Source organism: Mustela putorius, unplaced genomic scaffold, assembly GCF_011764305.1.
Source record: "Mustela putorius furo isolate JIRA1106 unplaced genomic scaffold, ASM1176430v1.1 tig00000698_pilon_pilon_pilon, whole genome shotgun sequence".
NCBI lineage: Eukaryota > Metazoa > Chordata > Mammalia > Carnivora > Mustelidae > Mustela > Mustela putorius.
The window spans coordinates 1,881,211-1,996,326 of NW_025421449.1; the positions used below are offsets into that span (position 1 = coordinate 1,881,211).

Consider the following 115,116-nt stretch of genomic DNA (forward strand, 5'->3'; position numbering starts at 1 on the left):
TGGTGTGAGGCAAATCTTGGGTGTTTTTGCATGCTGCCCAGAGGGTTCCGAGAGGGATAGAGCCCTTAGATGCCCACAGCGAAGCCCCAGTTCATTCCTGCACCCATTTTTCTTCCTCTCCTACCTCACTCTCTTGACCTTGGCTTTCAGGCATCAAAATCCCCAGACCCGAGCCCTTGTCTTAGGGTACACTTTCAGAAGCAGGGCAATCCACACAAAGATGTCTCTCTGCATATGGTTTACCTATATATCCAATAATAAGCCTACGTAATTTTGCAAAAAGGGGATCATACTACACATGTGTTCTAAAACCTGCTTTTGAAAGATTACTCACAGTAGGCACAAAACATCTTTTCATGCCCATAAATAAAATCCTAAACGCAGTTCCTACTGTCTATATACTATCCCATTGCAGATGTTTCATCCTTTAACTTACTTAATTATGGACAACTCGATGGTTTCCAGTTTTGCACTGAGCTGAAAATGCTCAGTCTCATCTCTTTGCAAGTGTACAGGAGAGCATCCTTTGAAAAAATTTCAAGATGTTCCATGGCTTTATTGTCTCCGAAATGTTCACTACATGTTTGATAATTAATTCTGGAATTTTAATAGAGGCCGATATTAACCTTAGCAGCTTAGAGATTTTTTTTTTCTTCTCTAAATCTATCTTTGCTTCCTTTTTGAAAATCAGGACATCTGCCCATCTTTAGTTTTCTGGTTTCGCTTTATTCATTGTCGTTTCCTTTAAGGCAGTGATTACATCCGCAAGGCCTCCCCATCCCCGGGATGTCGTTTGTCTGGGCTTCGATGCCTTCTTGCCATCACCTATCTTGGCTTTCAATTTCCTCCTTATGCTCTTTATTTCATCATTTGGTATAAAATTGCCTGTGTTCTGCTCTGCTTGCCCTCACTTGTGTGTTAAGATTATACCACATATCCCCAGCCCTGAGCAGATTCCTTCGTGATATCCTTACTTGGACTTTGAAAGAGCTTTGCTCTCTTTGTTAATTTCCCCCGGTTTCTGTTCACTCGGGTGCTGCTGTTTTGCTACCACTGTTCTTACAGATCCTGCCAGTCTTCCAGATTCATCTTGAGTTATGCATTCCTTCTTGCATCTTTGTGTGCGTGCACTTTTCATATCCAATAAGCACAGCATGCAAGAGGTTCTGTGAAACTCTTTTCCTTCTCACCAGCAGTGTTTGCAATTACTTCCTTGGAATTTCAGGGTTTTATTATCTCTGGAAGGAAGCCTCTGTTACCGGTATAGATTTGTTCAACACATCTTATCTTATTTTACTCTCACAGCCAACTATGAAGCCAGCTAAATGTAAATTTCTCCATTCAACAGGTAGGTGAACCAGTGGCACAGAAAGGTTTCGACACCACCCCCAAAGACGCCCAGCAAGCCAGTAGACCAGCCCTCAGTCTTCCAGTTTCTTAGCCTACATACATATGGTTTCCCTTGCCCACCTTGGCGGAGATGGGAGTCTGGACCTCCACTTGGTAAGGTTGGAGCAAGCAGCCTTATACCTGGGACTTAAACCTTAGAGTCCTGGTGATCAGGTCCATAAACCCACCTTTTCTCCATAGAGAAAAATTCTCTCTGCGTGAAAGAAATCTTGTCTGGAATTCCATCTTCCCCAGTACTCCCACTCCTAGCAGGTAAAGTCAATGGGTCACAGTTCCACTGAAGCCAATGGCCAAGCTCAGGCACATGGAGGCCCCTGTCTCTCCCTCTCTCTGTCTCTCCGTCTCTGTCTCTGGCACACACACATACACCACACACACCACAGAGCACTCTAAGTCTTTCTGCGTCTCTCAGTCTCTTTCATACACACACACATACACACAAACACACCACATGCATGCACACACACACATTGTCACAGTGTCTGGCTCTGGACAGCCCTCAGTGAGCAGGTACCCCAGCCCCTTCGCTCTCCCTTGGCTCACTGCTCCTGAGTCAGTACCCGACCCACTCCCACTTGCAGCCCACCCTCAGCCCCAGCTCCGGGCTCACTCACCCTCCATGCTGCCCACTCCCACCGGCTCTGGAGAGGGCACAGCGGGCCACTCCGCCCTGGCAGGGCGAGGGAGTCTCCAGGCCCTGGCTGGCCTGCCCGCGCCTCTACCTCTGCGCTCCAAGGATCGAGTCTGGAACCCGGCAGAAACGGGCGGAGACGGGGTGGGGGTTGGTGCGTGCGCCCTCAGGAAGAAGCCCTTCGCGGGGTCTCACTCCTCCTTGGGGCCCAGAGTTAGCCCCGCGGTGGCCGGGCTCCCGCGCAGCGCAGCCGCCTGCCCCACTCTGCGGCCGGCCGCCGGCTGCCCCGCGCTTTTCCCTGGCGGGAGCGAGAGAGGGGGGCTAGCGCGGCGCCGTCGCCATGGCAACCGGCACGCCTGTGCCGGCCGCACCGTCCCCTGCCCGCTGCGCCCCGGCCCGCCTCCCCGATGCACCTCTCTCCGCAGGGGCCGAGCGCCCCTCCAAAGTAAGCGACACACCCCACTGGAGCCCTGGCAGCAATGCCCACTAACTCTGTATCTCTCCCCGCGCCCCACGTCCCAGTCCCTGTTCCCTTTCCTTCTCCTCCTTGCCCCATCCCAGCTTGACCCCCCCACACACACCCCGGTGCCCAGGACCCTGGGGTCCTCCTGAGAAAGAAAGAAGAGGCAGCTGTGAATACATGGGAGCGTCGAAGGAGGGAAGGGGTGGCTGCTGCATCAGCTCTGAGCTCCGGGAGGAGAGTGGAGACACTCTCTCCTCCATGACCACTGGCAGCAGCCGCCAGGCATTCAGCACTTTTCCCCTCAGGCAAGTCTCAGTTTCTGCCTCTGTAAAAACGGTCTCCAGGAGAGGAAATGAGATGCCAAAGCCTCCGCCCAGCACATAGTAGAGGCCCAACAAAAGGTCCCTCCAGCTGGATGGGAGGCCCTCTCCCTCTCATTACTCTATCCCCTGTCAATCCCCCCAACAACCACCACCACAGACTTGTGTCACATGAATGAAGATCCTAGGTTCCAAGCAGATGGAAGAGAGTGACTGGCCCATTCCTTCCTTTTCTGGGGGTGGGGCCTCTATCCAGACATCTGAGGAAAATGTTGGAATCCAGCTTCTTCCCAGTCTCCCTCCAGCTCCTCCTCTGTCCTGAGTGGCCGGCAGAGTTTCAGAGCTGGAAGACCTTAGAGACCAGGGAGTCTAACCCCACCCTGGGCCAGGGCTCCGGTTCCTAACGCCCAGTAGTGGGTAATTCTGCCTCGCATCACCCTTTCTTTGCCCAGAACAGCCCAGAAGGAGCAGCAGGGAGGGAGAGCTTCCTGTCGAGACCCCCTTCTGCAGGCCAAACATCTGATTTTCTTTGGGCTTTTTTTTCTTCCTGTGGCTGGCCTGAGGATTATCTGTAAAAAGGGACTAATAACAGTACCTATCTCCCAGAGTCGCAGTGAAGATGAAAGGGGTTACTCTACGTATCGCATGTGGAACGGTGCCTCGCCGTAGTAAGTGCTCCATAAACCTTAGTTATTCGATCATTACTATCTTGAGCCCACCTCCCTATGGAAGCGCTCACAGTTCTCAGAGTCCCTCTAACTGTCAGGACCCAGAATTGTGATAGGTGATATCAAGCCCCCTTGACTGACTCAGAGTTCAGGGCACTGCTGTAAAATCCCTATAGCCCAGCATTGCCATTTATTGTCAGCGTGACTTTCGGAAAGTTATATAATCTCTTTGTGCCTCAGTTTCCCTGTCCATGTAGCCCAGCGTTGTTATTTATTGTCGGGGTGACTTTGGAAAAGTTATATAATCTCTTTGTGCCTCAGTTTCCCCGATCTACAAAATAGGGATAATAGTACCCACCGTAAAGTCACGCACTGACAACAGTGCCTGGCACATAGTAGGTACTCAATAAATACAAGCTGTATGTTGGACACTAGGCTTTGAATAATTCAATCTCACTTTTTCACCCCCCCCACCTTCTTACCCTTTCCTCTGCCTTTCACCTTTCCTTAGCAGCCACATCATTCTAGGGCATTAACTCAGGCTTGTGGCCAAGTTCCCACATTCCCCATCTTTTTTATTTGAGTGGTTCTGGATCACGAAGCCTTTTTTTCTTCTTTCTGCCTCCTGTTCCACAGACTTCTTTCCTCCACCTTTATACGGTGCCCAAATATATGAACACGCCCAAGTACCACACAGAGCACACTCCATGGGGTCAGCCTCTGCGGGGCAGGGAGGGCAGTGGCATGGATAGAAAGACCTGCGTGTGAATTCTTCCTCCACCGTTAATCACTGTGTGACCCAGGTGATAAGCCTTCTGACTTCATTTTCCCCACCTATATAATGGGATTCACAATCCTCCTCTCAAGGCTGCTGTGAAGACTGAGTCAAGTGCCTGTCATACAGTGCCCTTCCTTATCCCCAAAGCCACGGGAAGAGGCCAGATAGACTTGGTAATATCTCTCCATGCAGATTAAAAAAAAAAAAAAAAAAAAGTGCCTCCTTTCACTCCCCTCCTTGCCCCAAAGGGGCTCTCAGGAAACCAGAGGCACCTCAGTGTTCTGCTGTAGATCATGCCTTCCTCCCGGGCTCACATGATGGCAGGGCTGGGGTCCTTCCCAGTCCTGAACTGTGGATCCAGAGCCCCTCAGACAAGCAAGGCACTCTTGTTCCTGTTTTGCAGGTGAACCCAGTGCCTGATCCAACCCTGCACAGCCGGGCAGTGGCAAAAAGTGGAAGAACACTGTTCTAGACTTCTTGGGCCTTAGCCCTGCTGCTCCTACCCCAGCCTGCCTTCAAGGTTCTTGGCCCTCTGGGAGCATCTGAGAAACTATGGGTATAGTTGTTCAGAGCACAGAAGGGATCCCTGTCCGTCTTGAGGAGGCCCACCCCCGCCTTGACATTCAGGAGTTCTGACTTGGCCCATTCTGGCCAAGCTCTTGGCCTGTCCCTTTCTCTGGGGTGGGGGGGAGCTGTGCCCCATGCTGACCTGCCTCTATCAACTGTGGCCTAGGGAGTCTTTTCACAGAAAACCCTACTATCCTGGAAACTGATTTCCATCTGAAAAGCTGGGAACCAGAAGGTGGCTTCTGGGCAGTGAGATTCCAAGGAGCCTTGGTGCTGAAGCATTGATGTGAACCCCTGCTTGGAGAAGGGTTTGAGAAAGCAGGGGAGGACTTAGAGGGGGGGGATCTTCTTACAATCAAACTTTCTGGAGGGCAGTGAGGGAGGTCAAACGGGACCCTACCATGACTGAAGGATTTCCTTTCTCCTTGGAGGTTTAAGACGCTGGTCACAGGCCTTTGCTGGGTATGGCTGGAAGGCACATGAACTCTGTCTCTTCTCAGCCGGGTCAGAGGTGCATCTTGAGATGCCCGAGAGTTGGCAGGAGCCTGAGAGAGGGTTGGCATGAAGCCACAGAGCGCCCTGTGGGGAAGCTCCCCGCTGGTGGGAAAGCCAAGCATCTCCCACAGGAGACCCAGTCTCTCTCTTCCGGGCTGGAAATGGAAATGCACTTGGGCCTGTGGAGCGAGGAAGGCCACTGGCATAGCCCTCATTTTGGAAAGGCTCAGATTCACAGGGAAGGGGAAGGGGATTCTGCCTGGTGGCAATATGGGGGTCCCTGGGAAGCAAACCCCAGCACACAGCTGGCGTTTTTAGCATCTACTTGGTGGTAGTGGGGGGAGTTCAGGGAGAGGGGGCCTGTTTCCAGGAGGGTGAGGTCCAGAGGTGCAGAGAGGCTGGGTTGGAGGTGGGGCCCCTCCCTCTCTCCTGCCAGCCCCTGAGGAGCCCTTCCTTTAGAATGCTTTCAAATGCTTATTAGTGAGCTCTCCCCAAGGAAGGAGGCCAGAGTTGTTATCTGCATTTATAAATGACAAGGGAGGACTCAAAGGACTGACTCACTTCTAGGGCAGGCACAGTTAGGGCAACACAGCCCTAGAGGAGAGGCCAAAATGAGGGCTCAGCAGAAGAGCTCCCAAACGCCAGGGCCCTGCAGGGGCCCCAGAAAGAACCCAGAGCAGGAGCCAGGAAACCTGCCCCTTTGTCTGTGCTCTGCCACCTGCTCGCTGCCCATTCTTGGGCAGGTCACTCCACACGCCCTTTGGAACACTCTGGAACAGTTGACCTTGTCCTCTGGAGAGCCGAGGGTAAGAAGTCTCTTCTTGAGGAGGGGGTGGGCAGCCCCCCCCCAGGGAACCCCAGCTCTCTGGCTGGGGTCCTGCCCCCTGGGCAGTGCTGCTGTAGACTTCCGGATCAAAGTGGGGTTCGGGTCAGGCTCCCCAGTTCAGGAAGAACACGTACTTGGAAAAGGTGTTGAAGCCTATTGGGAAAGGTGGGGAGATTTCTGGAGGCAGCCCAGGAGCCTCCTCCAGGGTAGGGGGGGTGCTTTTGTAAACCATTTCCTGGGGCCCTGGACGACAATTCTAAGAAACAGGGACTTTGCTCAAAAGGCCAGTTGCACTGTCTGACCTTGGCCAGGTTCCTGGTCTACTCCAGTCCTCAGTGTCCTCTTCTAGAAAATGTAAACACAAGTGGTAGCGGGCTCAGATGTTGCTGTGGGGATTAAGTGGGAGAAGAAATGGGAAGTTCTTGGCATAGTCACAGATATGTGGTAAGCTGCTAAAGTATTTTTAATTTTACTTTCACCTCCTTTGTTCCTTTTTTTACGTTCCCTCTCTGTTCCTTTGGGCAGCCCTGGTTCTTTCCTTCCCCTCAAGTTTTGGATCCTTTAACAGGAACACAGAGCTGGTCATCTGCTTGGTCCTGGGAAGATTCACGCCCTTTCAGGGAAATCTGTTATTAGGAAATCCTACCCAAGCCTAGAGATGAGGCTCTGGTTAACAGGCCAGCCCCTGAGAATGTTCCACTGTGGTTTTGTTAGTTACTGTTCATCGAGGGCATAGGCTCTGAGAAGGTACAAGTGAACTTGTGGATTTGTTCTACATAAACTCCAGTTCCTCAAAAGCTCTGGGAACCAGATTTACTGTCCCACTGATTCCTTCATCGATCAATAAAATTGAATAAAATTTTGATACCTGCTCATCCTATAGGAAGACTCATGTTTTTAGCTTCTGAAAATTATGCTTTTTCACTGTCTATCACTGGGACTTACTTGGAGTAGGTTCTGAGATGGGGTCTCAGTCGTCAAAAGTCCGGCTTTCAAACTTCAATGGGCCCACAGATGACATTGAGGGTCTAGTTAAAACACGATTCTGACCCAGTGGTTCTGGGGAGGGACCGAGCCTCAGCAGTTCCAACATATGCCCAGGTGCTGTCGATGCTGCCTGCCTGAAGACCACACTTGGGAGTGACAAGGGCCCGGGCAAACACTTGACTTTTTTCTTGAAGGAACCCCCTTCAGCATCCTGGCAAGATTTGGCATATGATCACAGGGAGAGCCTAACCAAGAGCAGTGGTCTCATACTGGTGGGACTTCAGGCACAGTGACAGGCTGGTGGGGGTATTGGGGGAGTGCCCCCACTTTCTCGGCTTGTGCCTACTAGCTATGGATCACTCCATTTAGGAAAAGCCCCAGCCACGGTACCAAGACTTGTGAGTGATGGGAAAAAGACCAAAGTAGGGAAGACATCCCACTGCTTGTCAGTCCTTGGGAAGCAGACTTCCTTGGTGAGATGCAAAGGCCCTCAGGCACGGATGATGTGGAATATTAGAGGAACTGCAGAAGCCAGTGTGCCTGGAGTGCGGTGAAGGAGCTGGAGGCACGAAACGAGCAGTGATGGAGGGAAGAAAACATCAGGCTCAAAGACCATTATAAGGATGCGGCTGTTATATTGAAGTACCACGGAGAACCACTGTAGAACTTGGGCAGATGAGTGATTTAGGATCCAAAGGGCTTCCAGGGGTGCCCGGGTGGCACCATCAGTTAAGCGTCTGACTCTTGGTTTCTGCTCAGGCTGTGACCTCAGGGTTTTGGGATCGAGGCCCGCATGAGGCTCCACGCTCAGCACAGAGTCGGCTTGAGATTCTCTCTCCCTCTTTCTTTACCCCTCACTCTCATCCTCACTAAGATAAATAAATCTTTTTTTTTTCTTTTAAAGATTTTATTTATTTATTTGACAGGCAGAGATCACAAGTAGGCAGAGAGGCAGAGAGAGAGAGAGAGAGGAGGAAGCAGGCTCCCTGCTGAGCAGAGAGCCCGATGCGGGACTCGATCCCGGGACCCTGAGATCATGACCCGAGCCGAAGGCAGCGGCTTAACCCACTGAGCCACCCAGGCGCCCCGATAAATAAATCTTTTAAAAAATTAAAATTAAAAAAATAAAAGGCCCCTGGAGTTGTGAACGGTGTGGCACTGGGTCTCTGGCTCCCACAGAGATGAAGGTTCCCAGTACATCAACCTCAAAGCAAAGTCCACACCTCTGCTCCTCGAAGAGTCCGTTTCTCTCCTGTACTGCACAACTCCAGTGGCCCCTTCACATTGTTCTCCAGGTGCCTGGCACCGATTAGCTGGAGTCCGTGGCAGGCGACATCCGCGGGGCAGGGCCGTGCAGCTGCCTGCCACATCCACCCTTGAAGACACCCACCTTGCCGGGCTTCTGGTCTACAGGAGTGAGGGTGCCCAGGCCCTTGGCTGTAAGAATTCAGATGTACACACAGTCTGCCATCAGCCCCGGCGGGCCCTGAGCCAAGGCCTGCGACAGAGCTTCAGGGGTGCCCGAACTGTGAAGGTGGGGTGAGTCGGTGTGGGGAGGAATCTGTCTGTCCTCTTGTGCCCTGTGGGAGTCAGCCTCCCACCGGCACCCGGTGTGCCCCGGAGCTGCGTGACAAGCAGCACGGCCCTGTCCGGACCCCGTGAGGTTCTCAGCAGGGAAGGCTGGGCTCACATGAGGCAGCGGTGCTCTGCTGGGAGAGGAATGTTCGAGTGTGCGAGATGGGTGTGCGGTGGCGCCCCCAGCGCTGCTTACCTGCACCATCTGTTGTGAAGCCCTCTGACGTTAGGGAAGGAAGGCAGGGGTAGCACCCACTTTTCAGATGAGAGTAAGGCACAGAGAGGCCTCTTCATGGGACTGTGATGGGAAAGGAAGCGTGCGAGCTGGAGACGGCAATGCTTATCCTGTCTGAGCTGGTCTCCCTGTTCAGACCCCGGCTCTGCTCCTTCCCAGGCCCATGCTAAGCCCCAAACTGAGCCGGCTTCCTCATCGGCACAGCAGGCATCAGGAGGGGGACTGCTAAGAGTAATGGAGAAACATCCAGGTGCCTTCCTGGTGCTCATAAGGACCAGGAGCTCCATGGGTGCTCTCGCCCAGACCTCAGGCAGCCAGCTCGTGGCCCTTTCCTAAGAGGGGTCCAGCACACCTGGCGCTGAGACACAGGTTCCTAGCATGGTCTCGCTGCTCCTGGTCCCCGTCCGTCCTGGCCTTGGCATCTCTCCCAGGGCTACGCTCAGGGATTCTGGGGCAGACCCTCCCAGGAGCCACTCTCCACGCCAGGGCTGGCTTTCTGAGAAGCAAGAGGCACGTTTGGTGTAAAAGGCAGCTCCAAAGGAGGGCTCTAGGGTCCCACACGGTATTTTGGTGAGACCAAGAATCAGTATCCTCTATGTGCCGTGATGGATGTTACCAGAATTCTGGTGCTGTTCTTTTCACAATAGCTACAGAGACTCAGTATCGTGGACACTTGAAGACTTGAAGCTAACATAATGTATATATTAATTACATCTCAGTAATACTTAAAAAAAAAAAAAAACCTCGAGTCCCACACACCTGTCTACATTCATTAGACTTGGTTATACCCCTGCCTTCTTCAACATAATGGTATCGTTCCAGGAAACTCCTGCCTGAGAAAGGGAAGTTGTAAATAACTTTATTGTTCATTCCGGGGCTTCCTGAATCATTTAAAGGAAAAAAACCACTCAATTCTTCAGTAAATAGCATCGCAAGAGTTTACATCTTACAGACTCTGATTTCCTTGTCTCCAAATGCCCCTCTGCTGTGTCCGCCCATCCCAAACCAGACCATAATCCTCACCTAGTCTCAGTCAAGGTGTCCGTCCTCCACTGCATTGAAAACCCACCTGAAATCACACTCCGAAATCTAATTGCCGTGATTTCTGTCATCCCACGGGACACACTTACTAGTCAGATGCTCTCGAGGCGGAGCTTTGTCTCACCAAGCGGCCGAGCCTGTGCGATTTTCGGCGACCCAGAGTTCGATCAGAAGAAATGGGAGTCCTCTGAGCTTTGGGGCGAGGGGTGGGCAGTTTGTGTCCAGGCTCATCCACAAGGGACAGATACAGCAAGGCCCCAGAATCAAGAAATAGGGATCAATGTTCCAGAAAGGCCTTCAGGGATCTTCTGGTGCAGTCTCCTTATCAACAGGAAATAGGCCTGGAGAGGGAACGCGATCTGTCCAACTCCCAGCCTGCTCGGGTTGTTACAGGGTCAAATGAGTTCAGCTCTGCTGTGTGCTTAGACGCTGCCTGGTACCCACTAACCTCAGTGTTGTTACATATGGGTGGCCCACAACTCAGAATAAACTCAGGAAACCTTTCAGATTTAAGAAACAAAATTTGACTTGAACTCCGAACTCTAACTTGAGCAGGTAGCGGACGCCCCAGAAGTCTTGATGAAACAGGGTGCCGGCCCACCCCGTGTCGGATTCTGGAGATCGGGGCAGGGACCAAGAATGTGCACAGCTGGCCGGCTCCCTAGGTGTGCTGGTCCAGAGGCCTCTCTCTGAGAGCCACAGACACTGAGGAACGAACTGCTAAGGGTGTCATTTCTTGCATTGGTAAGGGAGAAACTGAGGGACAGCAGGGCCTTCATCCTTTCCCAGGTCTGTGGTCCCAGCCGGGGCTGGGGGTCTGGCGGTCTTGTAATAGCACAGTTCCAAGCCATGTATCACATCTACCTGGTCACCTCTGCAGCATCCTGTAATTATTCTGAGTATCACCCTAGGGTGACTCCTTTTGAAGCTCAAGCTTTCAACAAAAGGAGCCCCTCAGGTTTGACACGCAGGCTACAGGGCGGGGCGGGGGTTTTCTGTGCGGAAAGAAGGAACCCAGCACCAAGCAAGCAGATGAAACTAAAGCGTTCTTTATTGCAGACTGAAGCTAAGGGCTCATTTACACTGTGGGCTCTGATCTGGGGGCTTCTGCACCTCAGGCTTTCCCACACAGGCAAGGGAAGACTCTCCCAGCAGAGTAGAAAACAACTTCCAGAAGTAACCCCTTCAAAAGGGCCCGATGTGAGGATGTAGGGAAGCAGGAGCTGGCTATGCAGAGGGTAACCAGAAAGGCAGTGGCCAGAGGGCCAGGCAAACTCAACCCTCATCTCCTGGGGACTTCAGATCATTCCCTTCGCTGCAAGAGTCATGCAGACTCTGAAAAGATCTGAGAGGCCTGGGGTGTCCTGGGGCTGGTTTAGGGATGGGAGTGGGCACAGCCTCAGAGACCTGGAGTAGCAGGGGGAGGGCTGAAACCTCTGTCCTCCACTCCAAGGATGAGCCCAGGGTCACACCTAGGCCCTGGCTTCTCAAACGATAAAGTGCTTCTAGGAATCACCTAGGAATCTTGTTGAAATGCAGGTGCTGCTGCTGGAGGTCTGGCGTGGGGCCTGGGATTCTGCATTTCTAACAAGTTCCCATAGATGCCAGTGCTGCTGGTCCCCAGATCACACTCTGGGTTGCGAGGCTCTGGCCACACAGTGCCTTTGTGCCTCTCAGAAAAGTGCACTTCTTCTTTGATGCCGCGACACAGGGTTGGGAGGCCAGGCCAGTCCGGACGGGGCCACAGTTCCCACTTGTCCACAGCTGAGCCCTGCAGGCCTGAAGATCCATCTGGACCTCCCTGGCCTGCAAACCCCTTTCCCAGAGCACAGTCAACACAGCATCTCTTGGGATGCTGAGCACTCTGAGCCAACAATGGTCCAACCTGTCAGTCTGGCTAGGAGGCAGGAGGCCTGGGCAGAGGCGGGCCCCAGGGCTGGGGAGGGGACAAGGAACACGGCATTCTGAGGAGGAGGGTCTGGGATTGGAAGAAGCTTAACCATGGGCATGGAAGTGTGGCTTTCAATGTTTGGATGTAGGGTTGGGTGGCCTGGTCTGCACCATGTCCTGGGGTCTCAGCTATCTCCCACAGACCAAGACAAAGATCCAGGCCAGGTGGGCTCTGAGTCTGTTGGCTCCACAGATGAGAAGGTGGGAGGTGGATGCCTGGGGGATCAAGAGGTCAGGGTTCTCCACACCACAGATATGATCAGCAAGAGTCCCAAGTCCCTTGCTCATAGGAAACCAGCTGTCCCTGTTTGCCAGGTATTGTCTCAGCGGGAGCACTGCAATCCCATGTCCCAGGAAACCCCTCAGTCCCAGTCCTATGGCCTGGCCACATCCTAGACCCCAAGTGGAGGGCCCAGAAATGACGAGGTGCAGGGTTTTGGGTGGAGGCTTGGGAGCTGGCTAGCCACAAATCCGAAGGTCTACAGTGTGTTCTGCCCCCCCGGGGGACCAATGAGGCGGCGGCGGCCAGGCTGCTTCCAGAAGGAGACCATGGTGGTAGCCAACCACCTTGTACCCAAGCCACAGGTACGAATGGCTTGGCTTCTCCTGGGCCACCTCCTGCGTGGCTCAAGGGCTGATGCCAGGCACACCTCATCTGTCCTGCGGAGCCCTTAGAACTGCCTGCCCAGCTCATGTCTTCATCACGAAGGACCCGATCTGCTCCTCTTCCTGGACTGATGGGCCTTGGGCTCCTCTATAAACATCTGCAGCCTGGCTCGAGCAGAGCCACACTCTCCCCACAGCGTTCCCACGACTCCTGGCGCCGGCTCCCGCCAATCTAGAGACCCACGGGGCTGCGGATGGCGCCCCATAGAGGGCCCAATGCAGGTCAGTCCTCAGGAAGCAATAAGCAGAGGGAGGTTGTCTTCTAGTCCTCTCAGGGTGGCGGCTGGCTTTCAGCGCCAGAAGCAAGGCCTCAAACCCACAGTGGCCCAGAAAGTGATCTGCGGGCTCCGAAGGAGCCTGATGGCCTGAAGACAACCTGAAGGCACGTGTTACCAAAAAAGCCTTCAAGGAGCTCAAAGGACTGGCAAAGGCCCCCACCCCCACCGCTGCCCCTTTGCCCAAACAAGGCTCGTAGAGGGTAGGCGTCTGTCCAGATGCACACAGAAGCTGCGGGCGCCCAGCATCCAGGCTCCAGCCCCAGGGGACCCCAGGGCCCACTACTGCTCTAAGCTATCTATCCCGAGCCAGCTGGGCCCCCTCCCAGCACGTGCTCTCTGTCCCACCCACCCCCAGCTCCCCCCACCCCAGGCTTGGCCTCCCAGGGGCCTGTGGGACGCCCTTCCCTCAGGGTGCCAGCCCAGGTGGCCTCAGTCCCTCGCCGGGTGGCCATGAGGAGGGAGGCCTAAGGTGGAGGGGGTCGGGCACCCTCAGGGGACACAAGCATGTCGAACTTGATGAGTGGTGGAGCGATGACGCGCACCTCAGGGCTCAGGGGGTTGAAGCGGAGGTTGACGCTGCGCAAGGCGGGCATGGTGGCCAGCTTCTCCACAGGCACATCTGTTAAGGAGAGAGGACAGGTTGGGGGGCTGGGGTAAGCAGGCAGAGAAGGACAGGCAGCAGGAAGACATGGATACAGCTCTCCATCACTCACCGCATGTGGGGCTCAGTGGCTGGCACCCAGCCCTGGGTGGGGGACCCTCAGACCCCACCGCACCGTTATACCCACATGGAGGGAAGCACTCCCCCGCCAACACAAACACAGTCAAACGCTAGCATTGCCTCGTCTCTCAGCACAGTCGCTCCTGGGTAGAACCGGAACAAGTGAAAACAGGTGCTCAAGCAAGGACGTGGGCACAGACATCCCCAGCAGCCGAGTGTCCCGCCACAGGCAAGCGACAGACTCGGTATGGTTAGGTCCCAACAGCAGAACACTTCAGCTGGGGGAAGGAATGAGGCATGAGTCTGTGCCCCGAATCTCGAACACAAGATGCTGAATGAAAACAGACACCAAAGTTAACAAAGCGTACGACTCCATTTCTACGAAAAGCCTGGGAAAATCACCTCCATGGAGACCGAGAGTGGACAAGCGACTGAGTGCTGGGGGCTGGGGGGATGGGCACAGGTCTCCTTTGGGGGGAGGAAAGTACTTTGGAACTAGGTAAAGTGATGGTTGTGAACACTGTGAACTAGATACCACTGAACTGTAGGTACGTTTTACGATGGTTACCTTTGTTACATGAGTTGTATCTCCATTAAAAAAAAAAAAAGGCAGGGTCACCTGGGTGGCTCAGTCATTGGGCGTCTGCCTACGTCTAGGGTCATGGTCCCAGAGTCCTGGTATTGAGCCCCACATTGCACTCCCTGTTCCCTGCTCGGCGGGAAGCCTGCTTCTCCCTCTCCCACTCTCTCTGCTTGTGTTCCCTCTCTGGCTGTGACTCTGTCAAATAAATTTTTTTAAAAATCTTAAAAAAAAAAAAAAAAGCAGAGGGGCGCCTGGATGGCTCAATAGGTTAGAGCCTCCACCTTCAGCTCAGGTCATGATCCCAGGGACCTGGGATTGAGCTCCCCATGGCTCTCTGCTCAGCAGGGAGCCTGCTTCCCTACCCCCTCTGCCAGCCTTTCTGCCTGCTTGTGATCTGTCTGCCAAATGAATAAATAAAATCTTTAAAAAAAAAATAGCAGAACAAGGCAACAGCTATATTAACTTGCTAATGGTCTACAGCACCTCACCCCTAACCTTTAGGATCACCCCATCTTTGGGTCAAGTCCCTGGAGTCCTTGAGAACAGCTGGACATCACTAACCTTCATCATTATCACAGGACATAACTCGCAGGGCTGTTTGGGGATGAATGGGAGAGCACATGCATTCTGCACAGGACTCCCTAAACATCAGGTATGACTATGAAAGGAAACAGAGGCCCAGAGAAGTGAAGTAACTTGCCTAAGGCCCCAAAGACATCATTAGCTGAGACCAGATTGGAATCCAAGTTCTCAAAAAAGACTGCAGGAGTCCATGGAGAAAGGGGCCAGGCTGGAGACAGAGGTGAAGGCTCAGGTAGGGCCTGAAGGGTAGACGGGGTCTGAATGAGGGGAAGGAGGTACTTGTGGCCAGAGGGAAATAGGGCAGAAGAGTGGGGCTAGGATGCCAGAGCGAGAGCTGGGGGCAGCAGGGGGACTGGAAGGTTCTGTCGATGGCATCTAGAATGACATCGTCCCAGCCTGGATCCTGAGGGCACAGCCCTGCAGGCAGCTATGAACACCAAAGCCTGTAGGACCTCTCAGCCCAGGGGGCCAGGCCCTCCCATTTGGGCCTAGGGACATCTGTGGGACAAGCCACCGGTGCTTCTTTTCCCTGCCTTGGACCACCCGTGAGGGAATCTCTACTCAGGTGGCTGGAACCCAGGCCACCTGGGTTCAGGCTCTGGTTCTCCCATTTTCTAGCCACGGATCTTTGGGCTAATTGATCCAACTTTCTGTGACTCAGTTTTGTCTGTGAAATGGGAGAAATAACACCATCTTTCCAACAGGGGTCTTATGAGTCTTAGAGAGATAATACAAGGCACTCAAAACAGTGGCTAGACAGGGTAGGCAGCCAACAACCAGGAGTCAAGGCTCTCACACACACAGGCCTGGGGGCCAGTCGCCCGGAGGCAGACAACCCCCAACCCCACCTTGCCCCAACCCTGCAAGCCGCCCACACACCACGTGACCTCCCACCCCAACCCAAGACAGGGCGAAGGCCTCACCCCTGAGTCTTACACAACCTCGGGCCATCAGTAATGGCAAGAACCAACTTCTACCTCTTTTGGGCACCTGTATTGGGCATAGGGAGGGTTTTCTGGTTTTTGTTTTTCATTTTAGACAACTTCGGCATGTTATATGCATATTTTTAACTTAGGTAAATGGTACTGTTATAGGTCTCATCTGTTTCTGTGCTTTTTTATTAAGCACCATTTTTTTTTTTTTTTTTTTAGATACACACACAGCAAAATGCCTCAAGTGCAGGTAGATGTACAAATAGGCACACACTCCTGAGACCTCTGTCCAGAACATGCTAGAACACATTTCAAGTATTTCCACAGGGCTCTTGTGCCTCTTTGCAGCTTATCTCCAATTGCTTTTTCTCACCTCTGATTCACAAGCTTGATCCTGAACTTGATCCAAGTGGAACCTACCAGTATGTCTCGCTTTAGACCTTCAGTGAGACAATTTTTTACTTGGGGACATTTGAAATACAATTTTCTCAAGTTACTTTTTTCACCTTTTTACTTGGAAATAATTTGGCTCCGTTGGTTAAGCATCTGCCTTTGGCTCGGGTCATGATCCCAGGGTCCTGAGATTGAGTCCTGCATCAGGTTCCCTGCTCAGTGGGGATTCTGCTTTTCCCTCTCCCTGGCTATGCTCTTTCTCTCAAATAAATAAAATCTTAAAAAAAAAAAAAAAAGACATTTTCTGCCATAACCACAGCTATTGATTTTTTAAGTTTACACTGATAGAACCCTTCCCTAACACATGGCCCATAATTCAGTTTTCTTGCATGGCTTAATCATGTCCCTTTGAGCACCCCCCCCCCCCGCCCCAGGATCCAGTGTAGGGACAGGTGTCACCTCTCTGTGCTCCTTTCATTTGTCTTTTGAGACACTGACATTTTGGAAGAATATGAGGACCACGATCTCTGTCTTTAATAAAGGGTCCCATGTTTTGGGGTACCTGGCTGGCTCAGTTGATACAGCAGGTGACCTGTGATCTCAGGGTTTTGAGTTCAAAGCCAGGTGCTGGAGCCTACTTTAAAAAAAAAAAATTGTACTCTTCCCTCTCTCTGCCTGCTTGTGATCTCTGTCAAATTAATAAATAAAATCTAATAAATAAATAAATAAATAAAAATAAATTAAAAAAAAATTTTTTAAATTGTAAAAATGAAAAAGAATCTCATGTTTTGTGGTTGTCTGGCACTGCTTGCAACTGGGACTATGGGTCCTCAGCTCAAAGAGGTGGTAGGGTTTTGGGCTGTCACACTGGAGGCACACAGTGTCCATCCGTCTGTCCCTCACCCGTCTGTCCCTAGGATGTAATGTTAACCATCATCACCCAGTCCGGGTGTTATTTGATTTCTCCACCATGTGATTACTGGTTTTTTTTTGTTTTTTCCTCCCTTGCAACTTGTAAGAAGTCTGCGGGGACACACTTTAGGAGCATGCAAATATCCCGATTGTCAGAATTAACATCCATCATCCCCAGATGTAACACCTGCTGACTCTTGCCTGATCTGATTTTTTTTTTAAGATTTTATTTATTTATTTGACAGAGAGAGATCATAAGTAGGCAGAGAGAGAGGCGGTAAATAGGCTCTCTGCTTAGCACGGATGCTGAGGCAGATGCAGGGCTCGATCCCAGGACCCTGACATCATGCCTGAGCCGAAGGCAGTGGCTTAATCCACTGAGCCACCCAGGCGCCCCGCCTGATCTGATCTTTACGCAGGCTGCAAACTGACTTTCCAGTGCCAGCAGCCCCTCAGCATTTTGCTGTAGGCAAGAGCCTTCCCTTCTCTCCCAGGATTTATTTATCATCAACGTGGATGCCTATGTTTCTAGCAGTTTAGGGTTTCCTGCTGAATTTCATCACTTCAGTGCTCAAACTGCCCCAGATTTGGCCAGTGGGAGGCCCTCTGATCTGGCTCCCGAGTCCTGTGACCAGCCACTCCCACCCCCTCTCTGGATGCCCTTCCTGACTTTGCAGTAAGGTTCATCTCCAGGCCTTACTGCCTCAGCCTGGGCATCAGCCACCAGGAAGTCCTCTTCCTCTCGGTGGGAAGAGCATCCGTGCCCAATACTCACGGTGCTGGTGATCAAACCATGTTTTACAAGCCACCCATGAGGCCCCGTGCACATTTGATCTCTCTGCTTCAGACTGTGGCCTAGAACACCAATCCTGCGTCCTCACCACACTCTAGCTCTCCACTCTGCCAGTGACGGAAAGCAAGGTGCCTCTGGCCTTCAGGGTCGGTGTGCTAACATCCTTGGATGGATGCCAGCAGCAGGGCCAATTGCTCTGTCCAAGGATATGTGTGTGTACTTCATCTCATTGCTCTCTAGAAACCGTGCTGAGTGTCCAACGGGCTCCAGCCACCCTGGAGTCCCAAGGCTTTCAAATGAGGCTGCCTGGGCCTGCTGGCCCCAACCTCCAGGCCGAGGGGCCCCTGACCTCTGGCAAGGGTTCTGCGTGTTCTTCCCTTCCCCTGCATGGTGAGGGGTGGGCAGTGCCTGGGGCTCCATGGTCCAGGAAGAGGGTGAGCGGGGCCCACCCTGGGCTCTGCTGTCCACCCTTCGGAAAGTGCCCCACAACAGAATCCTCTGAAGACATCTATTCTCCTCCCTTTTGAACTTGGTGACTGGGACCCAGCTACCCCCTAGCTCTTCCAGGAGAAGGGAAGGGGAGGCCACAGGCTCAGGAAAATTCCTCACAGGTGCCTGTCCCTCAAGTGTATACAATGCTTCCACACTTGATTCTTCCCAGAGCCAAGGAGTAGAGCATCACAGGTGCTCCTCGACCCACTTTACAGATGAGGAAACTGACCTTCAGGGGCGGCTCATTCACAGCACCCCCTCAGAGCCCAAGCCCAGCCTTGGTGGCCGTGGGTGGGGAAAAAGGCCTTAAATCTGCCTCGGTAGGAGGATCGGTGACCATGGAAGCCTCCCCACCCCTCCACAGGCCGTCAAGCCCAAGATGCTCCCAGCAAAGTGGGAGTTTGAGGCCATTCGCGATCTCTGCTGGTGGGTTGGTGGTTTTCTGTTTAACTCATGAGTGTTGAGTGCATGGTGACTTAAGCACCTTAGGCTAAGTTTCTCCATCCTCACAACAGCCCTACAGCCTAGTATCAGCTTCTCTCCATTTTATAGATGAGGAAGCTTGTGGAGAGGTTAGGTATCTTGGCCATGTCACACCGGTGGCAAGTGCTGGAGCCAGGATATGAAGTCAGGGCAACTGGCTTGAGTCTGTGCTCTTCACACCACCTCCCACTGGGCCCTCCAGCCGGGCATCCCATGCCCCCCATCCCACCACCAGAGAACCCTCCACAGGTTCCCTTAGTCAACAGGAGATGGAAACCAGTCTTCCTGGGACCCAGCAGGAGTGTGTGGCTTTCAGACCCCAGCATTCACAGATCTCTGGACCACCCAGCCAGGAACGGCTCCCTGCCATAGTCCAGGGACTCCCTCTCCGAGGGGATGCCAGGGGCACATAAACTCAGAGCTCTCTAATGCCGCCACAGCAGGCATGGCATCTTTGCTGACCTGCCCTGAAAGGGTTTCCTGGAGATTTCTCAGATTCCTTCTAGAATCTTCCATGCCTCCTGTTCTGTTCTGCGTCACAATGCAGAAGAAACCTGTTCCTTTTTCTATGATAAAGATTTCTGAAACTGGTAGCCCCAAACATACTTTGCGTGCACGCCTCCCTCCCAGATTGTTTACTTCATGTGATATGTTGTGGGGAGGGAGTAGGTGGTGGTTAAGATGCTGAGCAGAGCTTTGGAATCAGAAAGGTAAGACTAGCTTTGCCAGTGCCTGACAGTTGCCTCAGGCAGGACCCCTGAACCTCTGCTTTCTCGCCTGGGAAATGCAGGGGGACGGTGAAAGCGAGGGGATGACTTTACAGTAGCAGGGCACCTGCTGCATGGGCTGCTGGCCAGGGGATGGTTCCCTCTGCAGCCGAGTGCCCCCCCATCCCCCCAGAACATGCCTTCCTCCACCCCCCTGCCCCCATGCTTGGCCAGCTTGGAGGCCAGCAGTGGGTTCGAGCTCCCCAGGAGATGACCTGGAGGGAAGATCTGTGCAGGGCAGAGGTGCTGAGTCCAGACTTCCTCACAGTTCCCCAGCCCCCAACTGACTGGAGAACAAAGCAGAAGGCTGTCAATTATACATGTCCAGATAACCTGCAGCCCACTGACAAATACAGAGTATAACCCTCCTCCAGGAAGCTCCTGGCGTTAATGCCTTGCTGGAGGGATAAACAACCTTGGTTTGACAAAAGCAAGGCATCACGTTTCCAGTGAGTCTTCTTTAGTATACGAAAATCCTCTTGAAAATTCCCTTATCTTTACTGCTCCCCATCCCCATCCCCATCCCAAAGCGTCTCATGAGTCCCTCCCTCCTCGCAATCCCAGGGCAGTAAGTAGCTCCTTCCGCCCACGGGTCCTGTCCCTGGGCTTTAATAAAACCATCTTTCAGCACCGAAGACATCTCAGGAATTCCTTCCTGGACGTTGGTTCTGACCTTACCAACCTCACCAACATTCCAAAATGACCTCACTCACCACCACTCAGGAGAGGTCAGGAGCCTGGGATATGGCCTCCACTGAGAGGACCAACCTGAAAGTCCCTCGAGCTCCTGTTCATGGGTTGCTGGGCAGGGGCTGTAAGGTTATGGCAGAGGGACTGTGAGAGCTTGGAGGAAGTTGGAAACTCAGGCAGAGTGGGGGAAGGAACTTCTACCCAGATCACCAGCCCCAGGGTGGCCAAACTGAAGAAGACATGGAGGCCTGCTCAGAACGCAGAGGAGGCATGCACAGGAGTCCCTGGGCTGGGCCGGGCCCAATCCCCTCCCAGGAGCTTGCCCTCTCTTGGCACTTTGAGGGACCAGGCTAAGAGCTCCTTGAGCACCCAGGTCTCTTTGTGAGCACGGGGCTTAGTCCCTGGCCTGGTGCGCCGCTCCCCACACCCCACCCCAGTGGCACAGGAAACTCAGGAGCTCCTGAAGACAGGGGCTCCTCTTTATCCTTGAATCCCCAGGGCGGGGGGTGGGGGATGAGGCTGGTCATTACCTGTCTGAGGCAGATGCCTACATGTGAGGGAGGCAGTGGGAAGGACCCAGAGCCCAAGGCGCACCTGCAAGTTCAGGGAGAGAAGGAAGCAAAACAAAGGCTTTCCCATAAGCAGGGTTTGAAGTACACTTCCTTCCTGGGAGCAGAGGAAAAGCAAGTTGAACCAACCCAGCATTCACCTGCACTCATTTTTCTGCTGATGTCCTGTCCCGCCTGGCCAGCAGCCTGCTCAACTCCCTGCGGCTCAGTGGGCGGGGCAGGGCAGGAGTGGGAGCTCCCCACAGCCCTTCAGGCTTTCCCCAAGAGCTGCGCTCCCATTCCCCTACCCCATGCTGGGACGAAAAGGGCTACCTACTTGCAAGCCTTACCTTCTTCACTGATCAGTGGCAGCTTTTTAATGGTCATTGCAATGGGGCCGGGAGAGGGGGGCCTGACACCATGCTCCCTGCCCCTGATCACCCAGGTAAGAAAACCCCTTTGCACAGGCTTTTAAGAGTTGAAGTTGTAAGGGCCTGCCCCTCCCAGAGGAACTTGCTTGTGGACCCCGATGTAGGGGTGGGGCAGGCCAGGTGGAGATGTCCAATCGGTGCAGCATGTGTATATCCACTAGGGTGGATTGAGATCCGATTGGCCACCTGTATAGGGGTGGGACTCAACCAACTGCATAAAGGTTGCTGTGAGGCTAGCAAAGCAGGAGAGCTGCCACGGGAGCGAAGAGTCAGCGGAGTGGAGGACAGTCAGCGAAGTGGAGGACGGCCTGCAGCCTCCAGCCACTGGGGGTCCCAAGCCGCCGCCTGCAGCTTCCAGCCGCCTGCGGCCCCACCTCCGGCGGTCCTGCCTCCAGCGGCCCCGAGAGCCGTTGCCTGCAGCCTCCAGCCACTGGGAGTCCCGAGCCACCGCCTGTAGCCTCCAGCCACCGGGGGTCCCGAGCCGCCCCTCAGCCTCCAGCCGCTTCAAGCCGCCTGAGGCCCCGCCTCTGGTGGCCCCAAGCCACCTGCAGCCTTCAGCCGCGTGCAGCTTCCAGCAGCCCCGAGCTGCCCAGACACCAGCGGTCCCACTGTCAGCGGTCCCTCGACATCTGCGGCCCTGATGCCTGCAGCCCCTGGATGCCAGCGGTCCCGAGATGCCAACAGCCCCTAGCCGCCAGCAGCCTTGCCGCAAAATGCCTTGCCACCCCGAGCCACGAGCGGCCTTGTCCACAGCGGTGGCTTCCTCTGGGTGGCAACCTTGTCAGAGTGGCATCGTGGGGAGCAGAGTCTGTGTCATCCGGGTTGTCCTCCTTGTCCTCGTCGCTGTCATCGTTGCCTCTTCGTCGTCGGGAGCGGCCTCATCCGGGAAGCGGTCTTGTCCAGAATGGTGTCTTCTTGGGAGTGGCCTTGTCTGGGGAGCAGCCTCATGGAGCAGCGGCCTCATCTTGGGAGTGGCCTCTTCTTGGGAGCGGCTTCGATCATGGAGCGGCCTCATCTGCGGAGCGGCCTCATCTAGAGCAGCCTCGTCCGGAGCGGCCTTCTTGGGAGTGACCTTGTCGGGATCATCGTCCTCGCCTTTTCGTAAGAGATAGCCCTGACCGGTCAGTTTGATTCTTGATGCTTGGCGCGAAATAAAGTTTTGTTTGACCTTCGCTTTGTATCAGTCTCGTTCCTTTGATCACGGACCCTAACAGAAGTCATTTCATAAGGTATTGTAACCTGCATGTGACACAGAAGGACATCAAGGCCCGGGAAGGCTGAGTACCTTGTATAAATGGGCCCAGCAAAGGAGGCTGCTGGGGTCTCCAAATAACACATTTTGCAGATGAAGAAACTGAGGCTCCAATTCTTGGTGCTCACAGATTCTGTAACTCTACTCCGGCTCCCCTGAATTTTTTCCAATTAAAATGAAAAGCCTGACTTTTGTGCTTCTGTGTTCAATGCTCCCAGTTTAGTTTAGAATCCTGCTCCACTGCCTTAGCCAGAACCCTTCCCCCTTGGTATCTAATCAGATTCTTCATCCTTCTCCACCACCCCCCGCCCCAACCAGGTGATGTCTGCTCACCCTGGCCTCCAGCCACAGGAAGCCTGTGGGATGGGTTCAGCCTCACTCACCTGATACCTCCTCTTTGTCATTTCCACCCACTGCCCCCACCCTGCTTCTGGGCTCTAAGTTCCCACGTGCCCATAATGCATTTGGGATTGAGCCTGGCTCTACAGTGAGTCCCCTTCTCTCCAACTGCAAGGGTCCTGGATAAAAACTGCTTTTACGGCTTCCACTACTGCCCAGCTCTGTTTTTTCTTCGACAGGGCCCAGGGTTACCAAGACAGTACGTGGTGAAGGCCAGAGAGTTCCTGATCCCAAAGTCCATAGGCTTCGTCCCCCAACACTGAGGGCAAGGCCAAGGCCAGAGCTGGTCTCCATCTGCCTGTCTCTCAGTCCCCGACAGGAAATCACAACAGGCACATTTCACTAGTGACTCACTAAGGGCTAGACCCCGGGGCAATGTAGCCTCAACTGTCACTATGGCTTCAATTCAGGGTGTGGGCTGAGGCTCGGAGCCACTAAGTCACCCCATCTCCTCAGCTGCCACTGTGGACCACTGGTCCTGCCTCAGTTTCTCCAGAGGGGGTTGGACTGGGACATTTCTGTGTCTGGACTCCTGACTCCCCTGCATCCCTGAGCCCGGGGGTCCAGCAGCCTACAGCATGGCTGATGCTCGTAAGAGTGGGGGTGGGGGTGGTCCTCCTGTGATGCCACTGCCCTAGGTCTGCTGGATGTGGCATGAAGCGCAAGTGTGGCCCCGCCTTGGAGCAGGTCCCCAGGACTCCAGGCTTAGAGACAGCAGTGCTGCCGGAGTTCCTCACTGTTGTTTCCAAATCGACCACCCGGCCAGCCTCTCCAGGTCCTGCAGAGTTCTCCGAACCACTCAGTCTCAGACAGGGATGGCTTCTTGAGTGCAGAGCTGGGTATAGGGGGAGCTCCTGGCCCTGATGGAACCACCCAAGTTGCAGAAGCAGCTCCGAGGCAGGAGCAATGGGGCCACCAAACTGTCAAAACCAGCAGAGTCAACGGACTAGAGCAGCCAAGCTAGCAAGTGACAAGCCCAAAAGGCCAACTAGAAGTTTCTGGATAAGGCTTAAAGAAGAACACTTTTGTTCACAGCATCCTGACAAGAGAGACAGAGATGGTGGGAGGGTGGAGGAGGATATGAAATGATCTGCATTTTGTGGGATGGGAAACTGAGGCTGGAGAGGTTAAATAAGCTTCCCAAGGCTGCAAGATGCATCGGCATCATGGAGTAAACAGAAGCCAGTCTTGGGACTTCGGCGCATGTGAAGAGGAAGAGGGTCTCAATTCTCCCATCTCCTGTGGGCCCCACCCAAGTGACCATTGGGCAGTGTCCTGCTCACCCTCCTATTCCAGCTCCAAGGCCACCTCTTCTGTCGTTCCCTGTGGTCCCCAACCAAACTCCCCTGACACTTTACCCCAGATAAGCACTGCACATCGTGTTCTGTGACCAGTGAACGTGCTTCCTCGCCCTGTAAATGCAACGCCAGGCACGGTACCCATGGGGTGCTCAGTAACTATGTTGGGTGAATGAATGGATGAATGAATGAATGAATGGCTGGCTGGATGGATGAAAGGATGGATGAATGAATGGATGGATGAATGGATGGCTGGATGGCTGAACAAATGGATGGATGGATGGATGGATGGATGGCTGAATGGATGGATGAACAAATGGATGGATGGATGAAAGGATGGATGGTTGGATAGAAGGATGAACAAATGGATGGATGGATGGATGAATGAAAGGATGAATGAATGGATGGATGAATGAATTAAAGGATGGATGAATGCATGAATGTTTTGTCTCCTAAACTACAGCATAAGCTCCTCCAGGCTTGGGACCACACTGGGCTCCCGCCATCACCACCATTTGCTTAAGCGATTCTGACCACAGCACACTGGAGAGCTGGGGCCCTTTCTCCGGTCTGACCCACCCTGTGCATACCTGGCGGTCAGGACCGGGCATCTGTGGACCAACTATGACAGCCTGCAGGCCTGTTAGCAGCAGTTATCCAGTTCAGAAAATGAGAAAACACTGATCATCTAGAACCAATCACTGGTCACGTGTTGGTGGATGGCCTTCCCCCCTTACTAATATGCATGTATGTGTAGGTGCATCTAGATTTCAAAAAAAGCCGCCTAGATACTATCCAATAAAATGATTTCTTGATGATGTAAATACCTTGTCAGATTGCAATCAATGATGTTTCTAGGACCACACCGGAGCCCATGGCATACAGAGGGACACTCGGGTGGTTCCCAGGGTTCAGTATTACAGATAACAAGAGGTGGAGTCCACGGTCATTCTGGGCTTCCTTCATCTCTCAGCTCATGACTGCAGAATGTAGGATGGTGGGTTCTAGAATCCTTTGATGAAGCCAGAGTCCTGCTCCTCTGACTTTCCCAGGGCCCCCAATACCTTGTGGTGATGGTAAGAAACCACTGCCGTGAGGCCTAAAGCCACAAAGAGAGCCCTGGTGGAGAAGAAGGCCCCCAGCCTGGACTAAATACCATGACTGCATCTGGGTGAGGCACAGGGCACTGCCTCTTCCTGTCACCTCACATGGCTGCAGCCGGCGACCCCAGTCCCTGCTGGACTCTCCTCCCATGGCAGACAGCCATCTAGACTCTTGCCTGTGTCTGTGGAAGCGTAAGGTAATCGATAATAGCAGAATCCGAGCAGGAAATGTTTAGAGGAAATTACCTTCCTGAGGTCGGCTTGACCTTACCTCCTCAATCATTAGCATTAATGCCTGGCAAACTTGTTTCGTGCTGATGAGACCTGCTGGAGACAGGATGATAAAAAACGATCACTCCAGAGCGCTAGTCTTCATACCTGTGGTCCTCAGGGTGTAACAAGACCCTGAGAAAAGGAGGGGTCTGGGCGCAGGGAGGCAGCAATGGGTGCTAAGGGAGCCGCCAGGCAGAGACCAGCCCTCGGATTCCTGCTTTGGGTGTGGCTGAGCCCCATGACCTCTGAGGTCCCTTCTGCAATTAGGGTCTGAGGCTCCCCAGCCTGGTGGCCCAGGGAACAAGCTCTCTGGATTCCCAGGCAGCTTAGAAACCAACACTGGAGGCACCAGGATGGCTCAGCGGGTTAAGCCTCTGCCTTTGGCTCAGGTCATGGTTTCAGGGTCCTGGGATGGAGCCCCGCATCAGGCTCTCTGCTCAGCAGGGAGCCTGCTTCCCCCCTCTTTCTGCCTGCCTCTCTGCCTACTTCTGATCTCTCTCTCTGCGTCAAATAAATAAATAAAATCTTAAAAAAAAAAAAAAGAGAGAAAGAAAATCGTAAAAAAAAAAAGAAAGAAAGAAAGAAAGAAAGAAAGAAACCAGCCATGGCACCCCACGCCCTGCGACATGCTGGAGTATCCTAGAGAGTTCCCAGGAGGCAGCTGGCTCACCTCTGACCTGGACAAAGGCCTCTGGCCAGAATTCCTGCTTCTGCAGGACTCTGGGGAGTGTGGAGTCTACACCTTTGGGATACACACTCACAATGGCACCTGAGGCGCTGGGTAAAGATGCGGGGGAAGGCACCCCAGCTAGTGCCTGAGGCCAATGCCTGGGAAGCCATCTCAGCCTCTCTAGGCAACTGTGGGCACATTCATGCTCAAGGATCCAGACTGTCTCACAGCTGGGGTCTGTCCCCATTCCTCGGCCTGGATGCGACAGCTGGCAGCTGGAAATCTAACCAAGGTTAAGGATGCAGAGCTGAGCTGAGCCGAGCTTCGTGTCCCCACTTGAAATGCCGCAAGAGACAAGCAGGCAAACTATGGTGACGTAACAGAACAGTTAAGCCTATAACCAGAAAGCTCCTGAGGCACACTCTCATTCACATCCCTCACTCCTGTCATGCCTGGGTCTGTCCCTCTTAAAGGCGGGGGGCAGGGACTGAACCCACGTCAGAGCCCTGGCCTGAGCATCCTAGTCGGGGTGGAAGAGTCAGGTGGTGCAGGAAGAACATGGAGCGCACGGCCCTGCTCCTCCTGCAAGCTGAGACCCATGGCCCTCAGGGAAGACAGTGTGGACCGGGAGTTGGAAGCCCCCCGCTGACAGAGAGACCAGCCGGGGGGGTGTGGACAGGTCAGAGATCCCATCCTTAACCTTGGATCTGCCATTTGAGTCATGGGACCTCAGGCACACCCCTCAACCTCCCTGGAGCCCCACCTCTTGTCTTTCAAATGGTCCTCTGCCTCCTGGGGTCACAGGGGCCACCATGGAGGGGACCATCATATACACCCCAAGGAGGACACGGTTACCGAGCCGTGGAGGGTGCGGCGGACACCCCGGTGAGCAGAAGGGGCGCAGAGTGTGGAAGAAACTGTGACTGAAGCAGCACAGTGTGCGAGCTAGACAGCAGCTCCCCTGATGTGAGCACAGTGTAAGGGGTGACTTGCGGGGTCATTCTGCCGTACGGCTGAAACCCCTGTAGCATCGTGTGTCAACTGTACTCAGGAAAAAAGAGAATCCACTGATGAACCTAGAGACACATTTTTCCCCTTCACTACAAGCTTCGGAGAAAGAAAGGAGGAGGAGAAAAGTCCATGCCGTGAGCCCCCCCACCCCGCTTCCGTCCCCAGCTGGGCCGGCAAAGGTGGGCTGAAGGGGCGTCAGCCCCTGCACACTTCCCCCCCGCCAGGCTGAGAAGTGGTCAAAGACACATCATGACGATTTTCTTCATAAGTGACAGAGTCTTACTGGCTGCTCTGGAGACAGCTGGAGAAGGGAGTCACGTTGGCGACCCCTTATCTTCCCAGTAGGATTTCCAGTCTTCGCTCTGCTGTCCTCTCCTCCCCCCTGCCGACATCCCTGTTCCCCGCCTATATCCCCTTCACTTGGGCCACTGGAAGGCACCTCCAGGGCCACCACCCCCACCTGACCCCCACCCCCAGGCTGTTCCAGGGCTCTTTTAGGGCTTCCAAAGGCCCAGAGAATGACGATTTGGTTGTCAGATCTAAGTGTCTGCCAGGTGCTCCCTCCACTGGCAGGGTGCGAATGGAGGACCCGAACTGTCTAATCTGCAGTGTGTATGGCCAGCATCTAGGGGCGGGACAGGATACGCAGATGGAAGACTAATCACTTCTCCTAAAAGTTCTTCTCCCTGGGCGGAGGTGGGGTGTGGGGCAGAAGTGAAAATGGATCCTTTGAAAAATCCTTCTCCATACTTGCAAAATAAGGTTGCTAACACTAACTTTACAAAACTGCTCAGGTTTAAGACCATTGTCAGAGAACTAAGACCTCCCTGACTATTGGAAAAAATAAGAAGAAAAGCTCCTAAGATAACCACCAGGTAGGAATGAGCTACCTAACCCACCCCCAGGGAAGCCAGCTTCTGAGAAACAAAACCGAGGTGGGAGGTGGGAGATGGGGAGATCAGAGCCAGTGGTGTGCTGGCTAATAGTTCACAATCCACTCCCCGAGGAGGATGTAGATGTATATGCAAATGTACAGCTGATGTATAGCATCTGCCGATGTGTCCTGGTGCAACATACTCCCACTATGGCCAATTTCAAGCTACTTCACCTGATTGAGCACCCCCAGAGCACCATGGGGGAGCCATGTGGAGAAGCCCACCCCAGGACTGCTGCATGATGGATGCTGGCGCTCAGGCCAATTCCACACTTAAACTAGAAATCTCTGATATAAGCCTGTACTCTGGGAACTGGCCCACTGTTTTATTACCCGTATGTTGGTGGTTGCCTTTGGCTTCTGGATCAAGTTGCTTCAGAAAATGCTAGGTAAGCATGCCATGCCATGGGCAGGAGAGAGGAATTTGTGGGCGCTGGGGCAGTAGAGCACCATGCTCAGGGTGGGGGACATGAAGGGGACAGCAGGGTCGGTGTAAAAGGGGAACCCCAAGAGAAAGATGCAAATCCACAGAGCTCACCCCTGCCCCCTTTCCAGCCAAGTGTCAGCTGTTAAGGCCAGGCTGTGGCTTTCCTCATCCTGATGGAGCTACAGACACACACAGTGGACAGACACTGGGAGGAGGAGGAAGGTTACAGCTTCTTCAGGAGGGAATGCGGGTGATGATGGAAGGTCTGGTTCAGCTCCATGGTTCTATCACGCCTGCATTTTGGAACAAGCTGGAGAGTTTGAAAAAATCTTCAAGCCCAAAACCCACCAGCAGAGAACCTGACTTAATTGGCACAGAGTGTGCTCCGGACATGAGGGTTTCTACAAGTTCCCCAGATGATCTGAACGTATGACTTAGCTTGAGCACCACTGGTCTTACCTGTGAGGCTTAATGGGAGAATCTGGTGAAAATCCAAAATAGCACTTCTGTGCTTACATCCTTCTCTCTACCCCAAGGGAGCTTCCTTCTGACCAAAGTTGTGTGTCTCAGCTGTGTCATCGCTGCTGCTTTCTATCTCCCTACAGTGATGTGCAAAATCTGCTCTCCCTGCACAAAGTGTGGTCCTGAATAACCAGAGTTGTACGGCAAGGCCGTTTGGGCTGGAACCCTGGCTCTGCCTAGGCATCATGGCCAAGTTACTCAACTTCCCTGTGCCCCGGTTCCCTCGCCTGGGGAGAAAGACCGTACCTGCCTTACAAGGTTGTCATGACAATTCAACAAGAGCACACTTGAAAAATGATTAGAGAAGATCGGACACGAAGTAAACAGTCCCTGAGTACCAGCCGGCATCACCAACCATTCCACAAGCCCTGGGAGACCGCAGCACATGCTCTGCCCATTTCTGACTCCAATAGACATCAAACCAACAGACATTCCTAATGCCTGTCTGTGCCTGTGCCCCCGCACACTGTGTTTCCTGAGTTGGGCACGTGCAGGGCTGAGCTCTGTGAAGTGGAGTGAAGGGGCTGTTCTCCAGCACACTCTGGACGGGGCCGAAAGGCTGGCCGGAGACTGGCTGGCTGGCTCATGGAGCATGCAAGTGTTTTGTTGTTTTAAACAAACGTCGAACAACCCCTTTTTTTCTTGCTGTTTCCTTGTGTGCTGCCGACAGAATGCCAAAAGCATCCTGGATAATTGGAGGTTCCCAGTAATCGAGGCTTTACCACACAGTGGTTGGCACAGAGAAAGCCATTCCTTTTGGGCAGAGACCCAGGGTGTGAGGTGTTTTGCCCAGAGACCCACTTGCTTGGTCCCTGTGGGCAGACACACATGAGCAGGGGCCGAGAACAGGAGCTTGCCTCCCCCCCACCCCATCCGGGGTGGGGGCATGCCTAACTTGCACTAATTGCTGTTAAAGCCTGTTTGTTTACTCTCCCTCATCCTGGCTCTGTGGGCGGCCAGTGCTCCCTGCACCGTGTGTCTGATGATTACCTCCCCAAGCTGCCTGCCAGCTCGAGGGATGCCTGCGCCCACCGCTCACTGCCTGTGGGCACAGCATGGTACTCTGCGGTGCTGGACAAGGGCATGCCAGGACACGGCAGGAGTCTGCCATGGCACTCAGTCATTGTCCTCTGGGCCCTGTGACAGTGCTTGAGGGAGGGGGCTGGGCAAGGCTCAGACAGCTATCAACTGGCTGTGCTCAAGGGACAGCCAAGCCCAGTGCCCAGGGTGGGGACTGGCTCCATGTTCCCCCAGTCCAGATTAGAGTCCCAGGTCCAGACTTAGGAGAGAAGTGCCAGGGGTGTAACTTCATCCTCCCAGACCTGCCAGCCTCGTCGAATCCCTGCCTGTCTTGAAGGCTGCACCAGTGATCACGCCCTCTTCTCAGCTACTAAGTGCCCTTCTCAAATCCCTTCCCACTGGAAGCAAGAGTAGTACCGGGAATGATACGGCAGCCTGCTACAGGGTGTGTGTGTATCTGGTGGGGGTAGGTGAGGTGGGTTTCAGGGGACCTGGGTGGGTGCCACGATCCTGCCAGGGGCTGGCCCTCAGAATCCTCTGGAAGGACATCTCTGGCAAATGTTTCTTGGCCAGCTGAGCCCTGCCCTGGATGCTGTGGCCCACTCATCAGCCTCTATCCAACCCTTCAGCTGCAGCCCCTGCAGCCTGTCCTGGCCCCTGGGTAATTGCAAGAAGAGAGGTCCAGCAGGCTGGAGGGCAAGGGGCGAGGGAAGAGGCTGAGCAGGCCGCACGAGGTCGGGACTCTAGGCTGGAGCAGCAGAAGGACCAGCAGCTGGTGGGAAGTGACTGCAGTGAACCTAGACACCAGCTCCAAAGGGGGGAACTGCCCTCCCCACCATGCAGCAGGGATGAAACAGAGGTATGCAGAGGAGAGGTGACATGTTCGTGCTAATGATGTAAGTGGGGCCCCGGCCCTATGCCTTTTTAGCTATAAAACTCTGCTTCTGTGATCACCATGGGGGGGGTGGTTTCCCTCTGTCCAGAGTGACAACAGGCAGGGCGGCAGGCCAGGGCGGCGGGGTGGGGCGGGGGGCAGGGAGTGGGGAGGACGGTTAGGGAGGTAAACTCTAAGAAGCTGGAATTCCCTGCCTGTTGTTTAAGCTTCCTCCTGGGCCCAGGGTGGGTTCAGAGGGCGGTAGGTGCTAACAGATCAAGGTACGTGCCCTGGAAGGCTGGGGAGATGGAAGTGCCCCCATTACGTCCCTGCCTGGTTGGCCAGGAGGCAGGGCCTTGGGTCCAGAAGCCTTTGTTTCCCTACTCGCTGCTCCCTTTCCCCATGGAGTGTTGGTAGGTGGGAAGGGCCGGTGCAGGGTGGACGGCAAGTCCAGCCTCTCAAAGCCCTTGCGGGCTGGAATGGCCCCTCTCTGGCGTGGCAGTTTGGAGGGACCAGGACCAGAGTCTGGCTAAACCCGGAGTGGGATGAGGTGGAAACTGCAGGAGCTCAGAAGAGATAACCAGCTGATTCCACAAGTTACTTCTGTAGCTCTGGGCACAGGCTGCTGGCTGAGCAGCGTGTTGGCACTGGAGGGCACAGAACACACCACTGACTCATCCATGGGCACACCAGACCAGCCCCCTCCCCCAGCAGAGCCCGGCAGCCCGGCAGGGAAGGGAAAGGAGGGCCAGAGGCCAGCTTAGGGGCTGACAGGCCTCTCACAGCAGGCAGCGAGCTACAGGAAGTCGGTCCTCTTGGAAACCACCCGATAATGAGGCCTTGCAGTTTCCTCTCCTGGGAGAGCTTTCTCTGCAGCCTCGGGCTCGTTCCAGGGCTGAGTGAGGACAGTGGGCCAAAGCTGTCCCTTTGTAACCTGCCAACTTGTTTGTGGGTGCCTACCAGACACGGGGCATCCCTCACTTCTCCCTTCACGCAGCTACCCACACCCCCCTCTCCCAACAAATGAAGCCACGTGGGCTTCGATGGCCGAAGACCTGGGTGAGAATCCCGCTGCCACTGAGTCCTTATGCAGGCTGCCTGACCTCTGCAAGCCTCGCTTCTCAGCTGTCAAGGGGTGGTCCGGAGTCCTAACAAGAAGAGAGGCTGGAGCAGGTTGAACGAGATCGTTGCAGGAGACCTGAGCTAGGCACCCAGAGCAATTAGGTTTTGCAAAGTCTGTGCACTTCTGCCTTTTTAGCTCAAATAGAATATTATTTCTGCTTCTGCTCGTCCAGGGTTTTCTCTGTTTTAAAAAACATTTTCCAGGCTCTAGTGAAAGAACTAGGGAGACTCGCCTGCCATCCCACCAGAGGGAACTGTCCTGCTTACTTCACCTCCTCCAGGAAGTCCTCCCCACCCCGCCTCTAAGGGCACCATTCCCTCAGCACGTAGAACTCAACACGTCTGCCCCGTTGCCACACAGGTGAGTTCCGAGAGCAACCACAGTGAAACAAAGCCACTTTCCCTCTGTCCGTGACACTGATCGCTCTTCTCTGTGGCACAGACAAGGCTGGAACAGCCATGTGAACTTCGGGGAGGGCGACCCTGAGGTCCTGGCTGGCATCCGTGCTCCCAGGCTAGGAGGACAGCGGAGGAGGTTGCCTTCCTGAGGATCTCTCCTCCTGCTGGAGGCCAGGGCAGAGCTGCGGCTGCCTGGAAGGATCTGCCCTCCCCTGCCTGCCAAAGAAGGGAAAGGATGCTGGGACCCAGGCCCCAGGCCCCCTAGGATACAATGGGCCAGGGCAGTGGTACAGGTAACCCTTCGGCCAGCCATGCTCCCTCCAAGTCCCCACAGTGTCCCCACTCCCACCCTTGTATTGCAGGGACAACAGGGGTCCTGTCCTTGGGGGAAACCTGCCCTGTGAGGGCTGGTACCACGGGCCAGATAAACTACAACAAACACCTAAAGCCCGTGACGTGAGGGTGGGGTCTAGATTCTCAGTCAGCACACAGATGCCCCCACCTCTCCCCACCCTGTCCCCGGCCCTTGTTAGAAATGTGGGTTCCTGGGCCCATCTGCAGAGATTCTGACAGAGGACCTGGGAGCCCTCCTCTCTAGCCAGCACTCTGGGGGGACCAGGATGTGGAGCATTACAGAGCAGTTGTGCTTAGGGGTGGGGGGCAGGGACAAAAGCACAGCTGGTGGGGTTGCCTGGGTGGCTCAGTGGGTTAAAGCCTCTGCCTTTGGCTCAGGTCATGATCCCAGGGTCCTGGGATCAAGCCCCACATCGGGCTTTCTGCTCAGCGGGAGCCTGCTTCCTCCTTAAAAAAAAAAAAAGCACAGCTGGTGGCACCTGGTGGTTTGTTGGGTGGGGGGGCCAAGCACTTCAGGATGCACAGAAATCACCTGGATATTATGCTCAGATACAGGTTCTAGCCTGAGGCTAGGTGTAGAGCCTGGGGCTCTGTATTTCTTGTTTTGTTTTTGAAAGATTTTATTTACTTATTTGGCAGAGAGAGCACAAAAGCAGGGGTAGCGGCAGGCAGAGGGTGAGGGACCAGCTCGCTTCGGAGCAGGGAGCCAGATGCTGGACTCGATCTCAGGACCCTGGGATTACAACCTGAGCCAAACGCAGATGCTTGTGACTGAGCCACCCAGGCGCCCTGTGAGAACATGCCTTTCTAACGAGTTCTCAGGCACTGCTGCCGAGACCCCACTTGAAGAAATATGAGTAAGAAGTAAAATCGCACGGCCCAAAGCATCCCTATAGGACAGACACTATGCGCTTTCCGATTTCTATTGCTCTATGAAATTCTTAGCAAGCGCTTGTTTTCCTGTGATCTCTGGCTCTCTCTGGAATACTGGGAAGAACCCCTGTGAGTTGAGGGTCATGGAGAATTAATTCTACATTAACTGAAAGAGTCCCCTGCTTAGCAACATGAAGTCTCCTAAATACTTGATTTTCTCCTCACCCCCACACATTCCAGGAATCTGGTGGGAAGCCACGCAGGATCAAATTCTAACGTGAACTTGATGTGGCTCCTGCTTCCACCTTCCAGTCACGTGCGGCCGCTGCCAGGGCCAGAGAGCCGGCTTCTGGGTATTTTCACGAGACAGATGATCTAGCATGTCCTGACATGACTGAATGTCACCTCCCCCGGCTCCCTAGGAGCCCCACCTCACAAGGACATGTGACCCACCATGACTGTCCTGGTGGCTCTCCCACCCAGATGAGGATACTGGCTGCTGCATGTGCGTGGGGGCCAGCTGGTGGGGGGAGGCAAGTCCCCTTGAACTGCACCGTTTCATGTTCCCCTACACCTGGCCCAGACCTGCAGACTCGGGGTGGCTGGGTGGAGGTAGGGAGCAGGGCAGCTTCTGAGATAGGGATAGGGAGATGTCGTGCACACAGACCAGAATACGTTCTGTACCAGGTGGAGCCCGGGGGCCACCAGGCCCACCCAGACACACAGCCTGAGTGAGGGTAGTCAGCTCCTAGGGAGCACCAAAGACAGGCACCAGCACTGGCTGGCGGTTGGCATCAGAAAGCAAGATGGGAGCATCCCTGTCTCTCCCAGCCTACGGACTTAGTGAGGCCCCCTCCCTGCTCCCCTCCATGAACTGGAGCCCCCATTCTGGGCCAGAGAGCAGGAGGATCAGGTAACAGCCCTACTGAGAAAGCAGAAGAGGATGGAGTTGCCCTCGGCCTCTCTCGAAGGGCTGCAAGTCTCCCGGGCTCCCAGGAGCCAGGCTGGAGGCATCCTCAGGGCGGTCCCTTCAGACAGTCTACTGATGCATGTGGGGGCTCGCATCCGAGCTGCCCGTTCTCTTCTCACTGAACTAAAGCTTTAAAGCAACCCATGCACCTCAGATTTATTTCTCATAAAAAAAAAAAAAAATGTTTCCAAGATCTGTGGGCTCTTCGGGGAGAAAGAAGCCACGCTTAAGGCATCCGAAGCGTCTACTACAATTTTCCCAATGCGATCCTGCAGGAGACGAGCTAAAAGTGCAGCAAGGGCAAAGCTATTTCAGTAATGAAGGCTGGCGCAGTCGTCACCTTCCACACTGCTGTGATCACGGCCCCCTCTGTGCAGCCGGGCTAGGAAGGCAGGCCTGCCACAGCTTTGCGAGATAGAAGCAATCCAAGAAACCGGGATGGATCAGGGAGAGGCAGAGAATGGAAGTGAGGAGACTCCAGCAAGGTTACAGGAGCCGCCTCCATGGGCCCCTTCTCTCCGTGGGGTCATGTGGCAGAACAGCCAAGGCCTCCTGCAGTGGAGTGGGTCCTAGGATCAGTATAGGACCTCGGGGAGCCTCTGCTGCCCAGGGCAGTCCCCAGCACCCCTATATCCCCTGCACCTGGCCAGGCTGGCCTGCACCTCTGCTGCAGGTGGACCTGGCTGGAAACAGCCCAGGGCCTGATGCCTCTTTCACCCGGCCCGCCGTACGACAGGCACCTGGCCATAAAGGCAAGGGAAAATCTCTTCAAGCCGAGGCTTCTACATCTATCAGATGGGCCTTGGCCCTGTGTCTGAGCATTCTTGGTAAACTGTAAGAGGCTCCCACATGTAGTTGTTACTGTCACTATGCAGAAATGAAGAGATATCTACACAAGAGAATGTATCAAAACAGCCCATCTTTGTTGTGGGAACTGCTGCTGCTAAGGGATGTCGTGGGCCTTATGGGAGGGGAAGGACGGGGGGATCTGGACCATGCCGTGCTCCCCGCTTCCTACAGCAGCCGGCACAGGAGACCATGTGCCCTGCTCCCTGGCTTGGGGCCCAGCTCCCTTCTAGGATGGGGTGGGGGAGAATCTCAGTTTAAAAGCAGAGAAGCAGCAGGGGCTCAGAGAGGTGACATGGGACTTCTGAGGTTGCCATCGGGAAGTGGGGACGCCAATGGCCAGCGCTTGCCCTCACCTGCTGCCCGAAGGTACAGCTCTGGGCTCGGCATCAGCTGGCTGATGCCCCTGCTTGGGAACTACCCCATTTGGAGAAGCAGCAGAAGGAAGCAGAGCCATGAGCAATGGCCTCAAAGAACAGGAGGCAGAGAAGGAAAGGCTCAGCAAGGAGGGCCTGGTCGAGGATGAAGGGCTCGGGGCCAGACCCCAGACAGTGATGGCAGCATGGGAGGGAGGGAAAGCTTCAGGGTGGAAAGGCCCTTCTGCACATGCTCCTTCCAGCTAATGATGACACAAGGGCTCAAGGGACGGGTGACCAACTCTGGCGCAAGGTACTCAAGGATCCTGGTCTTGGGAGGGAAAAGACCAAACCGGAGCCCATCTGCGGGGCTTTTGGAGAGTCCAGACAAGGAACCTCATCCCAGGCATAGGACTGAATCTGAGAGTTACGTATCCTTGTCCTGGCGGTACCTCTACCATCTATCTCCCTGTCCAACCCGATGCCCTCTCATGACTCCTCCCAGCCTTGGTCTACTCATCTGTAAAAGACTGGATCCCAAACCTCAGAGGTTAAGTGGTCCCATGCCCCCTCAGCCAGGGCCAGCGTCCTGCTGGCGGCATTGCTGACAGATGGGATGCTCAGCACCCGATGCCGGCGACAGGCACTCTCCATCCAGCTCCAAGCCACTGGAGAGCTCTTGCTTTTAGTCAAATGGCATAATGGCTGTGAAAGCAATTACAAAAATAAAAGCGGCTCTGAAGGGGGCTATTATGGGCACTGCCAACATTAGAGGCGACATGAACAGGCACCGAACGGGGCTGAAGACAGGCTTCTGAGGGAGCCAAGGCAGCTGGAGGAGGGAGCCGAGGAGGTGCGGCTCCTCTGTCGGGGAGATCAGGCAGCAGTGGGAGAGGATGCTCATATGGACAAGCCTCAGGAGGAGGAAAGGACCACTCGCTGGGCCTGCCCTCTGCAGGAGGCAGAAGGTGCTCTGAGCCCAGGGAGGGAGACCCTCGGGTTCTCTGGGGCGAGTGTGTGTGTGCACTGGAAAGCTCCCAGAGGCTCTTCTGAGCACGGCTGCCTAGTGGCTCCTGGGTACTAACAATTTAGAGCTCACTGTGGAGGCCAGGGTGGGGGGAGACGGGGGCCCTCAGAGGGGGAGTACATGGATACAGGGTCCCAGCTGGAGAGTCTGGGAGGCAGCCTGAGCCGGCAGACAGAGAAGTGAGACAGAGCTTGTAGGCCAAGGCAGTGTGCTGGCTCAGGGCAGGCCAGGAGGAAGCCAAGGCCTTCCACCTGCCAGGTGAAAGCAGTGGTCCACCCCAGTCCCAGCAGGCGGCAGGGTCTCCTAATGCTTCCCTTCCCAGGCTCAGTGCCTGTGCTCAGGTGTCTCAAACCAGAAAGCTCACCCTTACCCTCTTGTCTGTGACAGTCTAACCCAAAAGCCCCATGTCCCCCTCAGAGGGAGGAAGTGCAGGCAGTGGGAGCTGCAGAGGCCACATGGCCAGGGCCACTCACCCACGATGTCATTCTCCTCCAAGTTGATGGTCTCTAGTGCTGGCAAGGTGGTGAGCTGCTCGGGGAAGTCACGGAACTGGTTCCGGGAGAGGTCAATGGCCTTGAGGTGCTGCAGGGTGCTGACCTCATTGGGGAGGCGATGCAGGAAGTTCCCTTCCAGGCGGAGCTCTGCCGTTGTGGGGGGAAGAGAGAGAGTGGTGAAAGGGGGCAACCAGCCACAGGAAGTCTTCCCAAGGGGGCTCAGTCCATGTGTGTGCAGGAGGGCCTGCCCCACCATGTGAGCTGGGCTCCCGGGGGGCTTGGCTCTCTGGAACATTAGACTCTCCCGACAGAAGCATGGCCTAGACAAAGGGTCAGGATGGGCTGACTCCTCCCCCAGACGAGGCCTCAACTCTGGGCCTCACAGGACAGGTCAGGGTGGGCAGTCCCTGGACTCCCCACATCCATAGCCCAGCCGAGGGACATCACTTTCTAGCATCTTCCCTGCTCGAGGAGCCACCAGGGCCGGCCAAGGTCCTTTTGTGTCATGTGACCCGGCTCCCCTGCTCAGCCACAGACGAGGGTGGTCCTCTGCAGGAGTCCCTCTGCTGGGGGTCGGGGAAGCCGGAATGCTGTGCTCTGCAGCCAGAAGCCGGGGTACAGGGCGTAGGGGAGCCTGGGCAGGGAGAGGGATGAGGGGCAGAAACCAAGAGTCAATGGAGAGGGAGAGTAAGGCAGGGCCCTGCGCTCCCCACTGCCTGGCTCACATCCCAGCTGTGCTGCCTGAAATGGAACCACGTTCCATCTTAGTTTCCTCATCTGCAGACGGGGACCAATACCACTACCACTGGCCTCGTACTGTTTGTCATCGGGGAGGGCCCTCCGTTGGCGTGGGTAAAGCATGTGGTGTGGTACCCAGCACACAGTGAGCGTTCATACACACTGCCGTTCCCATCGCAGCACGGGGCTCTAGGAAGATGGGGGAATGCCAAGGGCTTCGCACACGGCTGGCACACAGTAGATGCTCAATAAACACTGGGAAACAGCCTAAGGAAACAGAGGAAGCCAGCTGGCAGCAGAGGAAGCCAGCTGGCAGCAGGAAAACAGGGGAGACAGAGAGGCAGAACCATCACAAGCCTGAGATGAAGAGGCTGGGCCAGCAGAGGCCTTGGTTCCTGCTGCTCTCCCAGCCCCGTCCACATGGGACCTTGTCGTCCCCCCCTCCTTTGCTACCTGACTTAGGCACATCCTGTCACCTTGTCTGAGCTAAAGGAAACCGAGGCCCAGAAATGGCAAGGGACCTGAACAACAACCTCACTCTTCTCCCCAGGGCTGGTTTTGCAGGCCTGGGACTGGTGCAGTCACGTGGGGTCCTAGGCTCAGAAGGGTCACACACCCGAGATTGAACGTTCTATGCTGCCGTTCTGAAAGTCTTAATTTTATCCTGGAATCTGTGTTTGATAAATAGAGCTGGGGTCATGGAGAGTCAGGACTCCCCCTGCCTCCCGAGGACACGTTCTCAGCAGCCGACTCTCCCTGCCTCTGGGCTGGCCTCACCAAAGTATGTCAGGTAGGGGGCAGCTGGGGACTGGGTCCAGGCGGGAGGGAGCCTCTCGTCCACCCTGACCCAGGTTTGAGCATGTCCTGAGGTAGACTGAGGTAGAGGCTTAAAGATCCTTAAGGGGCGCCTGGGTGGTTCAGTCGGTTAAGCATCCAACTCTTGATCTCAGCTCAGGTCATGATCTTGGGGTTATGGGATCAAGCTCTGTGTCAGGCTCCGTGCTCAGCAGGGAGTCTGAGGGTCTCTCCCTCTGCCCATTCACACATGCTCTTACTCTCTCAAATAAACAAATCTTTAAAAAAAAAAAAAAAAGATGCTTGAGATGTGGGCTGAGCCTTCCTAGATCCCATCCCTGGTTGGGGAGAGTTCAGGGGTCCTGCACACCATGGGAGCCATCAGGCCTGAAGGTTCATGCACATGTATCCTGCGTCACAGAGACAGGAAGGGCTTACGCACCGATGAGAGGCTGCCCTCCCTGCCTCCCTCCCTCCAAACTTCGTGAGCCTGGCTTGAATCTGTCCTGGCCCACTCAAGGCACCCTCTAGAAATGGGTCACAAAATACGAGTTGTGTAATTTCTTAATACATACAAGTTCGATGCTCTGATACCCGCATCTCAAACCGGCAGTGCATAGTCTAAAGATGAAAGGTAAAATTCACACGAATCGTTTGAAGTGTTAATTTCTCCTTACACAGAAGGACCTTCAGTGGCAAATGAAAAGCACCGTGACGCCCTGAGAGCGACCTCGGGAAGAAGAGAAACGCTACGTACCTTTAATGGCAATTCTCTCCTGCTTTTTGAATGAGGATCCTGCATTTTCATTTTGCACTGTGCCCCAGTGATTATGTGTCTGGCTGTGCTCCTCCCTCCTCCCTCGGGTCCTCCAGGATGCAGCCCTGAGCTGTGGGAGATGAGCTGCTCTCATGTGCCAAAGGCCTCTCCCAGGGCTCGATAGTGAGGGCAGAGCCCCTTGCCCTGCACCCCCCCCCTGCCGTGCACTCTCTGTACCCACACATCTGAGTACTGGCCACACCCGGGCGCCCACTCTGTCATGCTGGGGCTCAGGGAGACAGGAACTGTACCTGATTCATCTTTGTCCCCTTCACCCAGCCCTCTGAGGGGCACATTGTGGTGGTCACTCAGCAAATACCAGACAACTAACGGCTCTTCCCACCCCTAACCCTGGGGGCACACAGATAAAGCGAGGGGCCTAACTGGTCTGCCTCTCATTTTCCCACCTTTGGGGACATCCTGAACCCAAAGCTCCATCAGCAGAACCACAGCTCACCCCCCACAAACCCAGGGCCTCCCCAGCAGCGAACTTCTTAGATGGCCATGCCTTAAACCAGAAAACACCCCTATCCAGATCACATTTACAAGGTCGCTATGTTGGAAGGGATGCCGGAGAGCATCCGGGCCAGTGCTTCCCAGGCCTGCCTTTGCCAGACATTCCAAGCATGCTGCTTCCTCGGGGTCTTTGCACCTGTAGTCCTCTCTAGAATGCTCCTGACTGGTTTATTTGCAGCGCTCGTCCTTGTCCAGTGTCACTGTATCTATACCAGGGTCCCCTCCCATAGGTTTCTGCCCTCTCCCCTGTAGTCTTTCCCTCCACAGCATCCATGGTCACCTAACGCTGACCTGTTGGCACACTGTCTCCCCTGTTACGGCCGGAGCCGCACGATGCTGGGGCTTTGCTCTGCTGCGGAAAGGTGCCCACGTCACAGCGCCCGGTCTGCGTGGAGGACTCCGTGTTGGAAGAATGTGCAAATGAATAAACCAATGAATCAGAGTATCACCCTCACAATTTTGCCAAACTTCTGTTCCACGCATGCATTTTCTCTTAAAATTGAGTCGGTCTTTTTTATTACGTTAAAATGGGAAAAGTTGCTATTACTTTCCATAAGAGTAATGTTACTCAACGTTCACTGGCCGCTGAGCCCAGATGAGGACTCTGGGTCTTTGGCGTATTTACACCAGCGGAGGGTGGAAGAGTGGAGGGCAGGGGGTTGGCTGCTCCCAGAGGCTCTCCAAAGCCGCATGCCTAGAAGGGACATTTGTTCTCAGATGAGAATTGGCCCAATTTTCCTGGCTGTTTGGTTCCTGTGGGTATGTTTCCCTGAGCCATCATTTTCTGAGAATCTGCCTGCCACACTCTGTGTGGTCTGGTAGTCGCCACACCCCCAAACCCCCAATTCGCAGGCCACCTGCCAGTGCAGGCTGTCACAGGTCCCTCAGGGAGCCTGTCCGGCCCCCACGAGGTAGCTGCTGGTGACAAAGACGACAGTCTCGAGGACACGGCGCCATGTGCTAAGCTCAGTAGCACGTGCCAGTCAGTGTTCTAGCAGAGAGGTGGCAGATGTCAACCGTCCCCAGGTTTGTTTTCATTCCCATGGTCAGGAATGCCAACTCTGGGAAGGCCTTCCCACACCTGGGTGCTGGACCTTCCCCTCCGGAACGTGCCACATTCCCCCAGTAGCTCTTGCCTGCTAGGTGACACAGATGCGGCTGGGGTACAGCCCCACGTAGACAGGGGAGGCCACACGGTATGTGTGTGACCGTGCCAGGCTCTAGGGTCTGGAACCTGTAGGTTCAGTCAGGCTCTGCCACTTCCTGATTACATGACCTTGGGCAAATTGTGTATCTTGGCCTCAATTTCTTCATCTGTAAGATGAGGACAGTACTGGACTCTTCTATAGGACTGCTGTGAATTTAAGTGAATTAATACATGAAAAAGGCTCTGAATAGCGCCAGGCACACAGTCAGCCCTGTGTAAGTATGTGAGACAGACAGACGGACAGACAGATGTAGCAGATGATGTCAGGTACTGCCAGTGAACACAGAAGTCCAATTAGAAAGGAGTTACCTGCTAGGTGTGTATTTCTAACTGCCCAAACCTGGAAGAGAATGCTCTTTGCCTGAAGCGACAGTGAACACGGAGGACTTTGGGGAGCAGTGGGGAGCTGAGAAGCACGGCCCAGCATCACAGCAATGGGGGCAGGGAAAGGAATATCCCCTTTCTTGGTTTTGTTATCCTCAATTTTTTTTTTAAAGATTTTTATTTATTTGATAGAGAGAGATCACAAGTAGGCAGAGAGGCAGGCAGAGAGAGAGAGGGGGAAGCAGGCTCCCCACTGAGCAGAGAGCCCAATGTGGGGCTCGATCCCAGGACCCTGAGATCATGACCTGAGCTGAAGGCAGAGGCTTAAACCACTGAGCCACCCAGGCGCCCCGTTATCCTCAATTAAAAAAAAATTATTTATTTATTTGACAGAAGGAGACACCACAAGAGAGAGAACACAAGCAGTGGGAGACAGAGAAGCAGGCTCCCCACTGAGCAAGGAGCCCGATGTGGGGCTTGATCCCAGGACCCTGAGATCACGACCTGAGCCAAAGGCAGATGCTTAACGACTAAGCCACCCAGGCGCCAATCTTCAATTTTTGACATGTCCCAAAATGCTATTTAAAAAAAAAAAGAGAGAGACTCTCATGAAAGCATTTTGGACCTGAGTCTAATGACAGTCCCAAACTGCCTCAGAACTGGGAGAAGCAGCCACCACTGCAGGCAGCTACAGGGTGCCCAGCACCAGGCCTGACTCGGAGAGGGTGCTCTGAAAAGACTTGACAGATAAGGAACAAAAAGATTGCCATAGGCTGACTTGACCACAAATGCCCCAAATTCTTCTTGCTGCTTCCAGCCTGACACAGGGCTAACCCCAAATCATGGTGTGTGTGAATGTGAACAACCCGTCTGAAATTTGATAGGAATGAGTGTTGCCTTTTCCCAGAATGGGGTCCAACCAAATGGAGTCAAAACAGAAAGTCCCTAGGGCCAAAGGAGCTTAGGAAGAAGAGCCTGCTGTTCAGAGTGGTTCTCAGGCAAACCTTTCTGGAGGCAGGAATGTCTTGTTGGGCTTGTACTTTTTAATTAATCATGCTGGGTGATGGTGCAGTCTTGGCCTTCTGATAACCTAGGCCCTCCACAGGTAGGGACTTGACATTTTGTAAAGCTTGGAAGAGTTAAGTCTTTCATGGGTCTGTCTGTCATCATTCTCTGCATTCAACTCTGCTTATAAAGTCCTTCACCCACCCTTTTGGAAGCAGCCCACAGTGTTTTTGGAATGAGACAGATCCAGTGTCAGATTTCAGTTGCCCCACTCCCTACCTGTGTGATGTTGAGCAAATCGCCAAACCTCTCTGAGTCATTTCGTTCATCTCTAAAAGAGATGATAAAAGTCACCTCTGCCAAGATGCTAGGAAAATTGAAGGTGATGATACTTGTACAGAGCCTGGCACATAGCAGGTGCTCAATACACACTTAACTCTGTCCTTGCCTAAGGTATAGGAAAGAGAAAGGACATAAATCATTTTACAGTCCAGAAAACCCAGATCATAGGTGTGTGGTGGCCCCCTGCCCCAGGGCAACCAGGAACTGGAGAGAGCAGGGATTTGATAAGGGTCAGGTCTTTCCACCTACTGAACCCATAGCACTGTTCATAGTTCCAGGTCCGGCTCAAGAAATGTGTACAGAGCTTCCCAGGCAGAGAGAGCTCCTGTCCACCTGCTCCTCCCACAGCTGGAAGAGGAGGTTCCGGTGATTCTACAAAAGCCTCCCGATGACGTTCATTCTAGGAGCGTGAGAGGGAAGAATATATGCAGAGCCCTTGAGTCATAGCTGGGGCAAGACAGAGACGCAGAGAAAAGCTACTGAACGGCAGGAAAGAGATGGGGCAGGACATGCAGAGCATTTATGAGAGTGCCATCAGTCAGATAAAAAGCTTGCTAGCTCCCTGGCTCTGGGGGAACCCCCACCCTGGGCTGATCCTGGCAGGGCTCCCAGCAGAGGGGCTCACCTTGCTCTTTCGCCTTGAGCCTGTGCCAAACGGGCTTCCCATAGACGGGTCTTCAGCCTTCCTCAGACTCTGCCCCTCCTTCCGCTCCACCCAGCCCTGGCCCCATCTTGGTGTCTGGATGCCTCTCCCTTCCCGGAGGATAGGGGGTGCTCATTCCATTTCCCCTTCCCTTGTCTATGAATCTCCAGGAACATGGGGAGCATCTGCACAGAGACCCTGTCTGTGCCATCACGATGCTAAAGGCAATGCAGGGCCCAGCCCTCGGTCATCACTGAAGGCAGCAGGAAGCCTAGCACTCGGCGGGTCTGATCACTGTTGCAGAAACCAAACACCATGCCCATAGGAACTACAGCATTTTGTTGTTTTAGCTCCTGAGATTTGGGATTATTGGTTCTTGAGGTGCAGCCAGCCCATCCCGACTGATATGATCTGTTGAACTTCAGATGCGTATTCTTGCTTACAAAAGCAGTGCATGCTCGTTGTAGAAATAAAGACCTCACAAAAACACAGGGCAGAAGAAGATGAAACTCCCAAGTATTTCTACCCCTAGAGAGTATCAGAGTTGTTTGCTCTTCATTCTTCCATATTTTTTTAAGTATATACTCACGGACGGATGGATAGATTAAAAAAAAAAAAACACAAAAATGTAGGGGCACCTGCATTGGTTTCCACTCAGGTACTGAGCCCCATGTCAGCAGGGGGTCTGTTTCCCCTCTACCTCTACCCTTCCCCCAGCCCCAATCAATCAATCAATCAATCAATGTTTTTTAAAAATGCAATCATAGACTATACACTCTTTTGAGACCCGCCTTTTTCACTCAACGGAGCTTAGGCAGCCTTCCAAGGTATCGGTTACTGCATCCTCTGGGGATCACAGCTCTAAAGATTAAGAAAATTGTGGATACAGTCAGCCCGGCCCCAGCTTCCAGCCCCCCAGGAAAGGCTGCTCTCTGAAGTCCGGCCTTCTTTAGCAGCAGGCTCTTAAAGAGGAAAGGCTCCAGCAAGGAGGCGGGGCTGGATCTGCCGGGAAGGTGGCCTCTCTCACAGCTCAGAAACTTTTCTGAAAAGTGTGAGGCCCCAGGAAAGGAAGATCTTGCACCCTTGGTGGATGGGTCCTTAAAGGCCTTAAGCTCATCAAAGGGGCTGCATTGAAGCTGGGGCCCAAGCGGGGCTTTCCACTGCTGAGCTTCAAAGGGGGGCTGGAGGTGCTCCTGAGAGGCCGAGTCTGTGTCTGGCCCCTTGGGTGAATCGGTGAATCGGTAAATCGGGCTCCTGCTGCCTTGTCTAAGTGTTGTGGTACTAGGCTGGAGTTGGGGAGGGATTCCAGGAAAGAGCTCTCCTGCTGGACACCAAAAGTTCAGCTCATGGGGTCTGGGGCTGATAACAAAAAGTAATAAGGACATGGGATGCCTGGGTGGTTGCGTCTGCCTTCGGCTCAGGTCATGATCCCATGGTCCTGGGATCGAGTCCTGCATTGGGCTCCCTGCTTGGTGGGGAGCCTGCTTCTCTCTCTGCCTCTGTCCCTCTGCTTGTACTCTCTCTCTCTCTCACATGAATAAATAAAATATTTTTTTAAAAAAGTAATAAGGACACTAAAAGCTCTTGAGCACTGCTGTGTTTCACGTACTTGTTCTCAGGGCTTCCCTACAATCAATGTGTTCATTTTCTCATAACTTATGAGCCCCAGTTTGCAGAGAGATAAAGTAATGTGTCCCAGGTCAAACCCCAACCTCTCCCCCAGGTCTGACTTTCCTCCCCCAATTCCCAAAACCAGGATTTGAACCCCCGAGAGAAGAGGGCCCCTCGGGCACCTTGTTTTTTCCAGCGCTGTTTCTCTAACCCTGCTGTTCTCAGAGAATAGACTGGGCAAATCCCTACTTCTGACCTGGATGGAGTCCCTCTCCTCCTGTGTCTGTGGCCTCCTGCTGAGGCCCCCTGAGAAGGTCTCCCGTGCAGTGGACAGCAGGGCTGAGAAGGAGCCCTGACAGAGGGCTGTGAACTGCAGACAGGATGCCTGATAGATAGGATTAGTTAAGCAGCCCCTAGACACTCAGCCTGGCACTTGAACATGAAATGGACACCCTTTGAAAAGTAAAAGCCCTCAATCAATGGCATTCTTTCTGTTAAGGAGGTATAAGACCCATGAGACTTAATTCTTGGAATTTGGAGCCTTTGCTGGAAGCCAAATTGAAAGCAAACATTAAAGCAGGAATCGAAAGGGAAAATAAAAGAAAAGGTGGGTGCGGCTGGGACACGTGACTTATGGGAAAGTCACTGAGACACGGTGCCACCGGAACAGCCCACACGCCCTCACTTGACCCCCACTCACTGGGCACCGGCCATGGGGTTAACTGCTGCATGACCATGGGGAGGGTGTGGGGAACACTAGTGTCTCCCCTTAACAAGCTTATACACGTGTGTGTGTGGGGGGGACAAATAAATAAGTAAGATTATTTCAGATGGCTAGGAAGGCACTTAAGATCAGAGTGAAGAATGAGAAGGAAAGAGCCCAGGGGAAAGCTATCAGGAAATCACACATACAGGGCCCCAAAGTAGGGAAGACCTGACACATCCAAGGAACAGAAAAGGGGGCAGTGTGTCGGGAGAGGGGAGCAAAAGAAGAACACTGTTGGGGGGGCTGGGACCAGGTTAGACAGGACCCCAGAGACGTCTGGAAGACAGTGGGTTTACTCTCCATCAGATAGGAGGCCAAGGGAAGCATTTCGAGAGTAAGTCTGCATGTTTTGTGTTGATTTTGTATCCCTGGGAGCTTGCTGAACTCATTAATGCGTTCTAGGAGGGTTTTTTTGTTTTGATTTTGTTTTATTTTGTTTTGTAGATTCATTGGCGTTTTCTATGCAGACAATCATGTCATGTGCAAATCATGGCAATTTTTAAAAAAAATATTTTATTTACTTGAGAGAGAGAGAGAGAGCATGCCCCCAAGCAGGGGAAAGGGGCAGAGGCAGAAGGAGAAGCAGGCTTCTCACAGACAGGGAGCCTGATGTAGGGCTCGACCCCAGGACCCTGAGATCATGACCTGAGCTGACACTTAACCGACTGAGACACCCAGGTGCCCCAAAGAGGGGCAGTTTTATTTCGTAATTTCTAATCTATGCCTTTCTTTATCTTGTGTGGTGTAGTAGTTAAAACTTTCAGGATGGGGGCAGACATCCTGGCCTTGTTCTCAGATTTACAGGGAAAACATTTCAACATTAAGTCTGATGTTAGCTATAGGATTTTTATAGATGGGCTTCACCAATTTAAGGCACTTCCCTTGTACTCCTAGTCTGTCAAATGCTTTATCTTTATCAACAAATAGGATCACATGATTCTTTTTCTTTAGTCTTTGATGTGATAGAAAACACTGATTTTTCAAAAGCTTTTCAAATGACACATCTGGAAAATGAATAAATCCCACTTGCACATCTGGAAAAATGAATAAATCCCACTTGGCTGTGGCACGTAATGCTTTTTATACTTTACTGTATCTGATCACTAATGTGTTGCTGAAAATTACTGTGTCTAAGTTCATGAAAGACACCAGCTGGTAGTTTTCTTTGATGACTGTTTTTATCTAAATTTGAAATCATAGCTCGACAGGCTTCATAGCATGGGCTGGAAAGAATGCCCTTCCTTTTTCTTTTCTGGAAGAGGCTATGTAAAATTGATGCTAGTTCTTGTTTAAACATTTCCTAGAGTTCTCCAGTGAAATCAACTGGGCCTAGAGAGTGTATTTTTTTTTTTTTTTTTGCTTTTTAAAAAAAATTTACATTCAATTAGCCAGCACATGAATTTCAGATGCAGTGTTCAATAATTCGTCAGTTGCGTGTCACCCCTAGCTGGGCTAGGGAATTTACAGAGTTTCCAAATGCCACATTGTTCGCAGTGGACTTGGTGAGTTTTGAGCAGGAACCAAGCCAAGGAGCAGCAGCTCCCCGGCCCCCATTAAGAGGGGAGGGAGGGCAAAGCACACAGGTTTCTTGGGATGGAATCCACCACACCCATCCAAGTTCTAGCCCTGTCTAACCCCGGGACGTTATGGCGCCCTACCCTGGATGCCTGAGGTGTTCTCTGATGTATCCACGTCAGAGGAAGAACAAAGGTGTGGCGAGACCCCAGCTACCCGGTGCACTGGTGGGCTAACCTTCCAGAAACCCACCACAGCAGCCACGGCTGGCCCTGCTGCTTAACCTGGGGGCCACGACACACTTCTACATTGTTGAGTCACAACGGTGCACCAGCCTGGCCAGTCTCTCTTGTGGACGCAGAGGGCTGAGGTCCTCTGGCCCCATGAGGGCTGTGTGAGTGGGGGCGCCGTGTGTTTCTTTCTGCTCTCTCTTAGCCAGGGCTCAGAGTCCAACTACCTGGGCTCCCAGCATGGATGGGGGATCTGGGAGGAAACCTATTCCATCCAGCTCCCAACACTGTCCGCGGTCTAGGAGCAGCTCGTCATGACATTCCCTTATTTATCATCCCTGCTGAAGTGTGCATTCTGGTGTCTGCTTAATGGACCTCTCCTCCCCCAAGTTCTTCTTATTACTTCCGCATTCTCCTCATCTTGGACAACAGCCAGGTCGGACTCCGAGGCCTTGGACTGACCCCAGGGGATGGAGGAAGCCTGCTGATTCCATGAAAGGGCAGACGAAGCCGGCTTGCAGTAATTAGGCAGCCGGGCAGCAAGGGACTGTGCCGGCCCCAGAAACACCTGCCCGCTGAGGACCTTGGCCGTGACCCTGCGTCAATGAGCAATCATGTTCCTGCCTGCCAGGGCCCCCTGCGGCGCGGCGGGCTGGTGGGGTGAGGCCGTCAGTGTCCTTCCATTGGCCCACGCTTGGCACAGACAGCTGCTGGCCACAGCGAACAGAGGGGCCAAGAGACAAGTCAGGTTTCTAAAAGCCACATCTGCATGGACGGACACAAGGAAGGGGAGGGAAACCAGGTCTGGAACTCATGAAAGCCAAGTTGCTAACCATCTGCCTCAGGAAAAGAATAAGGGGAGTCTCGTTGTACCAACAGGGGCCACCTGCTAAAATATACTGCTAAGTGAAAAAGACCAGTAGCAAAACAAGAAGCTCCACAACGGGCTTCTGGCTGTGGGCCCGCAGTCCCAACCCTCCTTCCTCGATGTGAGGCCTGGGGCAAGTTCCTGATCCCGACCCTGCCTCAGGTTCCTCATCAGAAACAAAGCGATGATCAAGGTTGAGATTTAAATGACTTCATACTTGCCAAGTGCTTTTCCTAGTACCTGCCCATGGCAGTACACCGGAAATGTGACCAACATTTAAATACATTTATGTTCACACTGGCATGGATTATCTCTAGAACTGGAAAAGTAAGTTGCCTAGGGGTGGAGGAAATGGGTATCTGGAGATGGGAATAAGAAGGAGACTTATTCTCCCCTATTTCCCTCTCTGACCCTTGGAATACTGTACTGTGTGTGTATAAGGAAGCCTTACAGTCTTACAGTGACTAGAGAAATGGACGGGGAGTGGAGTGCTCAGAGCAGTTCAATCATTTGCCCAAGGTCACACAGCTGGGAAATGCCAGGGCGAGGTTTTTGGACCCCAGTGGTAAACCAGTTCCTCCAGGGTCCTAGCACAGTGGCTGGCAAAGTGCGGCCGCAGACAGATGAGCAAATAAGGAATGGCAGAAGTGTCCTCCGTCAGAGGGCCAGCTAAGAAATCCTGAAAGCCACCCACAGATGGCTCGGTGGGATCTCTAGTGCTTCAGGCCTTTTGGACTGAGACTTTGCAGTAACTCCCATCAAGAGGTAGAGCCTAGTTCCCACCTCTTGAACTTGGGTTGGCCCTGTGACCGCTCTGACCCATGGAACGCAGCAGACGTGACTTCGGGGCCATCAAGCTGGGCACTACCCACACTTCCTTCCTTGGGGAGTCCAGCCACTGTGCCATGAGGAAGTCCAAGCAGATCCGATCCCACAGGGATCGAGGCCCTGGAGGCTGAGGGGCCTCCCTGCCCAGACAGGTGACCTCAGTCTACACTATCAAGCAGAACCGCCAGCAGAGACAAGTCAGCCCACAGAGCTGGAAGGAATAGCACACTGTTGTTTGAGACCAATTAACCTTAGGGTGCTTTGACACGCAGTAATAGAGCAAAGAAACGGGTCTTCTGTTGCCAAGGATCCTCCTGGAGCAATGCACGCTTGCCTAGACCTTCTAAGGACAGCTGGTCCCACCCTGCCACATCCCAGCTCAGGGCTACACTGGAGAGGAAAGCAGGTCTTCTGCTCTGCCCCACTATGACAGTTCAACCTGCTACTGGGGGTCTGAGCAAGACCCACAGAGGAGTTTTGAGCACCAGCTGCCTTGAGCCCATGTGCCCTAGGAGGGATCAAACGCTGGGAGGCACGGAGGGAAACACGCCGCAGAGAAGGGGCCATGGTGGGTCTTTGGAGGAGGTTTCTCCTTCGGGGCACAGTCCTGTGGGAGTCAAGTGAGAGAACAGAAAAAGCAAGCAAAGTGGGGACACTGAGGCAGGAGGCCCCTGCCACTCTGTTGTGACGAATGACTACAAACTAGGCAGCGTAAAAACAAGACCCGCTTCTCTTCTTACAGCTCTGGAGCTCAGAAGACCACGGTCTGTCTCAGAGGACTACAAGCACGTTACAGAGCTATGTATGGTCTGGAGTTTCTAGAGGAGAGTCCATGCCTTGACCTTCCTGGCTTCTAGGCCCTTGAGGCCATACTGCTCCAATCTCTGCTTCTACCATCCTGTCTCCTTCTCGGACCCTCCTGCCTCCTCGTGAAGACCCTCGGGAGGACATCCACGCCCCTCTCACTTAACCCGGGATCTCTCTCCAAGTCCAGGTCCTCAGCTTATTCTCATCCGCAAAGTCTCTTTTGCTGCATAAGATAACAGAGTCACAGGTGGTGAGAACTAGGACGTGGACATCTGTGGTAGGGGTCATTACTCCACGCACCAGTTGATGGGAAGTCGCTCATTCGCCACTCAGCGCGTCATTTTGAACACCGGCTGCTGTGGACCAAGTCCTGTGGTGGAAGGTGCTGGAGCTGTAGCGCCCCACCCCAGGGGTATGCACAGATGAACTCAGCCAATCTGCACAGGAGCCCTATGAGGTAAAGACTTTACCGTCATCATTCCATGATACTAAGGGGGAAACTGAGGCACAGGGCCATTCAACAACCTCCCCAGGCTTAGAGAGCTAATAAGTGGCAAAGAGCCTTAGTCAGGACCCCAACCAGGAACAGATGGCACCCTCCAATTAGGACAATCATGAAGGCTTTATTTGCAAGGAGCTGTTTACAAAGGCATAGGGAGCTGTAGGGGAATGTTAAAGGATCGTGCAGGAACCCCGGGTACGGAGCAGGGAGCTGTCACCACCCACAGCAACCCTGGGATGAGACAGTCATGTGGAGGTTGCCTCAAGGGAAGTGACCTCGGGATGAGGTAGGCCTCATGGGAGGTATTCACTGAGCTGCTTCTCTGCTTCTCTCTCACCCCCTGATCTCCTGCGGGGCTCCCCAGTGGCCGCCTCCAACCACAGTCACAGGGGAAGAGAGAGTAGGATCAGAGGAAAACAGGAGACAGCAAGCCCCAGAACTGGGTGTCCATGCTTTGAACACCGAACAGCCCGGCCCCTCGTCTTGGTGTCCCCCCCACCCAGTTCCTGTGTTGAAGCCCTAGCCCCTTGCACCTCACAGTGTGACTGTGTTGGGAGGCGAGGTCTTTTCTGAAGAAACCCAACCTTCCGACTCCTCGATGTCTGACTCCCAGCTGCCAGGACTGCGGGCAATGAATGTCTGTTGGTGGAGGCCTGGGCGGCGGTGTTCTGTTCTGGCGGCTGCAGCGACCCGATGCTCGCACACGAGGCAGCCCTGACTTTCGCCTCCTCAGCCTGCCAACCACACTTGCCGTGCCACCCCTCGGGGCTTAGGTGGCGGTCTGCTTCCATACCCGCCTCCCCTGAGAGACTGGGGACTCCTCAAGGACCACGTCTAGGTCTTTGTCATTCTGTCCACCCCAGATGGCTGGTGCTAGGAGGATTAACTGAGATGACACATGTCAGTCCCTCCGCGAGAAGCTTTGAGGGCTAAGTGCTCCGCAAATCTGGACCCTCAGGTTACTACTCACGTGTCCGTGCCCACAGTCAGGCCACAAAAGGTGCTCCCGAGGACCTGCTGCACAGAGCTGAGAGGCCGGCTGTGAGCAACTGAACAGACACACAGACAGCAGCCAGGTCGCTTATGAAGACAGCACGCCGACCCCCACCCTGCAGCCCCCCGCCCAGGGAACCAACCCAGCCTCTGTGGGAACCGGCCCTGGCTGCCAGTCTGCTCTCACTCACACTCACAGGGACTCAGACGGCAGTCTCTCCAGGAAGCCAGCTATGACTCCCAGAACAATCAGCCCCCAAAATGGCCAGGACTTGATTACCAACAGACAGTCTCCCTAATTCTTGTTCCAATGTCCAACTTCGGGTCAACTGGAGAAAGGCAAAAATGTACCCAAACCAATCCCACGGGCTGCTTGCTGCGAGCTGGCCTGCCTCCAGCTCTCCTCTCCCCTGCAAGCGGAGCACAGCCTTCCCTTTTATCCTCTTCCCTTTTATCCCACTCCTCTGCCTGCCTTTGAGTCTCTGCCAGATGCCGGTGACAGCTGCTGGCTCCCCACCCCCCACCACCGCACCAGAGCCAGTTCTGAATAAACAGCCTCTGCTTCTCATCTGGGTGGCTTTTGTGGATTTCCACAGGTGTGCAGGCCCTGGGCCCAGTCATAAGAAGAGCTGAATGGCTCAGATTGGGAGGAAGTGGGGAGACGGGCACCTGGGAGAACAGGGAACAGAGGAGCCGGAGTCAGACAATGAGACACCCTCCATAGGGTGTACCTGCTCTTTGCACAGATTCCATTGGTGCCGCGGGCTTTCTTGGGTTTTGCTTTCTTCTTCTAGAACATGGGTGAAGGGCATCAAGATGATGGAGTCATTTAAAGATGACCCAACTCTGAGGGGGCTATGAGCCTGACAGAAGCCAGTCCCCAGGGCGCCCACCGGAGACAATGTGGCAGGTGGCTTTCTCCTCAGCACCGAGGCAGTCTGCCTCCTCTGTCAAGAACCAAGAAGAGGAAGCTGGCAAGCCAGCAAAGCCTTATTCAAGCTCTCCCTTCATACATAAAGGGGGAGGGGAGCATTTTTTTGATTTGAAAGAGAAACCACAAATCCTGGCTGGGGCCCAGGGCCATCGCTCAGGGAGCCAGGTGCGGCTCTCAGCTCCAGCCCCTCCCTGCCCCTGGTCACCAGCCCACCATCGGCTGCTGCCACCGCCACCGCCACCTCTGTGAGGTCCGATGACTGTGCACAGCACAGCTTTCCCTTTGTGATCAGGGCGGCGTGGGGGAGGGTGGCCAGCCACACGGGGGGAGTGCAAACTGCATCCTTGAACAGACGTCTGACCGGAAGGGTATTATGAGAAACAATTCTGTAGCGAAGGCACAAAGGTGTGGGGCTCCAGGCGCGTTTCTCTGGCATGTGTCACCGTGCCCCCTAGAGAGGGCCTACTTATTCGTCCCCCAAGGCGCTGCCAAATGTCAAGTCCTTTGAAAGTCCTTGCTTTCCATGCCCACCTGCTGCCCACGCCACTCATGCCACAGGGAGCATGGCAACGTTTCCTTCCCAACGGCCTCAGCACGCCGTCCATACCAGTGCACAGGAGATCCTGGGCTCCTTAAGGGACACCCTGGCCTACCAGTCTCTTCCCCAGCCTCCAGACACACACCTGGAACACGGCAGGGACCCAAGGGAAAGCGGAATGAAGGGAAACACAAGCGAATTCGGGTGTTAGCTGGCTGGCCTTCCTGGAGGTCCCTGCCAAGCCCCGCCATGCAGTTTTGATCCTTCTACTCTCCTCTGGGAAGCAAACATCTCTAGGGGACCCAAGGGGTACTGCAGGAGGGCCCAGAAAGACAGCCCTAGCCTGCACGGTGGAGCATGTGGGTGTGTGGCTCTGAGATTCCTAACAAGCCTCCTCTCCCTGACTTTCCTTCCCTAGCCACCAAAGGACGTGGCAGAAACGTCTCCAACCATGGGAGAGTCTTCCAACTTACAGCCCACCGGCTGGATCCACCATGCAGGAGTTTTATCGGCTTCCAGACTATATAAAAACTGGTACAGTCCCCATTAAGCCCCTCTCTCTAGCTTCTACTGAATAAAACAGAACATTCTCGTGGCATATCTGGCTGAAGCTAAGTGGGATGTGTTTTAGTTTGTCACAGCACCCCCCACCCGCCGCGCAAGCTCAAGTCCTGATGCTCATCGCTCACACGCTAGTGTCTTAGGTATCTGCATGTATAACCCGAGCCATGGCCTCAGCTTCGGCATTTCAGAATGACTGGAACAGGTTTTAAAATGCGCTCACAAGGCCCAGGCCCATACTCAGACATTCTGGCTCAACTGGCCATGGGGTAGAGCTAAGGTGACTATGTTTGTGGAAAATTGCCCCAGATGATCCTAATTTCCACCAGGGCCAAGCATAGTGGTCCACGGGGCCTGCAGGCTGTGAGGGCCCCTCTTGCCGGTGCAGAGAAGCAGCCACGAGAAAAGGGCAGAAGACGGGGAAAGTTAGCCTGGTTCAAAGTGCCCAGGGTGCCTCCAGGGAGCCAAGTGCTGCCCTAGGATCCACCCCCCCCCCGCCAAGGGGTTTAGGCCCCAAAGCAGCGAGGCCTGTGAGCATCACTCAGAAATGACAACACAGACCAATCCCTCCCCACTGGGCCACTTGTGTGCAGCTAGCCGGTGGCCTTTCCAGGCCCTGCCTGTAGACTGTTCCCAAGCCTTATACCACCTGCTTCTTGTCCCCGGGCTGCGTTTGCCAAGTCATGCCTCCCTCTCCCCTCGGGGCTCTGCCCGATGTCCTCACCTCCCCTACAAGGCCTGGAATCAGCCGTGTGAGGTATGCCTGTGCGCGACCTCCTGCTACATCAGCATGTGACTTACTGGTTTCTTGCAACAGGCCCTGACCTGTCTCATGCCCCTACCAGACAGAATTCCAGAAGGCAGGAGTTGCCTCTCCTCTGCTCCCTGGGCCCTCCCCAGTTTTCCCACCCATGGCTCACCAAGCGGCAGGGGACTCTCGTGGAAGGTAGAGGGGCTGCTCTGCAGGGAAGAGCAGAGCAGGCACTGCAGCAGCCACCACACCTGGCTCGCCCAGCCAGAGAAGCTGTTTCAAGAGAATCCATGATGCTACATGCTGGCCGCTAGGCATGCAGGAAACCAGGGCTAGGGTGGCAGGGTACAAAGAGGACTGGTTCAAGCCTACTGAGAAATAACTACTTATCGGCGTCAGGGCCCCACACTGTCCTCTGGTCTGCTCTGAACAAGATAGTCACTCCGGAACCCCACACCCTTGACCATCGGTTGATCTGATTCACAGCCAGCCAGCCAGAGGAGCAATGCTTACAGTCCTCCAGGCCATAGGGACGACATGGTTCCAGCCTCGAAGCCTCTCCCCGGAATGATTTCCAGAGTCTAGCTGACCGGACCCTGGCCCGAGTGGACACTGTCCACACAGAGCTGGCACCTGAGGGCCAAGGGCTGGCCATGCCCTCCCAGCGGGGCCAAGCAGGGCCTACCTCGGAGCTGACAGAACGTGGTCATGAACTTGCTGGTGAGGGACTTGAGCTCGTTGTTGGCCAGCGTGATGAGGTGGATCTGGTCGGTGACATTCCGCAGGACCTTGTAGATGCCAATGGGGAAGGAAACCAGTTTGCACTCGGCCAGATCTGCAGCCAGAGAGCAGAGACAGAGCAGAGTCAGCCCTGGCTGCTCGGGGACTCGCCCCACACCATGAGGCCCCCGACCCCGCCTCTGCTCCCCACCTCCTTTCTCTCTGGCCCGTCTCCCCTGGGCCAGGCTCGGAATTCTGCCCTCCCTCTCCCAAGTGCCCTCATCACCATGGGTCATAGCCCTCTCTCTCTGGCACCCAGAACCGTGGGTTTGGAACCATCGACCAAGCAGAGTTGTCAGGAAAGTTAAATATGAAAAAGACTCAACGTGCTAACAAAATGCCTGGCAGGTGCGCAGTGGGGGTGGGGATGCCGTTTCTAACCCCCTCCTCCACTTCACCCTCCCCTTCCCACTCTACCCAAATCCTCTCTATGCTTCAAGGCCAGCTTCCATCCCACCTCTTTGGAAATCTTCCTGAACCATCCCCACTACTGGGATCACCCTCCTCCAACCCATGAACCTCAGGAGCACTAACCAACTCAGACAGCACTGACCAGTCTCTCTGCAAACTTGTCTTGGCCCCAAAGAGGCTGGACTCCCCTGGGCCCCTAAGCCTTTAAAGATTGCTCCAAAATAAATATGCAAAATTTAGTTAATATTCCTACATGCCAGTAATGATAAGTAGTTTTTATAGATCCCATTCTGAACAGCAACAGTAAATGGAAAGTCTGTCAAAATATTCATAATTGGGGGGTGCCTGGGTGTCTCAGTGGGTTAAGCTTCTGCCTTTGGCTCAGGTCATGATCTCGGGGTTCTGGGATTGAGCCCCACATTGGGCTCTCTGCTCAGCGGGGAGCCTGCTTCCCCCTTCCCCTCTTGCCTGCCTCTCTGCCTACTTGTGATCTCTCTCTCTGTCAGATAAATGGATAGAATCATTTAAGAAAAAAATCATAATTGAAGCCCTTCTCCCTCAACCACCTCATAGAATTTCTACTCTTGTTCTAGGAGCAGCTCAAATGCCACCTCCTCTAAAAACCTTTTCTGGCTGCTCTAGGCAGTTAGTGGCTCCAGGCTTGGAGTCTCAGAGCAGGAATGAGACCTCTTCATCTTGTGCCATGGTAGCCTTGTTTTTTGTCTGTTTTCCCACTGGACTGGGAAGACCTCCAGAGCACAGAGCCGGCAGTGTCCCAGCATGCTCGGAGGGTAAAGTAGGGGGACTGGCAACCTCACAGAGCTGGGCTGGGAAAAGAAAGGGGACAGATGGGCAAGGGCAGAAGTCTAGACAACGAGAATCCATAGGTGTCTTCTATAGGGCATGCTATTAAGAAGTGTCCGAGGGCACCTGGGTGGCTTGGTTGGTTAAGCATCTGGCTCTTAATTTCGGCCCAGGTCATGGTCTTGGGGTTGTGGGGTAGAGCCCCAAGTGGGGCTCTGAGCTCACTGGGGAGTCTGCATGAGTGACTCTAGCCCTGCCACTGTCCAATGTCAGGCACTGGCTCTTACATCAGCCAGTAGGGCTGACAGAAGAGGGTCTGAGGTCTTGCTAGGGAGGAATGAATCCCCTGGAAGTCAGGCTTTCAGTAGAGGGAGATCAAGGGCTGGAAACAGACTAGCGCTGTAGGCTCAAAGTTTGGAGGAGGCTAGGGATTCTAGAAAGAACAAACACATCCAAACAATTAGTCTCCTAGTACTTTGTGCCAGATGTGCAATGGGCTAGAGCTAGAAAAGAATTTAGTTGTGGTTGTAAATTATAGCAGCCCCTTTGGGTAAAAGCGACAGATCTCATTCAAGCTAGAGGCAACATCAAGGAAAATGTCAGAAGCTTTCCCTTGAAAGCAAAGAGCAAAATAAAGGATGCCTTCCATCACCAGTATCGCTGAATATGATCTTGGAAGTTTTGGCCAAAGAAACAAAAGACACAAACACTGGAAACAGACAGAATGATTATCATGCACATATGAAATGACTGAGTAACCTCAAAAAACCGAAGCAGTCATCTGACAAACTACACAAATTAAAAAGGTCTCAGCAAAGTGGCTAATCAAAATACATACGCAAAATTCAGTAGTCGTCCCACATGTCAGCAATAAAATATAATTTTTAAAAAGCCTACTTCAAACAGCAATAATAATATGAAATATATAGAGATAACCAGAGTGGAAAATGTATCTAACCAATATTAAGGAGAAAAGTGCACAAAGATATCTTTGGAACTAGAAGGTATTATGCTAAGCGAAATAAGTCAATCACAGAAAGACAAATACCATAGGATCTCACTCATATGTGGAATTTAAGAAACAAAACAGATGAACATAGGGGAAGGGAAGAAAAAGTAAAATAAGATGAAATCAGAGAGGGAGACAAACCATAGGAGACTCACTTATAGGGACCAAACTGAGGGTAGCCGGATGGAAGGTGCCTGCGGGGGATGGGCTAAAGGGGTGATGGGTGTTAATGAGGGCATGTGACGGAATGAGCACTGTTACATCCAACTGATGAAACACTAACTTTTACTCCTGAAACTAATAATACACTCTATGTCAACTAAATTGAATTTAAATTTTCAAAAAATTAAGAAATGCTAAAAAGAATAGACTTGGATGTGAACATATAGAACATGCTCGCTAGTGACAAAAATTGAAATGATAGTGATTTGTTTCAGAAATCACTTTATAGGGGCACCTGGGTGGCTCGGTGGGTTAAAGCCTCTGCCTTCAGCTCAGGTCATGATCTCAGGGTCCTGGGATGGAGTCCCGCATCGGGCTCTCTGCTCAGCGGGGAGCCTGCTTCTCCCTCTCTCTCTCTGCCTGCCTCTCTGCCTACTTGTGATCTCTGTCAAATAAATAAATAAAATCTTAAAAAAAAATCACTTTATAGATTGTTTAATGTAATTCCTACTGAAAATCCAGAAAGTTTTTTAGTTTTTTAACTTTAAAACCCCAAACCGTTTATTGAAATGCTTTTAAATTTCAGCTAGGGAATTAAGCAAGCAAGGCTCCCTAAGAGAGGAGAAGGTAAGGGGATGACCAATATTTTAAGGCTACAATAACTACAACAGAGGGCGACAGGAAAAATGTATTATAGAAAGAAAATAGTTTGGAAAATGTAGCCTATAAAAAACATGTTACAATTTAATAAACACCAAAGGAGACCTCATAAATAAATTGGGGAAGGGAAGGATTAATAACTGATATCACAACAGCCAGTTAAGAATTCTGGGAAAACAAAAGAGACTCTCAATTAACCTAAGAATCAAAGCAAACTTAGGACACCTGGGTGGCTCAGTCAGTTTGGGGTTGGACTCTTGATTTCAGTTCAGGTCATGATCTCAGAGTTGTGAAATCAAGTCCCACGTCATGGAGCCTGCTTAAGATTCTCTCTCTCTCCTTCTCCCTCTGACCTCCCCCTCTCCCCTATTTAAGAAAAAAAAAAAAAGAATCAGAAGTAAATTCTAGAGAGAATTACACTTGAAATATTTTTGAAGTCAAACAAAAAATCACAAGTGAACAGAATTTAATATTTACACAACCTCCTAAGTGAAGATGACTAGAAAGTCACCTATGAGCAGTAACAGAATCACAATGAACAGATCAACAGACCTACTGTATAAACCACACAGCACACCTGGATGTTTAAAAAAAAATAAGGCAACAGATTGCGAAAAGGATTTACAGATAGGATAAAGAGCTATGTTCAGGGGTGCCTGGCTGGCTCAGTTTGTTGAGCATACAACTCTTGATTGCAGGATTATGAGTTTAAGTCCCTGTTTGGTATAGAGATTACTTAAATAAATAAACTTTAAAAAAAGTTATCTTTGGGGCACCTGGGTTGCTCAGTTGGAGAAGTGTCTGACTCCTGGTTTTGGCTCAGGTCATGATCTCAGGAGTATGAGATCGAGCCCTACGTTGGGCTCCACGCTTGAGAGTTTCTCTCCCCATCTCTCTGCCTCTCCAGCTCAGGCGCACTCTTATAAATAAATAAATAATTTTTAAAAAGTTATCTTTATTATTTAAAGTTCTCAACATAATTCAATTTTAAAAAATGAAGAGATAAGAAAAGAACATACGGTGTTTGCAAGCGGAAAAATATAATTAGTAAACAAATAAACATATGGCTCCCCATGTATTGTCAAACTGCTTTCCAGAGTATTTATGCCAATTAACATACATCCTGTCCAATAAGTAAGAGGATCATTAAAAAAAAATCTTTGCTAATATAATCAGGGGAAATGGTATTCCTTGCTTTTAATCAGCAAGTCTTTCAATAATGAGATGGATCATCATTCATGGGTAATTACCCATTTTTATTTCCCCTGTGACAGATCCTGTTCACATCTCTTGCCTTTTTTCTATCTGGCGTTCGGGCATTTCTCCCCCACCCTCTCCAATGTCGGTAGACTTTCTTAAGTAGTATTGTAGACCCATGTTTGTCCATTGTTTTTCTTATTTAATAATTCAAGTTATAGCATTTTTAAAAGCAGAATAAAAAAATTATATGCACTCTATAACACTTGTAAAACTAAGTAAAAAAGTACATATGCCTGGGAAAGAGCCAAATAACCACAATGTTAACCAGTTATTACAAAGGATTGGAGCAATTGGTGATTACTTACAGTCCCGATGTTTCTTTTACATAAAACAGGCAAAGTACCACCCTCTACTTCAATAAAAATATTTCTCAAGCATATATACTGATATTTTACTTTTAAAATAGAAAAGTTAATTTATCATAAAAACTGCTTTTATTGGAAAAAATAACCTGGCAAATTCAAGTATAAACTGAGGGCAGCCAGCTCCTCTTCAATAAAAGAAATAAAAAAGACCCAGAAAAGAAAGAAATTCTCTTGTTATTGGAGCAGAGCAAAAGCTAGGAGATGGAACTTTCAGGACTCAGGCACCAAGAATCAATTGCACGGTACAATTGTACAGTCAATTGTACAATCAATTGTACAGTCAGGAGAGAAAGTGCTCATGATGGAGGCAGAAGAGACGCAAAGCCATAAGGCCATCTGAGTTATTTCCAAGGGTCATCAAAGCAGCAGTCTTCCCTGAGACAGCAGCCCAGGAATGCCCAGCCCACAACCTCCTTTCTGCCACCTGGGCCACCCACGCAGCATCCTGACCACACACACTCCCCTTCTCCAGTCCCTAATTCAAGCAGCCCGGGCTTCAGCACCCTCATCTGGTCGACTGACCTATATCACAGACGCATGTGCCACCGCCCACCCCCGCCGCCTTCTGAAGGTCCGGAGGGCCTAGAACGTATTCACGCCTGCTGCTCTCCTTTCTTCTCCGTAACAGCCCTACTGTGTGCCAGGCACTGCTCCCCACTTTGCCTAGAGATTTCCCTAGGATTTTTTTTTTTTTGTTCTTAGGGATGCCATCTGTTCCATCCACGTTTTGACCCCAGAACAGCCTCCCAGAGGCTGGCGTGCATGTGGGAGGGGTACAGCACCCCAATGATGGCAAAGGGCTCTGCTGGAACGTGACACAAACGCACCCCATCCAGGCCACGTCACCAGCCACTAACACTGCATAGGGACTCCAATCCCTGTTGAGAGAACAGGTCCATGATCTCAGGAACAGTTCTCCACGATTCCTGGGACAAGAATATGGAGGCCCAGGCACCCAGACATGCAGGAATGGGTCTCAGCCCTGCCCAGTCTTCCCACCTGTGCACAAGGAGCAATATAACTCGTGTTTATTCCTTCAGGAACGGGGATAATAATAACCATAAATAGTACCACTTATTATTTCACATGTCCTAGGTTATAAGAATTTTCCTTGCTGTACACATGATGAAACTGCAAGGGATTGACTTGCCCAAAGTCATACAGCTAAAAGGAGAAGACTAAGATTGAGATGGTGAAGATGTGCAGGAAGCCACAGGTCCTAACCATTCTACTATCCTGCCCCCTTGAGTTAAGAAGGACCTAGGTGCCTGTCTTGGGGCCAAGTCAGAGAAATGGGAGTCCATGTAGAGCACTGCAAAGGGAAACCAGGGCCTTGGCCAAAAAAATCCTTTCTAGTAAGCCTTTCTAGTGTGATTCCGGAGACCGAGGCCAGTCACCTTTTGTTCTCAGGAAATTCTTCTCAGATCTAATGCAGAGGATGGACACCATATCTACCCACCACACCTATCTGCAGTAGAGAAAAGCCTGCTAAGCCTGAGCCAAGTTCAACGTTGGGCCCCGGAGCTTACGGGAGCAGGCAGCACTCCTCCCAGAAGACACAGCTATCACTAATGGAGGGGGTACCCTGCCCAGGGAACAGAAGACCCAGACTGGAGCAGGTGAGTCATCCTCAAGAAGCCATGGGATGCCACCAAGAAGGGGATCCCATTCTTTATGGAACAGCTGACAGTATAGGGAATAGCTCACCAGTCATAAAGGAAAGGCATCCCACGTGAGGAAGTGAGGGTGACATCTGGGGGTTTGACCAAGCAGTCACCACCCACAGGGTTCATGAACCACATGGAGGCCAGGGGATCTCAAAGGTCTCCCTCGATTCAACAAAACAAACACAGCTAACATCACTGAGTATTTACTACGTGCCGGGCACGGTAATAGGCACTTCTTAAAATTAACTCAGTAAATTCCCATAATAACCATGAGTTACCCTCACGGGTAGAAAGTGAGCCCCATGTTGATAGGTAAATTGTTCAAGGGCATTTTGGCAAGATGATGAAGGACAAAGAATCTGAATGCAAAGATTCCAGTACGGTGACCAGCTTATCCTGGTTTGCTCAGAACGTTCCCAGTCTTGGCACTGAAAGTCCTGTGTCCTGGGGGACCACTGCTCAGTCCCAGGCAATTCTGGAGAGTTGGTCCCCCTTGATGCATGCTAGATGCTGATGGATGAGAGATTACTAGAGGCACGGGAGAGGGAAGGCAACCCAGATGTGGGCCAAGCCACAAGCAAAGGCCCAGAGGACTTCAATCACCCTGGGACAACCCGTTTGAGCCTACCCTGTCCTACAATTTCGTAGGGCCCCACCCTTGCTCAGTGAGTCCTCAGAGAGGAAGGCTCTGGCTCGGAAACATTTCATGTGACCGGGTGGTACATGCACGCCCACAGACCCCAAGTGAGACTCAGGGGTACCAACAACAGCATTTGGACAGTAGCTAGTTTCACGCATGACCTTCCCCACGGCCCCCGCCACCACCCGCTGATATCTGAGCTGCAGCAGAGAACAGAGAAGCTTGAGGGAAGGCACTGTAATAAACACAAAGCAAGATTATTCTCGTAATTATAATTATTATTGCGAGAAAGCCAAAATGCATCTCCCTAAACCTCTAATCACGATAGTGTTGGTGTTAATAAAGCAGTTTTTATTCACAATGCCCAGATCTTTCATTAAAGGTTATCTTGTTAATCCTAATGAATGCCTAATGAAAAGTCACTGGTGGGCAGAACCAGGGCAAAACAAGCAAAATCCAAGAAGTAAACAAAACAGAGTGCAGGGAGCTGGGAGGGCTGGGTCAGACTCCTGGTTTCACAGAAACATGGAAGTGTGCCATGGCACACAGGAGACCTGTGGCTTCCTGCTCAGAGCTGGGCCTGGTGACAGGGTCCTGTAGGGGGAGGCAGAGAGGGTTGCAGAGCCCCTACCCACCAGTTATAGGCCCAAAGGAGAAAGTGTTGGGGACTCAAGTTGGCGTGCACATGGGCTCTGAGGCTTGGCCAAGAAGCAGCACTTCCAAGGCTGTGGGAGTGTGACCTGAGCCTGCCCATAGCGTCTTGTTTCCATATAATCTTTTTTTCACAGACTCTCAGAGTTAGAAGGAAACTGGAGGTCATTTAGCCCATGTTTTCCAAACTTCCCAGTAAGAATCGTGTGGAAAGGCGAATCCTAGGCTTCTACCCCTGAAATTCTGCTTTAGAGTGTCTGTAATGATCACTCGGCAATTTGCATTTTTAATAAATATTCCCAGGTGATTCTTAGCAATAAGCAAACTTGGGGAACACTATGTAGCCTCTGATCTCAGACCTGAAATTCTCTTAGTGTCTCCACCAGAGGGCATAAAGTTCCTGAATATCTCTGGTGATGGGAAGCTCACCCTTCCTTTCTACAGAATGGTTTTAACTATTAGAGAGTTCTTTCATGAGCTACATGCTGTTACTCACACATAGTGTATCTGCCCTGGCATGGCAATCTTTTACATCAGTGAGGATGAGGGATATTATAAGCTTTTCTCCAGACAAAAACATCCCAGAAAACTTCAATCCCCATTATTTTAGATGCTCCCTCTGGAGATTCAGGACTGGCCCAACTCAGAGCCTGCCCCAGCCAGAACTTCCTCTTGTTCAGGCTTTCAGTCTGTGACACAAGTCCGCAGCCACTGTTTGTGGAGGCTAACTGGGTGCAGGAAACTGGCCTGGGGCTTCAGACTCACGATTTCACCTCCTCCTCACAACCACCCTGTGAGGTCAGTTCTCTGTTTACCTCCATTTAGCAAAGGAGGAAACAGAGTCACAGAGAAGTGAAAGGACCTGGACTGCTCAAGGTCACAGGACTTATTCAAGGTCACCCCATTACTGACATACTAATTAACGTTTATGAAGTGTTCCCCTGAGCGAGTCCCTGATTGTCACATTAACCCTTAATCCTCACCACAGCTCCACGGATGGGTACTATTATCACCGTCCCCGTTGTCAGAAGAAGAACTAGAGGCATGGAACCACAGGCCTTGATCAGTAAGTGGCAGGGCTGGCCTTCAGCATGTAGCCCTAACCACTCGAATGGACAACGTGCACGCAGCATGGAAGGCTGCTGTGGGTTACAACAGGAGGCCGTTTCCAAGGAGCTGACCCGTCTTCAAGGTGTGACAGATGCCCGTGGACATGGGTATATTAACAGCAGCTAAGAGGCAGCTATATACTAAGGGGACTTGGAATTAAAAGAGCTTGTGAAAGAACGATCCAGACTCAGGAGCCTGGACGTGTCACTTCCCAGCCGTGGGACCTCGAGCAGGCCGCTGTGGCTCTCCTGCCTTTGGTTTACATCTCAGTCAGATGCCAGGGTTAGAACTTACGGTCCCAGAGGCCCCTCCTGGCTGCCACTGTGGACTCTAGCTGCTGGTTCTCACACTCGGCCACGCTGGAGTCACAGACTTCTGATGTCTGAGTCTCACTCCCAGAGACTCTCACTTACTAATGGGAGCTGGAGCTTGGGAGTCCAGGGCCTCTGAAGGTCTCCTGGCACTTCTACTCCATAGCCACGGTAGGGAACTCTGCACCGTGCTATTGCTTCTCGAACCACGATATGCACACAGATGCCTGGGGACCCTGCTAAGGTGAGTCTTCTGATGCCGCAGGTCTGGGGGTGGGGCCTGAGATTCTGCATCTACCAGGCAGGTCCCAGGACCATGTTCGGTGGCAAGGGCCAGGCCAACGCAGTGGTTCTCAAAGTGGGAACCCTGGACCTACTGCATCAGCATCACCCCAGAACTATTAGAAATGCACATTCTCAGGCCCCAGCCCAGACCTGCAGAATCCAAAGCTCTGGGAGCAGGTTCCAGCCATCTGTGTTTTAACAAGCCCTCCATCTCTGAGGCACCCTCATGTTCAGGAGTCACTAGCACAGAGGGACATCCTTAGCATCTAGCTACCCATGGAACGTTTTCCCTCAAGTGCTAAGAATGCTGGGTCAGTGGAGATCGTCTTGATAGGGACAAGGGGACTTGGGTTAAAATCCCGTCAGGGGGACGCCTGCTTGGCTCAGTGGGTTAAAGCCTCTGCCTTTGGCTCAGGTCATGATCCCTGGGTCCTGGGATCAAGCCCCGCATCAGGCTCTCTGCTCACTGGGGAGCCTGCTTCCTCTTCTCTCTCTGCCTGTTTCTCTGCCTACTTGTGATCTTTGTCTGTCATCTAAATTAAAAACAAACAAACAAACAAACAAAAACCATCAGGGCCAAGCTCAGAGGGGCTACAGCAAAGCCCAGGCAACCACCCATGACAGATGCCACACACATGGGAATCCCGATCTAGAGGTGCTTGCTCACTGACTATTGCAGGAGTCCCAGCCGCTCTGGGAAATGACATGACTGCAGGATGTCTGCCTCATAGAACAAAGCTGAACTTCTCTGGTCCCCGGGCCAGGGGCTGTCACACCCAACAGCCAGAACACGTTCTAGCCGCAGGAGGGCCAGAGATCTAAAAAGGAAGGGTTGGCTGGGGTGGGGCCTCAGAGTTCACTCTTCCACAGGATCCAAACCAAGGCTGTCCTTGTGCAAGCACTTTTCTGTGATGCAATCTGAGGCAAGTTACTTAACCCCAGCTTCAGTTTCCCCTTCAATAAAATGGGAACAAGAAATCACGCAAACACCTGTAGGTACACATTCATACAGCACTGTTCACAATAGCCAGAAAGTAGAAATCGCTCAAATGTCTGTCAGTGGGAACTTGTCTCTGTAGAATGGCACACCACGGAGCCACAGAAAGGCATGAAGTACTGATACAGATACTGATACTCAGAAATGGTGTGCAAAGTGAGAAAAGCCGGTCACAAAAGGCTGCATACTGTATGATCCCACTGATAGAGCTATGTCTAGAATATGCAGATCTGTAGAGACAGAAAGGAGACTGCTAGGGGTTGGGGGAGATGGGAAAAATGGGGAAAGACCATTTAACGGGACAGGGTTTCTTTTGGGGGTGATGAAAATGTTCTTAAATGGACTGTGGTGATGGCTACACAGCCCTATGGATCCGATAAAAACCATGGAACGCCGTACTTTACAATGGAGAATTTTACGGAAAGGGATTATTCCTCAATTATAAAAAAATAAGAACAAGGTGATCCAACTAACTAATAGGGTTGTTCTGAGCATGAAATAAAACGTCCTCAAGCTGGGTGCGGAGGGCAGCAGATGGTGTCACTCAGGGGACAGGAAGCGCCACCATGAGAAGGCAAAGACATAGTTTCCAGGTAAGACTTCAGGGCCAGGCTGAGCTCTAGCTCTGCGGCTGGCCGAGGGAGGGACAGGACCCCAGGCAGCCGCCCCCTTCACTGCCTCACAGCAAGCAGACCGCCACGTGTGCTACCGTGTAGGATCTGGGACTTGCCGCAACAGTCCCGGTATCTTCTTGTTGAGCCAGCCAATCCACAAACACCTATCTAATTAAAATCAGAAGGAACTAAATCCCACACAGAAAAAAAAAAAAAAAAAAAAAAAAAAAAACAAGTGACACACAGTCAACATTTGAGAGATTAAATTCTTTTGACTTGTGAGATGGCTCATAGCTAACACACTGGGACCCAGGGGAACAGATACCACAGCCGTGATGATGCCAACAGCATGGCTGCCAACACCTCTGCCGCCAGCAGCGCTGGGCCCGGCAGAGGCCGCACGTGGAGCCAGACCCTGGAGAAGGCCGGGACAGGCCCTGAAGTCTCCTACAAAGACAAGGGCAGCCAACACAGAAGGAACAGCTGCTCCATATAATCCTAAAAACCACCTCGGAGGGAGGGCGTCATTATCAGTCTCTTCTTGCAGATGAGGAAAGGAAGCCTCAGAGAGGTTAAGAATCTGTTCAGGGGCACCTGGGTGGCTCAGTGGGTTAAAGCCTCTGCCTTCGTCTCAGGTTGTGGTCTCGGGGTTCTGGGATTGAGCGCCGCATCGGGCTCTCAGCTGGGCGGGGAGCCTGCTTCCCCCTCTCTCTCTGCCTGCGGCTCTGCCTACTTGTGATCTCTGTCAAATAAATAAATAAAATCTTAAAAAAAAAAAAAGAATCTGTTCAAAGGTCACACAGTAAGTGAAGACCTGTTGGAGCTTCTCCTCCTTTAAGGATGCTGCCCTGCAGAGGGAGTTTGGAGACCTGGATTCTGATATGTTGCTGTTCGTAACTCCAAGTGTGGCCCACATGCACCGGTGACTACAGACCAGACTTCTCAAAACAGAACAGCCCCACGGGTCACCTGGAGACCTTGCTAGGACGTGGGTTCTGATTCAGCAGACCCAGGACGGGACCTAGGAATCTGCATTTCTAATGAACCGCCTGGCGATGCTGATGTTGGCCCCACTTTGAGAAGCAGGACTTGGAGGGGAATCACCATGCAAATGGCAGCCAGCCACGGGGTGAAAACTAACTACTTCAAACTCTTAGTCCGGAGCTGGCCTTCACCCCTCTACCTTTGCCTTAGCCCCTTCCCGACGAGGGAGCAGATGTAAGACCAACCTACATACCTAAGTTTCCCCAATTGTGCATTCTTTTCATATTTATTTTTACAGTTAACAGCTACTGATTTTACATTTATAGTCGTAATATAAAGTCTTTCCAAATTTTACTTAAGCTAACTCCATTTAAAGAAAAACGTTAAGTGACCATAATCACGACGAACACTTTTATGGCACTGAGTAGAGGCCAGACGCCCTTCTAAACATAAAATAATTTTCATCCTTATGACTCTAGAAAGTGAGGACCTTTTAGAGGGAGCAAATGGAAACCTAACCACGATCAGACTTTACCTGATCAGAGAGTTAAGTCACTTGCCCAAGGTCACCCAGCCAACAGGTGGCAGAGCCAGGCTTCGAGGCAGGGCAGCTGGATTTCAGGGTTGATCACGTTATTCCATCTATGAATGAGCACGAGGCGAAAACTGTGACTGTCCCCTGGGCGCGGTCAAAGCGAGGCAAACGCTTGTTTCCAGCTGCAGGAATGGTGTTCAGATGCCCCTCAGCTTCCCTGACACCTGCAGCGCTCAGCACAAGGCCTCATCCACAGTGGGGGCCGAGGCGTGTCCCGCGATAAATTTCTCTGGCCCGACGTGCCGGGCACCAGAGAAACTTGGGGTCTGACTGGGTCATACCCCTGCCGCCGGGGCCACGGGGCAGGTGCCCACACGTAGATACATGTGGACACTTGTGGGGTGATGAGATTCTAGACAGCTCTGGTCCCCTGGAGACCACTTCTGAGCAGGGTGGACGGTGAGGGGGCTGCGGCTGACAGCCGGGAGACGGCTCTTAGCAACAAAGGCAGGGCCCCAGGCATAAGAGAACTGCTCATTTAATGGCTGGCTAAATTTTCATTTTTTTCTCCTTAATTGTCAGGGTGTGAGTTCTCTGAGCAATAACTGGGTTTCCTGAGGTCACAGCTGGTTGAAGGGACCAGGGAACAATAGCAAACACCTCCAAAGAGCATCTGTGCTCAGCATCTGACTCCGTCAGACACCAGCGCCTGGCCACCAGCCTGCTCTGTCTCGTCCGCCTGCCAGTCTGCGAGCTCGCTAGCCTCCAGGACCTGGTCCATGCCATTCCCCCAGTCTGGAACACCCTTCCCTCTCCCCTCTGCCCCCACAAATCCTCTGGCTGGCCAGCCTGCCCCCCACCTCCCCCAGGAAGGGTGCCCTAACCACCTCGCCTCCAGGACACCTGCCTTAGTGCTCGTCCCGGATCATCTTCTCCCAGCTGGTAACTATCTGCCGTCTTGCCTCTGGGATCCATGAGCGGTGAACTTGACGGGAGAAGTGTGCATCCCTTCTGCTGACGACCCTTCAGGCCTGCCACTGAGCTGAGCAAACAATTCCGGACTCAACTATCCCCGTCACCACCAAGAGAAGCTTTGCCCTGGGATTCTCCTTTGTAAAATAGGGGCACAGAGGCCCTTTTGGGGAATGAGGAAAACAACGAGGTAATACCTCTCTAAGGTTTGAGTTCACAGCAAGAACCAAGCCCTCTGCAGCCAAGATGTGAAGATTCCAACTAAAATGTTCTTCCTGTTACCTAAAACCAGCTTCTTAACCCTGGAATCCACCTTGACAATGACCGAGGCTGTTCCTTTATTAAAGAATCCCTTTCCCTGGTTTTGCACCCCGCTCCCACCCTTCCATCCCCACCACCTGAATACCCCTAAGCAATTGAGAACCTTCAGGACGCCCCACGGCACATGAGTGGAACCCACCCTCTGTAGCCCTGCATTCCTGCCAAGGGGTCTGGGTCCGAACTCGCTTTCCAGAAGTCCCTCACACAGCTCACAGGAGTTCCCACCCGCAGGCCAAGCCAGCAAAATCCCTTTACTTCCCACCTCTGTATTTTTGCTGGTGCTACTCCCTTAGCCTCAGAAACCTTGTTTTTCATCAGCACCATACTACAACGCCTTGTAACGGTTGCCTTTCCATGAAGCCTTTGCTCTTCTCATCTAGGGATGTCATTACTTCCGCCCTCAAGCCCCCTTCATGAGTCTGCTGCCTCTGTCAGAATGTCCACGCTTCTTGGCAGGGCACAGAGCTCCCCGAGGGCAGGGATCAGGTCCCAGTGAGGTGGGGGGCATGTTACAAGGGACGTGGGAGGCCCAAAGACTCAAGTGCAAAGTCCTACACAAGATCTGCTGGCTGTGAGGGGCGCCTAGGTGGCTCAGTGGGTGAAAGCCTCTGTCTTCGGAGATCCCAGAGTCCTGGGATCAAGCCCCACATCAGGCTCTCTGCTCAGCAGGGAGCCTGCTTCCCTCTCTCTCTCTGTCTGCCTCTCTGCCTACTTGTGATCTCTGTCCATCAAAAAAATAAATAAAGTCTTTAAAAAAAAAAAAGAAAAAAGATTTGCTGGCTGTGAAAATCCAGGCAAAACAGGGGTGCTCCCAGAGCCTCAGCTTCCCCTTCTATGAGTGATGTGAAAACACCACCTGTCCACAGCTGTTGAGAAAATCAGATGCAGCCATTCACCTGACAGTGGTCTCCTGAGTACATGCTCTATGCTGGCACTGTCCAGGCTGATGGTGGTGAGCAGGACAGAGCCCCTGACCTCAAGAAGCTTACACTCTAGTGTGGGGAGAAGAGCAGTAATACAAATACCTGAGGGAATGTCAAGCAGCAAAACTGCTCTCAAGAAACTGAAACAGTGTGATGGCAGACCAGGTGACTGTGGTGGAGGCAGGGGCCACCCTTACCAGGGTGGTCAGGGAGGGCTTCTCTGAGGAAGCGGCACTTAGCTGAGACAAGAGTAGGAAGGAGCAGAGCATGCAAAAATCTAGGCAAAGGACAGCCCAGGAAGAAACACAAGCACGCGCACGCGTGCACACCCACACTGGCATGCAGTGTAACGGGACGCCTGCCAGAGCTGAGGAATTAGCTCCCTCCTCCTTCCCTCACCTTTCCATCCTCTGCAGAGCGTTCCAGAGCCTGACAGAGCCCACCGTGAATAAAGGCCTGCTGAAATGAACTTGACAGAATAAGGAAGCCTGGGGATAAACTGGTGCATGACAAAAACAGGCGCCTTAGCGAAACAGTCAACCAAGATGAGGCAAGTGCCAATGACAAGTCTATCGAATCCAACCTTGTCTTCAGAGATAATGACCTTCTGGCGCACTTGCCCCCGGGAAGGAACCACATTTCCCAGTCCGCAGAGGAGAGCGGGGATCACTCGTTTCCTGGCGAGGTGTGTCAGAGCCCCCCCATGGGGCACTCTGCCCCTTGGCCACCTCGGCAGCCGCAGCCACGGAGGCGTTTCTGAAAATATTTTATTTTAATCAATTCCTCCGTCTCCCTAAGACACCTTCCCAAGGCTAACACTCGCCTCCAGAGCAACCCCAGCATTTGCTGCTACAACACCTTCTATCTGGTTCTCTCTCTGAGGCAGAACGTTCTCAGTCTTCTGCCAACACGTGTCTTGTGAGGCTGTGTAATTATCCAAGTGAGGTCAGTATTTCTCTTCACCTTCCAACAACGCTGCTTCAGGTGCCAGTGACACTAGGGTAGCTGGGTGTCTGGGGGTCTACACTGGAGGGAGACGTGAAGGATGTTCTGGGGGCTGTCCGGGCCCCCGCAATTAGTAGGGTGGGGGCTGAGACAGAAAGCGCTGGTCCCTGGGCAGCAACCCTTCTACAGAATTCTCCACTTCCAGCTGGCTGTGCTAATATTTCCAGTCCCCTTGCCGTGCGTTTCTTCAGGGATGTGTCCCTTGGGGACCCCAACTCATCAGAATCCCTTTACCCGCCCCAAACAGACTTCCTTATTTCTGCTATGGCAGGACCAGGCTTCAAATTGCATATCCCCACCCCCATCCGCAGCCTTCCCTGCCTGTCTACCCCCGCCCCCAGCCTGCTCCACTCCAGGCCCCACTCAGGACAAAGTTACACCAGCTCCGGCCTGGCCCACGGACAGTGCCTCTTCCCTGGGTTCCCTCCTGCTATTCTCACACCATCCTCGGCCCAGTGGTGATCTTCCTTAACCTGACCCGTATCATGTCACTCATGATACTCTGCTCAGAAACAGCCGGATCTAATACAGCAGACACCCTCAGACCCCATGGAACTCTCAGAGGCTGAGCGTGACTTGAGTGTCTGAAAGCTGGTTTTTCCCTACAACGCAGGTCTGCTGTCCACAGCCAGGGACTTCCCCTGATTCCCAGCCATCAGTGCGCTCTATCCTGTACCGTTGGTTAAGCCAGGTGTGAGAACGTGGCCTCTGAAGCTGGAGTGCCTGGGTTAGGATCCCCCCTCCTCCCTTGGAGAAGCAGCTAGCCCTTCTGTGTGGCATCTCCTCCCTCTGGAAGCTGGGAGAACAACAGCTCCCTCACAGGCTGAGTGAACAGATCACAGAGTCCCGGTGAGGACTGAACAAGACATACACAAAACAACTGGGACAGTTTAGCATGTCGTGGGCATTAAATAAGTGTGAGCTCATTAGTATTCATGGGTCATTTTGACTCTAGGTGATGTTCATTCTTAGGCTGTCTTTCGAATATAACCCCTGTGTAGAGAGTGATGAGAGAAATATTCTCGAAAGGCCTGATATATAAAAGAAGCCACTTTAGATTTCTTTCTTTCCTTTTTTTTTTGTTTTTTAAAGATTTTATTTGAGGCACACTTGGGTGGCTCACTTGGCTAAGTGTCTGGCTTCGGCTCAGGTCATAACCCCAGGTCTTGGGATCGAGCCCCATGTCGGGATCCCTGCTCAGCAGGGAGTCAGCTTCTCCTCCTCTCTCTACGGCTCCCCCTCCTTGTACTCTCCCTCAAATAAATAAATAAAATCATTAAAAAAAAAGATTTTATCTGAGAGAGAAAGAGAGCAGAAGCAAGGGGAGTGGCAGAGAGAGAGAGGGAGAAGCAGACTTCCTGCTGAATGGGGAGTCCGACATGGGGCTCCATCCCAGGACCCTGGGATCACGACCTGAGCTGAAGGCAGTTGCTTAACTGACTGAGCCACCCAAGTGCCCCTTTAGATTTCTTTCCAGATCAAAACGACTGTATATAAACTTTGTTCAAAAGCCTGATTTACGGGCGCCTGGGTGGCTCAGTGGGTTAAGCCGCTGCCTTCGGCTCAGGTCATGATCTCAGGGTCCTGGGATGGAGTCCCGCATCAGGCTCTCTGCTCAGCAGGGAGCCTGCTTCCCTCTCTCTCTCTCTGCCTGCCTCTCTGTCTACTTGTGATCTCTGTCTGTCAAATAAACAAATAAAATCTTAAAAAAAAAAAAAAAAGCCTGATTTACAGCCTGCCACGCATGCACTGTCCATCTGCTTTGTGAGCTCGTAGCCTAAAGAAAAACCGTCCTGTCCTTGAGACAGCAATCAGTGCTCGGGCTCCCTGCATTCCTTTAAAACTGGTGACTGTGCCTACATGCACATCTACACTTTTCCGAGCTTTTCCAAGATATAAGAAGTATACACTCCTGTAAAAACCATTCATTCTCTGGGGCACTTTCTGCCTTGTGAAGAGCGTGTTTCCTGAGGCAGCTGTCCTAACCTGGCTCGAATGAAACTCTTTCTTCCTTTCAGAATACTAAGGGTTTGTTCATTTTTTCATCTCCATTTTTGGGTGTAGCCGGCAGGATATCAGAGCAAGACTCCCGGGGACACCTGGAGGCCGTCTGGAACTCTGCACCAACACGGGCTCCCTGTGCCCCTCTGACTTCTCCTTATATCTGGAGCTCCTCGATTTGAGTTAATGCTCTTGACTTTTACTGGAGCTGTTGAGGGTTCCTGGAATGTTCTTGAGGTGGGAATGACTTTGAGGGGCTGGAGTGGTTGAGGTAGTTGTTTTAACTTGGCATTGTTTGGACCTGTGTTATTAATATAAGCCTTGAATCAATTTTCTGGCTGGAGATAAGAGAGACTGAGTCAGCTCCGAAGAGAAGGCACACGGTCCTTCGGGCCAAATGGTGCTTTCCAGTGACTGAAAGCCTAGTGCAAGTGTCTGAGGATATTCCTCGAGATATGAAGCAGTCGCGTAGGAATTTCCCATCGCATAACGTCATTAGCAACTGGCTTGTCTAGGGACACACACATAAGGACCCATCATCACCCAGCACTCTGAGCCCTCTCGGTAGTCTCAGACCTTGCTGGGAGAGGTCGAGACACAAAATAGAGTGCACCACGGCCCTTTGGAAGTGACATTCACCAGCACCACTCTCTCGATCTGCCACACTTAATATCCTTGGATTGTGCTCAACCCTGTCCACCCAAAACTCACATAAATGCGGAATCTCTCTCCAAACGTGGAAGAGCTCCCTGAAAACCAACAACCACTCACGGGCACCCCAGTAGGTTGTACATACGACAAATATGGCATCCCTATGAGCAAGTGCTTACTGAAATAGGTAAATGTAGCCACGGATAAGTCGCAGATGGCCCCAGAGGGGTTCCTCTGACATGTCTAAATTAGTTTTCCTGCCTGTGCAATTAGAGAAAGCTGAGCAGCCAGAAACTAGGGAGTTGTCTGGGCCGCTCAGTGAAGCTCCCAGCTTTTGGGGAGGAACCAACACTCAGGGAGGTATTTTGGGATTCTTCTGGTTTGTTTGTGGGTGTAGCTTTTGGCATCTCTGGACAAAACTGGACATGTTCTAACTGGAAAATGGGAAGTAACTAATTAATGGATCCATAAATTATAATGGTATCTTTCAATTAGATCTGTTCCTATAAACGAGAGGTATTTGGAAATTGGGCCTTTAATGCTGTCTGCACAAACAGTAACGAAACAAAGGCTAGATTTTGTTTGTACCATGTTTGTCCACATGTGTTATAAATGTGAGATCTTTTTTTACTTTCCAGTGGCACTGCTAAAATTAATTTCTAATTTTTAAATTTTTTTTGTTTTTTTATAAACATATAATATATTTTTATCCCCTGAGGTACAGGTCTGTGAATCGCCAGGTTTACACACTTCACAGCACTCACCATAGCACATACCCTCCCCAATGTCCATAACCCCACCCCCCCTTCTCCCAGCTCCCCTCCCCCCAGCAACCCTCAGTTTGTTTTGTGAGATTAAGAGTCACTTATGGTTTGTCTCCCTCCCAATCCCATCTTGTTTCATTTATTCTTCTCCTACCCCCTTAACCCCCCATGTTGCATCACCACTTCCTCATATCAGGGAGATCATATGATAGTTGTCTTTCTCTGCTTGACTTATTTCGCTAAGCATGATATGCTCTAGTTCCATCCACGTTGTCGCAAATGGCAAGATTTCATTTCTTTTGATGGCTGCATAGTATTCCATCATGTATATATACCACATCTTCTTTATCCATTCATCTGTTGATGGACATCTAGGTTCTTTTCATAGTTTGGCTATTGTGGACATTGCTGCTATAAACTTTTGGGTGCACGTGCCCCTTCGGATCACTACATTTGTATCTTTAGGGTAAATACCTAGTAGTGCAATTGCTGGGTCATAGGGCAGTTCTATTTTCAACATTTTGAGGAACCTCCATGCTGTTTTCCAGAGTGGTTGCACCAGCTTGCATTCCTACCAACAGTGTAGGAGGGTTCCCCTTTCTCCGCATCCTCGCCAGCATCTGTCATTTCCTGACTTGTTAATTTTAGCCATTCTGACTGGTGTGAGGTGGTATCTCATTGTGGTTTTGATTTGTACTTCCCTGATGCCGAGTGATATGGAGCACTTTTTCATGTGTCTGTTGGCCATCTGTATGTCTTCTTTGCAGAAATGTCTGTTCATGTCTTCTGCCCATTTCTTGATTGGATTATTTGTTCCTTGGGTGTTGAGTTTGCTAAGTTCTTTATAGATTTTGGACACTAGTCCTTTATCTGATATGTCGTTTGCAAATATCTTCTCCCATTCTGTCAGTTGTCTTTTCATTTTGTTAACTGTTTCCATTGCTGTGCAAAAGCTTTTGATCTTGATAAAATCCCAATAGTTCATTTTTGCCCTTGCTTCCCTTGCCTTTGGCGATGTTCCTAGGAAGATGTTGCTGCGGCTGAGGTCGAAGAGGTTGCTGCCTGTGTTCTCCTCAAGGATTTTGATGGATTCCTTTCTCACATTGAGGTCCTTCATCCATTTTGAGTCTATTTTCGTGTGTGGTGTAAGGAAATGGTCCAATTTCATTTTTCTGCATGTGGCTGTCTAATTTTCCCAACACCATTTATTGAAGAGGCTGTCTTTTTTCCATTGGACATTCTTTCCTGCTTTGTCGAAGATTAGTTGACCATAGAGTTGAGGGTCTTTTTCTGGGCTCTCTATTCTGTTCCATTGATCTATGTGTCTGTTTTTGTGCCAGTACCATGCTGTCTTGATGATGACAGCTTTGTCGGTACAAGCCTTTCTCAAGAAACAAGAAAGGTCTAGGTACACAACCTAACCCTACACCTAAAGGAGCTGGAGAAAGAACAAGAAAGAAACCCTAAACCCAGCAGGAGAAGAGAAATCATAAAGATCAGAGCAGAAATCAATGAAATAGAAACAAAAAAAAACAATAGAACAAATCAACGAAACTAGGAGCTGGTTCTTTGAAAGAATTAACAAGATTGATAAACCCCTGGCCAGACTTATCAAAAAGAAAAGAGAAAGGACCCAAATAAATAAAATCATGAATGAAAGAGGAGAGATCACAACTAATACCAAAGAAATACAAACAATTATAAGAGCATACTATGAGCAACTCTACGCCAACAAATTTGACAATCTAGAAGAAATGGATGCATACCGAGAAACATATAAACTACCACAACTGAATCAGGAAGAAATAGAAAGCCTGAACAGACCCATAACCAGTAAGGAGATTGAAACAGTCATCAAAAATCTCCAAACAAACAAAAGCCCAGGGCCAGACGGCTTCCCGGGGGAATTCTACCAAACATTTAAAGAAGAACTAATTCCCATTCTCCTGAAACTGTTCCAAAAAATAGAAATGGAAGGAAAACTTCCAAACTCATTTTATGAGGCCAGTATCACCTTGATCCCAAAACCAGACAAGGATCCCATCAAAAAAGAGAGCTATAGACCAATATCCTTGATGAACACAGATGCGAAAATTCTCACCAAAATACTAGCCAATAGGATTCAACAGTACATTAAAAGGATTATTCACCACAACCAAGTGGGATTTATTCCAGGGCTGCAAGGTTGGTTCAACATCCACAAATCAATCAATGTGATACAACACATCAATAAAAGAAAGAACAAGAACCATATGATACTCTCAATAGATGCTGAAAAAGCATTTGACAAAGTACAGCATCCCTTCCTGATCAAAATTCTTCAAAGTGTAGGGATAGAGGGCACATACCTCAATATTATCAAAGCCATCTATGAAAAACCCACCGCAAATATCATTCTCAATGGAGAAAAACTGAAAGCTTTTCCGCTAAGGTCAGGAACACGGCAGGGATGTCCATTATCACCACTGCTATTCAACATAGTACTAGAAGTCCTAGCCTCAGCAATCAGACAACAAAAGGAAATTAAAGGCATCCAAATCGGCAAAGAAGTCAAACTATCACTCTTCGCAGATGATATGATACTATATGTGGAAAACCCAAAAGACTCCACTCCAAAACTGCTAAAACTTGTACAGGAATTTAGTAAAGTGTCAGGATATAAAATCAATGCACAGAAATCAGTTGCATTTCTCTATACCAACAACAAGACAGAAGAAAGAGAAATTAAGGAGTCAATCCCATTTACAATTGCACCCAAAACCATAAGATACCTAGGAATAAACCTAGCCAAAGAGGCAAAGAATCTATACCCAGAAAACTATAAAGTACTCATAAAAGAAATTGAGGAAGACACAAAGAAATGGAAAAATGTTCCATGCTCCTGGATTGGAAGAATAAACATTGTGAAAATGTCTATGCTACCTAAAGCAATCTACATATTTAATGCAATTCCTATCAAAGTACCATCCATCTTTTTCAAAGAAATGGAACAAATAATCCTAAAATTTATATGGAACCAGAAAAGACCTCGAATAGCCAAAGGAATCTTGAAAAAGAAAGCCAAAGTTGGTGGCATCACAATTCCGGACTTCAAGCTCTATTACAAAGCTGTCATCATAAAATTAATTTCTAAAAGAACTCTATTTAATTGGTTAAAAGGCAAGGCCTTATAAGAATCAGGCATTCTAAAACTCAGATGGAGATTAATGCAAATGTTTTTCAAGTTCACAGGATGTGGAAAATGATTCAGTATTAAAACTAGCTTAACGGGGTGCCTGGGTGGCTCAGTGGATTAAAGTCTCTGCCTTCCGCTCAGGTCAGGGTCCCAGGGTCCTGGGATGGAGCCCTGCATCCGACTCTCTGCTCAGCGGGGAGCCTGCCTCTCCCCCAGCCCCACCTGCCTCTCTGCCTACTTGTGATCTCTGTCTGTCAAATAAATAAACAAAATCTTAAAAAAAAAAAAAATCTAGCTTAAGTGTGTTGGTTTAACTAAAATAGCCATGTCTTGGGGCACCTGGGTGGCTCACTGGGTTAAGCCTCTGCCTTGGGCTCAGGTCATGATCTCAGGGTCCTGGGATGGAGCCCACCCCCCAATCGGGCTCTCTGCTCAACAGGGGGCCTGCCCCACCTCCTCTGACTGCTTCTCTACCTACTTGTGATCTCTCTCTCTCTGTCAAATAAATAAACAAATCTTAAAAAATAAATAAATTAAATAGTCATGTCTTTTGGTGTTCTCAACATCAAACAGAATACAGATAATCAACTTCTGAGGTTATTAAATTAATCTTTTACCTGCTGTAATCTGAGAGTAAAAATGACTAAAATGATGGTTAATTTTGTCTGTTTCATAAAGTCTTCATGGGTAACTGTTGAAAACAAATAGATTGAGGGTCTCCTGGCTGGTTCAGTCAGAAGAGGATGCAATTCTTGAGCTCAGGGTCGTGAGTTCAAACCCCGTGTTGGGGGTAGAGATTACTTAAAAATAAACAACCAAAAAAATAGGTTGAATAAATTAAAAGGTATATAGCTTTCAAAACCTTTGGTAACCTGAAACTTTGAAGTTTTGCTAAGTTATGTTAAACAGGGTTGAATTCACTGATTAGCGAAGTCTTTTCCAAATAAGACAGAATACAAAAGCACTGAATAATGAACATAGGTTTGCCTGCTTTTGGCTTCTTACTGCAGAGAAACTGGGGATACCTGGATCTGTTGGTAAATGTGCTTTGCGCTTTATTGAAAGTTGTACTAAAAGAAAACCAACAACAGACGTTTCTAGAAATTATGAAATGCTGGGGCGCCTGGATGACTCAGTCAGTTAAGCATCCACCTTCAGCTCAGGTCATGATCCCAAGGTCCTGGCATTGAGCCCCTCGTTGGGCTCCCTGCTCAGAGGGGAGCCTGCTTCTCCCTCTCCCTCTGCCTGCTGCTCCCCCTGCTTGTGTGCTCTCTCTCAAATACGTAAATAATTTTTTTTTTAAATTTATTTGACAGACAGAGATTGCAAGTAGGCAGAGAGGCAGGCAGAGAGAGGAGGAAGCAGGCTCTCTGCTGAGCAGAGAGCCCAATGAGGGGCTCGATCCCAGGACCCTGAGATCATGACCTGAGCTGAAGGCAGAGGCTTTAACCCACTGAGCCACCCAGATGCCCCGCCTTTCTCTGTGTTAAAAAGACCAAGTTTTCTTAGGTTGTTGGTCTGCTTTTGATAAGAAATTATAAACAAAGTTTTTGGTTTTTTTCCTTATCTGCCCAGAAAATTACAGTTCCTAAGCTTTGTCTATCTGGTATTTGATTATTTAAGAGAACTAAAAGTTCTCGATATTAGAGGAGCTACGTTTTGCTAACAACTAGGTAAAGTTCTGTGTTTGCTTTTGGAATCTATAGTTGCCACCCTGGTCTATAATTGCCACAGATCATTAAACCACAAGAGACTCTTAATCTCACAAAACAGAGGTTCGCCCGGGGGGAGGAGGGAGGGAGAGGGTAGTTGGGTTATGGACATTAGGGAAGATATGTGCTGTGATGAGTGCTGTGAAGTATGTAAACTTGGCAATTCACAGACCTGTACCCCTAGGGCTAATAATACATTACATGTTCATAGAAAAATAAAAATATTTTTTAAAAATTAAAAAAAATTAAGTTTTGTAATGATCTGTAGTCCTATTCAGGTATGTGCTGGAAAACCTTCAGAGGTTTTTAACAAACAAATATTCAAATTCTAAACGAAATCTTTTTGACTAATCAGGGCACCTGGCTGATTCAGTAGGTAAGCATGTGCCTCTTGATCTTGGGGTCGTTAAGTTCATGCCCCACTTGGGGCACAGAGTTTACTTACGAAAAAAAAAAAAAAAGGAACACTTTTGACTAATTAGGCTTGTTTATTCGGCAAGTTGGATTACAGGGGAAGTGCTGTCAAACAGATGGTGAGTAAATGCATGAGTAAATGCTATAACTGTTCCAGAAGTTATATGAAATCCCTAAAGTTTTAACATGTCCTGGTATAAGGTCATCTCTTCACATTCTAGTTACTGAAATGTTGTGTCGCAGAAGTAACTGCATTTCCTTGTGAACCACACTATAATGAACTGTCATCCAGTATTTCACCATGTCCTTCTTTTATTTTTCTGTTATTGTTCTGATGCTCTTAAAGCCAATTTTATCTTCAAGGAGATTCATGAAAAAGCCTTTTTGACAAATACAGGTTTCTAATATGTCTAAGATCACAAAACTGAAGTGGGTAAGAATTCTTGGAACTAATGGAAAAGCTGTATTCAGTCAGAACAAGAATTAGTAACGGGGGCTACATGAACGGAGAAAGATGATGATAGTTTCTATGAATGTTTCTTTGAGACATTGCTCGCTCTAATGTGTGCTCTTCCAGATTCAAGAGAACTTTTTCTCTTAAGATACAACTTACAGGGGCATCTGGGTAGCTCAGTTGGTGAAGTGTCTGACTCTTGATTTTGGCTCAGGTCATGATCCCAGGATGGTGAGTTCGAGCCCAGCATCGGGCTCCACACTGAGTGTGGAGCTTGCTTAAGATTCTCTCTCTTCCTCTACTCCTCCCCTAGCTCTCTCTCTCTCTCTCTCTCTCTCAAATAAATAAATAAATCTTAACAAAAAAAAATCTGTTCTCTTAACAAGACACCTTGGCTATATTACCAAGGCTTTAACTGGAAGGTCATATTTAGAGAAAGATGCATAGTTGCAGATATTCAGCTTTAAGGACCTGAGGTTGACTTTATGGAGCCAGTGGAACCCCTGGGAAATGCTGGCCTGACATCTTGCTAACAGAGTTCCCAGCAATCTTACCTGGTGAGTAAAGAAGATCACTTCCTGACAGATGCAGGAACCTCATGATATTTGGGGGAAACTGAGAAGAGGAATTCACTCAAATTTACAAGTCTTGTGGACAAACTGATGGCAAATATTTGGCTTGGCTTCTGGCTTTGAGAAGCTATTAAAAGCTCAATCTAAAATTCCTTATAAAAAATTCTAGCAAGAAATAGATTTAAAAGAACTTAGATGGTCAATCACTATTCTTTCTTTGCTTATAAAAGTAAATTAGGCCAAGTTTGTTAACATTGGACTTACTTTACGAAGAAATTTGTCTTCTTTTGGCTATTTTTGGTAAAAATGAGGGTGATCATAGAAAGAAAATGTTTCAATAACACATCTTTGTAGATATTAGATTTTAATACCATTCATTATAAAATAGATCAGACCCTTATTTTTTCTAGTGTCCCCCAATGCCTGACTACAATTCTCCAGACTAACATGCTGATTTTTCTCCCGCCCTTTTGACCTGAAATCATTTGAGAGCTACAATTGCCCTTTTTCTTGAAGCCCTACAAACTAAATTTGATGTAAGGAAATCAGCCACAATAGCTCACGCGTTCACAATCTCTGAGCCCATTGCTCGGCGGGCCACTAAAGATCATCAGAGCTACCTGAATTACAAACCAGGATGAGGAGATGACATCAGAGTAGACTACTTTCCCAAGATTCAGCACCAGGCCTGCGATTCTATTCTTCTTTCTTTTTAAATTGTAATATTAGAAGACAATAAAAACCTACTTATTTGCTTTCATCTCCCCCTTTATTACACCCTGGTAAAATATCACAGTTACTCATGAATTTAACTAATATAACTTCAAATACTCCCCTAGTACCGTATTATAATGAGAACTTGGATAGAATGTTTATGACCTCTTAGACACACTCCAACGTTCTGTTAGCTTCTGGTGCTTATACATTATGAAGGGCTTCCGTTTGGAAAAACCTTTCAAGAAGTACCATCTAATTCAAATTTAAGCAGCATTATATATAACATTCAATGGACTGACCCTTGTGTCTCTATAAAATTAGGTGATAATTTATTAAGAAAAGCTCCCAGACACAAGGGGAGAAACTTGCCCAACATGCCAGAATTTCCAATGTGATCACTAACCATGTTGTGGATGGAAAGGCCTAAGACAAAATAAGAAAAAAACACAGGTATCTTTCAGAGACGCTGCTCTGGCAGTGACCTGGATTCAGCCACCTCCCAAATCTAACTTTGCCCTATGACCCAGAAGATTCCAAGGTAACAACTGGTCAATGGCCTTCTTTACTAATTCCAGAAACCCCAAATGTTCAGCTCTCCTAATCTGTAGAAAACCACTACAGACTCCTGTATCTTATATAAATGTTCAATTATTGTCCTCGGTACCCAAATGTATGGCCAACCAGGCTTATGACATTCCTCAATGTCTTAATAGGAATAGGAACTATTGTAAATACCTCCAGAGTTCTTCCCATTGGGGACAGATGGGCCTCATCAATCAATGATTCTTTCTGGATTCTAATACCTACTGACATCTGCAAATTCAGGCAAGATACATCGTTATGCCCCGAACAACAATGGAACCAAGAATTCACACCAGATTGGCCTATAATAGCTATGCCCAAACAAATGCCTATGCCCATAAGATAGGGTATATAGGAAAAGGAAGGTTTTTTGGAAAGGTTTATAAAACACCTCTGTAATACTCCTTGACTTATTTTGTAACCAGAGTACTTTTCATCATAATGCTACTGTTATAGGGTGTAATACTAGCTTTGCAACTCAAATAGAATTGCCTGATGCTAACAAAAATTACGCTGGAGTGCCTGGGTGGCTCAGTCAGTTAAACATCCAACTCTTGGGGCGTCTGGGTGGCTCAGTGGGTTAAAGCCTCTGCCTTCGGCTCAGGTCATGATCCCAGGGTCCTAGGATGGAGCCCCACATCAGGCTCTCTGCTCAGCAGGGAGCCTGCTTCCTCCTCTCTCTCTCTCTGCCTGCCTCTCTGCCTACTTGTGACCTCTGTCTGTCAAAAAAAAAAAAAATCTAAAAAATAAATCCAACTCTTGATGTCAGCTCAGTTCACCATCTCAAAGTCATGAGATAGAGCCCAATGTCAGGCTCCATACTAACTGGGGAGTCTGCTTGAGATTCTCTCTACCTCTCCCTTTGCTCTTCCCCCTGCTCAGGTCCTGTCTCTCAAATAAACAAAATCTTTTAAAATATTATGCTAATATTGGGGTACCAAGGTGGCTCAGTCAGGTAAGTGTATGTCTTCAGCTCAGGTCATGATCTTGGGGTCCTGAGATCAAGCCCCATGTTGGGTTCCCTGCCCTGCAGGGAGTCTGCTTGTCTTTCTCCCTCTGCCCCTCCCCCCGCTAGTGAGCAGGCGCTCTCTTTCTGTCTCTCTCAAACAAATAAATAAGTAAAATCTTTTTAAAATTATGTTAATATTGATGCATATTATACCAAATGTTTTGGGAGACAGAACTACAACTACCACAAGAGATAATATTTACAGAAAATAACTGGTGAGGGACATTATTACAGATAATAACAAAATTTAATAACCACTTAAGCCCATCAACTTAACTATATCACAAAGCACACATGACTGTACATAAAGAAGGTAAACAGATGCTCTAATTTAAAACAACCAAATAACTTATGATGGATTTTTTTTTTTCCTTTTTTTGTCTTTCTAATTCTGTACCTATTCACTGGTGATGACTTCAAATTTTCTTTTTTTTTTTTGAAAGAGAGATCACTAGTAGGCAGAGGCAGGCAAAGAGGGGGAAGCAGGCTCCCTGCCGAGCAGAGAGCCCGATGCGAGGCTCAATCCCAGGACTCTGATATCCTGGCCTAAGCCAAAGGCAGAGGCTTAACCCATTGAGTCACCCAGGTGCCCCGACTTCAAATGTTATTATTGGGCTTTTATTACTATTTCTGTATTTATGCTATAATCAACACCCCAAAAATGTAAAGGCAAAATACACCACAAAGCACACATAAACATTTGCATGACAATTTGGTCTCACTAAAAAAATATATATCAATTGTAGTATTCCCTATTAGAGGCCCCACTACTGACCCTCCCCCCATAGACTCCGAGGTGACCTAAATTGGTCCTAGCATTGAGGGACAGGACGGGCCCAGGGCAGATAAGCAACCACCCTGGCACTGAGGGGCAGGACAATGACCCTCAATGCTTTCTGTCAAAAGATTATAGGTCAAAAGGGAGAATAATGACAGGAAAACTCTCTAAAGGCATGCTATATAAAGAAAGCCATTTTAGATTCCTTTCTCAGTCAATGTGACTCAAACCAAAAGTCTGATGTACAGCCTGCCACATGTGCACTGTACATGTCCTTTGTGAATGACTGAGATATCCATCAATGCTCCTACTCCCCTCAGTCCTTTATCATAGCACTCGTGATTCCTGCTTCTATGCTCATCTACAATCTTTTGAGCTTCTCCAAGATGTAAAAAGTACGGAACCTCTAATATACAGCCCTATAAGAACCTTTTATTCTGCGGAGTACTTTCTTCCCTGCAAAGAGCGTGTTTCCTGGACAGCTGTCCTAAGTTGGACTCTAGTAAAACTTTCTTGCTTGCTTTTAGAGATTCTAAAAGGTCTGTTCATTTGCATCGAAAATAGGACCTCACTGCAGAAACTACTGAAGGTGACACTCGAGGGCTCCCCTTACTCTCCCGGGTCACAGCCTTGCCGACCCCCTTGCTAGTGCCTGCCTTAGGCCACATCTTTTGTCCACAGAGACGCCCTCCCCTAGAATGGCCTTCCCTGCATGCCTTCCCCTCCCTTACACCTGCTCCATCCTCGGGGGCTCAGCCACAATGCCCCCTCTTCTGTGCCACCCTCAGCACAGGCGCTCAGCCAGAGTGGGCGTGTATCCGTCTATAGACAGTAGAGGTGGGACTCATCCACCCAGTTCATTTTTCTCCCTGCAGGTGTTTCACACCTGGCTAATGGCCTCCTTGCGATACAGGGCTCTCCGCCTCCCACAGCGCCGCCCTAGAGCCCACACAGGGTTGGACCAGTTCTCATGGCTGGACAGTTTCCTTTCCACAGACAGGAGGGTGAGGGGAGCAGGTTAAGTGGGGAGCCCTGAGTGGTCGGCACACACTGGTGGGGCTGAGGGCACTTGTCCATGCACCCAGAAGGTGCCTGCTGCGTCCCCTGTGTGGGGAGCACTACAGTGACCTAGAATGCAAGACACAGGCTGGCCATGCCAGAGGTCACCCACCACTGACCCCCACTCTTAGCCCCCATCCCCCCAGAAGTCTAAAGTCCACAGAGGGGATGGAGGTGGGGGACAGGTGGGGACTCATGGCCACTGGAGTTCCCAAAGCTCTAGCAGGGGATTCAGGGAAGCCCAGTGAGAGACCTGGGCCACGCCTGTCAGGTTTTGGAGTCCCTTCCCGGCCACTGCTGGAAAACAGTCCAGAAAAAGCCTCAGGACCCCAGCTAACCATCCTCACCCCTAGCAGTTCCAGAGCTTGCCAGTCTAACCCCAACAGGGCCTTATAACTAGTCCTCTGCTTCCACGAGACATGATACCAAAGAGGAAGGGGCCGGGGCACAGAGGACAGGGTGGGAAGAAGCCTGGCTTCCCACTGTTTATCCTTTGGATCTCATGCTGTGTACACCAGGCACACGGAATACCTACAGATTTGTTTGTAATCAAATGATTATAGTGAGAGCAGTATGCCTTCCCAGCTGAGAGGCAGGAAGCTGACACAGATCAGAAGCTTCCAGCCCCTGTGGTGAACAGACATATAGCCTGGGCCTGGCAGAGGGCTGCCCTCTGAGAGCCCGCTCCCTCTTCCGTACATTCAGAGCTGACCTGTGTCGAGATGACCCTCAGGATGCCCCAGGCCAGGCTACATCCGAGCTACAGGCACACCTGTCATCCCTGCCAGCACCAGCCTCCTGGACTCAGGGCCCAGCCATGGTGTACAGACCCCTGCCTAGGGTCAAGAAAAACTGCTTCCCCCACAGTCCCTGGTGGCACCCCTGATAGCGTGCCTGAGAGAGCATAAGTATGTGTGTGTGTGTGTGTGTGTGTGTGTGTCTGCCTCCCCTTCTAGACTGGGCACTAGTGATCATGTGGTTCCTCTAAGTGGGGTACACACAGTAGGTGCTCAATGTGGTGTTTCTTGAAAAGGGGCAGTGTCTGATGCAAGGGAAGATATTATTCTCATTTAGTGAGTGTATATATTAAGTGTTCCTAAATACCCAGCTTCCTGAATACCCTTTCTCAAGAAAGGGGCTGCAAAACCAGATCCCCTGTGGAAGTCAGCTAGGAATGTAAATACAGGATGTGAGCTGGGCTGGGAGTCAGGACTGGGTCACTGACACTGGCCCAGCAACAGTCTGGTCAAGGCCGGCTCAGCCACGGGTCACCTGCTTGGCCGGTGACAGGGCGCCATCTGCTGGTGAGAGCAGGAGCAGCAAAGTGGGGATGAGCCTGGTATCTGAGGGAAGTTGGGAAGTGGGGGATGTGTCCCTTCCCTCCCTAGCTTTGGTCTGCCCACATGACTACCTCACAGCTCCTGGCCTAGCTGCTCAGTTCCCTGAGAATGGATCACACCCCGTTCACATTCATTCTCTTTCTCTCACACATGCACACACCCACCCACCCCTGCCCAGACAACACCCCTCCCTGCCCAGCCCTGCAGAACCCACCACCAGAAGGAAGTTCCAAATTGGAAATCATAAGCCAGTGGTTTATTCAAGGCAGGGAAGAATCATATAAGGTTTATGTTCAAATGCAGATACCATACCCCCCCGAGACGTCACCTTCAAAGCTCTCGAGTGGGGTCCATGGATCTGTCTATAAACAGAAGCAGCTCATGGCGGCTGTCCCCATCATGACCTGAGACATTGTAAATGATCCAGCAGACACTAAGCTTCCAATAACTTCCCTCCTTTTCAAGGAACATAGTAGACCCAACTGTGGTTCCAACCCGGTGTGAGTAGAGAGGCCAGCACGTCGGGGAGCAGGGGCCCCTGTTCTCATCTTCTCCCGTGGCCCTCAACGGAAAAGGCCACCCAGGGCTGGGACAGAACTTGCTCCATCTCTCAACACCTACATCCTTAGCCTTAGCTCCAGCTTCTAGAAGACCAGGAAAGGTGTAGTTCAGAAGCCACAAGGCCAAGGAGACAAGCTGCACGCCCTCGTGCCACCAACCACTTAAGAAACCCGTGATTTAAAAAGCTCTGCCTTGGTTTCTTCATCTGTAAAGTAGGGTTATTAAGACCACCCCTGTCACAGAGTCACTGCGGGGGTTCAACGGGGTTCAACACTGGCCAAGTGCTGACAATACTGCCCGACGTTTAATCAGCCGGGCGTGGAGAGAGAGGACTGTCCGTGAGACAGTGACAGGCAGCTACTGATGTTTTGCTGGCGGCCGTGAGGCTGGGTTCCTGGGGGCTTGGGCTGAAAGGCCTAGAAGGGGGCAGGAAGGCTGCTCTGGGCCTGCCTGAGGGATGTTGCAGCTGAGAGCCCATGGAAAGCTGGAGTTCTGAAGGACTGCCATCAGAGAAAGAATGGACTAGGGATAAAATGCACTTTTTCATAATAAGAACACTGCTTTGTCTTTGCCTGGGCCCTGAATTAAGAAAGAAAACAAAGTCACAGGCCTGCCCTCACAGTGCATGTGCGGTTTGACTATTCCTTTCCCTTATGGCCCAGAAACCCTTCGGGCTGAGAAAGATTGTTTCTAACAAAAGAGGTGCTCCTAACCTGGTCTCGGGCAGGTGTCTGAGGGAAAGGACGGCAGCCCTTCTGCAGGACAGCCCGTCAGCCCACACAAGGCTCCATCAGACAAGGGTAGGGGCCTAGTACTACACCAAATCCACCCGGAACAACCCACTGTGAGCTACAGTCAGCAGAACAGCAGGCGTCGGCTGCTGAGAACTGCCTGTGATAGAGGGAGTACAAAAGATAAAAAAGACAAGAAGAGTCAAATGATTAAAGAAATTAAAAATAGATTTTAACACATAAGAAGGGAATGAGATATTATCCCCTCAAATAGGATTTTTTTTTTTTTTTTTTTTTTTTTTAGTAAAAGGTAAAACACTTACCAGATCTGGAGAGAAAATAGAGTATACAAAATCAGATTTTTAAAAGAACTAAACAGAACTTTTTTTTTTTTTTTTTTAAAGTAAGCTCCACACCCAGCACAGAGCCCAACGCAGGGCTTGAACTCATGACCCTGAGATCAAGACCTGAGCTAAGATGAAGAATCGTTCACCTAACCGATGGAGCCACCGACGCCCTCCCCTCCGAACTTTTGAAAATAAAATACGTAGCCTTAAAACTCAATGATGGATTCAAGAGCAGACTGAACACAAATGGAGAAGCAAACCATGAAATGCAGACGGATCTCAGAATGCGGCAGAAAGACGAAGAGAAAGGAAATATCCTAGAATGGAGGCCCCCAGAGGAATTCCAGGCAAAAGAGACCCAAGGGATGGAGGGGAAGCAACATGCCCAGAGCTAATGACTCAGAATCTTCTGGAAATGAACACAGACAGCAATCCTCCTGCAGGAAGTACAGAAGACGAGAGAAAGGATGAAAAGAGGGCTCAGACCTCTGCGTCCAGCACACAGCAGGCCCGGGAAATGCCCGCTCCCGCCTTTGCAGCTCACTCCGGGCACTCCTTCCCACCCGCTTTGCCAGCGTCTCTGTCCCAGCCAGCCATACTCTCCCAGACCTTTCCAAGTGCCGCTCCTCGGCAAGTGTGATCCATTCTTACAAGTCATCCCCAAAGGTCCAGGAGCCTTTCCCCTGCAGAGGAGTGGGGTGCAGGGTGGCCTGGTCTGCTGATCCAGCCACTGGCCAGAGGGAACAGTGAAGTCAGAGAGATGCCCCTAGTGGTCGGAGGACCCAGGAAGCCCAACTGGGCGTGAGGCCTTGACAAAGACAAAGAACTAACTTGGGGACACGAGGAGAGGATGGAGAGGAAAGCCTGAGGACTGTGCAGAGCTACCACCTCTGGACAAACTCATTCGAAAGTGCTGAGGTCGGGTTAAGGGGCTGGGGAAAAGTGGCTTCAGCTCAAGCCGAGGAGCAGACCAGAGGCGTCAGGGGGACAAAGAGGCCTGGGGTGGGGAGACCAGGGCCAGGAGCCATGACTCAGGTTGCAGAAGGAGCAAGCCTGGCTCCAGAGGGCACCCACGAGCGCCTGGGGGATGCCCATGATGCTTACCGGAGTAAGGTGAGAGCCTGTAACTGAGCCCTCTCAGCCCAGTCTTCATCTCCCTGTCTCCACAGGGATCTTCTGCCCTGCAGACACCTGCGGCTTCTGAGCCAGCCATCCCAGGGCTGCACCCCAGGCCTGCGCACAGGGAAGCAGGCTGGGGAAACCAGTAGAGGGGGAGAAGCCAGAAAAGCCCCATCCATATCCAAGGGCTGAGAGAAGGAGCGATCCCTGTAACTCTCATCTGCCGATGGGAAGTGTTCCTTCTACCTCCTACAGTGACAGGTAGCCCTTTCCCTAAAATCTCTAATTCCCTCCTTAAAAGAGTAATGTGTTTATCATAGAATGTTCAGGAAGCACCCAAGGGTATTTTCTCACATCCATTTGTGTCCTGTTTGATTTCCTTTCCATTTCTTCTCCTGTATATACGCGTGTTTAACATAACAGCATCTCGCTATCTCTACAGATGAGGATCCTTGCCTTTTCCAACCTATGTTCTAAGGAATATGCCAGTCTTTGTTCAAGCATGTAATTAGATTTTACGCACCACTTTTAGTAGCTCCACAAATGGCATTGTACAGCTTTAACAAAATCTATTTAAGCCATTTTCTGGGGCTGGTTGTTTCAGGTTGCATCAGATTGCTTGCTGTTTTACATGAGAACCATACTGGGTTAGCTGGCACCTCTTTCAGGACCCATTTCAATGCCCACCTCCTCCAGAAAGCCTTCCCAGACGCCTTCAACATCTCCCACCTCTGAACTCTGACCACTTGCGGTATGTCTGACCTGGCTCACCAAGGAAACCTCGTATCCCTCACCGCTCTCTGTCCCACAGTGGTGGGCTGGTCTCGCGTCCAGAACTCTACTGCACACAGCCCAAGGGAGCCTCCCAGCACCTCGCACATAGCAGGTGCTCAATACATGCAGACAGCTTCGACCCCAGCACCTCCAGACTGCATGACCCCAGAGAGCTCCACCTGCTGAAGTGTAAGCACCGCCAGGGGCCTGGTCTTGGCATTCTGTGTCTTTGCTGGGCACTGAGAGACAAATGGGCCTCCATCAGTCTGCCCTAATTTTCAAGACCCAGTCACCTCCCTGTGAAAGTTCCGAGCTCCAGTCAAGACAGCCAAGGCTAAATAAGACGTTCAACTCCTCTACGACCAGGCCACTGGGTCCTACCTTGACCAGGCAGGCACCATCCTCATTATAGACATTACTAAACCAGGTACATAAGAGGCTAGCAGGTTTGCTAAGGTAGTGGATGAGTGGGTGGCGGAGTGGGGATTCGAATCCAGGCCATATGAGTGGTAGAGAGCCTTGAACGCTGGGCTAAGTACGACCACATCAGGAACTGGCCTGGGATTCCAAAATTCCTTTCGTGTGGGCCCATGCCCGTCAGCTCACCAGAAAGTTCCCTCCAAAACCAACCACAAGCCTCAAGTTTGTCTGCCACGGCAGATGCTTCTGCTTTAGCTCAGTTCAGCAAACGCTATGTGCTTACCAGGTACCTGACACTGCTCTGGCTCTTGGAGGATGGGGGCAAAAGTCTCCGCCCTCTAGGGACACTGAATGAATGTTACAGAGGAAGAAAGGGCGAGGGGTGGATGGTGTAGGGCTGAGGGCTTCCTGAAAGAAGCAGTGACCAAGCTCATCTCTCTGTTTTGTTTTTTTTTTTTTTAAGATTTTATTTGTTTGAGAGACAGACAGACAGACATAGTGACAGATACCAAGAGAGAGCACGAGTGGTGGGCAGAGGGAGAAGCAGGCTCCCCACTGAGCAGGGAGCCCGACATGGGGTTCAATCCCAGGACCCTGGGGTCATGACCCAAGCAGAAGGCAGACACTTAACTGACTGAGCCACCCAGGTGCCCCCAAGCTCCTCTTGAAGGCTGAGTGACCCTCCACTTTCGAGACCACCACACCTTGCCTGGGAACCTCAGACACACTTGACCAATGGCTGTTTACAGAAATGCTCTACCGTCCCAGTGTCTGGATCTTTGGTCAGGCAATAACCTCCACGGAGATGCTCCTTGAAGAGAAAGACACAAATCCACATGGGCACACACACCTGCCTATGGAACTCCTCTCCACGTGCCAAAGGCCCCACTCAAATCCCACCCTATGTACACCATAACCCCCAAGGCAGGAATGTGCTCCCCTTCCTCTGGGTTCCCACAGTATGTCAACAGCTCTAAGGGGTACACATATTCCAGCACATGAGCCACACACACACATACACACACGCGTGTCATCCTTGCACATGCAAACAGTCAATAAATATTTGTTGAATTCAGTTCGATGCTTGAAGCCTTGGCATAATTGTATGGGCTAAAATGCTATGACCAAGTCAAAGCAAAAAATATAAGACACAATTCAAGTAAAAAGTGGCATGAAAAGCGGCCTCCAGGCTGGGTGGCCTGGGGAAAGCCCCCTTTGCCTTTGACCCTCCATTGCCTCCTCATCCGAAGACCAAGGCTAGTCATGCTTGGCGGGGATCCGCCATCACACGGCCGCAGTGAGGATTCAATATGGCGACACTCATCAGGCCCCTGCATGGGGCCTGAGCCCTCAGGCTCCTCGGCAGCGGCAGCTATCGTCACCTGGGCCAAGGGCACACATCCACTCAGAGTTGGCAGCCATGTACACAGGCTCCCGGTTGCTCCCACACCAAGCACGAGTGCAGTAAAACTCCATGGGACGCATCTCCTCGGGACACGGTGCTGATACCGTCTCTTTGTTCCTGTTTCAATTCCCCATCTAAACTGATTTCAAACGCTGTCTACGGGGCGCCCTGCAGTTGGAAAGGCCCTGGCCTCACTCACCCAGGGTATCAGAGCCGCTCTCCACAGTCTCGTTGACCTTCCTTGCAACTCTGGCCACGGCCTCACCCATCTTCTTCAGCATGCAGGCGAGGGGGTCCTGTTGCCAGCCACCAGGCCGGTCTGCTGCTCACAAGGGGGCCCGTGCCTGGGGAAGACACAGGACCATGAAGCGCCTGCCGCCCAGCTGGGGACACGCCCCCGACGCCATCCTTCCCTGGGACCCAGGCTGCAGGAAGCCTGCCGGGAGGATGCCAGGCCACGCACTTCCACCTGGGAGGCCCAGACACCATGCCATGTGCAGCTGATCTGCCCATCAAGGGTGGGGGCAGCCCAGCCCAACCAGTTTCCTGCGTGGGTCCACACGTCTGACATCTCCAGACTCAGGGCAAGGACCTGAAACAGTGGCCAGGCAGATGTGAGGACTCAGGTGTGTGCTGCCTGGGACTCACTGAGCAGGTGGAACAATGGAGAAGCTGGGGGCGGGGGGGGGGGCAGCCAACTGTGGAGGAGAGACACTTGTCCCTCCATCCAGCAGCATCTGGGCTGGTGCCCTGTCCACAACCACAGGGACAAGCTCCCCAGCTCCCGGCTCACCGCACCTGCCTCTGCTGGGTACCTCCTGAGTGCTGGGAAGTAGGGGTACAAAGGCAAATGTAGGCGGCCTGCTAGGTCAGAGATCACAGTTGGAGAGGGGAGGGGTCATTAAGCATTCCCTTCCCACCTGTCAACAAGGAGGGACGGCTAGGGTTGATTCCGGTTGTTTTAGCCGCAGACGTGATGATCAGCCTGGTGCAAGAGTTTATCTGCCAGACCCGAGGGAGAAGAGGGCAGGGCGGGGCGAGGAAAGGAGAGAAGAGAAATTGGATCACGGGGGGGGGGGGGGGGGGGGGGGGGGGGGGGGGGGGGGGGGGGGGGGGGGAGGCTTCAAGAAGGGTGAGGAACACAATCAAAGCTATTTGGGGTTAAAGACACAAGGGACTCTAGAAAGGTCTCCAACTCCCTGTTTGATAACAGAGAGGGAAACTAAGGCACAGAGCCGGACCAAGTCCAAAGTGAGCAACAATGTTAACAGCTCAGCTCCACATTCAGCGCTCACCTCTTTATAAAAATCGCCCACAAGACGGGCAGCAGCACCCCAGGGACAGAACGAACTTGGGGCCAAGGCCAGTGCCCTTTTTTTTGCCTCTGGATCCCAGTCTCAGCTTCAAAGACAGCTCTGAGTGTCAAAGGCCGAAGAAGGTGAGGACAGAGAGAAGGGGGTAAGGGGAGCGCTCGCCGTTGTTACCAGACACCACATCAAAGTCCACATGTGCTCAGCTACACAGGCAGGACAGGCAAAGCTGAGCCAGGGCTGGCCAGGCCCAGCCATCTGCTGAGTGACTCTGGTACGTGGCTGCATCTCACCACGGAGGCTGACTCGGAAGGTCTGAGACCCACAGTGCAGTAGAATTAGAGCGGTGGCCTCATGCCCAACTCTGCCATTTATTACTTCAGGGGCCTTGGGAAAGATTTTTAACTACTCTGAGCTGTAGTTTCTTCCTCTGAGTAAGAGATCTAGTAATACCTCACTGGATTCATATGAGAATTGAACAAAAATATTTACATCTTTCCAGCCCAGGGCCCAGGACATGTAGGTCTTAACAAATTCTAGTCAAGAGGATAAAACAGTACACATGCAATAGGACACTGGCCTCTAATCCCAATTTCATACCCATGTGACTTGAACAAACAACTCAGTGGAACTCATCTTTAAGGAATGACTAGAATTTCCTTCTCCACCTCCAGGAAGCTTTCCCTGATTGCCTCAGCCCTCAGTGTTTTCTCCTCCCTCTGAGTTTCAGCACCACTTAATGACAGCACAAACCATTTGGGTTACTTAGGAGCTTTTTAAAATATACATAATTATCTCCCTAATCAGCCTGTGGGCAGCTGGGCACAGGGAGCAGCTCTCCACTGTGCTTCCCCTCCCCCACAATTTACACCACAAACTGAATAAAGATGTCTAGGTAGGATACCCCAATGGTGATGATGACGATCAACAGCCACCACTTGGGTTCCAAATCGAAATACAAGTCAATGGACTCTTAAAATAAATCCAAGACAGCGTCTAAATGAGAAGGGTCATAGAGTCAAATGTCCAATGGTGCTAGGTAGACAACTTGCATAACGTGGGCCAGGGGAGGATAGTTGGGAATAGTGAGGACTATGGCAAACTAAACCCAACACCTCCACCATGCTGCCCTTAGGACCATCCCCTAAGCCTGAGTCACAGCAATGTTGCTGGGATCTTGGTGACTTAACCCTAACCGCTATGAATGAGAACGCTGAGGGCTCAAGAGGGGAGGTAAGTGAGCTAGAGGGAAGACAAAAAAGCTCAGTCTCCTAACTCCCAGCCTAGGATTCTTCCTATTGTACCATGCTCCTGCCTTGCCCTAACCCTAATACTTATCATCCATAATCACAAACACGTATGGAGCAGCTACTAGGTATAGGGCATAAGAATGAAGAGGACAGAAACAAAGGAAAAAGCTCGGACTTATGGTTCTGATGGACAGCTTTCTAGGAAACATCACTGAGTCACTCCTGGCCTCCCAGCACAAGGGAAAAGGAAGGTCGATCTCCAAGATGCCCAGGGTCTGTGCTAACCCTGAGGGGGGCTGTCTGGGCTGATTACTTTCAGCCAGGCGCTATGCTTACTATTCTAGCTGCCACCAGGTTGGGGGGGGTTGGGGGAGGAAGGGAGCAGGGCAGGGGATGCCTCAGGCCCTACAGCCCACTGATGACAATCAAATTAAAAACATCACCCCTGGTGGCAAGCAAAGACACTCTACGGTGTAGATCAGAGAATGGACATCAAAGTGGGAACAGGAGCAAGCTACAAGGTCTGGCTGTCAGAGCCAGTCATTAGTAGGAAGGGCCCCTTACATTCCAGAGGATGCTCTGGGTACCACACAGATGTGTCCTAGACCCCTGACAGGTGCCATCTGTCCCAAACTGCCAACCGCAGTAACTGACCAGGAAACCACCTTCCCTTCACCTAACACAACCCCTCCCCTCTTCAGGGAGCATTCCTTCTTACAGTCCAGCTGACTGTCCCTCTCTCAGGTCAGATGACAAAATTTGTCACTCTGGCAAAGCCGGGATTGTGAGAGAGGAGAATGGCAGGGTCAGGTGTGGTATAAGACCTGAGGTGGGGTCAGGAGGCCCTGGATTGAGGGAAGAATAAATAGGATGACAAAAGTCTGGAGTGGGTCCCCAAAAGGGCGCCTTAAGAGGTTGTCCAACTTCACAACGGCTCCTTTCAGATCTAACCCAACACTGGGCCTCTTTGACAAAAAAGAAAAAAAAAAAAGCAAGATTTATTTAGCATGTAACAGAAACCCCAAGAAAGAGGAGGTTGGGGGGTAGAAATAAAAATAAAGCTATTCTTTTGTTTTACAGTGTTTTTGAGAAAAATAGAAAACTGTCTGGATCACATTTGAGTGGCAGAGAGAGCTATGGACCTACTGTGGACAGAGTGCAAAAGCCCATAGGCAGGGCAGCCCATAGGGTGGGGGGACCCTTGTCTCTATAAAAAAACAACACGAGGGGGGCCTGGGTGGCTCAGTGGGTTAAACCTCTGCCTTCAGCTCAGGTCATGATCTCAGGGTCCTGGGATCGAGCCCTGCATCAGGCTCTCTGCTCAGTGGGGAGCCTGCTTCCCCCCCACCCCCGCCTGCCTCTCTGCGTACTTGTGATCTCTGTCTGTCAAATGAATAAATAAAATCTTTAAAAATGAATAAAAAAACACGAGTCAACAAAACTCAGCATGTCAGCACCACTCTGGCCACCCATTTCTTGCAATCCCACAAGAGAAGTATCATGCCGGCCAGCAGGAGCGATCAGTATGCGAGGGAGTCTTCCTGGAACTGGAACCCAACTACAGGGCCCCAGGAGAACCCCACAGGCTCAACCTCTGGGCTCTTTGAGGCATCTGGCCAAACCCACAGGCAGAGTGATAGTAGAAGAAAGTCAGAGACTGTCCCCAAGGGACCGCAGGGAAGCCTTAGCTAATTTCAAGGCTAAGTGCTCCAAGTCCTGGAGACCCTTCAGCCCAGGCTCCAAAGCCATACTCGCAGGGCTGCTGTCCCCAGCCATACATCCCTCTCCCTACATCCCAACTCCCCTTTCCTCGGAGTGGGCATCATAGCCTCAGGAAATGTTTAAATCCAACAAACATCTCCTGGGCACCTTCTCAAAGGGCCACACAGGGGAATAAATTTATAGAGATGGGGAACAGGCCAGAATGAGCTTCCACAACTAGGAGAAACTGGGCGACGAAACGAAGAATAGCTAGATGCTAGTAGGGCTGTGACACCAGGCCCAAGGGGCACGTGTGCCCTCCTCACGAAGGCAAGAGAGACACAGACTGAGCAGAAGGACCCAAAGAAATGAGAGAAGGTGGGAGACAGCTAGCCAATCCATCCCAGACTACTGGCGGAGGGGGAGGAGGCCGTAGGCCCTGGAGACACTCTGTCCTGTTTCTCTGCAGGGAGCGAGGTAAAGTTTTCTGGGGGCAGCAGCCTAAGATCAGAGTTTGGAAAAGTTCCCAGTGTTTGGAGAGCAGCAAATGATCTACAACTTTTGAGAAAGGTCTTTGCAAATGTTAAGCATTTCCCACATTAATGCATTAAATGTAGGTGATTCAGGACACAATAAATTAAACAACAGAAAAGTGGTCTTCCTTTGTGGGAGCTGGCAACAGGCCCTTCTGATCTATAACCTAGTTTCACCGGGATACAAGGCTGGAGTTGGGGTGGTTTTTGCTTAAGCCCTGCCTGCAGCCCCCTGCTGGCGCTCCTGCTCTCCCCAGTGAGGACTCTGCCCTATCTGGAGCCCAAAGATCTGTTTGGAGGAGCTGCTGCGGACACCCCGTCCGCACCAGCTGCTCCTATATTTAGTTACATGTGGTCACTTGGGAACTTTAGAGCCTGGCAGCCGCTCCGAAGGGCAACTCGAGCCTCCTGGGCCATGTGTGCAAGCTCCCCCACCGCGGGCTCCCGCGGGTCCCTCCGGCCACACCAGGTGGGGAAGCAGGTGGGAAGGTGAGAGACGGAGGTCTGGATGGTATCCAAGTAGCCCCGAAAGCCCTGGAGACCTGGACAGAGTTGACCCACTTTCCCACCCCAGGGAAGCAGCCCGCTGGGGCGTGAGCGGGACCGGCTGGCGCCTGGTGTTGAGCCTTGGGGTTTGCAGCGCCGCGCGCACACTCCGCTCTGGGCACCTAGGAATCCTCCGGCAGCGCCTCCCAGGAATGTGCGCAGGGCCAGGCCGGGGTCCTTGCGCCTAGCGCAAGGGGCCCGCCTTACCCGTCTACCCCACCCCCCGGAACCCGCAGCCAATGGCTCCTCGTCGCCGGCCCTCCGCTCGCGCGGCGGGCGGAGACTGGGGAAAATAAAGCAGGGAGAGGGGCGAAAGCTGGCGATTGCAGAGGGTCGGGGACTCCCGCGCTCCCCGGAGGCCGGGAGGCATGCTCTGGGGCTGGCATCTGCGGCTCCCGGAACGGAAGCGAATCCCGACAGCGCTGCTTCTGGAACGAAATACATCACAGCTTCTCCCGGCCGGGGCGCCTCCCGCGGGAACGGAGGCCCTGCGCCGCTTCCCCGGGCTCCCTACTCCCTGCCACCGCTGCACCCACTCTCGCGGGCCAGCCGGGGTCCCGCCGCAGTTTGCAAGCAGAAGCCGGCACGGCGCCGGGCCCCTGGGCACTGCAGAAGCCGCAGCTGATGCACCACTGCCCTCTCCACCCGGTGACCTGGGGGAGGGGAGGGGACGCTGCAGAACCGGGGGCACTTCTCTCCCTCTCGCCCCCAGCCCTCCAGCGCTCAGTCTCAGACTGCATTTACTTTGCGGGGCACGAAGCGTGGGGCCCCGTTCTGGGCCGCTTTCTGCTCCACTTACAGCGACAATGCCTCCTAGCGCCCTGCGCAGCGCAGTCACGCTCCCTCGGCCGCCGGCGGCGCCCCATGCAACTGTGGCGCGCTGGAGCGGGCGGGGCGGGGCGCGCGGAACCGCTGTCGGTGCGCGCACGGCCGCTCCGCCAATCGCCGCGCCAGGATAGGTGCCGGAGCGGGAGCGGGCCGCAGGCCGGGCCGCGAGCAGCCAATCAGCGCGCCAGTCCTCACGCCGCGCCCGGGAGCGGGGCGCGCGGAAAAGCGGCCCGCGCGCTCTCGTGCGCAGGGTGGATCCGCTTTGTGTGCGGCTTCTGGAGGGAAAGCGCTGGGGAGGGCGGGCGTGTAGACCCGAACGTGCTACACAGACCCTGAAATAGGACTGAAGCTCCAGGTTCTTCTCAAGGGAATGGGGTTGAATCAGCCAGATCAGGGGTACTTTGAGAAATGCGGATTGAAAACTTTCCATGGGACGCCTTGAGGTGCCCAATTGGGTTTTTAGAGACGATAACAATGGCTACCCTTAAGTATCTTACCTTTCTAAATCCCAACATTCTCCATGATAAAGTAGGAGTTAAAGTACAAATACACAGGGGTCATTGCGAGGACTAATATATGACAAGTTTCCTGCAGTGCTGAGCCTGACAGCTCAGGGAAAGGCGGTGGCTTCATTGGGGGTACTCACCATATACCCTTTAAAAGGCACTACAGAGACCACAAAAGAGGTGAGGCCCCTCACTCAGCCTGTGACAATGATCAACATGTCCCATGTTCTAGTAAACAGAGCATGTACTATGTAGAAGTCCTGAAGAAAGACCATTTAATTCCGCCTCTGGGGCAGTGGGGTGGGGGGAGCTTGGGGCACTCAGGTAAGGAACACACATTCCCCCCAGGGTCTTGATGGATGTTATTAGTTGGGTCATCTGCCCCAAAAGAGGTACCTCGGAATGTGACCTTATTCGAAAATAGGGTCACTGCAGAGATTAGTTAAGGTAAGGTCATACTGGAGTAAGGTGTGTATCGTGTTCTGATGAGAAGAGACACATACGGGGAGAAGGACATGTGAAGACAGAGGCAGATTTGGCAGTGATGTGCCTATAAGCCAAGGAATCCCAAGGACTGTGTGGGCAAGGCCCCTAAGCTAGGAAGGGGCAAGAAAGGAAACAACTCTGACGACACCTCGATTTGGACTTCCAGCCACCAGAACTATGAGAAAAGATATTTCTTTAGTTTTAAGTCACATTGTTTCTGGCAATACAGGGAAGGGGAAACGTCTCCAAAAAAAGTCTTTAAACCTGAATGCCTAGGATATGCAAGGTCCCCATGTCTCTGGGTATGCCAAGATCAATGAGACCCAGATCCTGCCCTCAAGGGGTTACCACTTGGGGATCCCTGAATGGCCATGTGTTCTGACTCCATCCCACGAAGACTATCTGTGGAGACCTTTCCCCAACCTCATCATCACTCTATCCCTGCCACATATTTACCAGGTTCCAGGTATTAAGAACAAAAGTGTTGGGTCCTCTTCTGCCCAAGCCAAGATCCTTACTACTCTGGACAAAGAGGACTCGGCCACTTGTTACACTTAAAACCACCCTTAGAGGGCGCCTGGCTGGCTCAATCAGTAGAGCATGTGACTCAGTCTCTGGGCTGTGAGTTCCAGCCCCAGGCTGGGCATAGAGCTCAATTTTAAGGGGGAAAAAAAAAAGGAAAGAGAAAACAGCCTTACATCTCCGGCTAATTTCCACAGAAATCTTTTCCAGAGAAGTCTTCTCTTCTCTTCCAGGCCATATACAGACCTGAGATCGCCAGACTAGTGCTTCTGTGCATATAGTAAGGGCTCAGTGAATACCACTGACTGATGGCCCAGCCTGGGGCACCCCATATTCGTTCCTTATATTCTCCTCTCTCCCAAAAATTTCATCCTGGACCCTCCAACTCCACAGGGAGAAGACTCCTGCCCAGCTCAAAGACCACGGCTCCTGTGGCTGGTGAGTTTGCTTCTCCAGAGTACTTACTGCTCCAGGCCCATGACTATGCCATCTCTGCAAATGTCTTTTCTCCCAAGACTCTGCCTGATTTTAGCTCAGCCAGAGCTTGGCACATAGTAAGTTCTGGTATCAGTCAGTACTTTCTGTCCCTGCATCATAAAACACCCCAAAGTGCAGAAGGGTCTTTTCTTTTCTTTTCTTTTTTTTTTTTTTGAGGGAGGGAAGGAGCAGAGGGAGATAGAGACTCTGAGCAGGCTCCACTCCTAGCGCAGAGACCAACATGGGGCTCCGTCTAAGGACCCCGAGATCATGACCTGAGCCAAATTCAAGAGCTAGACCCTTAACCAGATGAAACACCCAGGTACCCCAGAAGTGTCTTAAAATAATAAATATTTACTTAGCTTATGATTTTTATGGGTCAGCCTTTTAGGTTGGGCTCACCTAGGCTGTTCTGGTCTCAGCAGATGCTTCTGGGAAGCCAGAGGCTTCTGCTTCTGGGGAGATGGCTAGCTGTCACTTGAGGTAACTGGGTCACACATCTCTCATCCGCCAGTAAGCTAGCCCAGGTTCACACGGAGCTGTGCGGTTCCAAGAGCAAGAATGGACTCATGCAAGATCTTTAAAGATCTAGGCTCAAAGCTGGCATTACATTACTTCCATAGTCGTATTGACTAAACCAAGTCATGAGTCTAACCCAGATTCAAGGGTGGGAAAATAGATTCCATCTTCTGATGGCAAGAGCAGCAAGGTCACATTGCAAGGAACATGGATATGGGGATGGGTAGACAATCAAGGCTAGTTTTGCAATCTACTGTAGTGCTTGATAAATACTCCCGTGACACCCAGCCCACAGTGGGTGCTCAGTATTTATCACGGCGCTAAGATTTTCAATCGTGATGTTTACCGATCTCGTTCAACACAGTCAAATGGCAAAAATGTTATCTCTCACTCACAAGCTATCCATTGCCACCTTCGGTTCCAGAGTAACAAATGAGGCGATCAGGAAGACAGGGCTGTGCAAGAGAAAGCCCCACTGAGGCTTCTCAGTGAAGAAGCTCCGTGGGCCCCAAACGGGCTCCTGCCGCCAAACAGAGCATCTTTGGAGACCTGGTCATGTGAGCTGGAAGCCATACACTTTCACCTAGAAACAGAGAGGGGCTTTTTTCTTTTTTGCCAGAGCTTAAATATAGCCCTTGTTAATTTCCTCAAAGCCTTGCTGCTACCTGCTTGGTAGGAAGCCCCTTATTTGGCTAGTTCCTGCAGGTTTTCCCCTCATCAAGCAGGATCAACTCTCAGGGTACTTGAGGAAGGGGTACTTTCTTGTCCCCAAAGCCAACAGCTCAACTCCAAAGACTAGGAGCCCTGATGGGAACCACTTCCCAACCAAAAATTACTAGAATCAATCTCAATCTCAAGGCCTATTGTGGGTTTACTGATACCGCTCTCCTGCCACCAAAAGATGGGTTAAGAGTCCTAAGCCCCAGGATTCCAGACTGTGGCCTTATTTCAAGACAGGCTTTTTACATTAGTAATCAAATCAAAATGACATCAGTAGGGTGGATCGTAATCCAATATGACTAGGTCCTTGTCAAAAGGGGAAATTTAGACACAGACAAATAGGCACAGAAGGAAGACACTGTGAAGAGACACACAGAGAAGAGAGGCATCTACAGGCCAAGGACGGAGGCCTGGAACAGGTCTTTCCTCGGCCTCAGAAGGCACCAGTCCTGTCCACGCCACGATTTCAGACTTCCAGCCTCCAGAACTGTGAGATGTTTGTGATTCTTTATTACAGCAGCTCTAAAAAATGAAAACCAGACCTCAAATCTCTCCTTTTCCATTTCAGCTCAGGTCATGATCTCAGGATTGTGAGATCAAGCCCCAGGTCGGGCTCCATACTGAGGGCAGAGGCTGCTTGGGATTCTCTCTGCCCCTCCCCACCCTCCCTCTCTTAAAAAAAAGAAAGAAAGAAAGAAAGAAAGAAAGAAAGAAAGACAAAGAGAAAAAAATAACAGAAAACCACATATCCTTACTAGAAATGAAAGGTAGTATCACTTGCCACAGATAGGATGTAAACTGAAAAATAAATACTGCAAGTTAGTTCTATTCCAATAGAACTGGAAAAACTTGTTAAATATAATTAAGTGAATAAAATGAAACATTACGGTTGCCTACTAACGGCCTGCTCCTGAGGCTCTTCTCTTTGTTCTAAAATGAGGCGAGCAAGTGCTAGCAAGCTAGTAAAGACATGGCAGTGCCTTGGTTGATTCAAAATGTTTGGCAGAAATTTAAAAAGGGAATCACTCTCTCAAAGCAGTGCGCCTGGACCTCCAAGAATGTATGTCCTGCCTTGGGAAAGACTGTCCCCACAACCACAGAGAGCTAGGAGTTCTGCAGTACCAAGTGAAGAGTTTCAAGGGTGCGTTGCTCCATTTGGCCCACCAACCACAGGGAATTCGACCCCTCGAAGAAGTCTTAAAATGCCTTCAAGGATCTGATGAATTATAATAGAGAAGACCAAGTAGGACATGAGACAGGGAAAGGAGGAGAGAAGGGAAGAGCACTCCCAGAGTGGGGCTCGGCCCCAGCACAGGGTAAGAAGCCAGAAAGCATAAAGCATTCCTGGGAACACCCAAGGGCTCACTCTGGCTGAGACTGAAGGTGGGAGGAGTGGATGAGGGGATGGGGGGGACGGGTGCCTAAGGAGCCGTGGGACTGGTCCGCCAAGCTACACTGAGCCCTCATGAGAGCCTTTGCTCCCAGATGACAAAGTGGCACTTGATTTCCTGGGTGTTTCAGTTAGCTTTTGCTTTGCAACAAACCACCCTGAAATTCAGCAGCTTGCAGGAACAAACATGTGTCATTTCTCACAATTCTTTAGGTCAGCTGGGTGGTTCTGGTCTGAACTGGCTGGGCTGAACTCTGCAGTCAGCTGGCAGCCAGCTGGGGCTGGATGGTCTAGAACAGCCTCACTCCCGCATCTGGCAGTCAGCAGGCTGTTGGCCGAGGGGCCTCAGCGGGGACAGACGGGGGCCTCTGCTCCACATGGTCATTTACCAGGGGACCAGCCTGGTCTAAAAGGCAAGCCCATCGTGAAAAAACTTTTCAAGCCTCAGCTAGTGGCACAAACTCTGTTAGGTTATTAGCCAAACCATGGTCAAGCCCAGAGACAATATGGAAGGGCCCCTGAGGGGTAAGTATGGGGAGGAGTAAACATATTGGTCAAGGGAGTGACAGGTCACTTCCTTCCAGAAGCACTATGGAAGGAAGGAACAGAGCACAGGGTGATTTGAAACAATAATGCTAATAACAGCAGCAATAATAGTTCATACTTAACATCTCACATTTTCCACCACATACTTTGCGTTATCTATTCCATCTTTACACACACACACACCTGCTAGCAGCCCCGTTTTAAAGATGAGGAAACAAAGGCACACAGAAGGTAAAGAGTTTGTCAAAGGTCACGCAGCTACTGAGTGGTACAATTAGAATTCAACCTCAGCTAGCCCAGCCCCACAGCCTGCGTGCATGGTGGCCAAAGTCTAGACGGGCCCATGCAAGGTCGTCCTGTGGGTGGTCCACGTGAGGAAGGTAGCTGTAGAGAGAACAGAAAAGGGACAGATGCAAGAGATACTGCCAAGGTAGACAGGGCAGCGCTTGGAAATGATGTGGGGATGAAGGGGAAAAATGTTTGGGAGAGGGGTCAGGAGCAGGGGCCTGGGCTGTGCCCTCTATAGATCAAAGGATGTGTGGGTCTAGGGCTGACTAGCAGCAGGATTTAGGGTATGTTCCGAAGACCATTAAGGGCACATCCACTGGGTGCTGTCCAACAAGGTCTTGGAAGTTGCATCAGGAGGTCTGGAGATAGACGGGGGCTGGAGGTCAGTGGGCAGTGTCACTGATCTCAGGCCCAGGTGGAAAGCATGATAGAAGACCCCTCAGAGACAAAAGAGGATGGCCACAACAAATCTACAGCTTCTGGCAATCCTAGACTAGGGAGTGGTCTCAGAGGCTCCCAGGGTACAACATTTAAGGAACCACTCCCTCTCAGCTGCGAATCCCATGGAGGCACAGCCTGAAAGTGCGTCTTTAAGGCTTGTCTGCCATGGCCCCGCCCCGGGCCCTAGCTGGGTCGTTCCAGTGAGAAACTGAAAGCCAGAGACAGGCCTGCATTGGGACTTGGAAATGTCATCCTGGAGAGTATTCCCCACCCCCCACAGCGTTAGAGGGCAGTATGTCTGCAAGCACTCATGGGGCACCCCTACTCTGGCGGACAGCTAGGCTGCTGAAAAAAGATCCAAAACAAAAGAATCTGTTTCCCTCTCTCTTGGAAACAGGTGATCTAGGGAAGGTTGACAGCTCTGTTGCAGCAAGTCATCTAAAAACCACCACGGCCAGCTGACAGGGTCCTCTTCAGTATGCTTCTCCCATCTCTGGGTCCCAGAGTGCAGCAGCAGTTAGACCCTTTCCGAGCTGGCAGGAAGGAGAAAAGAAGGCATCCTGGCCAAGCCAGTTTGCCTTTAAGGGGATGACCGTTTATATTGCTGGCCTCAGTTTCCTTCACTCCCCATGGCCCAGACTGGGTCATGTGACCACACCTAACTTGGAGGGAGGCTGGGAATATAGTCTACGGCTGGGTGGTCAAGTGCTCAGTTAAAACTTGTAGATTTCATTATGGAAAAGAGGAAGGGGCAATGGATACTAGGGAACAATTAGCATCTCTGCCCAAGGGAGGGATTTGGGATGCGGGCAGCCTACAGTTCAGTAGGTGGGGACCAAGCCAAAGAAATAAACCTTGCTTTTCATGCTCAGACTACTGGGGCCCAGGGAAACATGGCTCATAAGCATAGATCTTGTATCCACAGTCTACTTATGAGCTGCTCGAGGGAAGGCCAGAGATCGACAATGGAAATAACCTCTACCTAGAAGGGGTCTGGTGACCCTACAGGCTTGGGAATGCTTATTAACCAATTCTTTGTTCATCAGTGGGGCGGGAAATTATTAATGCATCCATTCTCTTCACCCTTTCTTGTAGACCAGCTTTTCTTGTCCCTGACTCCACAGGATATCGGCAGATGCTACTGGCACCCATTCCAACATCCACTGTCTTCTTTTTTCTCATCAGCAGAATCCCATTTTGTTCGGGGCAGCTCTATGTCAATGAAGTCCTTGCCTTCCTGCCTCTGTTGAAACCAGAGGGAGCCATGTGTCATGGTCTGCTCGATTGTGTCCATTTTGTAGGGCTGCCATGACAAGGTGCCACAGACTGGTAGCTTGAACAGTGGACATTTACTGTCACACAGTACTGCTGCAGTGTCGCAGGACTGGCTCCTTGTGAGGGCTGTGCGGGAAGGCTCTCCTCCAGCTCTCTCTCCTTGGCCTGTAGATGGCCACCTTCTTCCACTGTTCCTTCACATCACCTTCCTCCTGTGCCTCTCTGTCCAAATTTCCCTGTTTTACAGGGACACGGTCATATGGGGTTAGAACCCACCCGAATGACCTGTTTTTATCTTGACTACCTTTTTCAAGTTGCAGTCTCCAAATAAGGTCATATTCTTAGGTCCTGGTGCTCAGGGCTCCGACCAATCTTTTTCGGAAGGACATCCACCACAGCAGTGAAATAAAAACAGAAATCAGCTGAAGGTATTTGGGCAAGTGTTTGCTTTCCTGATAAAATGAGACCATTTTCTTCCTGCCTTGAGTGTGACTATGATAGCTACAACCTCGGCTGCCAGCTCTGACTGTGACAGTGGCCCTGAACCCACTCCAGCAACCTCAGAACTCTGGACATTCTGTCACATGGCTTTGACTCAGGATTTTGAGGAGCCGTTTCTCTTATCTGCGGCTGAAAGCATTTCTAACCAGTCTAGCATCTCCTTGGATGGTCATTCGCTCCCCTGCATCCATTAGCAGACATTCTGAACCTCGTATAAGAACGTCCCCACTCATCTATCTTGCAATGTCTCACTCTGCGAGTCACGTAACCTCCGGTGAGACATGGGCACACATCCTCTAACCAAAATACCTGAAAAGGCTGGGCTTCAAAGAGCCACGCTATTAGAGCTGAGTGGACCACAGAGAACAGAAGACCTCAACCAGAAGAGTATTTGGAACAGGAACACTAGTGGGGTGGACAGGAAAGGGATGTGGTGGGTAAAGGCAAAAAGCAGACAGGTCCAGTTACACTTCTTACTGCAGAGACAAGGGAAGGGGGACTTTCCGGGACTAGTGACATGGCCGAGCTGCGAGGAAATCCCAGGGGAACTTTCTCCATTGCTGAAATATGGTAGTGTAAAATCCCAGGCTGGATGGAAACAGGGGAATATCTAGTTCGGGTTTAGCAAACTCAGATGCTTCCAGGGTCCAGGCAGTAGCATGAGTGACTGAAGCCACAAGTAGACACTGTGGGGAACAGTCCATCAGATGCAGCAGCTGTTAAGCCATCTCCCAGTCTTGACCCTGGGCTCGGTCCCGGAATTGCTAATTCCGACTTTTCCAGAAAAGCTAAAAATCCGTTTTCTTATCTTTAAATCTACATGTTTTTTTTAATTTAAAAGCAAACTGTGTTATTGATTTCTTAAAGATTTTATTTATTTATTAGAGAAAGAGAGAGAGAGATAGAGAAAGAGAACATGAGTTGGAGAGGGGCAGAAGGAGAAGCAGACACCCTGTGGAGCAGGGAGCCTGACGTGTGACTCGATCTTGAGACTCTGGGATTATGACCTGAGCCTAAGGCAGATGCTTAACCAGCTGAGCCACCTGGGTTTTGAATGTTGGAAACTCATTAAACAATTTTGAACCATTCATGAGCCAAATAGAACACATCTGTGAGCCAGATGTGTTCACCAAAGTGCCACGTTGGGTCCAGCCCCACGTCACACCCAAAGCAGTAGACCACACTATAGTATCCTCTCCTTGAGTGCCTCCAATGGCACAGAATTCATTAAAAATCCACTAAAAACCCTGCACCTCCAGACATCAATCCACTCCTCTCCTACAGCTTTAGAAAGAGTGAAAGATCATTTCCTCAGTGCACCCATTCTACTTTTCCCTTTGCCTGTTTAAATCCTGCCATATAGCAGCAACAGATACACTGGAGTCCTTCAGGGTCTCTATATGGGACGAAGAGGCAGAGGAGATAGGAATGGATGGGCGCACGTAAATATTTAGGAAGCCGACAAGTCAAGTCACTGTGCCTGACTAGAGTTGAGGAATGAGGGAAAAAAGGAATGGAGGTTAACCTGAAGTCTCTGACTGGAGCGATCTGAGGATGACGATGCCATGTTCCAGGAAATGATGTGCGGGAGGGGAGAGGACTTGGAGCTGGGTGGGAGGAGGGGGAGCAGTAGGCTTGGCTTACAGGACATACAGTGTTTGAGGGACATCCAAGCAGCCTCAAGGAATCTGGGCTGAAGATTCCTTGGTGTGGGAGCCCTCAGCGGATGTGGAGGTGTGGGAACCCTCAGCGGATGCTGGAGCAAAAGGAGTGGGACGGCTCCCCGGTGAGAAAGAAAGGGGACCAAGGACAAAACCTGGAGAATGTCAACATTTCCATGTGGGGCAGTAGGGTAGCAGAGGGCAGATGAAGATGGCAAAGGAGATGCCAGGAAGAGATAAAGGGAAGCAGAAGAGAACAGTGTCCAGAAACTCAGAGGAGGAGGGCGGGCTGAGAAAAAGAGAACAGTCAGATGAGGACCGAAGGGAGTCTGATGGATGTAACAGCAAAGCAGATTCCGAGCTATTGCGGGGTGGAAGCCCAGCTGAAGGGACCGAAGAGTGAATACACAGAAATGAGAGTGTGCTAATCCCTCAAGTGTAGACAATGCCAGAAGCTTGGCTGGAAGGTGGGAAGGAAAACATGGCTATCGCTAGGAAGGGCGCTGGGACCCAGAGAGGGATGTTTAAAGCTATAGAGACTTGGGCATGCTTAAACTCTGATGTTGAAAAAAAAAAAAAAATCAGAGGAGACAGAAAAAGTCCAGTTGAAGATACGAGAGAACACACGACTAAACTCAGGTTCCTCAACCTTATATTTATAGCATAAACTGCCTCCTGATAACCCCATGTCTTAATCTGTTCAGGCTTCCAGAACAAAAATACCATGGATTGGGTGACTTAGACAACAGAAATGTATTGTCTTACAGTCAGTAAGTTCAAGAGGGAAGTTCAAGAGGAAGATGCCAGTTTGATTTGATTTTGATTTGAGGACTCTCTTCCTGGCAGTAGACAGCTGCCTTCTTACTGCATTCTCACATGGCAGAGAGAGAGTTCTGGTATCTCTTCCTCTTCAGCCCTATGGACTGAAGCCTTACATTTATGACCTCCTTTAACCTTAATTGAGGGACATCCAGGCAGCCTCAAGGAATCCGGGCTGAGGTCCCATCTCCAAATACAATACTGTATCTGAGGTTAGAACTTCAGCACATGGGTTGGGGGGAGAGTGGAGACAACCCTGTCAGTCCCTAGCACCATGTACTTACCTATCTATCTCTTATGGGGGCAAGCTATTTGGCATTTTGTGGACCTTCCCGGAACTGCCACGCTGAAGTTCACCTTACCTACCCCTCCTTTCTCCCCCTGTATTTTCTGTCCTCCAAGTAGGAACTCAAAAGGAGGACATTGTTAAGAGAGTTGCCTGGTGATCAAAATACAAGACATTCTTCTGAAAGGAGAAGGGAGCCTGGAGCTTCCAAGAGAAACACACTTGTCCTGACTCCTCCTGATAAATTATTTATTTATCCACCAGAGCGTTACTGAATCTGCTCATGGGCCAGGCGCTGTGCTAGTCCCTGGGGAAAAGCAGAGACCACGATAGGCTGCTTTCTTGGACCTGACAGTCCAGTGAAGGGGCAGATAGTAATTAATCACACAGCTGTAACTGGACATGTCATCCAGGTGAGGCACACAATGACCTGAGAGCCACTAATAGGACACTGGGCCCTGGCAGACAGGAAAGGGAAGGCTGCCCTGAGAAAATGCATCTGAGTGGGATGGGAATGATAAGGAATGAGTAGAAGTCAACTAGGTGAATATTGGAGAATATATTGGTTTTCTATGCTGCACACAGAAAATAGAAACACATTTATACAGCTTTCTTTTTTTAAATAAAAATTTACTGACTTAAAACAACACATTTATTGTCTCATAGTTTCTGTGGGTCGGGAGTCCTGGCATGGCTTTGCTGGGTCTTTGGCAAAGCTGCCATCAGGTATGATGCAGGGCTGCATTCTCACATGGAGGGCTGACTGGGGAAGGATCCACTTCCAAGCACGTTCAGGCTTTGGCAGAACTCGTTTTCTTGTGGCAGCAGGACTCACCAAAGCCAGTGAGAGCCAGAGTGACAGAGATGGAGGTAGGGAAGGACCCTAAAGTGAGTCCACTAGTGAGATGGAGTCATACCTAACATAATCCCAGCGGGGACATTCCATTGCCTTTGCCATATTCTCAAGGATGTGAAGGCCAGGAGATGAGCATCATGGTGGTCCCCTTAAAATCTGTTCACCACAGAGATCAACCAGGCAAAGGGAATGGCTCATGCAAAGGCCCTGTCATGAGAGGGAGTGTGGTCCATGTGAGGAACGGGAGCACAAGAACGAGACAGAGATATGAAAGGGCTAAGGCCAGACCATGCAGGGCCTTCCTCAAGATTCTAAGAATAATGGCAAGCCATGGGAAAGAGAGTGGTGACATAACTCAGTGTGCATTTCCCATCAATGCTGCCCCAGAGCTTCTAGGTGAATTCAGAGTGGAAGGATGAATAACACTCATCCGAATCAAGCCGGAAGACCTAGATGCAAGGAGGTGTCACCAAGACAGGTATGTCCCATAGCTGGACAGAAGCTCCATGAGGTCTGTTCTTGTCCACCCCTGAACTGAGAGCTGGGGCCAAACCAGGATCCGAGCAAATGTTTCTGAATGAATTAGCTGATGGAGAGATGGAGGCCAGGACTCTTGTTAAGAGCCTGAATGGACAATCAGATCCCCGGAGTCGAGACTTTCATCCTGAATCTGACAGCACCTAGTCATCATAAAAGGTTTCCCACTGACGCACCTGAGTGGCTCGGTGGGTTAAGCTTCTGCCTTTAGCTTAGGTCATGATCTCAGGGTCCTGGGATCAAACCCTGTGTCTGGCTCTCTGTTCAGCAGGGAGCCTGCTTCCCTCCTTCTCTCTCTGCCTGCTGCTCTGCCTACTTGTGATCTCTCTGTAAATGAATAAATAAAATCTTTAAAAAAAAAAAAAAAAGGATTCCCACTGAGGATTTAAAAAAAAAAAAAAAAGGCTCCCATTGTGTCCTGGATGGCTCAGTCAGGTGAGTGTCCAACTCTTGGTTTCCCCTCAGGTTGTGATCTCGAAGATGTGGGATGGAGCCCCACATAGGGCTCTGTGCTCAGTGGGGAGTCTGCTTCGGATTCTCTCTGTCACTCACTCTCTCAAGTAAATAAGTAAAATCTTTAAACAAAAGAAAAGGGAAGCGGAGGGGAGGGAAAGGGAGAGGAGGGGAGAGGAAGGAGAGAAGAGGAGAGGAAACCAAACACTGGGCTCCACCAAAAGAGAGCAGAGCTCCCTGGGGCAGAGTACCTCTTGCTCCAATATGGCAGGCACCCATTCTTGGCTCCTGATTCTCAGGCTGTGTACACTGTGCATGCTTTGCCATTGGGCTGTGGCTGGCACAGGGCATGGCACGTCATTCACTGTTTGGATGACAGTACATTTCCATGTCAAAAGTGCTCTCTCTGGTTGGACCTCAAGCTATCAGAACCAGAACATACCAATGGATGTGGTGTGGCATTAAGTGTCCTGCCTGCTTTTTCCCTGCAGTTCTGGGGTCATACGGGGAGGACTGTACCACGAAGAATCTTCCATTTAATATTGGGATGGAGAGGGAGAAAGACAGGCAAGGCAGGAGTTGAACTGTAGTAAACAGGCAGAGAGTAAACTGGCTTTGATGGAGGACTTCATTCTGTTGAAGTAACCTTGAACAACCCAACCTCACTTTCTGAAGTTTCAGCTACAGACTTCTGTTGGCATCACCCGACAAAACCTCCCGAGAAGGAAATGCTGAGGCCCAGCCCCTCTGGCATGCCCAACAGTCACACACGCTGCTACACCAACTGCCCCTCTTCTCCCAGCCTCCTGGCCCCCAGCACCTTCTTGGATCTGGATTGGTGCCTAATCACCTGGCTTGTTGGCCAAACCTTGGCTGGGCCTGACATGTAATCCTTAGAAGAACAGTCTGAGTATGGGTGGGGGGGGTTCACCCTCTCCTCTTTTGGAGGACAGAATGGCTTCAAAGCTCACGGTCATAGAACAGCAGGTGGGAAACCCAGCACTGGAATTAAGGCACATGAAAGCCTGTCCACTGGAGACCGTTCCGATCACAACAAGAGGCTAGAGAATTTCTAGAGATACAGCAAGTGACCTTGGGCAAGCTAGTTTCTCTAAGGCTGCTCCCTCATCTGTAAAACATGCATAATAAAACCTACCTTGTATGGCAGTGGGAATATAGAGATAAGATCTCTAGAAGGCCTGATACAGCACCTGACTCAGCCCGGATGCCTATAAAAGTGATCTGTGATTATTATCATTTTCTAACACATTCTGTCTCTTACATTTCAGGAGCTCCGGAAATGGATGCTGTTCATTGCCTAGTACACTCAGAAATGTGACGATAAAGAACAAGTACCCAAGGGGCACCTTCACCCAAGCTGAAGGAAGAGATGCACAGGATGGCTAGCCAGGAGCAGGAACACTGGTCCCAGCTCCATGGGTCCTGGCTGCATGGCTTCAGTGAAGTCATAGCCTCTTTGAACCTCAGTTTCTTTATCTGTAAAACGTAGGTGAGAATAATAAGCAGCTTGCCTCCATCATAGGGCTGTGGCTCAGCTTACGTGGGATGGTGGTCTGAAAGTGCTTTGAAAGGGGCAAAGTGTTATCCAAAGGTAAGGGGTGATTATCCTTACTTATGACAATACAGATCTTGTGTGGGTGGCCTCATTACAGAGGACAGGCCTCCCTCTGCCCTTGGGGAAGGTAGAACTAGAAGGAACACGGGCATCAGATAAATGCAGGGAGAAGGAATGAGTTTTAGAAAGCCCAGGTGGCTAACCACTGAAATAGTAGACTCTAGGAAGGATATCCCCGGCTTGGGCATATCCAGGCAAGTTCCATTTTTTGCAACCCCAATTATATCAGTGCATGTTAACCATTCCAAGAAAGGGCTGCCCAAATGTGGTATATTTTGCATGTTCGATCAATAATTTGCATGTTCAGTGGCAATGGGGTCACGATTGCCCTGGCAGCTTCCCAATCCTGAACCATCTAGATAACCTCATTCTGTGATAATACCCAGCTAGCATATTTGAGCCATGAGACCCTCTTAGTCCCCCATGATAAGCTCTAGGGGAAGAGGCAGAGAGGTATCTTCAAATTCTTATCTGACAAACAGACTGTGGTATATCCACAAGGACTACTACCCGGTCATAAAAAGGAATGGACTACTCATAGAAGCAAAACGTTATGCCTCATGAAGAAGTGACATCTGAAACAATACATGTGGTATGATTCTATTTATACAAAGTTTTAGAACAAACAAAGTGAATCAGTTGTGATAGGAAGTAAAACAGTGATTCTTACCTGGGGTTTGGGCTTTGATGGGAGGGTTGATTGCAAAAAGGTTGAGGAGAACTTCTGGGTGTGATGAAATGTTCCTCAAAACTCAGAGGCAAGCACAATTTGAGAGAAGTGCGTGTCAATTACACCATCATGCAACTGAGAAACAAAAATTCTCATCTGCATTGGGAGAGCCACACTAGACCAAATGGCCCTCAACTGTCTCCTGTTTATACCTTAGCTTCCACAGAAGCTTTTTAAAATCAGCTCAGCATGTACAGACCACAGGCTGGTTCTGAGCCAGGTCCCTGGGGAATGCGAGGCAAGGAAGTCCTTGTCCTTGCAGAGTTAGCAGTCCTGCAGGGGACCAGAAGCAGAAGCAAACAGCACCCCTGCACAAGGTGGGTACAAGTGATCTCAGTGTGCACAGGGCACTGCGGGCGCTTGGAGGGAGGGAACCGACCCTGGCTGGGGAGAGGAAAGTCAAGGAAGGTCAACCTAAATGGAGTATGAATAAGAGTGTGGGCTGGGGGTGGGGGCGGTGGGTGGAGGAGACCATCACTCTAGGTAGGATGTTCTTACACTCCATGGGACCTGGGGCGCCTCTATCTTGTTTACTGCCACATCCCCTCCCCCAGAAAGTACCCTACACATAGTAGGTGCTCATTAAAGATTTGTTAAAGGACAGGGGTGCCTAGGTGGTCCAGTTGGTTGAGCAACTGCTTTTGGCTCAGGTCATGATCCCAGGATCCTGGGATCGAGCCCCGCATCGGGCTCCCCACTTGGCAGAGAGCCTGCTTCCCCCTCTTCCTCTGCCTACCACTTCCCCTGCTTGTGCTCTCTCTCTCTCTCTCTGCGTGTGTGTCAAACAAATAAATGAATAACCTTAAAAAAAAAAAAAAGGATTTGCTAAAGGACAGTATGAGCAAATATGGGAGTCTACAAACTATGGTCCGTGGGCCAAATCCAGCTCTCTGCTTGCCTGCTTTTTTATTGTCATTGTTTAAAGATTTTATTTATTTATTTGACAGAGCCAGAGAGCACAAGCAGGGGGAGGGGCAGAGAGAGAGGGAGAAGCAGGCTCCTCCTCCTCCTGATGTGGGGCTTGATTCCAGGACCCTGAGATCATGACTGAGCCCAAGACAGACGCTTAACCATCTGAGCCACCCAGGTGCCTTGGCTGCCTGCTTTTGTTAAGAAAATCTTACTGGGGGGTGCCTGGGCAGCTCAGTCATTAAGCGTCTACCTTCAGCTCTGGTCATGATCCCAGGGTCCTAGGATCGAGCTCCACATCAGCTCCCTGCTTGGCAAGAAGCCTGCTTTTCCCTCTCCCACTCCCCCTGCTTGTGTTCCCTCTCTTGCCGTGTCTCCCTCTCTGTCAAATAAATTTTAAAAAAAGAAAGAAAGTAAGTCTTACTGGACCCACACTCATTTGTCCCCGCGTGGTCTCTGGCTTCCCTCTTGCTACAAAAATAAAGTTGAATATTTGTGACAGAGACCATCTAGCCTGCGAATCCTAGAATATTTACTCTCTGACCTCTTATAGAAAAAGGCTGCAAACCTCTGACCAAAGGCAAGAGGGGATGCCTCTGGAGTTTAACCCTTAATTAAGGGCTAGGAGAAAGGATATTAGGGGAGGTGAGAAGAGCAGTGGGAATGAATCCTAGTGTCCAGTTACAAAATGTTCATACACATTTCCTTACCTTTCATGGAGGATAGACAGATTGGCGCACTCAACGCCAGTTCTAATGTCCTTCTGCTGTGCCTTCTCACAATGCAGAGGCTTGAAAGCTTGAAAAATGGCATTTTCATGTTTCTTTACAGCAAGACCCCCAGATGTGTGTTTCGGGGATTGGGGTTATACCAGCAGATGCCTTCACACAAAGCTTGAATTCAGAACTGAGTTAGGTGGGGAGGGAGGTGAGGGAGGTGCAGCATTGTTGCCCCAGACATCCGTTATCTGGATGGATCTAGTAGGTCTGGTGTGGCTTTGAAGCCACCAGTCCAACAAGAGCTCTGTGATCCCTAATAGGGGCTACAGTGGGGCTGGCGGCTGGCCAATAGCTGCTTACTCCCCAGCCTCCTGACTCCAGTCCAGGTAGTAGCTTTCCCGGAGGGTCGGTTCTATAGGGTTCTGAGGGTCATTCCTGGAGGTCCAGCCTGGACCCCCCTCCTAGAGCACACCCTGTTTGTTTTAAGCACCCACTCCTCTGAATAAACCTCTTTTGTTACCACAACAGACTCCTAACTGATAGACTATTTAAAAACATGTGTTCTTTAAATGAAACCAGGGAAACATCTGGGAGTATATTTCCCCAGAGAATGTCAGGTTAAGAAGTAAGTGTTTGCCAAGACAACTCAATGGGGAAAGAGTAGCTTTTTCAACAAATGGTGCCACATGGACTGGTTATCCACATGCCAAAGAATGAAGCTTCACCCCTACCTCACTCCATATATAATAAATTAACTTGAAATGGAGCCAAGACCTATAAGTAAGAGCTAAAATTATAAACCTCTTAGAAAGAAACACGGGCATAAATTTTTGTGATCTTCGATTCAGGAATGGTTTCTTAGGTAGGACACCACCAAATGCACAAGCA

General features: G+C 51.1%; 2 protein-coding genes across 5 annotated transcripts in view; both read right to left on the reverse strand.

Annotated features, from left to right (window-relative positions):
• Positions 1-2,375, reverse strand: part of NPFFR1 (neuropeptide FF receptor 1) — a 23,269-nt gene extending 20,894 nt beyond the window's left edge. Inside the window, exon 1 of the mRNA XM_004769525.3 lies at positions 2,025-2,375. Within this exon, the coding sequence (XP_004769582.1) occupies positions 2,025-2,031 (7 nt within the window). The 5' untranslated portion in view covers positions 2,032-2,375. The remainder of the gene's footprint in view (positions 1-2,024) is intronic.
• An 8,654-nt stretch (positions 2,376-11,029) lies between these two features.
• LRRC20 (leucine rich repeat containing 20) lies at positions 11,030-98,030 on the reverse strand. 4 transcript variants are annotated; one of them, XM_004769524.3, is made up of 6 exons: positions 97,923-98,030; positions 91,983-92,127; positions 55,418-55,567; positions 37,421-37,588; positions 25,541-25,593; positions 11,030-13,509 (listed from the first exon to the last, which is right to left on the reverse strand). In XM_004769524.3, exons 2-6 carry the CDS (start codon positions 92,062-92,064, stop codon positions 13,441-13,443), a joined length of 522 nt encoding a protein of 173 aa, XP_004769581.1. In that variant the 5' UTR covers positions 92,065-92,127; positions 97,923-98,030; the 3' UTR covers positions 11,030-13,440. The 4 variants fall into 4 exon arrangements, with proteins under 4 accessions (XP_004769581.1, XP_004769580.1, XP_004769579.1 ...); XM_004769523.3 differs by having other exon boundaries at positions 25,541-25,596; XM_004769522.3 differs by lacking the exon at positions 25,541-25,593.
• Positions 98,031-115,116: the final 17,086 nt, after the last annotated feature.

Excerpts from the sequence above, each read along its gene's own strand:
- LRRC20 (XM_004769522.3), bottom strand. The coding sequence starts at position 92,064 with ATGCTGAAGAAGATGGGTGAGGCCGTGGCCAGAGTTGCAAGGAAGGTC. Across the intron at positions 55,568-91,982 it reads GAGCGGCTCTGATACCCTGG|ATCTGGCCGAGTGCAAACTG; the intron begins GTGAGTGAGGCC and ends CTCTGGCTGCAG. Across the intron at positions 13,510-37,420 it reads GGAGGAGAATGACATCGTGG|ATGTGCCTGTGGAGAAGCTG; the intron begins GTGAGTGGCCCT and ends TCTCCTTAACAG.